Source organism: Lepisma saccharinum, chromosome 26 (assembly GCF_977018435.1).
Source record: "Lepisma saccharinum chromosome 26, izLepSacc3.1, whole genome shotgun sequence".
NCBI classification, from domain to species: domain Eukaryota; kingdom Metazoa; phylum Arthropoda; class Insecta; order Zygentoma; family Lepismatidae; genus Lepisma; species Lepisma saccharinum.
In genome coordinates this window covers 45,578,973-45,723,151 of record NC_139254.1, presented here as the reverse complement: position 1 = coordinate 45,723,151, position 144,179 = coordinate 45,578,973, and positions in this window count along the sequence as shown.

Below are 144,179 nucleotides of genomic sequence, written 5' to 3'. Positions count from 1 at the left end.
TTGGTACATTTCGGTACAAAACGAGTACAATTCGATGACATCATAAAAACGTCGAAATTCGATTGTCGGGGTTTTATCGTTTCACTGGAACCCGGTATTTTGGTATACGATATCTGGTATAAGGAACTTGGTACAAAACGAAATTTTTGTGGTACATTTCGGTACAAAACGAGTAGAATTCGATGACATCATAAAAACGTCGAAATTCGATTGTCGGGATTTTATCGTTTCACTGGAACCCGGTATTTTGGTATACGATATCTGGTATAAGGAACTTGGTACAAAACGAAATTTTTGTGGTACATTTCGGTACAAAACGAGTACTATTCGATGGCAGTATCAAAACCCCAATTTTCGAATTTCGAAAATACCATTTCACTGGAACCCGGTATTTTGGTACACGATATCTGGTATAAGGATTTTGGTACAAAACGAAATTTTTGTGGTACATTTCGGTACAAAACGAGTACAATTCGATGACATCATAAAATCGTCGAAATTCGATTGTCGGGGTTTTATCGTTTCACTGGAACCCGGTATTTTGGTATACGATATCTGGTATAAGGAACTTGGTACAAAACGAAATTTTTGTGGTACATTTCGGTACAAAACGAGTACTATTCGATGGCAGTATCAAAACCTCAATTTTCGAATTTCGAAAATACCATTTCACTGGAACCCGGTATTTTGGTACACGATATCTGGTATAAGGATTTTGGTACAAAACGAAATTTTTGTGGTACATTTCGGTACAAAACGAGTACAATTCGATGACATCATAAAAGCGTCGAAATTCGATTGTCGGGGTTTTATCGTTTCACTGGAACCCGGTATTTTGGTATACGATATCTGGTATAAGGAACTTGGTACAAAACGAAATTTTTGTGGTACATTTCGGTACAAAACGAGTACTATTCGATGGCAGTATCAGAACCCCAATTTTCGAATTTCGAAAATACCATTTCACTGGAACCCGGTATTTTGGTACACGATATCTGGTATAAGGATTTTGGTACAAAACGAAATTTTTGTGGTACATTTCGGTACAAAACGAGTACAATTCGATGACATCATAAAATCGTCGAAATTCGATTGTCGGGGTTTTATCGTTTCACTGGAACCCGGTATTTTGGTATACGATATCTGGTATAAGGAACTTGGTACAAAACGAAATTTTTGAGGTACATTTCGGTACAAAACGAGTACTATTCGATGGCAGTATCAAAACCTCAATTTTCGAATTTCGAAAATACCATTTCACTGGAACCCTGTATTTTGGTACACGATATCTGGTATAAGGATTTTGGTACAAAACGAAATTTTTGTGGTACATTTCGGTACAAAACGAGTACAATTCGATGACATCATAAAAGCGTCGAAATTCGATTGTCGGGGTTTTATCGTTTCACTGGAACCCGGTATTTTGGTATACGATATCTGGTATAAGGAACTTGGTACAAAACGAAATTTTTGTGGTACATTTCGGTACAAAACGAGTACTATTCGATGGCAGTATCAAAACCTCAATTTTCGAATTTCGAAAATACCATTTCACTGGAACCCGGTATTTTGGTACACGATATCTGGTATAAGGATTTTGGTACAAACGAAATTTTTGTGGTACATTTCGGTACAAAACGAGTACAATTCGATGACATCATAAAAACGTCGAAATTCGATTGTCGGGGATTTATCGTTTCACTGGAACCCGGTATTTTGGTATACGATATCTGGTATAAGGAACTTGGTACAAAACGAAATTTTTGTGGTACATTTCGGTACAAAACGAGTACTATTCGATGGCAGTATCAAAACCTCAATTTTCGAATTTCGAAAATACCATTTCCCTGGAACCCGATATTTTGGTACACGATATCTGGTATAAGGATTTTGGTACAAAACGAAATTTTTGTGGTACATTTCGGTACAAAACGAGTACAATTCGATGACATCATAAAAACGTCGAAATTCGATTGTTGGGGTTTTATCGTTTCACTGGAACCCGGTATTTTGGTATACGATATCTGGTATAAGGAACTTGGTACAAAACGAAATTTTTGTGGTACATTTCGGTACAAAACGAGTACTATTCGATGGCAGTATCAAAACCTCAATTTTCGAATTTCGAAAATACCATTTCACTGGAACCCGGTATTTTGGTACACGATATCTGGTATAAGGATTTTGGTACAAAACGAAATTTTTGTGGTACATTTCGGTACAAGACGCGTACAATTCGTTGACATCATAAAAACGTCGAAATTCGATTGTCGGGGTTTTATCGTTTCACTGGAACCCGGTATTTTGGTATACGATATCTGGTATAAGGGACTTGGTACAAAACGAAATTTTTGTGGTACATTTCGGTACAAAAAGAGTAGTATTAGATGGCAGTATCAGAACCTCAATTTTCGAATTTCGAAAATACCATTTCACTGGAATCCGGTATTTTGGTACACGATATCTGGTATAAGGATTTTGGTACAAAACGAAATTTTTGTAGTACATTTCGGTACAAAACGAGTACAATTTGATGACATCATAAAAACGTCGAAATTCGATTTTCGGGGTTTTATCGTTTCACTGGAACCCGGTATTTTGGTATACGATATCTGGTATAAGGAACTTGGTACAAAACGTAATTTTTGTGGTACATTTCGGTACAAAACGAGTACTATTCGATGGCAATATCAGAACCTCAATTTTCGAATTTCGAAAATACCATTTCACTGGAACCTGGTATTTTGGTACACGATATCTGGTATAAGGATTTTGGTACAAAACGAAATTTTTGTGGTACATTTCGGTACAAAACGAGTACAATTCGATGACATCATAAAAACGTCGAAATTCGATTGTCGGGGTTTTATCGTTTCACTGGAACCCGGTATTTTGGTATACGATATCTGGTATAAGGAACTTGGTACAAAACGAAATTTTTGTGGTACATTTCGGTACAAAACGAGTACTATTCGATGGCAGTATCAGAACCTCAATTTTCGAATTTCGAAAATACCATTTCACTGGAACCCGGTATTTTGGTACACGATATCTGGTATAAGGATTTTGGTACAAAACGAAATTTTTGTGGTACATTTCGGTACAAAACGAGTACAATTCGATGACATCATAAAAACGTCGAAATTCTATTGTCGGGGTTTTATCGTTTCACTGGAACCCGGTATTTTGGTATACGATATCTGGTATAAGGAACTTGGTACAAAACGAAATTTTTGTGGTACATTTCGGTACAAAACGAGTACTATTCGATGGCAGTATCAGAACCTCAATTTTCGAATTTCGAAAATACCATTTCACGGGAACCCGGTATTTTGGTACACGATATCTGGTATAAGGATTTTGGTACAAAACGAAAATTTTGTGGTACATTTCGGTACAAAACTAGTACAATTCGATGACATCATAAAAACGTCGAAATTCGATTGTCGGGGTTTTATCGTTTCACTGGAACCCGGTAATTTGGTATACGATATCTGGTATAAGGAACTTGGTACAAAACGAAATTTTTGTGGTACATTTCGGTACAAAACGAGTACTATTCGATGGCAGTATCAGAACCTCAATTTTCGAATTTCGAAAATACCATTTCACTGGAACCCGGTATTTTGGTACACGATATCTGGTATAAGGATTTTGGTACAAAACGAAATTTTTGTGGTACATTTCGGTACAAAACGAGTACAATTCGATGACATCATAAACACGTCGAAATTCGATTGTCGGGGTTTTATCGTTTCACTGGAACCCGGTATTTTGGTATACGATATCTGGTATAAGGAACTTGGTACAAAACGAAATTTTTGTGGTACATTTCGGTACAAAACGAGTACAATTCGATGACATCATAAAATCGTCGAAATTCGATAGTAGGTGAAACAGGCGATTCTAGAACGGTCCCTCCCCTACTTTCTCGCCTTAATGGATTTCTCGCGTAAGGCATGAGCAGTGTTGCCAACTCCTCACTCGAAAAATCACCAAGGTTTTTGTTTTACGCACTAAACTAACCTACAATGAGAGAAAAATGGACAGAAGAAAGCTCTGGCATCATTTTTTAAGCTATTTTTTATGCTAACTCGTTTTTTGACCTATATTTGAAAATGACTTACGATATTTTCCTATAAGGCTGCCCCCCTCTTATTGTAAGCCCCCCCCCCTCAGTGTAATCTACTACGACCTGCTAATAGGCTTTTGCTCTCAGCGTAATCCGTTTTTTACGGGGGCTAAACTAACCTACAATAAAAGAAAATTAGACAGAAGAAAAGCTCTGGCATCAGTTTTTTAAGCTATCTTTTACCTTCGGCAAATTTTGCTCTTATGCTACCTCGCTTTTTGATCTTCATTTGAAATGACTTGCGACATTAAACAAAAAATATGTTCACTCGAATATGGAGTAGGTTACGAGAATGAGCAGGAAATTACATTGTGTTGGTTTCGAAATACCGTCCTCTTATCTCTAATGAAATTCTAAAGCTTTTTTATTACATTGAAATATCTGTAATGCGAAAGGGGATTTCGCATGCTATAAACATTGACGCAATAACGCAAATTCAACAATACGTAGACCTTGGGATGACGGAAGTATATATAGTAATGTCAGTTAGCAGCATAGATACCAGTGATGCAAGTCCTCTTATCTCTAATGAAATTCTAAAGCTTTTTATTACATTGAAATACCTGTAATGCGAAAGGGGGTTTCGTGTGCTATCAACATTGACGCAATAACACAAAATTCAACAATACGTAGGCCTTGGGATGACGGAAGTATATATAGTGACGTCAGTTAGCAGCATAGATACCAGTAATACAATGCGATGTATTATTCAAAATGATGTGGCTGAAATGTAGGGGAAGAATCTTCTCGGATTTCTATTGGTCCACGTTGCGTTGGCTAACATTTCACTTTTGACCTTATTAGAAAACCGTATAAAACTTAAAGCACTGGTGTAGAAAGTTCTGTTTTTATTTTAAACGATAGTGAAGAGCATTTCTGCAGTATTTTCCAAAGGTAAGTAACTTTGTTTCTTAGCTTGCATGAGTTGGTTTTGATTTATAAGTGTGGCTTTACTTTTGTGAGTTGATTTTTGAAACTGGACCTACAGTTTCAAGAACCACTTGTACCTCCACCGGGTATCGAACTCTTGATTACAAGACAACGACGTTATCGCTGCGTCATCGCAGAGGCTAGTGGAAGTACTGATTGATTTGATGTTTTAAGTCCACTTTATGTACAGTAAGACGAATCGGGGGTGGACCTACAGTTTCAAGAACTACTTGTGGGGGTATCGAAGCCTTGATTACAAGGCAACGACGCTACCGCTGCGCCATCGCAAAGTCTAGTAAAAGTACATAGTTATTCGAATCTTATTTATTTAAAATATTTAGTTTTTATGCACGCTTATTGATATTAAACCTCAAATTAAATAAAATCTGACAACTATATCCAATTATACTTATGGCTACAGAACAAGCATTCGCAAAAAGTGGCTTGAGATTTTTTTTACCACGTAAACAAAATGGCCGACATGCCAAATATGAACAGGCTATATAGATTTGAGAGAGAGATGGATAGGAAAAAAAATTAATTAAAATTTAATTTCATGATTGCAACACACGGAACTTAATGATTGATTTATTGATTTAGTTTATTTTACTTTGCGTTTTGTATGTTTTGGCTAATTTGCGAAGATTGGGGATGAGTGATGAAATGGATGAATAGACATTCACAAACAACCAAGCCCCGACTGGGATTTGAAGCCCGGGCTCTTGGCGTTGCAGTGCGATGTGCTAACCAGTCGGCCACAGGGTCGGGGCAAACACGGACATACATAAAAATTAAATGTTTGGTGCTGATCACATCACACATTACCAACTATGTATTGGACTTCCCATATGCACAGATATGAATTTATTTTTTGCTTGTTGTAGTGCAAATATGTCGTCTGGGGCCTCCTCCATGGCGCAGTGGTAGGTAGGTTTGTATTCAAGGGTTCGATACTCGCTGGAGGTACAAGTGGTTCGGATAACACTTTAAAACTCTGTAGGTCCACCCCCGATTCGTCTTACTATGCATAAAGTGGACTTAAAAAAAATACCAACTTAAATGTTGTCCGGTTCGGGTGACCTAGACCTACAGTCTAAAATATTATTTTTCTCCTCCTCTCTCTCTGGCCAAGATTGCAAATAATTGCAGGAATAATATTTTGTTTCAATATTGAGCTTATATTTAAATTTATACATGTGCGCATGCGCGCAGGGGGTAAATTTTATTTTTTGATCGGGTGGGTTGTAAGGTGAGTGAACATGTAGGAAAAGTACTGGTATATTAATTGATTTATTGATTTAGTTTATTTTACTTTGCGTTTTGCACCTTTTGGCTAATTTGCGAAGATTGGGGGTGAGTGATGAAATGGATGAATAGATATTCACAAACAACCATGCTCGACCGGGATTCGAACCCGGGGGACTCTTGGCATCGCAGCGCGATGTGCTAACCACTCGGTCACAGGGTTGGGCAAGTACTAATATATACATAGATCAAAGTTACATGGTTCTAGACCCCATAGGAGCCGAGAAAATCAACGTCTTGGAAAACGTCTTAAGACAAATATCTTAATCTTTAAGAAAGTCGACTTCCGGTCTGTCAAGATGTTACTTCCGGTCTGTCAAGAAAATTTTCTTAAGACAATTATCTTAAGACGTTTTCTAAGATATTGATTTTCTCGGCTCCTAATTGAGCTAGGATGATGATTGTGGGTTTGTTGGATAGGTTTTGATGATAACTACTCAACTACAAGCAAGCCCCCCCTCAATTTGTTTAAGAAATTCGATTTGATCCTAAAAAACACTCTGCATCCTATTGGAGTGCTTTGGATGTGTTTTTAGATTAAAAATTTTGTAATTGGGGAATGTAGAAAAGCTATTCTTGCTTGTTGGCGATATTTTTTAAAACTGCTCTGTGACCCTCTCGTTTTTCACGTCGTAGGCGAAGGACTTCTCTGCAATCAGGATGACACTGCATAGGGTATCCTCGGGCAAGGCATCGTGGAACTCGCAGACGACCTTGATGTTGGTTCGATCGTTGACCACAACCTTCTTTCTCTTAGATGTGTTGATGACGAACATCGGCCTGCGGATTTTGAATTCGCTGGGGGTGTAGTACATGTCCACACTTCCCTCGGTCACGCGTTTGTAAGCCGAGAACGCTTCGTAAAGTTTGAGGTAATCGTTTTTGGTCACGTCGAGGTTGTAATTCTCGCGCGGGAACACTTCGTTCCTACCGTTCTTCAGATAAACGTTCTTGATCTTGCAGTCGTCGAACTTGCTGGAATCTTTTTCCTGATTCTTGTCCCTCCCGGTCTGAAAGAGCACTACGACGAAATCTGGCATGTCGAACTGTATGTTGTTGAACTGCGTCGTCACGTCGAATTCCATGTGACTTCCCGACGCCAACTTCTGCACGCACTGGTAACCGTGAAAGTGAATTGCCACCTGCGGACTTTTCAAGATCTCCGCTTTGTACTTGAGGGCGTAGTTCGTTTCGTATTCCACCACCGGCATTCTCAATTCCATGCTCCGGATGACGCACTTGGCTGCTTCGGGTAAAGTGTTGGCTATCGGCGTGGTGCCGTCCGGACCTAAAGTAGCGTATCGCATTAGTGCGTCGTTGTCGTTGGCCGCTCTTCGAAACGTAACGCGCAGTCCTCCCTTCCACATGATCTCCTTGTAGTCCGAGAAGAATCCCGGCAGCAGACGCATGGGAAAGAGCACCGTGTGACTTGTCGTCGATATTTTGGTTCCTGCTTCGAATCCCCCGGCCTGATAGTATGGTGCGTCCGTTTTGGATAATTTCAATGTTCCCACTGCCGTCGACGTGATGCCTGGATAATCGATTCTGTCGATGACGGTGTTGTGTTTCCTCACCTCCACCTGCGAGAACAGGTGAGGCACGAAGTTGTCCACGAGTATCAAGTTTGCTGCTGCGGGAAACGCGTCTCCGCTTTCCTTCTTCACCACGTCGAATTGAAGGTAGAGGTCCGCTCTGTGAGGATGAATGAACCCATCCCCTACGTCCACGTCGTATTCGATCTCCCTGTTCGCCTCGTTCAGATTGGCGAACGTGCGACGGTTGGGAGGGAAAGATTGCAATTCGTAACTTTCGATTTGCTCCATTTTACATGTATGGTTATTTATTATACGTTGATCTCCACGATGGCCGTCGTAGTGGCACCTGCGAAATCCACCACGTCTCCTTTCTCGTTCGTCACCACCAACTCTATGTCGTCTATGCGGTTGCGACATACTGGAAAATAGATCGGCGAAGAGGGCGTGTAGATGATCGGTTCCATGAACTCGGAACTTGGTTTGAACGTGGCTATGATTCCCGTCTGCTTGTGACTTCCCAGTAATCCGTCCGAGGATTTCGTGATCATGCCTTCCGCCACGTTGCAGTGAACGTTCAGAGTTTCGATGGCTAGAAATTTAGGAATATTGACTGCCGTGTGCTTGATACCAGCTTCGAGTTTGGTGTCATTCTCGAAACCTAAAAGTTCTCCCATGGTGCCCAGGTCCACGGTCTCCGTCGCGGATAGGATTTCCACTCTGTGCGTGACCGAATTTTGAGAAAGGTATGTGCCTTTGGGTAACTGAGCTTGCAAAGTGGAAAGATTGTATTGTCCTGGCGTGACGACGATGTGTTCGCTTCCGACGCTAATTTTGTTGTTGTGCTGCGTAACATTGGGTATGAGGTACATGCTGTAGAATGCACGCAGAGCCACGGATTTAGGATAGACGATGTCGTCGTGCAGCGTGAGTTTCAAGATCGAAGATTCGCTCGTAAGATGGAACACGCCCATCCTAGTGATGCTGTTTGAGGTTCCACAATGCTTTCTGGAAATCCTCGATCGTAGGGTTATTTATTTTAGAGAGAAACGCGAGCATGGAGAGGCAGAGATGACCGCAGTTCACGTCTCCGAAATTTTGAATGCGTTCGTCGTTGTAGTATATAGAGGTTTTGTTCGTTTTCAGATAATGAATTAAATTTGTAGGTGGAACACCTCCGAAAGAATCGAAAACGAATGCTTTATCATTGTCGTTTTTGTGGTAACATATCCAATGCGTGCCTGGATTTTCTTGACCGTCCAAGTTGACTACTCCGCATTCTCTTCTTTTGACGGTTGAAGGTAACGAGTCGGACATGAAAACTCCTCTGAAGTGTTTAATTTGTAACGGTTCGATCAGAGATTCAATGTCTCGGTTGGTGAGTGCTTCTGTTTCTTTTTTTTAAACTTTTTCATCACGCCCTTCCCCCCTTTCTTCTCCATGGCCAGGTTGTGACGTTTCTGTTCTTCCAATTCCGCCTTGTTCTTCTTCGAGTCGATGACGGTTTTCGCGATGGCGGCACTTCCGCCGGCCAAACTTCCAACAGCCCCCAATGCTGCCAGGATGGCCGGGATGCTGAATATGAAACCTCCGATCTTTTGCTGTTTCCGCGAACGCTGCAATCTTTTCAATTGAGGTGTGCTGAGCAGCAATTTCATTCCGTGTCCTTTCGACAAGCAAGAACGTTTCTTCTCGCGTTGTTTCTTGGTGAGTAACCCATCGAGGGTACCTAGATTTTTTAGATTCGAATATGGTATCTGGTACACGACACCCTTGGGCTTCATGTTGATGCTCTATGTGTTATTTTCGCGGTATGTTATTTATATATATATTTTGAGATTTTTTTTGTGTAGTTTTTTACGGTATGTTATTTATATATTTTCAAGGCCTCGCAGTCGTTACACAAATTCTATTACGTGCTTCGTTTTCTTGCCAAGAAGTTCCTTTGTCCCCTTGTACACGATTTGAGTTTTGTTCTCGATTAAAATAGATAGCTTCTCGTCGGATAACATGTTAGCGTATCGATCTGGTAAAAATAGACTGTATTGTGCGTTGAGCAACAGACGTACCTTGGGACCATACTGGGTAGAAACGATTGAACCGGAAGTTATCGTGTAAGGTTTGTCGACTTCCAATTCCTGAATTTTTACATACTCGACTGACAAATTTAGCATTTGTTTTAATGCTTGGAGATCACTCATTTTTTCAATCGTCATATCGAAGAAGAGAAATTTTCAGAGTGTTAGAGAGAAATTTAATTGTTTTTTCACGATGCGTGTTATTTATATATACCGAAGATTATTTTTTTTCACGATGTGTGTTATTTATATATATCAAGTTTTTTTTTGGCACGTATATATATTATTATTTTTTTAACAGAGGAAGAAAGTCCGTGCTTCGGAAAACGCGATGATGTGCGTAATGATATCTTCCGTCTCCTGCATAGACTTGTACCAATCATCAGTATACCGTCTTCTTCCCTGCCTCGCCTCGTGCAATTCATCTAACCTCTCGTTCAATTTCTCCCCCGCGGCCGAAAGCAGAATGTTGAGATCACCACACCTCAGGCCGCTGATCTCCCGAAGATGGTCCTTGAGAACCATTTCACAAGGGATGCGAAATTCCGGCGTTGTTCTTGCCATGATTACAAGTTTCCCTACATTTCTGTTTACTACTTTTTTGAATATTTTAGATAGTAGCTCGGGTGGCAAATCAGTTATACGAGACATGTTGTTTTTTTTACTGGATGTTATTTATATACCCCACCCCAATTTTTGTTTCGTGTTCATGGCGATGGTGGTACCCAGTGCGGCGACCCGTTCACCCAGCGATGCGTCTCTGCTCACGAACCTTTCGAAAGCTGCGTGCTCTAACTTTCTGTCTGCTTCGTGACGTGCATCCAGATCCGTCTGCGTGGTGTTGTAAGCGATGTCGTGATCTTTGCATGCGGCGTCCAACGGATTCACACCCTTGTCTCCTCTCTCCAATCTTTTCTCGAGTTTGGTACCCGGTCCGCAGTACTGATAGCCAGGTAGATGCATCTCGAAAGGTAACTTGTTGATGATGTCGTTTACGAGTCCCTTTCCTTCGGCCACGTTCCAGAATTTCGGAGGCAGCGTGTTGATGATTTTGATGAGGTAACCTATGCCCTTGTCGTCGTTCACGATGAAGTTGGAAAGTTTCGTGCTGATCATGTCCACGATGCCAACCTTCTCGTTGTAGAAATTACGGTTGCCTGCATTCTCTTCGCCGGCTATCACCAACAATCGGTCCACGAGTTTCCTCACGTCGTCCACCCAAACGAATTCTTTGGGTAACGTGTTGTAGCGTTTGACCCCGCTGCCCGTTTTGACCTGGTTCCAAATCGGTTTGATGAGATTCCTGTACTTCTCGCCGCTGCTCGATTTCACCCTATTCTGCGAGGCGTCGTTGTTCTGGTACAAGGCATCCGTCATGATCAGAATTTCCTTGTAACTCTGGTAATCTTCGTCGGTGTAATCTTTCGGCTGCTTTTTGGCAACGAGTTCCCACAGTCCCACCGTACCCGGATACCTGTTCCAACTATCCTTGTCGCCTAAATTGACTTTAATGTCGTTGCCTTCGAAGGTCACCTTCGATTTCCCAATCTTCCACACCACACCGCCGCCTTCGCTGGTTTCCATGCTGGGATACAATCCGAACACTTCATCCTTGTCGAATTTCCCCGTGCTCAGGTAGTCTCGTGCCAAAGGTCCCAACTCTATTTTATCCGAAGACGACGTGCTGCCTATGGCTCGACGTCGTGCCGGTGCATCCTTCAGTTCGAACGGCGTCGAAGGAATGCTCGAAATGGGCGTGGGTACGGCGTAACTTTTAGCTGCGAGCGGTACGAGTTCATTAATCAAATTTTTATTTTGTTCCGTGACACTTTTAATTTCTTTACCTAGACTGCTGATGGCATCGATAACAGGTTGATCCTGACGTTTCTTCTCTTCGTAGAATCCGCGATTCTCGGATTTCCAACCTTTGAAGCGTTTCGCGAGGTAATCGCGAAGCTTGAGATTTTCGTCTTCGATTTTTCGTTTCGTCATGACGTTATTTATACACGTTGTTTCTCACAACGTTGCAACGTTTAGAAAGTCGTTGATTTTGTTTCTGTATTTTCCCTCGTTGGGTTTCCTCGTCATGTCGATCGTCGCGAATCCGAAATCGTCACCGTTCCAGCAAGTAGAGCAGCAGCGTTCCGAAAATTGATTGTAGTTCATGTCTCCGCCTACGTAGTCATCGTACGCGTGCTTGAGGTTGGTGTGATCTTGACGAAACAAACATATGAAATTAGCGTTGTCTCGTACTAACTGTTTTGGAATTTTGGAAAACGTTTGAGCTAGGTAGAAGCAATCCATTCCTTTGTGACGACCTTGCGTGAAAAAGTTGCGAATTTCATTTTGATTTTCCAGGATGGCGTCGTCGAACACGACGACTGAATTTTCACGACAATCGTCGAGTGGTTTTATTTCCGAGGCGAACGTTGCAATGTCCAGACCATCGTACAGTTTCATCAGTTGCTGGTATTTGGATTGCTCCAAACTTTTCGAGAACACGTACAGGTGCCTGTTCTTCCAATTTAACCAATTCGGTGCGAGGAGAAAATTGTCCACGAGCAGTGTCGTTTTCCCACACCCCGAAGGACCTACGATCAGACAGCGGATGCTGTCGGGAAGCAACTTACCGTTTTTTTTCTTCGTTTGACTTTCCGGATCCGGTAGACGCTTCACCACGTTCCACGTACTCACAAGATCACTTCGTTCGCGTCGATCCAACTTTTTTCCGGAAGTCCCAGCCATTTGACAAACAGTTTGTCACCTTTCCTACGCAATACTTTCTCGATGAGGTACGTGTCGGGGTGTTTTGTTTTAGAGAGTTCCTCTTCGTAAAATCTTCCTTTCAAAATTTCGCCGCTACTATCTTTTATTATATACGTGTGTCGGTTTCCGGGTAGAACTCGAACCACCGTAAAAAGTTCCGTGCTCCAATTTTTTGTGAATCCCTTCTCGAAGGTGCGTTTGAATTTGCTGATCCTCACCTGGTCTCCAATTTTGTATTTAGCTTTTTTTGTCGTGGGTGTGTACTTTGGACAGTAAACTGTAGAAATTAAACGCTGCTCGTCAGATTTCGTAACGTCGGCTTACTTCATGCCTATCGTTCTGTGTACCGTTTCATTATAGGTGTCGACGAGTTCCGGCAGGATGTCGACCCATTTGTAATTTCCCCGAAGCGTGAATCGTTTCCACATGTGTGTTTTCAAGGTTCGATTGAATCTTTCCACGATGCTGGCTTTGATGTGACTGAAGGTCGAATAATGTCGAATGCCATGTTTTTGAATAAACTTTTGGAATAGGGCGTTGTAAAATTCTTTACCGTTGTCCGTTTGCAGAAACCGTGGTCGTCTGCCGCCGCTTTCGCGAAAAATTGTCTTGAATGCTTCCGTGACGCATGTCCCCGTTTTGGCTTTCAAAGGTAGAGCCCATGCGAATTTCGAAAACGTGTCTATGACGGTGAGGAGGTACTTGTTGCCCTTGTTCAATTTATGCACGTTTTTCAAATTGCCGCTACTCATCTCCACGAGGTCACTTTGCCAGAGGTCGTCGATGGCCTTGGTTACCACAGCCAAACGTTCGTAGTTGCGGCGTGCAGGTTTATGCAATTCTTCGACGATGGCTTGCCTAGACATTTTTTTAGAGATTACGTTTCAAGAGAAGCACAAGCGTGATGGGATTCAAAGAGGGTGGCACTTCGCTCGTGTTTTGAATGATCAGCTTATCGCCGGCACTCACGTCGAAAACGGTGAGATCTTCGTCTTCGTGTATTTCATATATGTTGCGCGTTTCGTTCCAACGTGCCAGAGGAATGTTTCCTGCTTTCTGGACACCACGATTCGATATCAAAGTCATGGTGGGAACGCTAGCTTTTCTACCGTGAGACCAGTACGAAAATTCGTTTATGTGAATCGTGCCATCGAGGAGAAACTTGTAGTACGGATGATAAGGATGGAACATGTACAGTTTGTTACCTTCGACGAACGTGGAGATTCTCTGTTGATTGGGTACGCTGTTGATTTCGATGGCTTGCAGAGAATGCAGTTTAGCGAATTTAGTGTCGACGCCGAGCAGATTACTGTGAACTTGTCCGAGTTTATTTTCGATGGGCAGCAAATGCTCGACTATGGTATCCGTTACGGCAGAAAACGACGGTTTGATTTTCACTTCCACGTTCAACTGCTTGTAGTTTTCGTTGAGTTCTTGCAACTTGGCACCGAAAGAGGCCAGCGTCGATTCCTGCGTGGATTCCAGCACTCCAACTTGATTTCTGATGTTGACGACGATGTTCTGAAGGTTCTCGACTTGATTCAATTTCGAGCTCTTCTCGGTAAGATCGTTCACGATGCTTCGCATCTCTGTAAACTGGGTGTGAAGATCGGCGACGCTCTGCGAAGTGGGCAGCGTCGACACCAGCGAACTAATTTCGTCTCGAATCTGTTCCACGTTCGCCGTTTCCGTTTCCAGTCGTTTCAGCATTCGAGATATGTTTCTTTTCAAAGCGTGCAATTCTTTGGAGGTGGGGAGATTGGCCACCCTACTCTCGAGATCGCTCAATGAATTTTTGATGTCGCTCGATTCGGATAGTGCCGTCACCGCCGTTTTCAATTTTTCCAAATCTTCGCTCGAAGGGACGCTCGTCCGTAACGATTCCAAGTCACCCTGTATGTTGTCCAGTACGTGATGAAAATGAGCGAGATTCGTTTCGACGTTCAAATTTTCTAAATATTCGATCTTCTGCTGAACCGTGCTCAACGTGTCTTGAATGCTCGTCAACGCTCTCGCTTCAGCGTGAATATTTTTAATTTCTTCGTTGATCAACTCCAAGGACGCCTGAAGCGTGGCGATGGTGGTTTGAATGTGTTCGAAATCTTGATAGGCCTCCAATTGAATTTTTATGTTCGCGACGCTTTTACCGATGACCTGCAGTTCGTCCGACGATGGTAGGTTCGTCATGGTATCTTCCAAAGTCTGCAACTTGGATTTAATTTCTTCCAACGTGCTGGTGAATTCTTCTTGTAATTTGGAAACGACGACATGCAAGCGTTCTGCGTCTATATCGTTCACGACGGTTTGAAGTTCAGAGAAATTCTTTTCTATTGCGGAAGTTCGTTCTTCGATTTCGAGTTTCAATTTTTCCAAATCTTCATTTTTCGCTTGAACTTGCTGTAATTTGGCCAAATCATTTTGAAGCGAATCCACGCTCAACTGTATATTTTGAACGTTGTCGTAAGAAGGTACGTCGACATAATTTTTTATCAGCGTCTTCAGTTCGGAATCGATTTTCAGAATGGGATCGAGACATTGCGTTTGGAGCGTAGCGATTTCCGACTCTAAACTTTTGTTTAAGGTTTCCTGCAAAGCGATCAAATCGGTCCTCAACTTCTTAACTCGAATGTCCAACATGAGAATCTCTTCTGCATGGTCTACACGCTTGGTGTTGCCGAAAATGTCGTTAGGCATTTTTGGTTAACGGTTATTTATAATAGGATAGACGATTCGTAATTCTACGAAGAGAGGAATAAGTTTATCGTAATCTCCTAGGAGTTGAACGTAAAAATAATCTCCTGCAGACACATCGTACGTAATGTTAGAAAGCATCTTGTCGTGCTTGATTCGAAAAATGTTCTTGCCGGTAGATATTTTGATTTCGCCTGCGTTTTCCGGATTCACGGTGATTTGAAGTTTCCCGTCGATCGGAATTTCGTAAAAATGTAAATTGTTGTTGAAGACGTAAAACATCTTGCCCACATCATCATCCAATTTCGTCCAAATACTGTTGAGATGAACAATCAGTAGACCATTGAGTTTAGTTAACATGGAAGGTAGATCTGTCGTCGTGCGGTGTACAGCCTCCATGTTGGTTTGTTTTCGAAAACCAAAGAGATTCATGCCGGTTATTTAAGAAAAAAATTGAGAACATATCTAATATAAACAGCACCACAAATAGTAACTTCATCTATGGTAGATTATTTATGGTTTTGGGGTCTAATATAAATAACACCACAAATAGTAACTTCATCCATGGTAGATTATTTATGCTTGGGGGTCTAATATAAATAATTACTACAAATAGTAACTTCATCTATGCTAGATTATTTATGGGTTTCGGGGTCTAATATAAATAACACCACAAAAAAATGTGTGCAATTTAGTAACTTCATTTTTTTTTCTTAGCAAAAGAATGGAGAAGAAGGAAGCGAAACGTGCATGCGACCAATGTGGGATATATATATCCATTTCTAACTTGAGAAAACATCGGAAGGATGTGCATGGCGAAGGATCAAGTAAGAGAAAGCTCGATGTCGACGATCAAGCGCCACGAAAGAAGCAGAAGAGTGCCGGCAAAAGTATTCGTAATATTTTAACCGAGGAGACTTTACGATCTGAAGAAACAACTGATCTAAACATCTTTTTTCGCTCGGTCAAAAACAAGTTAATTTCGTCTATCACCGAAGCTTTGTTGCAATGCTCGTTGAAAATCCACCTCATCGTTTCCGTCATGTATGAAAACGTAAAAAAAGAGCGAGAAACTTTCCATCATTACACTGGTGTAAAGAGCCTCCACGCCGCCGATGTCGATGAGGTGGATGCCATTTGCAACCAGATGTTTGACGCATTGTTGAACAAGCACGAGACTTTCGAACAACGTGGATCGGGTTGGACACTTTGCGGTTCGCCTCACACTTTAACTTTGAAGGTGGCACGATATAACCCGATGGGAGCATCCAGCTACATCGATTTGCCTCGGGAAATAGCCGCTAAGAAAGCCATCATCAACATTCAAAATAAAGATAACAGATGCTTTTTGTGGTGCATCATTGCCGATCATCACCCAGCCAATAATAACAAACATCGTTTATACCACTACAACAAGCCAGAATATCTCTCAGAATTTGAAAAACCTATGGCTGGTATTAATTACCCCGTAAATCTACGAGACATTAGTAAATTTGAGGCACAGTACAAGACAGATAAAAACGAAAATATAGCAGTACACATCTTCGGATTAGACAAAAACAACACCATCTACGTACTCAGACACAGCAACATTAAAAGTAATCGTGTCATCAGATTACTCCTGATCGAAGATGATGATAATTATCATTACTGTCTAATTCAGAATCTTCCAAAATTAACAAGAAGTCAAATTACCACACATCAACATAAAATTCAAGTATGCGACAGATGCCTGAGTATATTCTACGGTCAAGGGGAAAAAATGCTGATGAAGAACTCCAAGATCATCATGAAATGTGCAGTAAACATCCGGCTACGGCTATCAAAATGCCTTCTCATGACATGACATTTTCCAACTACAAGGCGTTACTCTGGCATCCCGTGGTGATATGCGCCGACTTTGAAAGTTTCCAACTTCCACTCGCCACATGCGAACCAAATCCCAGCGTATCGAGCACCACCGAAATTCTACATCACGAAGCCTGCGCTTTTGGATTGATGGTCAACAACACAGGCAATGTTATTTTACATCGTGGCAATGATGCTCCACAAACATTCCTTCAAACCTTGAAACAGATGGCCATACAATTCGCTCCTCTACTAAGAGAAGACAAAGCAATGGAGCCTCTTACCCAGGAAGAGAAGGAAGCATACGACCTTGCCTCTCAGTGTGATGTGTGCGAAAGTAACTTCACCCTCGAAAATGTCAAAGTTCGCCACCACAATCATCACACGGGAAAATATGTGGCCCCCCTGTGTAACAACTGTAATCTACAAATCAAGAAACCAAATTTTATTCCTATATTCATTCACAATTTGGAGGGCTACGACGCCAAAATCTTCATAAAGGAGATGGGATGCGACGCTCAACCCATTAGCGTCATAGCTCGCACCAACGAGAAATTCATTTCATTCAGCAAGAAGGTGGACGTTGGAAATGGCAATCGCGTAGAAATTCGCTTCTTGGACTCCTACAACTTTCTGTCTTCGAGTTTGGCGACACTCGCGTCTCAACTCACCGACGATGATTTGGTCGCCACCAGGAAATGTTTCGGCGACCAACATTTAGCACTGTTGAGACGCAAGGGTGTTTACCCATACGAATACATGACGGATGCTTCCAAATTCTCAGAAACAGCGTTACCACCGAGAAAAGCATTCTACAGTCGTCTTAGCGACACCTGTTGCAGCGAAGAGGACTACCATCATGCTCAGCTCGTGTGGTCTACATTCTCTTGTCAAACCATGGGTGACTATCACGATCTGTATCTGAAGCTGGATGTCACGCTATTGAGCGATCGTTTTCATCTCCATCGCTCGAGAGGAGTGGCAGCATATGGTTTGGACCCCGCTTTCAGTTACACCACACCGGGTTATTCTTGGCAGGCGATGTTAAAATCCACGAAGGTGAAGATAGAACTCATCAAGGACGTCAATCAACTTTTGTTTGTCGAAGAGGCAAAACGTGGTGGAATCGTCCAGTGTCCCCTTCGATACGTCAAGGCCAACAATCCATATGTTGCCGATTTCGATGCAAAAAAACCGACAAACTTCTTGGCATACTGGGACATGAACAACCTGTATGGTTATGCCATGTCCGAGACTCTGCCCATCGGAGAATACGAGTGGATGAGCGAGCAGGAACTTCAAGATTGTTTGGAATGGAGCGAAGATCATGAAAATGGATGTTTCCTAAAAGTAGATTTGGAATATCCTACATCGCTTCATCGAGAACACCATGGATTTGCGATGGCGCCTGTGATGGAATCGGCTCCGGAGAAGAAGCTGATGCTCACCTTCAAGAGCAAAAAGAATTACGTGGTGCATTATCGTCTCCTACAATTCTACCTCCAGCATGGATTGGTTTTGAAGAACGTGCACTCAGGATTGAAGTTTAGACAGACCAGGTGGCTAGCACCCTATATCGACGGCAACACTCAACGTCGAGCATCAGCTTCTTCTTCCGCAGACAAAGACCTATACAAATTAATGAACAACAGCATCTACGGCAAGAGCATGGAAGATGCGAGGAAAAGAAGAAATATCAACTTGGTCTCCGACCCGAAGAAAATAAACAAGCTCGTCGCTCAGCCCACGTACAAGAACTTCACGATACTGAGCGACACGTTGGTATTGATCGAACGTGCTCTCAGAAACATAACATTCGACAAACCAATCGCCGTGGGAGTCGCGATCCTCGAGTTGTCAAAGCTGGCCATGTACAAGTTTCACTACGACATCATGAAACCACGCTATGGAGAGGCGATCGAGGTGGCATACACCGACACAGACAGCTTCGTGTACAACATCCACACCGATGATCTATACGAAGATCTGAAAAGCATGAGCCAGCATTTCGACTTCTCTAATTATCCCAAAGATCACGCTCTCTTCGACAACAGCCAGAAAATGACGATCGGGAAGATGAAGGATGAAGTCAACGGCCGCGTCATCACAGAGTTTGCGGGTCTTCGAGCGAAAATGTATGCCGTGAAAATCCAGGACGAGACCGAAATAAAAAAGGCAAAGGGGGTGGGGCGTTCGAGCACAAACAAACTAACCGTAGAAGATTACAAGTCGTGCTTGTTCGACAAAAAAATCAAACGCATGACCGAACATCGGATCACGAGCACCATCGACCAGTTGCGTACATCCACGATCAACAAAGTTGCGCTTGATCCCCGCGACACCAAATTGAGGCTACTCGACTGCAACATCCACACCCGAGAATGGGGATGCCATGACGAGGAAGAAACCTGCTCGCACCATTAGACTTCTCAATCAAAAAAGTACGTATTATTTCTTGCACCACTTTTTTAAAAAAAAAAACAATTATTCAGACTAATTTTTGCATTCACATTTTTTTATATTTTTCTATTATTTTTTTTAAAGAAAAACAATCATTCACACTTTTTTATATTTTTCTATCGTTTTTTTTTAAAAAAACAATCATTCACACTAATTTTTGCATTCACACTTTTTTTTATATTTTTCTATCATATTATGTACACTATTTTGAGGATATTTTTTTATTTCTTTCAGATGCTGCACCCCCTACGGAAACTTTTTTTTTAGTTCTTACACATTCTATTCTTAACCAAAAATTTTTCTTCTCTTCAATCATAAAACACACACATTACACACGGAGGTCCTCTGTAGGGAGTCATGGGGGGTTTAAAAAAAAAAACCCATGAAACTCTACAAAGGCATGGCTTTGTTAGCCGTGGCCATTAGAACTGTGTTGGGCACCACGCACCCCTGGCGGGATATTTTCTTTTTTTTGGGGGCCAGGGATTTCCTTAACAAAAAATAAAAATTTTGATTATCACACACACACATTGTAGAAGATCACACCTGAGAGTTTTAATAACAAAACATTGTGGCAGATTACGCTGAGAGTGCAAGGTCGTGGCAGATTACACTGAGGGACCTTACAGTAAGAGGAGACGGCCTTATAGGAAAATATTGTAAGTCATTTCAAATGATGATCAAAAAACAATGTGAGCAAAATTTGCCGAAGGTAAAAGATAGCTTAAAAAACTGATGCCAGAGCTTTTCTTCTTCTGTCTAATTTTCTTTTATTGTAGGTTAGTTTAGCCCCCGTAAAAAACGGATTACGCTGAGAGCAAAAGCCTATTAGCAGGTCGTAGTAGATTACACTGGGGGGGGCCTTACAATAAGAGGGGGGCAGCCTTATAGGAAAATATCGTAAGTCATTTTCAAATATAGGTCAAAAAACGAGTTAGCATAAAAAATAGCTTAAAAAGTGATGCCAGAGCTTTTTTCTGTCCATTTTTCTCTCATTGTAGGTTAGTTTAGTGCGTAAAACAAAAACCTTGGTGATTTTTCGAGTGAGGAGTTGGCAACACTGCTCATGCCTTACGCGAGAAATCCATTAAGGCGAGAAAGTAGGGGAGGGACCGTTCTAGAATCGCCTGTTTCACCTACTTTCGATTGTCGGGGTTTTATCGTTTCACTGGAACCCGGTATTTTGGTATACGATATCTGGTATAAGGAACTTGGTACAAAACGAAATTTTTGTGGTACATTTCGGTACAAAACGAGTACTATTCGATGGCAGTATCAAAACCTCAATTTTCGAATTTCGAAAATACCATTTCACTGGAACCCGGTATTTTGGTACACGATATCTGGTATAAGGATTTTGGTACAAAACGAAATTTTTGTGGTACATTTCGGTACAAAACGAGTACAATTCGATGACATCATAAAAACGTCGAAATTCGATTGTCGGGGTTTTATCGTTTCACTTGAACTCGGTATTTTGGTATACGATATCTGGTATAAGGAACTTGGTACAAAACGAAATTTTTGTGGTACATTTCTGTACAAAACGAGTACAATTCGATGACATCATAAAAACGTCGAAATTCGATTGTCGGGGTTTTATCGTTTCACTGGAACCCGGTATTTTGGTATACGATATCTGGTATAAGGAACTTGGTACAAAACGTAATTTTTGTGGTACATTTCGGTACAAAACGAGTACTATTCGATGGCAATATCAGAACCTCAATTTTCGAATTTCGAAAATACCATTTCACTGGAACCCGGTATTTTGGTACACGATATCTGGTATAAGGATTTTGGTACAAAACGAAATTTTTGTGGTACATTTCGGTACAGAACGAGTACAATTCGATGACATCATAAAAACGTCGAAATTCGATTGTCGGGGTTTTATCGTTTCACTGGAACCCGGTATTTTGGTATACGATATCTGGTATAAGGAACTTGGTACAAAACGAAATTTTTGTGGTACATTTCGGTACAAAACGAGTACTATTCGATGGCAGTATCAGAACCTCAATTTTCGAATTTCGAAAATACCATTTCACTGGAACCCGGTATTTTGGTACACGATATCTGGTATAAGGATTTTGGTACAAAACGAAATTTTTGTGGTACATTTCGGTACAAAACTAGTACAATTCGATGACATCATAAAAACGTCGAAATTCGATTGTCGGGGTTTTATCGTTTCACTGGAACCCGGTATTTTGGTATACGATATCTGGTATAAGGAACTTGGTACAAAACGAAATTTTTGTGGTACATTTCGGTACAAAACGAGTACTATTCCATGGCAGTATCAGAACCTCAATTTTCGAATTTCGAAAATACCATTTCACTGGAACCCGGTATTTTGGTACACGATATCTGGTATAAGGATTTTGGTACAAAACGAAATTTTTGTGGTACATTTCGGTACAAAACGAGTACAATTCGATGACATCATAAAAACGTCGAAATTCGATTGTCGGGGTTTTATCGTTTCACTGGAACCCGGTATTTTCGTATACGATATCTGGTATAAGGAACTTGGCACAAAACGAAATTTTTGTGGTACATTTCGGTACAAAACGAGTACTATTCGATGGCAGTATCAGAACCTCAATTTTCGAATTTCGAAAATACCATTTCACTGGAACCCGGTATTTTGGTACACGATATCTGGTATAAGGATTTTGGTACAAAACGAAATTTTTGTGGTACATTTCGGCACAAAACGAGTACAATTCGATGACATCATAAAAACGTCGAAATTCGATTGTCGGGGTTTTATCGTTTCACTGGAACCCGGTATTTTGATATACGATATCTGGTATAAGGAACTTGGTACAAAACGAAATTTTTGTGGTACATTTCGGTACAAAACGAGTACTATTCGATGGCAGTATCAGAACCTCAATTTTCGAATTTCGAAAATACCATTTCACTGGAACCCGGTATTTTGGTACACGATATCTGGTATAAGGATTTTGGTACAAAACGAAATGTTTGTGGTACATTTCGGTACAAAACTAGTACAATTCGATGACATCATAAAAACGTCGAAATTCGATTGTCGGGGTTTTATCGTTTCACTGGAACCCGGTATTTTGGTATACGATATCTGGTATAAGGAACTTGGTACAAAACGAAATTTTTGTGGTACATTTCGTTACAAAACGAGTACTATTCGATGGCAGTATCAGAACCTCAATTTTCGAATTTCGAAAATACCATTTCACTGGAACCCGGTATTTTGGTACACGATATCTGGTATAAGGATTTTGGTACAAAACGAAATTTTTGTGGTACATTTCGGTACAAAACGAGTACAATTCGATGACATCATAAAAACGTCGAAATTCGATTCTCGGGGTTTTATCGTTTCACTGGAACCCGGTATTTTGGTATACGATATCTGGTATAAGGAACTTGGTACAAAACGAAATTTTTGTGGTACATTTCGGTACAAAACGAGTACTATTCGATGGCAGTATCAGAACCTCAATTTTCGAATTTCGAAAATACCATTTCACTGGAACCCGGTATTTTGGTACACGATATCTGGTATAAGGATTTTGGTACAAAACGAAATTTTTGTGGTACATTTCGGTACAAAACGAGTACAATTCGATGACATCATAAAAACGTCGAAATTCGATTGTCGGGATTTTATCGTTTCACTGGAACCCGGTATTTTGGTATACGATATCTGGTATAAGGAACTTGGTACAAAACGAAATTTTTGTGGTACATTTCGGTACAAAACGAGTACTATTCGATGGCAGTATCAGAACCTCAATTTTCGAATTTCGAAAATACCATTTCACTGGAACCCGGTATTTTGGTACACGATATCTGGTATAAGGATTTTGGTACAAAACGAAATTTTTGTGGTACATTTCGGTACAAAACGAGTACAATTCGATGACATCATAAAATCGTCGAAATTCGATTGTCGGGGTTTTATCGTTTCACTGGAACCCGGTATTTTGGTATACGATATCTGGTATAAGGAACTTGGTACAAAATGAAATTTTTGTGGTACATTTCGGTACAAAACGAGTACTATTCGATGGCAGTATCAAAACCTCAATTTTCGAATTTCGAAAATACCATTTCACTGGAACCCGGTATTTTGGTACACGATATCTGGTATAAGGATTTTGGTACAAAACGAAATTTTTGTGGTACATTTCGGTACAAAACGAGTACAATTCGATGACATCATAAAAACGTCGAAATTCGATTGTCGGGATTTTATCGTTTCACTGGAACCCGGTATTTTGGTATACGATATCTGGTATAAGGAACTTGGTACAAAACGAAATTTTTGTGGTACATTTCGGTACAAAACGAGTGCTATTCGATGGCAGTATCAGAACCTCAATTTTCGAATTTCGAAAATACCATTTCACTGGAACCCGGTATTTTGGTACACGATATCTGGTATAAGGATTTTGGTACAAAACGAAATTTTTGTGGTACATTTCGGTACAAAACGAGTACAATTCGATGACATCATAAAATCGTCGAAATTCGATTGTCGGGGTTTTATCGTTTCACTGGAACCCGGTATTTTGGTATACGATATCTGGTATAAGGAACTTGGTACAAAACGAAATTTTTGTGGTACATTTCGGTACAAAACGAGTACTATTCGATATCAGTATCAGAACCTCAATTTTCGAATTTCGAAAATACCATTTCACTGGAACCCGGTATTTTGGTACACGATATCTGGTATAAGGATTTTGGTAGAAAACGAAATTTTTGTGGTACATTTCGGTACAAAACGAGTACAATTCGATGACATCATAAAAACGTCGAAATTCGATTGTCGGGGTTTTATCGTTTCACTGGAACCCGGTATTTTGGTATACGATATCTGGTATAAGGAACTTGGTACAAAACGAAATTTTTGTGGTACATTTCGGTACAAAACGAGTACTATTCGATGGCAGTATCAAAACCTCAATTTTCGAACTTCGAAAATACCATTTCACTGGAACCCGGTATTTTGGTACACGATATCTGGTATAAGGATTTTGGTACAAAACGAAATTTTTGTGGTACATTTCGGTACAAAACGAGTACAATTCGATGACATCATAAAAACGTCGAAATTCGATTGTCGGGGTTTTATCGTTTCACTGGAACCCGGTATTTTGGTATACGATATCTGGTATAAGGAACTTGGTACAAAACGAAATTTTTGTGGTACATTTCGGTACAAAACGAGTACTATTCGATGCCAGTATCAGAACCTCAATTTTCGAATTTCAAAAATACCATTTCACTGGAACCCGGTATTTTGGTACACGATATCTGGTATAAGGATTTTGGTACAAAACGAAATTTTTGTGGTACATTTCGGTACAAAACGAGTACAATTCGATGACATCATAAAAACGTCGAAATTCGATTGTCGGGGTTTTATCGTTTCACTGGAACCCGGTATTTTGGTATACGATATCTGGTATAAGGAACTTGGTACAAAACGAAATTTTTGTGGTACATTTCGGTACAAAACGAGTACTATTCGATGGCAGTATCAGAACCTCAATTTTCGAATTTCGAAAATACCATTTCACTGGAACCCGGTATTTTGGTACACGATATCTGGTATAAGGATTTTGGTACAAAACGAAATTTTTGTGGTACATTTCGGTACAAAACGAGTACAATTCGATGACATCATAAAAACGTCGAAATTCGATTGTCGGGGTTTTATCGTTTCACTGGAACCCGGTATTTTGGTATACGATATCTGGTATAAGGAACTTGGTACAAAACGAAATTTTTGTGGTACATTTCGGTACAAAACGAGTACAATTCGATGGCAGTATCAGAACCTCAATTTTCGAATTTCGAAAATACCATTTCACTGGAACCCGGTATTTTGGTACACGATATCTGGTATAAGGATTTTGGTACAAAACGAAATTTTTGTGGTACATTTCGGTACAAAACGAGTACAATTCGATGACATCATAAAAACGTCGAAATTCGATTCTCGGGGTTTTATCGTTTCACTGGAACCCGGTATTTTGGTATACGATATCTGGTATAAGGAACTTGGTACAAAACGAAATTTTTGTGGTACATTTCGGTACAAAACGAGTACTATTCGATGGCAGTATCAAAACCTCAATTTTCGAATTTCGAAAATACCATTTCACTGGAACCCGGTATTTTGGTACACGATATCTGGTATAAGGATTTTGGTACAAAACGAAATTTTTGTGGTACATTTCGGTACAAAACGAGTACAATTCGATGACATCATAAAATCGTCGAAATTCGATTGTCGGGGTTTTATCGTTTCACTGGAACCCGGTATTTTGGTATACGATATCTGGTATAAGGAACTTGGTACAAAACGAAATTTTTGTGGTACATTTCGTTACAAAACGAGTACTATTCGATGGCAGTATCAAAACCTCAATTTTCGAATTTCGAAAATACCATTTCACTGGAACCCGGTATTTTGGTACACGATATCTGGTATAAGGATTTTGGTACAAAACGAAATTTTTGTGGTACATTTCGGTACAAAACGAGTACAATTCGATGACATCATAAAAACGTCGAAATTCGATTGTCGGGATTTTATCGTTTCACTGGAACCCGGTATTTTGGTATACGATATCTGGTATAAGGAACTTGGTACAAAACGAAATTTTTGTGGTACATTTCGGTACAAAACGAGTACAATTCGTGTATGTGTTTTATTTCGAGTTTCGTTACTGTCGGGTTCCAGTGAAATGATCCCTATTATTAGTACGGTAAAAACCTTAGAGCCGAGGTGGTGTAGTCTAACTGCCACGGTGGAAACTCGGGTGCGACTCACGGGGTGGGTGACCTAAGGTCGGAATATTTCCGGCCTCGTCCCCGCATAAAGCGGCCCTGGGGAGCACCCAGCCTCAAATCAATGAGTACCTGCGGGCGAGCCGTGATTAAAGTCGGCTGAAACGTGGTGCTGATCACATCACCTCAAAAAAATGGTCGAGATCGAGAATGTGTGGGGCCCTATCCCCACATCCCCTAAATGTGTTTTCATGGCAAGGTGCTATATGCACGGCGAACTTTACGTTAGTACAGTAAAAATGTAGAACTTCACAATTTTACCTCCACGAGATCTCTGCACGTCAATTATGTATACACAGATCTATTTTTTATTTATTTACATAGTTTCAGGTACAGTACAGTAGAGAAACAGGAAAGCAAGAAAAACAACAAGACAAAAATACAAGAGGTATAGAAATAGTTCAAATGTTACACATGTTTTTAACAATTGCCGTAATCTGTGTTCTAGGAAAATTCTTAACACTTGGGAACTGTTTATTATACAGAGTGTCCGAAAAGTCACGCAACCCGGTGTTTATGACCGTATAACGGAATAGCGAAACGGAATGAGAAGAAACGCTTTCTACCAAGAAAATGCCCTGTATATTGGGAAAATTTAGAGAGACAAACATATGTAAGAACTTGCATGTTTTAATAACAAATAAGCAAAGTGTTGCCAAAGGCGGAAAAAAAATATTTGCAAATCGTGTGTATTGATGCACAGAACTCACTGAGGTAAATTATTGCAACATTTCTCAATACCAACGAACAAGTTGGATGGCCATCTATTGAATTTGACAGAAAAAGAACTTTGACGAAGTTTCAAAAACATTGCAGAAGGGAATAAATGGGCTGTTCCAAAAATCGATGTTTTCACAATATTACGCAGGACGCTGGCAACACTGTTGGTGTCACGTGTCACTAACAGACGTGTTTCACCTCAGGCTATCACACTAAGGCACTTTTAACGACAAAGGAGAAAGTTGGTTATTCTCGAACATATGCAATAAATTACATACACCTTGCAACCCTGAAATGTGGGTACAGAAGAACGTGTATGATTTGTTATGTTTTCTGTGCCTTAGGTGGTTGCTGTTTGCCGCGAACGGCATTCCAGATTGTGTCTACCAGGCGCGTATATTCTAGGCTACCTAGGCTATCGCCGAAGCCCATATTAAAATACAGGAAATAATAGAATAGCAAATTTAACCGATGCTTCAATCTCACGTAACGACCACGGGGGAAAGCGCTAGTGTAAGGTCGTCTTTATTTATCGCCAGGCTTCTTCGTCTGAGGATAAAGTCTTTGAACCAGCAGGCGGTCCTTTCAACCCATGACGTATTTGTGCTGGCAGGGACGACCTTGGTGGTCCCTGGTGCTGGCTTCCAACCCCAAGCGCTGGAGAGTGAAGACTTCTCTGCATCCTGGCGATGTTTGTAGTGTTGCCAACAATGGAAATACGAAATTCGCTACATCGCTGGAAAAAAAATATAGGCAGGGGTGCCAATGCAAATTATTCAAGCTAGGGGGATGCCTCATGAAAATTACATCACCTCCCCTCCCCCTCTCCATCCCTTGGAGCATTGCCCGTCTCTCTTTCAGTTCCATGAATTTCGTCACATACAAGCATTATAAATCCGCCAAATTTAGTGATTTTCGCCTGAAGGTGGCACTCTGCTTCTCCATGAAATTCGACTGTGGTTGCAGCCGGTCGCAGCTATATGGGACATTCTGATGACGTCAGCCATGTTGCCATCCTGTTTACTTCTGTTTCAAGCAAACCCCCTCCCACCTCCCCCCGCTGTCAAAATGTCAAAACCTTCGCCCTCGCGGTGGGGGTTTTGGCCCGAGTCATCCCAATGAAATACGTTTGGCAACATAAACAATCCATGTTGTCATAGCAACCATTCACGCACGTGTTTTCAACCACGCGGGTCGGTGGTGGTTTCTGCAAAAGGAAGGGATATATGGTCAAACTTGTTGTGTCCGAGATCCGAGTTCTTTGTGTCGCCGGCGTATCGTGTTCATGGATGGGAATCCTTTTGTTGTGCTGTGTTTTTGTTCTGTGAGCGTGTGAAAATGGATTTAATCACCGAACTTGTCTCCAAGACGCCATTCTCACGGCTTCCTTACGAGGATAGGATGCAAATAATAGAGACAGGTAGGCCTCTTCCACCTCTTCCGGACCTTACAGTCGTGCAGAAAGACAAAAATAAGATATATATTAGGCGTTTTCACGAGACCAGCTACCAAAAATATCTTTGGTTGACTGGGTCGAGTGCACTTAATAAGTCGTATTGCTCGGCATGTTTGCTTTTTTCTACCGACAAAAGTCCTTAGAATACAACAGGATTTAGTAATTTAAACTATTTGGTAACTGCTTGCGATAAACACCAAAAATCACTTAGTCATATACGTGCGTTCAGTAACTTACAGACATTCGGTTCTCAAAGAATTGATCATTCCTTGAATTTGCAAGAGAAGATTGCTGACAATTTGCATAATGAAAAAGTGAAGGAAAACAGAATTATTATAAGATTAATTGATGCAATAGCATTTCTGGGGAAGCAAGAATGTGCATTTAGGGGCCACAATGAGCAACACAGGGACAAGCGCGGCTTAGCAATTTAGCTATAATGTCTATTGAGAAAGGGGTTCTAATCAACATCAGAAATTCAAGTGAGGACACATTCTTCGATAAAGTGACAAAAAAATTCACGAAAAAGGAGAGAAGAATGGAGTTTACCTTCAAGTAAGGTAAGAAGTTAATTATTATTTCATACTCGCATGAAGGTCCTACATATTGCATGTTATAGACCGCTCCTCTTTATAAATAAGCATGAAATAGTTTATGTCCATTGCCTACTATTGTTGTTTTTAATGGCAAGATATCGATGTAAACAAAAAAATCTAAAATGAATGAGGAAGACCCCCCCTCTTTTTTGCCGGACACATTTTCATTTAAAATTCAAACACTACTGTATTTGGAGATAGCCCTGATCTTGGTCTCAGCATACGCCACTGGTGTCTACTTATGCTCACGTCGTGTGTGTGTTTTTAAAATGCCATATTCTACACAGGAAAGAGTGTTTATTGTTGAAGAATATGTCCGAACATCGTCATATTCTTGCGTAAGAGAAGCATTTAGGGATACCCACATTTCAGGGTTGCAAGGTGTATGTAATTTATTGCATATGTTCGAGAATAACCAACTTTCTCCTTTGTCGTTAAAAGTGCCTTAGTGTGATAGCCTGGGGTGAAACACGTCTGTTAGTGACACGTGACACCAACAGTGTTGCCAGCGTCCTGCGTAATATTGTGAAAACATCGATTTTTGGAACAGCCCATTTATTCCCTTCTGCAATGTTTTTGAAACTTCGTCAAAGTTCTTTTTCTGTCAAATTCAATAGATGGCCATCCAACTTGTTCGTTGGTATTGAGAAATGTTGCAATAATTTACCTCAGTGAGTTCTGTGCATCAATACACAGGATTTGCAAATATTTTTTTTCCGCCTTTGGCAACACTTTGCTTATTTGTTATTAAAACATGCAAGTTCTTACATATGTTTGTCTCTCTAAATTTTCCCAATATACAGGGCATTTTCTTGGTAGAAAGCGTTTCTTCTCATTCCGTTTCGCTATTCCGTTATACGGTCGTAAACACCGGGTTGCGTGACTTTTCGGACACTCTGTATAAGCGGGGAAGATTATACAAAAGAGAGCGTTGTGGGAGGAGAACCGAAACGTGGAATTATGAGAGATATTTACGTTGCGGGTCGGTCGTCTGGGTAAATAATGATAAACCGTAGCGCAACAGTCCATGAAGGTCAAGGCGTCTTCACTGACACGTGCGAGGTGGGAGACCATTACGCAAACCCTCTCACTAGTGGGGAGGGGGGGGGGGCAAAGCCTTGATGAAAATCCAGGCGGGGAAAGAAAAACCTCATTCCATCTCAAAGGCCCGTAGGCCTCTCGGATGGCTCAGAGGTAGCGTCGTCACCTTGCAATCAAGGGTTCCCGCGTTCGATACCCGGTGGAGGCACATAGCGGTTCGGATCCCACGCTAAACTGTAGGTCCAGTCCCGATTAGCCTTAGTGTGCATAAAGCGGACTTAAAACACCAAATAAAAATATCAATCAATTAAAGACCCGTACCCATGTTTTTTTTAGAGCGAAGGGGGGGGGGAGGAGTATCCGAAAATAAATGTGGAACAAAGAGAAGGACCCAAAATGCTGTTGGATTGGTTGATTTCGTGTATTTTACGTCACTTTTCTGGCACGTTTGGTTAATTGCGTAATCGCGACGATGCGGATGAGTGATGATATGATGAAATTTATGAACAAACAATCACAAAGAACACTCATGCCCAGGTCGGGATTGGAGCCCTGGACCTCTGGCGTCGTGGCAATATATGCTAGCCACTCTGCCACGGCGGTCGGCGAAATGCTGTTGAAATATTAGATGTGACCAGCAATGCTATGGTGGAATTGCAAGGAGGTAAATGTATAAGTACAGAGTTGACCCAAATTCAACTCCCCCAACCCGACAATCAGCAACACAGTCGCTCACATACAACATCTGTCACACAGCGTACAGCTTGGTGCTTATTGTTTACATTGAATTCTCAGAAGTATTCAAATAGTAGCGTGCGCTCATTTCCTTGCGAGGCAGAGAGATCGGAAAAAATGTGGCGGGCGGCGCTAGCGGAGATGCCGATATATTCGACCAGTAACGTCCCGCTTACATTTACCCTCGAAATAGTTTTGCTTCGCTCGGAATCATTTCGAAGTTAGTGTAACAAAAGTCCGGGAACACTTTAAAAATATATATTGTAACCAAACTAGTAGCATTACAAAGTGACAAAGTACATCATTTCAAAGAGTAAAGTTATAAGTTTTTTTCTCATTGCAGGTGTTACGTGTAGTTCCATATATCGTCGATAGGTGCTGTCATAATCAAGATGGCGCTTTCTGGAGCTGGTCTTTGTCTTTAGGATATAACTTTTGCACTAACTGTAGTCTGTACGGTTTCATGCTTAATTTTTACGGAAAACACGCCACACAGTCATTGTTGACATTTCCAACTCACGTGAAGCTCTGCGTATAGATTTTCTCGGACTCCTTGTGAAAGCTTCTCTCACTCACACCTGGCCGACCACTTCTCTTCTGGACACACAAACACCCAGTTTCAACAAACTTTACATGCCAATTGTAGATTGCCTTCCTGGTTGGTGCTGCTTTCCCGTACTTCATCCTAAATTTTCGTTGCACATCCGTTGCACTCTTGGTTTTGTCCAATCCTAGCACGCAGAAATCCTTCTCAGCTCCAGAAAGCGCCATCTTGATTATGACACCACCTAGCGACGATATATGGAAGTACACGTAACACCTGCAATGAGAAAAAACTTACAACTTTACTCTTTGAAATGATGTATTTTGTCACTTTGTAATGCTACTTGTTTGGCTACAAAAAATTTTTTAAAGTGTTCCCGGAGTTTTGTTACACGCTGTATTATGTTATGGGAATTTAAGATGTCGTTAAAAGTTGGTTGCGCCAGAAAACTCGCTCCTAATTTACGGCCGTGTGAAGAGATCCTCCCTCGCACGTGTATACAATATTGTCGATGTTTGAAAACGTGGAAATTCCCCACTAATTAAACCTAACAATCCTAACCGACGTAAAACGTATAAAAAATAACACTCTAATCACGAAGGAGATTAGTTGCCATGCTAATAGTACCAAACTTAATCCACCTAAATGTTCACCTATGCATATAGCCCCAGGATTGAAACACTTTCTTCTCAAGCGACGCGGAAATTAGTAAGAAAAAAACTATAGTATGTCCATTTAGTCTTGGAACTGGATTCATGCAGAATATAGATAGCTGGCATCCGTGACCAGGTGAATATCACAGCTCGCTACGAAGCAAGGGGATAAGTTTCGAATCCGGTCCTGGGCATGGATATTCTTGGTCAGTGTGTCAGCATTAATTTCATCATATTTTCACTCATCCTTATCTTCGCGATTAATCAAAAGTGGCAAGAAAACGACGATACGAAACCTGTACGACAAAATTTTTCTCAACATAAGGTAACTACAGATAATTTAAACTGTTTAAATGGGTATCTGAAATTGGATCTTTTTTTAAAAAACAATATTTCACATGAACAACTTGTCACAGAAAAAACAATGAATATTCAGCAGTTGCAATCATGGACGTCTGCAGGATTTTTTCCAGGGAGGGGCAAGCAAGGTATTTTTTTCCAGAAGGACCCAAAGAGGCACATGTTTCCCCATAATGGTGATGCCCCCTCCAAAGATACTGCTTCAATCTGAACTTCTCATGTTCCTTCAATGCCCTCATAATAAATAATTAACATAAATTACTATGTCTGAAATGAAATTATGTTTTATATCTATAATTTTTAGGTGGACATTGATTTTCCGGGGGGAGTGCCACCTCGTCCCCCTTCCGGACATCTATGGTGGCGGTGATTGGATGCAAAAACTCGGGGGGCAAGGAAAGTTTACTTTATAGTGGACAACGGCTTAGCTCCAAGAGGCAATATTGCGGGAGCAAAATGTAGAAGGGCAACTGCCCCCTTGCAGAATTTTAGAAAAAAATTGTATATGTCGCATTTGAGGTAGTATCAGAATCATTTGGCCACCTAAGTATGAGGTAGTGTTAATAACAAAAAAATTCCGAAATGTAAATAACAAGAAATTTGCTAGAGAATAAAGTGGGAAAGTCCAATTACATAATAAATAATGTACTCTTATACCCTACGTAAGTGTATGGAACTCTCACTGACATGAAAATACTTCAGTTTTCTTTAATAGTTTCTCTTAATATTGTTGATAAGATTCCTCTACACTAAATTTTCTATTTGGCAGTATTAAGATGGCAACTGCCCTCCCTTGCCCCCGTGCGCACGCCTATGCATTCAGCCAATTACGGAATCGCTGCGCTGTTTGCACGACGAACCCCCAGTCGTTGTACGTTTCCAATACAGAGTTACGCCACTCATTCGCAGCTCCCAATTTCCTTACGATGGTGAGTGGCCACCGGTCGCATACACTGGTCGAAATCTCAGGAGAAAAGTTGTTGCGCTTCCCCCAGGAGGGGCGAATCAGCCCGAGCCAAAAGCCTTAGACCACACGGTTACGATGAGGGACTATTCTTGAAGATGGATATTTGTAGATTAAATTCATTGATTTGAAATTGTGTTTTCCATTTTAGTATTCATGATTTTTTCCAAAATTTTATGGCGAGAAGCACAACACCGAGATCTAGGTATCATCGGATTCAAAACTAACTTTCGATAATCACATATCAACCATCACAAAAAGGCAATGCGTATGCTAGGCCTACTTTACAGATTCACCGAAAGCACTTTCCATTTACTTCAAAACATTTGTGTCCCCCATTCTAGAATATTGTTCACCAATCTGGAACATGGCTGCCCATTCCCATACATCCAAGATCGACAGTGTTTGTTCTCAGCTTTTCCCTCTCGATCCTTCGATGTGACTCAGAGTGACCAGACATAAAACACGGAGCAAGGAAACTTTCCACACTGCAACTCCCAGGCTTTGACTCATACAACGTTCACAATTCCATAGCCTACCGAATCAGTTCAATATAATCTCAAACCAAACAGATATATTCAGTTCATATTCATCTTTTATCACCAACATAGAAAAACTGTACATAAGTAATGCATTGTGAAACTGATCTGTTTACCTTGGTACGGTTTTGGTTTGTTTATTTTTGTTTATTTTATGTTTTCCTTTTCTTGTCATTTTAATCTTAGTCTATTATTTTACTGTTGTTTCTCTCTAGTTTAAAATGGCTTCTGCTGTACTGGAAATTTCAATAAAATAATAAAGAGAAATCATAATACCTGTTTTATGAGGGGGTGTCATAGAAAGTATGAAGATCAATATCGAGGAACTGATGATTGCTTTTGGTACTGACAGGTGAGGAATGTTGAGAACGGAGAAGACAAAATACAGGTAATGGACAAAATAATATGAACACCAATGCAATTGCAGAAAACTTGTATTAGTAGGGGGTTGGGCCTCCCCTTGCCTGAATGCCAGCTTGTATTATACGTGGGATAGACTAATAAAGGTCCTGTACAGTGTGAACTGGAATACGTAGCCACTCCTCACACAAAACAGTCTCAAGTTCCGAAAGTGTCATTGGAGGTGGAAACCGATTACGCACTTTGGCCTCCAAAATACCCCACAAAGGCTCAATGATGTTAAGATCGGGGGACTGTGGACACCAGATGAGATGTTCTACCTCATCACTGTGCTCATCAAACCATGCATCAACGCACCTAGCAGTGTGAATAGGGGCGTTATCATCTTGGAACATGGGGCATGCATCGGGAAACAAAGTCTGAACCATGGGATGGAGGTGGTCACCCAGGATGGTGCAGTACTTCTCTGCGTTGATTCTCCCACGCAGGACGACAAGTGGGCCAACACCATTCCAAGATATAGCCCCCCAAACCATCACAGACCCCCCACCATGTTTCACGGTAGGCACTAAGCAGTCAATATCAAATGCTTCAGCAGGAGTTCTCCACACATAAACACGTCCTGTGGTCTGAAATAATGTGAAAGACGATTCGTCTGACCATATCACATGTTCCCATTCCTGCTGTGTTCAATTCTTGTGCTCTTGGCACCACCTTCTTCGTGTCACTGCATTACGTGGAGTCACCAACGGTTTGGGGATGGCAACTCTGCCATGAATGTTCACAGAATGCAGCTCCCTTTGAATGGTTTTCGTTGATACAGGGTCCTGGAGGTGATTGTTCATCTCTGCGGTTATCTGGGACAGTGTTGTCTTGTGCTTTCGAGTCACTATTCGCTTCAACACACGTCGATCCCTGTTGGATAACTTTGTTTTTCGCCCACTATTCTCCTTTGCAGACGTTGTCTTTCCATGTTGTCTGTAGGCTGTCAGAACAGTTGACACTGTGCTCCGTGCTACACCAACAAGTGTAGCTGTTTTTGTCACAGATGCTCCAGCCAGGCGGGCTCCTATGATCATGCCTCTTTTTGAAGTCTGAAAGGTCGGACATACCTGCATTTGACGGATAGCTGACTGCTCGCATGCAACTCTCACACCAGCTTCTGATAGACTGATATGTTTGCTTTCATCGCCACTAGATGGTTGAAATCTCTGCTTAGTGTTGTTCCTTTTCCACGACGGCGTATATAGGCCTTTGCAAACCAAGGTGTTCATATTATTTTGTCCATTACCTGTATGTACAAATGTATACTCATGGAAGGTTTGTTTTCGCATTCAGTGAGCCTGTAGAGAGAATCAAGTACTTTTCGTCCGTAGATGGGAGCTCTAGTTTATCATCGATATGTCTTTGTTAGGATCCTCTTCTGATGGGGTTGTTTTCAGGGGAATTAACGGAATGCTCTTTGTTCCTCTTTAAAGAAATAGGGAGATCATTTTTGAGAATTCCATTCCAGATTCCGCTGACAACACCACAAGTAGTTCTATAAGAGCTTGTGTTGGATTAATGGACCACGTTCTGATGAGATTTCTTTGAAGAATACACCTTCTGGTACTAAGTCTGCTGATATATTATTTGTATTATTAATTCATACATATACGAGTATGAAAGATATTCATATTGCTAAGGCTAGCGTTAAAGTAAAAACGTCTTCTTCTTCTTTTTTTGGATCACACAGCTTTTGCGATTTCTAACCAAAGTTGCTGAATTCAGGTACTATTGCTATTATATACGTATATATGTTCCCAAATGTTGTTTAATAATTTCACTTTCTTCAAAATACTAATGACATATTGAGTGTTGTAGTCTATTCTGTTCTTATGGTATAACGAGGTCTTATTAATTTAAATTGTCGTAAGGGTCATTATAGCTGTTTATATTGTAAACATATGTGTACTAGCGAAGCTATGAAGATTCCAAATAACTGCAATGCGAGATTCAGATATTAATGTAGATAAGGATATCGGAAATGGAACCTTTGCATGTTGTAAGTTTTTATATAAAGAGTCTCGGTGTTGTTGTCTTAAGGGACATTCAGAAATTGTGGATATTTGTAGATTAAATTTATTGATTAGACATTGTATTTTCCATTTTAGCATTGATGATGCATATGGCAAATACATATGGGATTAAGCCAAGAATTATTAAATAAAATTATTGAAAATATGCTAATGAATATTAATGTTCTTCCTTGATGATTAAATTTCCCTAGAAATGTTTTGAATTCTTCATGTAATTTTGATGTTATTACACCGTATGATATGTAAAATATGTCCGTGATTGTATTAATCAGAAGGGAGTGGGTATTATTAATAATCCCATAATGAAGTACATGTATAAGAAGAGAAAACATTATGTTAATGAGATAATTCATGTAAAGAAATGGACTTAAAGCGCTTCCTGACAGACGTCTGCCACTTTCGACTAACGGCGAGGATGAGATGAAATTCATGGAGAAAAACCCAAAAAGAACACTCAAGCCCAGGCCATGATTTAAACCCGTGACCCTTGGCGTCGTAGGACGCTGTGATACTTTATTATGTGGGAGGTAGCTCAGTTCGCCAATGCCTTTCCTTAGTATTGGTCTTATCTTACGCCACTTTTTTGACTCTTTATATTAATCGAGGCGATGACAATGGATAATGATAAATGAAATTGATGAAGGGACGCGTAACTGGGTACTAATGGACCGTAAAGAACCCTTTTATATTTGAAGTATTTCAATTACATCCCCCAACCTTTTTACTCTATAAATTTAAACATGGTCCAAGTTCGGTATTGAAAAAAAAAAAAATACTCAATATTTGTCATGATTTGAATTGTGAGAGAAAAAATGTCCTCGTCCTGTTAGGGAACAGAATAGAACCCACCAGAATTTATGGGTCCCTGGAACTTTAACAACCCTGCTCGCAAATGAACATTTATGACCACAACGCCTGGACTCGAACCTGGGACTGTCGTTGGTCCAAACCCGCAAAGCGCTCGCCCATCGAGTTGACTGGTCCTTTTCGAAAGTGCCCCGCCTCCACGATGGCGCAGTGGTAACGTCGTCGCCTAAAAATCAAGGGGTCCCGGGTTCGGTTCACGGTGGATTCACATAGTGGTTAGGATCCCACTTTAAACTGTAGGTCCAGCCCCGATTAGCCTTACTGTGCATAAAGTGGAGTTAAAACAACACATCAATCCAATTGAATGTGCCGATGGTTGACGCGGAAAGACACTACCGTAAGATAAAGATACGTACTGTTAGCATTCGATGATTACTGCCCCAGAACCTTACAGCCTTGAGAACGAGAGAGATTTATCTGGCTTCCATGACTGTTTCTTCAGTGGCCTTGACTTTGCCTCGTGTTATAATGCATGGTCCAGTGTTTTTAAGCCGCAGTAAGTTTAGACTTTGTTCTTTACCCATCATTTTCCCATCGCATTCGACAATGATAAGTACATTTAATTACAATGTCATATTTTACGACCATGTAGCACTGAGTGTAAGGTTAATGCACGGCTGTTGCACATTGTTTGCATTTTTCTTGATATTCATTTTCAAAGTGACATGATGCCGTTTGACACTAACCACCGTTTCGTCTGTTGTAACATTGGCCTTAAAATATAGTTACATTTGAGGTTTTTTTATTATTTTTTTACTTTAAGTACACTTCATGCACAAATAGGCTAATTAGGACTGGACCTACAGTTTAAAGTTGAAGTCGAAGCGCTATGTGCTGCACTGGGTATCTACCACACCCCTAAACATTCATGTTTCTACGTTTCTTGTGCATTGTGTATTAAGATTTATTATAACACTTTGACTTGAAATGACCTCGTATGAGCCCAGATTTGTATATAATTGCATATTATATTCCTTTCTAGATGCATACCTTGAAGAGGGAAATGTCAACTAATTATATAACTGACATGATCTTGCATAAGTTTTATGTTACATATTTTTACATATTTTCTAATTTACTTTACGTAAAACAACATATTTCGTTTTTTTTTCTATCTTGATCCTATTTCGATCTCCGAAACATGATGAAGAAAATTTGTAGCTTATGTGATGTCATATTTTCTAATCATTGACATACATAGTGCTTACGGTCACATAAAATTGACTGCCAAGTCCAAAGACATACAAAATAAATACGGGAACTGTTATATATTGAAACATGCTGGAGTTTCTCTCCCCTCCCTTCTGAACAACTTATGGTCTAATTTGAACAATTTATGTCCTCAAAATTATGTTGGATATGTTCAAATAAAATAAATATCTAGCAGAATTCTTGAAATTCCTTGGATACTAGATTATTATGAATATTATGAATTCTTTGATACTACATATTTAGCTACATATTTTATCAATTATTGTTACATATTTATGTACATTTTCTAATTATGACATATTTTACGTTGAGCCCGGAGTATGAACAGTGAAATTATGAAATAAATAGAAAATCTAACACAATAAAAGACATATGATTTATCTGGGACTCATAACAGTTTGTAAGCGGTAACCACTACGCTACTGAGGGTAGCATTTTAGATACAATGAAAATGAATGTAAGTTCAAGAAATATATGAATAGAAAATCATAATGTTGTATTAACGCATTAAGCAGGATTCGAATCTATTGAGGAGAGCAGTTCGTGTTACACAGAAATCCGGTGACGTAAAACAAAGATAAGTAGATGCGTTTTCATATAAGAAACTGGTTTTGGAACATAACCAATGTTGATGTTGGAAGCAATCACAGGTGTAACTGTTGTTATCAGGGTGTGACGTTGTCGTTGCATTCAATCAAAAGTGGTATTTTGGAAGCAAGAAATCTAAATGTTTTACAACCACTAAGCTAACGACCCCCTCACATCAGCATTGGCCATTTTAGAAAAAAGGAAGGTCAAATAACTTAATCCTAAATTTGCGAGTAAACATACAACAACCAGCAACCTTTTCCCTTTTTACTCCAATCAAATCAAAATCCACCATTCATCCAACATCAGATATACTTTTATTACCTCAGAGATTTTTACTTTACGCCCCCTGGATCATACGTATCAAATCCCAGAACTGCGCTATCCTCTCTCCCTTCTTTTTGTATTAGCGGTTAGGTTATCTGGATCCACCTTTGTGATCGTCGAGCCACGAAGGGCCAGATCCGACAATAAAAAAACAAAATTGATTTGAGGACTAAAAGTGGTGAACATTGTAAGTGCCAAAAGCGAAAGTGTTGGGAAATCGCATCGTTCAGCACATCAGCCCGTAAGAACGTTCACACTAGTGCCTCTTTACAGTCTTTTTTAACTACTTAGAGGGCTACCATCCACATTTCACGTTTACCACCTTATAAAGCATGGTACATTTCACACTTTAACGTGGAAAACGATGTTTGAGTTATTGTGGCTCTTACAGCGTTTACCAATTTTAGTCTTAATTTCACTGTAACAATCTATAATAACCAAGTACTCTTAACGTAGTCACTCCTATTCCTCTTTGAGTATATAGACGCAGCGTTCGTTCATGAACGCGGGGATCTTAAATAGGGATGTAACTTTCCCCTCCCGATTAATTCTATTGATGGTAGAGACAGCCCTGATTGGGCCAGGTACAAATATCTAACTTAACATTAATATAGACTCATGATTAGGTTTTTTACTGAAGTGAGCAATTCGAATGGCAGATAAGGGTGTAGGATAGCTTACCCTAATCGGTTTAGAAAACAGACCAATAGCTCCTGCTTCTCCGGTGATTCCAAGTAAAAAATACCTCGTGTCGCTCTCATGCGCACCTAAGCCTTTGCTTGGCCTCCCGTCACCTATAGCCAAAGGCCAGTGTTCCTATCATTTCCTGTAAAAAGCTTATCATACACATTTCTGAGCAGGAGCTGGCAAGGTCTGTCAGGGTCAATATTGCTTTACCGAGCGGATATGATACCATCCCCCTCTTGCAAAACAATTTCCCAAATTGACACACGCTGGAAGAGTCTTGTGTAATCAACAATGCTATCGTTTGGTCAACATGCGATAGCAAGTGTTGTTCGCAGGTCTGCGGAGTCAGCGGGAAGTTCAACACACCGGATCGTAACTCGAGACATGTGAATGGCTTCTGCGTTTCACATAACAACTCGGAGAGATAAGTAATGGCATCTGAACAAGTGCTAAGACAGGCGTGTTTTGTTATGAGAAAGTTTATTTACACTCCAAGTATCTGTTAGTTTATGTTACAATGTTGTGTTTCCTTACAAAGCTGTACAATATCCACATGACGTCAGACCGTGGTTCGTAGAGTAAAGTCGAAAGGGACATCGGAAATGGGATATCCACGCGTTGTAACTGTTCATAAAGAGTATTCCGATGTTGTTGTCGAAGTGGGCATTGTAAAAACGCATGTGTGGTTGATTGTATAGATTCTCCACACTGACAGGAAGTTGCAGGCACGGTATATGAACTGGGATGTATGACAACGTGACCTGTACGCATTCTCATGGTAAACACTAAACCTGCACGGGGTAGGTTAATGTGTTGAAACCAAGGACGTTTGTTGCCGACTTGTGCATGCCATTTATATGTATTCGTATTGTGGAGTTGCTGGGTGCACCAATCGTCCCATTGTTGTTCTACTTTGAGTTTGACCCGTGGGAGGAGGTCAGTGTAACGCAGGCGCATCGGGGTAACAGTTTCTATCGTTCTCGCTTATTTAGCCAGTACATCAACGCGATCTTGATATTTATTGAGGTCACTGTGGGCCCGAATATATGTAAAGGTCGTTGACAGACCCTGTTGAAGGTCTAGCATGATTCGGAGAATATGATAGTGAAATATCGTTAACTTATATGCTGCCCGATCTGTTCGTGATAACGCTTGAAGTACACTCAATGCGTCCGTGAGAATTAAAGAATGATCGAGTCGTAACTGCAGGGCAAGTATTAATGCTTTATAGATGGCATAACATTCCGCCGAGAAGATAGACATATCGGATGGGAGGGGAAAATGTCGAGTGATGTTATGAGATGGTACGTAAAAAGCGGATCCCACACCGTCTGCAGACTTCGATCCGTTAGTATAAATAAAAGTTGTGGGCCACAATTCTCTATAATTTTCATGTCTGCCATGATCTTCATATTTTATCTCTACTCGGGGTTCTGTGGGAATATTCAGTTTATATATAAGTGGGTCCGGATGGGTAAAGGTTTTGTGGTAAGCTTCAAGATCAATATTGTAACACTGTAAGAAAATAAAACGTTTAGTGGGGGAGGGGGTGGTCGGGAGGCTAAACCACTGTCGTTGAATCGCAAATGTTATATTAAAGGGAAGAGCGTGTCGCGCCCACACTTTGAACAAATATTGCACGGTAAGTTTGATACGTAGGTGTGACAAAGAGGATTCATTGCTTTCTAAATATACACTAATATTGGGGCTAGACGGCATGAGTCCTAGACAGGTACGTAAGGCCCGTCGTTGTGATAGGTCTATAGTCGTAAAAAGTTTTTGGATTGGCCCCACCATATGCTGGTGCTGCATTATCAAACAATGCGCGGAAACAATTTTTATAAAATAATAACATTGTGTGGGGCTTTCCTCCCCACTTTGTCGTGGAAATACAGGGAAGTAAATTAACAATTTTTAAACCCTTTTCCTAGAGATATTGTATATGTCTTGCCCAATTTAGTTTCCTATCGAAGTATACACCCAGGTATTTGACACTGTCGCCTAGTGGAATGTGCTGTATTCCTTTGGTGTTGTTGGTAACTGCTCATTTTTAGCGAGTTAAAAATAATAATTGTGGATTTAGGGGTGGAAATAGTGACTCCTAAGGTATCTAAGTGATCTGTAAGAATTGTGACGGTTTTCTTTAGGGCGAGTAGGCCTTGCGTGGCGTCAGGAGTGCATTTATAGCAGCAAAGATCGTCGGCGTATTGTAACAATTTGAAGCCGTGCACATTTAGGTAATGTATATAGTGGGTATAGATATTAAATAGTAGGAGGCTAAGGGGCGAACCCTGAGGGATCCCCGTGCAAGCTATACGAGGGTCACTATTTATATTTTGAGCCTTGGCAACACTGATTGAAGTTAGGCGCGATTTGACGTTTGCACGGAATCGTCTGGCATTATTGACCATAACGTACGTCAAATGTTTTGTGAATAGCTTCATTTGTGTTGTTTATGTTGCCTTGGAGATTGCGCGACAACAATAAAATGGAATTAACTCGTGAACATTCTCGTGCGATGATTTTTTACGATTTTCGACGTGGATTATCAAGACAAGAGTGCATCGATCAACTTACTTCCACATTTGGTGATGAAGCCCCATCCTTTGCCACTGTGAAACGCTGGTATAACGAATTTAATCGTGGCCGCCATTCGCTCACCGACGAGATTCGCGAAGGTCGTCCAAAATCAGTTGTTGTTCAAGAAAACATTGATGCTGTGCAAAACCTAATACTGAAAGATCGTCATGACATACTGTGAGATTGAGGCAACCATAGGCATTAGTTCCACCAGCATATAAAAAATATTATATGATCATTTAGCTGTGAGAAAGGTATGTTCTCGTTGGATCCCACACAATTTGACAAAAACTCAAAAAGACGCTCGCGTCAATTGGTGCAAACAAATGCTCAATAAATACAATCGTGGTGCTTCAAAAGACGTATATAAGATTGTAACAGGTGACGAATCATGGATATATATGCATATGAGCCGGAACGTAAACAGCAGTCGACTGTATGGGTGTTTCAAGATGAACCGAATCCAACAAAAGTTGTTCGCGCTCGAAGCACATCGAAACAAATGGTCGCCTGCTTTTTCGGGAAAACTGGTCATGTGGCAACTGTGCCTTTAGAGGAACGTAGAACGGTCAACTCTGAATGGTACACAACAATTTGTTTGCCAGAGGTCTTCTGTCAAATACGGAAAACAAACAAACGCCGTCGGATCATTCTTCATCAAGACAATGCCAGCTGTCACACATCTCGTCTAACAACCGACTTTATGAACAGTCAAAAAATCGAATTGATGGGTCATCCGCCGTACAGTCCTGATTTGGCACCCAGTGACTTCTTCTTGTTCCCGAATGTCAAGAATAAATTGCGTGGACAACGATTTTCGTCGGCGGAAGACGCCGTTGATGCGTTCAAAAACCATATTATGGAGGTGTCTCAAGAAAATTGGAAAAACTGCTTTGACAAATGGTTCGAACGAATGCAAAAGTGTATTGACCATAAAGGAGAATACTTCGAAAAACAATAAAGCATTTTTCAATGCCAAATTCCTGTTTTTTCATTGTTAGGCTCAAAATATAAATAGTGATCCTCGTACAGGGGCCTTCCAGCCTATTTTCAAACCAGAATTGTAAATTTCGTTCGTGATATAAATTCCAGATTAGGGTCCCTACTGTGGGATGTATGTTTAGTTGGACCATCATTTTATATACGATCGGGATGTGGACATCATCATAAGCATGTTCTATGTCAGTGAATAGGCCAAAGCAATATTCTTGAGTAATCTGACTATTCTGAATTTCAATGGTAAAGGTAGCTACGGCATATTGGCTACCATGCTGCATGCGAAAACCCATTTGTGTTGGCGAAAATAACTTATTCTTTTCCAACACCCAGTTAATGCGATGTTGAAGTGTTCGTTCGAAAAGTTTGGTTACTACTGGTGTTAATACTATTGGTCGGTATGACTTTGCCTCCGCGGGAGGTTTATTAGGTTTTAATAGGGGAAGGACTATATGGTGACGCCACTCGATAGGGATTCGTCCGGTGCGATAGACAATTTTGAATATGTGAGTAAGTAATTGTATACCATGATATGGCAGATGTTTGAGCATGTCATAAGTGAGACCGTCAAATCTCGGGGAAGTGTTCGGCATAATTTCTAAAATTTTCTGTATTTCGATATCATTAACAGCCTGGAAATCGTCAGTGAAATCGAAATTCTGCGCAAGGGGTTTTGCCTCTCCTGCGCATACAGAGGGTGGCGTGAGTATTTGCATGAATTCTGCTTCCCACTGTCTATCGAGATTTTTCCGTTTTGGTTGGGCCGGATTCTTAATAGAATGAAATTTATTACATATAGAACTAAGGCTATCTGCGTAATCGAGAGAATTACAAAAGGAATGCCACGCTTCTCTTTTCGCTTGTACATATATTTTCTTCGCCTTAGCTTGCAGTCGCTCAAGTTCGATTTTTTCCCCGGCGAGGGGTTTCGATCATATCGTTTTAATTGATCTTTTTTGACATTTTATTAAGGCACAATCTCGGGTCCACCAACTGAGGGAAGGAAATTTAATTGTACTACTACATTGACTTCGATGGGCACTATTGTCTATTGCAACTGTAATTATACGGAGAAAATTTTGGTATGTTATATTTCCGTCATTGTAGGGAGTTGTTTGCTCATAAATGCTTGTAAATTGTGCTGTAAATTTGTCCCATTGCATTGAAGCTTTGGTCGAACGTTTCACTGGTACCGACTCCCTATTTTCTCTCAACAAGCATGTGGAAACCGATCTACGGGCTATAAGTAATATGGGGGAATGATCACTGCCACGGAGATCTTGTTTCTTTACCCAATGAAAACTATGATACAAGCGGTAATTGTGAGATCAATACAGGAGGGTCGATTACCATTTAATGGATAATGAGAAGGGCTGCCATCGTTAAAAAGGATAAACAGATTGTGTGTAATCCATGCCTCTAAATTTTTCCCCAAACGGTCCGCGTACGGATGTCCCCAAGAGGGATGATGGCCATTAAAGTCACCGAGAATGAGATAGGGACCCGGATCAAGAGAGATGATCTCTTGTAAGTCGTGAGAGTGTATTCTTTGGGAGTTGTTTGATGAGAGAATATATAATGAAATAATGACTATATATCGGTCATTAATTTTGACTCGGATAGCCACTAACTCTAGTTGAAAGATCTGGACGAGGGAAAAGGTATGTGGAATTTGGATTTCTGTATGAGAAAGAGTTTCATGAACATATATGACAGTACCACGCTGGTGCGTAGGGTTGCCGTAGAAGTGATAATGGGCGAGTCTGTAATTCTCGTGCTTCTTACCTTTAACTTCCTGTTAGCAAAGAATAAACGGGTGGTATTCAGCAATTAAATCTAATAGTTCGAGTTCCATTGTAACATGGTAACCATTTCCGGTGTCACCTTAGGCATTGTCTTCGAGTAAAGTCAAACGTTTGTCTGTCAAATATTGAATGTGTTGGATGAGTTGAATTCGTTGGGTGTTGTCCCGTATGTTCCTAACAGTGTCCCACATGCTAGGAATCATATCTAATAAAGCTTGATACACCTCGATGTGTTCGGCAGGTTGTTCAGTAATGTGCGATTGTGGATTATCATGCCTTTTGATCATGTGCATATATGTCTGACGTTGGAAATGCTTGGAATGGGAATTAGTGAATTAGTGTTATTAATAGGATATGCGTTATTTCCTACGGGTTGGGATGTCACTTCCTCTAGGTCGGTAAGGGTCGAAGAACTAGCAGGGGACTTTATTGCAACGTCATCGTTTTCCCATCGTTGACGGCGATGGATTTCTTTCCTCGGGGAAGGGAGGATTGTTGATTTTTTAGTGTTTCGAGTGTTAGAATTGGTCTTAAAGGATGGCACCTTGAAGCAAGAAGAATCAATTGATGTTTGAGAATCCTTATTTTCAGGAAAGTCTCTGTCAGGTTGATTACATAGCGGGGAAAATAAATTAGCATATGTCCTGTTTGAGGAGTGCAAAGTGTGATTACTAAAGAAGGGTTTGTGTGGGAGGTCTGCAAGTCAGGGAATGCCTCTATCGTCACCGGGGTCAGTAAACATCATCGTGAGTGGGAGTGGGGAGGAATATGCCTTGGAGTTTAAGTTTCATGCACTTGGCCATAAGGGCAGGGATAGGACTCTCGAAGCCATCGAGAACGTCCTGTTCAGACACGTCATGAGCTATGCCGAATATGAGTCCTTCCCGTTGAATTAACGATAATGGAATTCTCGGTTTGACTCCCATATCATGATGCATTGCACTACGCGTGAGAAACTCATTAGCAGCTTAAGCGGTGGGGAAAGTCACCCGAACGCGATTACGACCGCATTGTTCCACTAAGTGTACTCGGACTTCCTTCTTACGCAGATAGTTACCAACACTTCCAGCGGCAAGAAATTTCTCGTTTTTGTCTATACCGTCAAATAGGACTATCTATGAGCCCGGCATATCTGTACCATACCAATATGTAGGTGGGATCTGGCGGTACACATTAAGTGCATTACTTCGTGAGATTTTATCGGGATGAATATCGTCCACTTCTTCGCGAGAACGTTTATTGGAACATTTCTCAGCGTCCATGTCGGAGTGGGATTCAGTCGGGGTATGATTCCCGGCCATGGTAGAACGGCCCTAATTCCCAGCCCCGTAAATTTAACTCGACACTCAAGCACAACATCACTTCACAACACTGTCACTGGTTCACAAATATTTTCCCGTACAGAAAAAAGATAAGGAGACAATTCGAACAGGTATACGGTGGTAGTTACTCAGGACTGTTATAATTACGAGTCTTGATCCTATCACCGGAAGGTCGTTTCCTTGAGACTAACGGCGGCAGCACCCTCGGGAAAAAAACAGAAGACGAACGGCATGCGCAAGAACTCGCACATTGCTTCGATTGACAAAACACTATCGTTTTCCGTACCATTCGCTTTCCGATACTTCTAGCTACGTTCAGGCAATTTTCGCGTATAAAATATTATACACGCAAACTGACTGAAAGTAGTTAGAAGTGGCGGAAATTGATTATAAGCAATGCTGTCGTTTAATCACAAACTTTTAGCATTAAAATTCATTTCTATCGCAAATAAAAGTATACGAAAATTATATGGAAAACAATCTATTATCCAAACTTCCTGAAATTGCACCATTACTTTGACCGTAAATATATAATTTCATTGAAAAGAATTTTTAAAAATATTTTTCTTCTTAAGGTGTGTAACTTTTTTTCTTGGGTGGATAATAATTCCATACCCACAAGAATTGAGCATCCAAATTGTTATAACTATGTCATTCACTTTAATTTATGCAAGTGATGATTTGGTAACTGAAACGAGATAAAATTGAAACATAACAGGAAACATTCTTGCTGCGATCATCATAATTTTATATTGTAGAATGTACAGCTAGAAAGAAAAAAAATACTGGAAGTATTGATCGAAAATTTGCATGCACATGCACATATATGCATGCGAGCATCTTTCTATGCACAACTGATTGAAGGAAATAATTTCAAAGTTCACAACCATAGATGCCAATTGCAATAGCTATGTTATGACGTGGTCATCACTGGCCCACAGACAAGATTGCTTAAGCAAGTTTACGATTCCAGAACATTTTGAATGGTGATGAAGATGCAACTTGCGATGCTTGCAAGTCTGTGTTCGCAATCTTATTTTGTGAATCGCAAAAACCGATTGAGATATGACCTTAGGGTAGATTACAAGAGGCTTTCATAATTATGAAATATGCACTATATAAAGCCGGAGCTAATATTCAGCATGTGCAGTCAACTTCTCAGAAGGTCAAATTGATGTTTGCTTGCTTAAGCAGTCCCGTTACTAGCAAAGTGAAGCTGTGGATGGATGAAAAATAATATTTCGTTGAAGCCATCGCAGTTAATGTAACACCAAATGTCACAAACAAATGCACTTTTAGGTGAAAAGCTCGTTAATGTACTAATGGCTTCTAAACTATTGAAGGTGCAGATTTTTAACTGGTAGAAGGTAACCTTTTGACCTTTAACACAACGATTCTGCCATTCCTATAGTATGCACCCGCTCCTGTTCTTCAATTAACTCTCCAATATAGATGACAAAAAGGGGAAATAATATAATATGTATTTTGAAATTTAACACATATTTCAACTGAATGCTAGAGAAAACTTCGTGCATATGAGGATCATTGAGAACTCCATTAAGCAATGCATGCTGCAAGATGTCTGGCGTTTTCCGGCCGTTCACTGGACGAATGATGTGGTGCCAATGTCGTTTCTTGGATTGACCTTGTGGTTACAGTTTTTGCTGATTCATATTTCACGATTATGAGCAAGGTTACGTGAGTATGAGCTCAACAATACTGTTTGCCTGTGCTTCTGATTATCAACATTGTCCGTATCTTCACCATCATCAACTTATGTCCAGACATTTCTGACACAGCGTTCTAGCAACTTTTTTTGGTGACGGATATTCCACGTTATGGATTTTTCCGTTTTCAGCAAATGCGTCTCTTAGTGTATTTTCAATTTCATTTTGGATATAATCAGTGTGTATAAAAACATAAGTTTTTATTAAAAGTATAATTTTTGTTGATTTTCTTATTTATTCTTGTTTTTTCGGCACCTTACATATAGATATATGTTTTTTTATAGAAAGGCTTTTTCTATTAAACGGTTCTGTAAAATATTTTAACAGTTTGATTAAAGCTATTTAAATATTATACATAAATAAACATTTTTCTGTTTCTGATACTGTACCTACTATGGAAATCTTTGTTGGGTGTGTTAATGAAACTATAATAATTTTCAGTAACTTTTCTTCCAATGATAATAAACATTCTGCATTTGCTCTATAAGTGTAACTTTAAATATTAACTTAAATATTTTTATAGTCTTTCTATCTAAACTTTAGATAATTTTTTAATGGTAGTTCCAAAAATATCAGCTGCCATGTTTATTTTCAGTTTAATGATAATGACACTATTTATGGTTTAACATGATTGATATTTTGTGTACTGTTCAACACAAAATGTTTGTTTTTTTTCCCTACAAAAAAAATTGAATTTTAAATCAAGAGAAATGAGTGTTTACATTTTACATTTCCCTTCGTATGAGGTTCACACCATCAGTACATGTATTTTTTTCCCTTTGTTTTCTTTTCTTAGAGCACAATAAACACCTAGCGTCTTTGCCTTGTAATCATGTGGTCCCGGGTTTGATACTCGGTGGAGTCACATAATGGTTCGGATCTCACTTTAAACTGTAGGTCCAGTCCCGATTAGCCTTAGTGTGCATAAAGTGGACTTAAAACCCCGAATCAACCAAACAATCAACCTAATTAACAACATTAAATGATTACGAGATTAATGTACTTTCACCAAAAGTGATTGTTATATCAACAATATACTTATGCCCATTATTCTATAAATTATTTCTTTAAATTGATTTAAATCAGTATTTTTTAAAAACAAAAATTACCTGATTTAAGTCTTGGGAATGGTTACACATGCACACAAGGTGGTGGTGTCTGCATAACTTGAGGTTTTAGTGTGACCAAAAGGAAATAAACCTGCGCAGAACCGTGTGTCGTATGCGTTGCACTTGCGGGTGTACGGGTGTAGCAGAGTGGAGAGGACTACCATGTCGTCTCAGCTGAACGGATGGAGCGGAAGGTACGCTAAAGCTTCTGGCAGCTTCTTTGGTTTCTTGTTTATCTTGAACTGGAACAGTAGAATGAGTATACAAACGTAAACAACGTGACACAAATATACCACGAGAATGCTCAAAGGAACAAAAACTATGTTTTGCGAAATATTCCAGAGATATTCCTGCCTGGAGGAGTCCGTTGTCAAGCGCATCCAGTTCCTAACACATCGCGAAAATCGGTTGCTAAGAGCCCTAAACAATTACCTCCTAACCTAACAACGAAGGCATTATTGTAAGTGTAATTGTAAAAATAATGCTACTTGGTTAGGAGGGTTACACTTGGTGCTATCAGAATGTTTTAGCAATCGATTTTCACAACGTGTTAGGAGCTTGATGTGTCTGCTGGCAAAACCTTCCTCGTGCTATATCCGATATCACCATGGAAATTAAAGATTATTCTCCTTCTATCATTACTCAATGGTACAAATTATTAATAATATTGTAACGGATGGATTTTTCAACCATCCTTTACAACGGACAAATTAATAGAATACATTTTTTAATTAAAATATTTCAGCGCATGGGTATTGGCTTGGTGCTAGTCTCAACAATACTGGAAATCTACTTTATTTTTCATATTTCATCGTGCAACAATAAAGCATACAGTCTCTGTCCCTTTGCGAACCAGCAGCATGGAAAAGGCATAAGTCCAATTCATTGACCAAAGGCCAAGGTGGGAATAAGTAGGAGTGGCTAACAATAGTGGTAAACAACATCAAGGTTCTCTGAAAACAAGGAAAACAGTGAACTTGTGATTTCCCAAATATGTATAATTGCTCTAGGACTAAATATTGGAATCTGATGATTACCAATCATGAGTAAATTAAGGAAGTAGAGTTATGTATAAAGAACCACTGAGATCGGAATGACTTTGAAAGGTCAATGGTAAGGAAACGGACAGGAAGGCACCTTGTTATATATAACTTCTTCCCCCCCCTCAAATATGAAACAGGATCCCAGTCCAGGGAAATTGCTGCTCGACGCAGGACTGCACCAGTCGTACCTCTGAGCAACGTTATAGACATATTTTTACTAACTTAAACTAAATCTTGGATAGTCACGTACAGAGATATTAGACTTAGCTAGTTTAGGGAAAGAACTTAGAAATAATTCTATGTGTAAGCTTTGGTGAATAAATTGTAAGAAATATGAAAGAGTGTCTTGCATTTTCAAATGTCTAAAGAACTGAGCCACGCACCCCATGGAACGACTCTACGCGTATCCCCCCAAAAGCGTTACAATATTTAAATGAAGTAACTACCCATTTCTTCCTGGTTAATTATTATATACATATCTGCCTCTTGCACTGCATATTACTAAGATGTACTTCGAGACTTTGACAGAGAAACAAAAACTTCTTCTTGAAGAAGTCTCCCAAGAGAATCCACAGCAGATGAAGAATGATCTCTGTTACTTAAGGGATTGGCTAAGCAAGCAGCCTCACATGCCTTCCGGAATCAGTAAGTTCAAAGTTTTTCTGTAGTATTTATCTAAGCGGGCACGTAATTAATTAGCTATGACACCGATAAACTTCTGCCTTTTTGGTTAAATCTAGTAACAGAATGTGTTGCAAGGATTATGAGAGACTTTGCAACACTCAAAAAACTGTTTCTGTTGACACAGTATTGAGTGACATGTAAATCACGATTCAATATTTTCAAGTATGTGTATCAATCAATATTACTGTTGTAAGGCGTGAGGTTTGAGATTTCAGTTCTTAGATTTAAAAGTTTGTAAGTATATGTCGGAAAAGTGAAATTCTGCGAGACAACGGGTGTTAGGAGAAAATGGTCTTGAGTCACGCCAAGAATCGTCAATTAGGTTCATTCTTAACGGTCCACCTGTGCAAATATAGGCCTTATCGTATATCTTCGTTTCCAGTCAGCTTATATACTTGAAACTTGGACCACCGAAGCGGCATGTTATAGAAGGCACCTGGATTTAATTTCACGACGATCGAATTAATATCATGGACGCAAGAACGTATTTGTTATAAGAGGATAATTCACGGACAACCTCCGAATTTACGATTCTGGCGCCGTGCAGACGGGAATATAATCCGGCTGTACCTGGCTATGGACACGCGCTGGGTTGGGTCAGAATACAATGGACTCGGGTTGAACCATCTTGGAGACAGCGGGAAGCGACGCGCCTTTAACGTTCTTCCCAACTGAAATTTTCAAAATAGGTATATAATCATCGGAACCCAAAACCTCGATACAGTTTACCGCGATTCTTGTAGTGGAAGCATCTCCTCTCTACACCTCCGCATACCCTGGATTATGTTTTTGTACGAACATCGGTGTTTGACTGCCAGTGAGCAGACAGTGCCTACATCAATCCCTGAAGAGCGTCGAAGGGAGACCATGATTGTATTATAACCTTAAGCTGTTATTTGTTTTGTGATACAACGAACATCAAAAGCCATGGCCGGCGAGGAGGATCAGAGGAGAGGGGAACGTCGGGTTCCCAACCGTCAAACCAGCCGACGTCGCCAACACCATTCGTTGCGATCGCCCCACCGACCAACACCCAGCAGTAACGACGTAGAGTTGCCCGCCGCTTGAGAGCAAGGAGCCCAAGCTGACGCCGGAGATGAACCAATGACCAGAAGTAACGATGAAGAAAATATGTCCATCGCTTTAGAGCAAGGAGCCCAAGCCAACACTGGAGAGAAAGGGAACCGCCAGATGATTGCGACGAGCCTGGTAACGCTAGCCGTCGGAAGCCGACGTCCGATCGATGGAGAGACACGCGACGTGCGACATGTGAAAGTCCCCGACCACGAACGACACCCGAGGAGCGAAAGTGCAAGAGTACGATCGACGAACGCCCATCGCCGCGGTTGCTAACCGAACAAACATTTTACGCCACAAGGAAACAATTGTGATTAACCCTACCGAGGAAAGATGCACAAACCCGACAGAGCAGCAGAGTCTGGTACAGTATTATTCTGTAGATACACATCTACGTGCGAATGTATTGTTTTTGTCAACGTCCTACCATCAAAGCCGGGATCATATTGATTAGCGATCCTCTACGTGAGTCAGGATTCTGAACCTAATCTCCGTGTCTCGTATTTATGTAATTGTTATAAAATAGGTCGTTTCATGTTTAATCTTATTCTTTTTATTGTCTGCATTTAATGATAAAGCTCCTGATTCGGTTAAAACTTCACTGTAATTTGTCGAAGTGTGCTCCATCGTAGTGTAACCAACCGGACAGTCGTTAGTATAACTTATCGAAGGTCGACTGTTCAGTCGTTTATTTGTGAGTATTACATGTTAAATTGCAGGTCGTGCAAGTGTTGTATTCCCTGTTGTAGAGTGGTAATGTAATTTTTGCTCGCACCGATGTTAAGTGAAGCATTCCGGCAGCTGGAGCCTAAATAGGTTCATAATTGGTAATTTCATACTTGGGATATAGATACGTATGTTCTTGTGAACAAAAGGTCCAACTAAACCGACATATCATTCCGATAATTGTTTTTTAGGGCTGGTACATATTGATAGTAATGAGCACTGGAGAAGAAAGATTAACGACCAAATTCAAGTTCATGTCAAACACAAGAGAGAGTACGTTGATGAAATACGACCCTTGTACGTACGAGTATTTTTCATGTTGAAATTCCCCATAAGAATGAGTAAGAGAGAGAATGAACGAATGAGTGAAGGGGACCTGTATTGTGTTTGTTGTGTAAATATTTTTGACTCCAATATACATATATATTTTTCCGTTTGTATGAGTTTTGTCATTTATGTTTACAACTCAACCTGGATCGTTTTCAATCGCATGAACGGCATTTCCCTGACTAACTAGTGTTATGTAATATTTGGCCCGCCGAACAGCGACTTGTAACACTGTGTTGGGAATTTATCCTCGCACAAGAAATGTGGATCACATACTGAAATTGCGCAGCAAATAGCCTACTCACTCCTTCTCTCAAACCCGAATAATATAAAAAAGCAAGCGATCCTAGCTTGTGAAAAATTAAATCATCAATACGATATGAATTCAACTTTGAAGCTTGGTCCTGCGGATTTAATTCCACTCTTGATGCTCAATTTTTTTATTCTTTATTTATTCTTTACACGACTACTTTGCTTTATGTATACAAATTACCTAAAATGTAAGTTTGGAATTGGGGAATTCCTACTGTAAATATGTAGAAATATAGATATGCTACTTCCTCTCCAATAATAAAACTAAGGAAAAACGGCTAACATCATAATGCGATGTTGCAGATGCGAGTAAATTTAATGTTTATCTTAGAGTTTGTATAATGGAAAAAAACTGGATAGATAACTATATACTCTTCAAAGTCACTTCCACCTTCTAACTTTCTACCATATCTAGTTACCAATTCACCATAATTTCAACTCTCGGTCCCACTAAGAACACTGTAACAAATGTTTCCGGCGAAAGAGTTTTGATATCGTTGATCATGGCTTTGGAAATATGATAGTGATACTATTTGTCACATTTATGAATAACTTGAAGCTTGATCTTCACAGTGAAAGTTGAATATTGATCAATAAGAGAGAACAATAGGGTTGTTGAATTTTGTGCTGTTTCGGCGACATTTGCATTTTGTTGTTTGTCAAGATGCTAGTGTGACAGATTCAATCACACTGGGAAAATACCAACGCAGTCACATATTGCAGTAAACAAGGAGTTGATGCAGCTGTAGCTTGTGAAATACGAATACACTAAGTTCCAGATACTTTATAAAAAAATATTTTTGTTTCAAGTAGTGCTATGGTTATAATTATTTGTGAATGGATAAGTAATATATAAGTGTGAACTATACTTATTGTGTTTTAATTTATTATACCTTGATGGACCTAAATTGCCGGACTAAAATATTCCTTCTCAATTTGCAGGTAATGAGATGCTCAAGTGTTTCCTAATAGGATGCAAATCCAGCTTGGAAAAGACGAAACAGAGACTGGTGTCACATTTCGAGTTAAAAGGTGAATTTCCAGAATTTTTTGCCAACCGTGATTGGAACGAAGACTTAAAATTGAAACGAAATTTGGATATGCAGTAAGTCATACGTTTCTTGTACTTAGGTCCACATGACCAAAGATTCTGGGAACATCCGTAAATATATATATATACACACACTTTTCAAACATATAGGAAGATTTCTGAATTTCATTTCACTTTTAACACTGTACTTTTGAATTGGAAGTACGAATTTTGTCACTTTAGCTCATAATCTAGTCAGGTAAGCCAAAACACTCAAAACGTTGCCACTTTAATGGAACAAAATGTGACCAAAGAAAGGAATTTAAGGACAAATCCTGAAATAGACCGTCAAAGTTCCCAAGGATATAGCTCCACGTCTTTTACCACTTATACAATATATCCGACAGCTTTAATTTTTACACGCTTTCATAAAATATTATGATACTTTGAATACAATATAGAGTAAACAATAAACTATATCGATTGTAATCAGTATTTGGAATGGCCCAAAGTACTGTCACAGTTTTGTGAGAGTTTTAAATGGTATTCTTGAAACTATGGACAACAAATGCCTTTTGACTGTATTATTGCTGAACATACCTGAAGCATTTGATGCAGTTCAACGCAAATTACTGCTTAATATTCTTTACTATTACATTTTCTACACACATGCCCTTAAAAACGTTATTAATATAAACTAAACGAAGTAAATGTGTGAAACTTACTCGTAACTTATTATCTAAGAGTATACATATTTCATTTCGGGTTCCACAATGACGTATTCTACGTTACTTATTGTTCATGGTTTATATTACAGTTGTTAAATACTGTAACGTGCATTCATTTTGTTCTGTAACTCAATATAAATTAGAAGTGAATACATAGATAACGACTTGAGTGGTACAAAAATTAAGCGTGATACTAATGTGCTTGAAATTAACATTATTGTAATGTTCCGATATTATTGGAAGTGGATAAACCATGCGTTTCGTCAAGCTTAGTGAAACTGCGATTAAATTTAATGACAACGTCTATTAGCAAACTGAAAGGCTAGATAGATTAGGACTAGTATTAATTTCTAATATTTTGTGGAATGAACATAATAAATGAAGCCTTGAGAATAATATTCGTGTGGATATATACGAACTATAACATCAGCAATGAAGTAGCAACAGAACCATAGTTATAGATTTCGGCGACCAGGAAAAACCGATTCCTTCCTCCTCTTCATGAATTACATCCTCCCCCTCTTTAAATTGCTTTCCCCTAACTTAAAATTCCACTTCAATATATTATGCGCAGAAACAAAAAGAAATAACAACACCCTCTCAAACCCTGTAAAGCATTCACAACAAAAATGAGTAGTATAATTGATGCTATAACCAGGACGAGAAATGATGAAGCCCCCTCAGGCAGATTTGCCTACACTTAAAACTAGCTCAACATGCCTATATGAGCTTTTTGCTCAAGTGTGGTACCCTGTCTAATCCAAGATTTTTGTAAAAATGCCCTCGAGAATTTCCTGTGAAATGATGAGCCCCCTCAGATTGATTTGCCTACACTTACAAAAGCCACATCTGTGAGATTGTTGTCCATAATCCTGTCAAAAATATGCCCCTCTTGATATTTTTTTTGCCTACACCTAAAACTAACCCACCCTCACCCACACCCCTCACACACACACACACACACACACACACACACACACACACACACAAACACACACATATATTTACTTCCGGTTTAAGTTTAATTATACACCAGGCTCAACTTGTGCAATATGCAGAGGCCTTCTAGAATTGCTCTGTGACTCTCTCATTTCTTACATCATAAATATATGATTTTTCCCCTATAAGAATAACACTACATATAGTGTCATCAGGGAGTGTATGGTGGAATTCACAGATAATTTTAATGTTTGTCCTGTCATTAACCACAACTTGTTTTCTTTTTGAAGTGTTGATAACAAACATGGGTCTCTGTGCTTTGAATTCATCTGGTGTGTAATACATGTCTGTATTGCCAGTAGTGACCCTTTTGTATGCTGTAAATGCTTCATATAATTTAAGGAAATCATCCTTGGACATGTTTAAATTATAATTTTCTCTAGGAAATACCTCATTTCTGCCATTTTTAAGATATATGTTCTTGATGTTGCAGTTATCAAATTTACTTGAATTTTTTTCCTGATTGTTGTGTCTTCCAGTCTGAAACAGCATCACCACAAAATCCGGCATGTCATATTGTATACTGGAGAATGAGTTTGTAGCATCAAATTCATAATAGGTACCAGTGGCAGGCTTCTGTACACATTGATATGTATAAAATTGTAAAGGAATCTGTGGATTTTTTAGGATATCTGCTTTGTATTTAAGAGCATAACTGGCCTCATATTCAACAACCGGGATTCTTAGCTCCATAGTCTGAATAATGCATTTGCCTTCATCAGGTAGGGTATTAGGCAGAGCTTCCCCTGTAGAGTTTAATGTACTGTACCTCATCAAAGCATTATTATCATTGGCAGCTCTTCTAAATGTGATTCTTAAACCACCCTTCCACATAATATCTTTGTAATCTGAGAAGAATCCTGGCAACAGGCGCATTGGAAACAGCACTGTGTGGCTCTTAGATATAATTTTATCACCAGCCTCAAATCCACCTATTTTGTAGTAAGAAGCCTCGGTTTTGGATAATTTTAGTGTAGCCAAAACTGTGGAGGTAATGCCGGGATAATCTACTCTGTTTATAACAACACCATGTTTTCTGATCTCAATTTCAGAGAACAGATGTGGCACAAAATTGTCCACCAATCTTATATTTGAATTTGCCGGATAATGTGTACCATCGAGCTTTACAACATCAAATTTGATGTATAGATCTGCTCTGTGAGGGTGTATAAAGCCATCCCCTACATCAAGATCAACCTCAATCTCTGTGTTGGGTTGATTTAAATTTGCAAATGTCCTCCTGTTTGGGGGGAATGATTGTAGCTCATAACTCTCAATATTTTCCTTTTTTTTTTGTATGTATTTTTATTTAAATATTAATCTCTATGATTGCAGTTGTTGTGGCTCCAGCAAAATCAACTAATTCTTCTTTTTCATTAGTGACCATCAACTCAATGCAATCTATTCTATTATGGCACACAGGAAAATATAATGTTGGTGATGGAGTGTAGATGATGGGCTCCATAAATTCAGAGTTAGGTTTGAATGTTGCAATGATGCCAGTTTGTTTGTGAGTGCCTATGCCATTTGATTTGGTGATCATACCCTCGGCCACATTACAGTGAATATTTAGAGTCTCTATGGCTAAGAATTTAGGTATATTAATAGCAGTGTGTTTGATGGCTGGTTCAAGTTTTGTGTTGTTCTCAAAGTCTAACAGCTCTCCTATAGTACCCAGATCCACAGTTTCTGTAGCAGATACAATCTCTACTCTGTGAGTGACAGAATTTTGAGTTAAGACTATACCTCTGGGTAACTGAGCATTTAGAGTGGACAGATTATATTGCCCTGGAGTGATGACAATTTTTTGATCCCCTACTGCAATTTTGTTTTTTGTGGTGTGTAATATTAGGGATCAAGTACATGCCATAAAATGCTCTGAGAGCTATTGTTTTGGGATACACTATATCATCATGTAATTTGAGTTTCAATATTGGATTTTGGCTGGTGAGATGGAATACCCCCATGATGTTTTAAATACCACAGGGCCTTTTGAAAATTTTCAATTGATGGTTTATTTATTTGAGACATATATCTAAGAACAGATAAACACAAATGTCCACAATTAACATCTTTGAAGTTTTGAACACGGGCATTATTGTAATAAAGATTAGTTGATTTTAGATATTTTACTAAATTTTCAGGTGGAACACCTCCAAATGAATAAAACACACATGCCTCATCTTTTGAATATTTAAGATAACAGATCCAGTGAGTGCCCTGATTTTTGTACTTATCCAAATTAACAATGCCACACTCTTTGTTGAGTGGTTGTTCTGGTAAAGAATCAGACATGTACACACCTCTAAAATTTTTGATGCCCAGCGGCTTGATTAAAGCTTCAATATCTTGGTTTGTAAGCGGCTCTTGTTTTTTTTTAAACTTATTCATGGCTCTCTTAACACCTTTGCCTTGTTTCTCCATGGCCAGGTTATGGCGCTTCAATTCATCTAATTCTGCCCTATTTTTCTTGGCATCTATTACTGTTTTTGCTATGGCAGCTGATCCCCCAGCCAAGCTCCCAACAGCCCCAAGTGCTGCTAAGATGGCCGGGATAGTAAATATAAATCCACCCACATGTGATTTTTTCCTGGATTGCTGTAATTTTTGTTAATTGGGGTACTAAGCAACAATTTCATACCATGGCCCTTGGCAATACAAGAGCTTTTTTTCTTGCGCTGCTTTTTGGTTAAAAGACTATCAATAGTTTTAAGAGATTTAAGACCTGCATAAGGTATTTGATACATAACACCCTTGGCCTTCATTGTAGGTTTATTATATACATATTCACAGCCCCCACCCCAGTTTTTGTTTGGTGTTCATAGCTATGGTGGTTCCCAATGCTGCCATTCTTTCACTTAAAGAAGCATCTTTGCTTACAAATCTACCAAATGCAGCCTCTTCTAATTTCTTGTCTGCAACATGTCTCTTGTCAAGATCAGTATGTGTGTTGTATGCTATGTCATGGTCTCTGCAAGCAGCATCTAGGGGATTAACACCAGGATCACCTCTGTTTAATCTATGGTCCAATTTTGTACCGGGACCAGAATACTGATAGCCTGGAATGTGTAGTTCAAATGGCAGCTTGTTTATGATGTCATTAACCAACCCCCGACCCTCAGAGATATTCCAAAATTTAGGTGGTAGAGTATTAATAATTTTTATAAGATATCCAATGCCCTTAGTGTCATTCACTATAAAATTAGACAATTTGGTGCTTATCATGTCCATAATTCCAACCTTTTCATTGTAAAAATTGTGGTTGCCAGCATTTTCCTCCCCAGCTATCACCAGCAACCTATCTACAAGTTTCCTGACATCATCAACCCACACAAATTCTTTAGGCAGGGTGTTGTATTGTTTGATTCCACTACCTGTCTTGATCTGTGACCATATGGGCTTGATTAAATTGTTGTATTTTGCTTCACTGCTAGACTTGACTCTTTTTTGTGTGGGATCATTGTTCTGGTATAGAGCATCTGATTTTATTAATATTTCTTTGTAATGCTCATAATCTTGATCTGTATAGCTGCCAGGCCTTTTCCTAGTCATCAGTTCCCACAATCCAGGTGTTCCAGGATATTTAACAAAACCACCTTTTTCTCCAAGATGAGTTTCTGAATATACAATTATATCATTACTCTGAAATTGCCACTTCTATGTATGATGCTACCATCACGCTCTGTGTCAGCATATAAGCCAAAAACCTCATCTTTGTTGTCTTTAGGTGTGCTTAAATATTTTTGAGCAAGAAGACCCAATTCAATAGGATCCTGACTAGCTTCAATTCTTCGAGGAGCAACAGGACTAGGTGTATGAATACTGGAAAGAGGGGTGATTGGATAATCTAATATGTTCCTTGCAGCTACAGGTACAAGCTCTGTGATCAAATTTTGATTTTGCTCTGTAACAGTTTTGATATTTTTACCTAATTCACTAATAGCATCAATAATAGGCTGTTCTGTTTGTTTGTGTTGTTCATAAATTCCTCGGTTCTCTGATTTCCATCCCCTAAATCTTTTTACAAGATAATCTCTTAATTTAAGATCATCAATAATTGGCCTTTTCATGGTTATTTATATATGTTTCAATGTCTGGAAAATTGTTAATTTTATTTCTGTATTTGCCACTATTAGGTTTTCTTGTCATATCAATTGTGACAAACCCATAGCTGTCCTGGTTCCAGCACCTACTGCAAAACTTAGAAAAATTATTGTAGCTCAAGTCCCCACCTACATATTCATCATGTATGTGTTTGAGGTTGGTATGATCTTGATGATACACACATATAAAATTGCTGTTGTCTCGGATCAGTTGCTTCGGTATTTTAGAAAAAGTCTGTGCCAGGTAGAAGCAATCAATGTTTTTGTGTCGGCCCTGTGTAAAGAAATTTCTAACCTTGTTTTGATTATCCAGTATAATGTCATCAAACACAACAACAGAATTATCGAGACATTCATGAAGTGGCTTAACATCTGATTCAAAAGTGGCAATATCCAATCCATCATATAGCTTCATCAACTGCTGATATTTTAATTGTTCCAAGGTCTTAGAGAAGACATACAAGTACCTGTTTTTCCAGTCTAACCAGTTGGGTGCCAATAAAAAATTATCAATCATTAGTGTAGTTTTACCACAAGCTGATGGCCCAACAATAAGACATCTAATATTATCAGGCAGCAACTTGCCATTTCTCTTAATCTGCTGTTCAGGTTCTGGCAGCCTCTTTATAACATCTTAGGTGTTCATAGTATCACTTTGTCTGCATCGATCCAGCTGTGTTCTGGGAGTCCTAGCCATTTGACAAGTAACTTGTTGCCTTTTCTACGGATGATTTTTTCTATGAGATATGTGTGAGGCTGTTTAGTTTTGTTGAGTTCTTCTTCATAGAACCGGCCTTTGAGAATTTCTCCTCGGTGGTATTTTATTATATATGTGTTAAGGGTCCCAGGTTTAATTTGAACCACTGTAAATAATTCAGTGCTCCAGTTTCTTGTAAAGCCTCTTTTGAATAAGTGCTTATATTTGCTGATTCTTACTTGATCACCCACCTTGTATTTGGCTTTTCTTGTTGTTGGCTGGTATCTAGGATAATAAACAGTCCTGATCAATTTTTGCTCATCAGATGAAGTTACTTCAGAGGGTTTCATGTTGATTGTGGAATGGACTGCGTTGTTATATTTATGTAGAAGTTCTGGAAGAATATTAAGCCATTTATAATTACCTTGAAGTGTAAATTGTTTATACATAAGATTTTTTAGGGTTTTGTTGAATCTCTCTACAATTGAGGCTTTGAGATCACTGTAACTCGAGTAATGTTTTATTGACTGGCTTTTAATAAATTGTTGGAACACAGAATTATAAAATTCTTTGCCATTATCTGTTTGCAAATAGCGCGGTGATCTTCCACTCTGATTGATGATTGTCCTGAAGGCTTCTGTAACACATTTTCCAGTCTTGGATTTGAGTGGCACAGCCCAGGCAAATTTTGAAAATGTGTCTATTACAGTGAGTAGATACTTGTAGCCCTTGTTGATTTTGTCTAAGTTTTTCAGCTGTCCACTTGCCATCTCAATCAAGTCGCTCTGCCATAAATCATCTATGCCTTTTGTGACTACTGGCAGTCTCTTATAATTACGTCTGGCTTGTTTGTGTAATTCATCAACAATAATTTGTCTAGACATAATATGAAAACAAGAATATTGCAACTATGGGGTGTTCAGCAGCTGATACTACAGGATTTTCTAAATATAATTTGTTTCCTATTTGTATATGAAATTCCAGAGAGCCATCATCTTCAGCATAAGATGTTTCTAATGTATTGGGATCTGTAAAATCCTCTAACTCTACACTGGTGATTTTTGGTTTGTTGTCAGCATTTGTTATTGATAAGGTGGGGTAGTGGTGTGCCTGTGGTTGAAGCCAATATTTGATCTTGATTGGTCTCAGTGTGCCCCCAACAAAAAACTGGTAATAAAATTGTGCAGGGGACAGCATATATATTTTGCCACCTGGTGTAAATGGTGAATCATATTCTTTGTTGGGGATGCTGTACAATTCAAGAATTACTGTATGTTTTGGATTCTCAATTATGCCGGTTATTTCTTTATCTGCTGTAAGCAATCTGCTTGTTACAGATTCAAGATGCTCATTGATGGTCCTAACAACATCATCATGGCCTGGCTTGATTTTTATGTCCACAACAAGTTTCTTGTATTGTTGCACAATCTCTTGAAGCTGGGTGGCAAAAACAGACAGAGCATTTGCTTGATTGGATTCCATGGTCCCTAGCTGTTGCTTGATATTAGCTACAATTTGTTGCAAATTTTCAATAACTGCCAATTTTGAATTTTGAGCAGTAAGATCATGGACCTGTCTTCTGATATCCTCAAACAGGGCATGCAGTTCATTAATATGTTGATTAGTTGGTAGAGTGGCTACTGTCTGAGTAAGTTGTTTGATCTCTGCTTGGATATTCTTGATATCTTCTGATTTCAATATCCTATTCACTGCTCTCTTAATATTTTTAAGTTCCTGTGATGTAGGAAGATTTGATACTGTATTTTGCAAAGATTCAAGTGCCAATTTCACATTATTTAATTCAGAAGCATCAGCCACATTTTGCATAGCATTTTGGAGCAGGGCTATATCTGCCTGAGTGGGTGTTGATTGTTGTAAAATTTCAAGCTTTGTTTGGATATCATCGATCAAGTGATGAAAATGAGATAGTTCAGATTCAGTGTTGAGGTTTTCAAGCTTTGTGATCTGTTGCTGGACACTGACAAGTGTGTCTACAATACCAGGCAGGCGGGATTTTAGAGATTCTTGTACATTTGTCAAATCACTTTGCACTGCTGCTATTGTACCCTCAAGATGGGTTATGGTAATTTGAATTTTTCCAAAATCTTCATATGTTTCAAGTTGCAGCTTAATGTTGGCAACACTCCGAGTTATTGCACTCAAAGCACCAGAAGATGGCAAGTTGTTCATAAAATTTTCAAGTGTCTCAATTTTTTCTTTAACCTCGGCTATGGCATTGTTCAAGGGGTCCAGATTAGGTATCTGGAGTGATTGAATCTGTTCCTTTAGAGTGGAAATCACTAGATCAAAATCTTCTTGTGATTTTATGCTTTTGACAATTGTTTGGAGCTGTGTCTGGACATTATTAATCTGTTCTTCTAATTGTTGTTTCAATTGCTCAGAGTTGGTGGCCTGAGTCTTAAATTTGGCTTGAAGAGCTGCTACAGCCTCCTCTAAATTTTGAAAATTATCCAATGTAGCCAAGTCAGTATATTTTTGAAGCAATAATTTAAGTTCAGAATCAATTTTAAGAAGAGGGTCCATGCATTGTGATTGTAAATTTGTAATTTCTAGTTGAAGACTGGCATTCAGTGTGGTTTGTAAAGCTTGCAAATCACTTCTTAATTTCTTGACTCTGACATCAAGCATAAGAATCTCAGCACTGTGATCTTCATGTCTTGTATGGCCAAATATATCATTAGGCATTTTGATTTAGTGGTTATTTATTATTGAATATCTAATTCTTAATTCTATATAAAAGGTATAAGCTTGTCATAGGATCCCGGGACCTCAATATATAAGCAGTCACCAGCAGAAACAGTATAAACAGTGCCAGAAATCATGTTTGAGTGCTTAATTCTATAAATATTTCTCCCTACTGAAATCTTGACATTACCCTCAGGGGTTGTAATAAATTGCAATTGACCACCTACAGGTAATTGGTAATGATTTAAATTATTGTTAAATATGTACAATGTTTTACCTGTTTCATCATCAACATCTGTAAGTATGCTGTTCAGATGAATAATTAACAAAACACTTAGTTTAGATATCATATCAGAAGAGGGTTGTAGTGTTGGCAGGTCCATAATAGCCTGTTTTATGAACCCAAATAAGTTCATAGGCATGTTTATTTATTTCAAATCATGCTCTGTAATTGGGCATTGATTACCACTTTTCAAATCACATTGACCCCATGGTAGAGTATGTATGCCACATGATAAAATGCATCTCTTATCATCATGTGGATCCAGAGCCACTTTTCTTACAATATTTGTAGTCAACAAGTGATCCACACTCTGAATTCTGGATTCTGATGTTCTGATTGTGCTACATAATTTAAGGCAATTTTTGTAATCTTCAAATTCAAGCTCTTTGTCTACAGTCACTCTGCCAATGCCCTTGGCCTTTTTGGCAACAGCGCCACTACATGTTTCAAAACTGTACATCTTGGCCCTTAACCCAGCAAATGCCACAATAACATCACCAAGTGTTTCATCTTTTAACTTGCCAGGAACCTTTTTGTTGTGGTGTTTAATTTTTGAATGTTCAGTGGTATCAAAATATTTAAACAATTCAGGCTGTGCTATATCTTGATAAACATCTTCTGTTTGAATATCAAGAACAAAACTATCTGTGTCCATGTACATCAGTTTTACACGATCCTTATAAAAAGGCTTCAACACATCATAAAACAATTTTAACATGTGTAATTTTGCCAATTCCAATATCACAGCCCCTACATAAATAGGCTTATCAAACTTAATCTTTGTTTTTTTCATGTTGAAAAGTGCCATATTCTCATCATAAATTCTTCTGTAATTGAAGTTGGGCTTTGCAATAAATTTTTTGCTCCGGCTGGGGTCAGTAATTATTTTAACATCAATATGTTTTCTGACATTTTCAATTGTTTTGCCATACACTGAATTGACCATCAATTTAAACAAGGTCTTATCAAATTGGCTCATTGCAGATGTTCGAAGCTCTGTGTTTGTATCAATATATGGCTTCAACCATCTTGAGTGCCTGAACCTCAAAACTTTTCCAACTTTGGTCACTTGAACACCATGTTTCATCAGGAACTGGAGGTTTTTGTAATATAAGACATAATCCTGTTTTGGCTCTAGAGTCATCATCAATTTCTTTTGTTTAGAGCCAGGTGAGCACTCAACCTCAGGAATTGGGGGCAGATAAGAAAAAATGTTGTGTAAATCATCAGGAATTGTCAGATCAACCTCTAAGAACAGGCCATAGTTACTGTCATCAAAATCCTTAAGATCTTCAATATTGAAATCTTCAACCCACTCAAGCCCTGCATATGGCAGTTTTTTCATCATAGCATAACCATAGAGGCTATTGGCATCTACATACAGTATATAATTTGATGGCAGTGCTGGATCATAATCAGGAATATATTTGTTATTTGCTCTGGCTTATCTCTGAGAACATTGCACCATGCCTCCTCTTATACATTGTTCCATAAACAGATACATATCTTGATCCTGGATCAGATCCAATTGCATTTTAGTGTTTAAAAACATTGCAGACCATGCTAGGCCTGGAGCACTGTAAAAATACATTGGATCCAGCTTATAATTTTCCATGGAAGATTTTCTAAATGCCTGAAGTATATCAGCTAAGAGAGTGACATCAAGTTTTAAATATGCCTTGTGATAATCACCAAATGTCTGGCATTTTAAGTTGCTCCACATCAACTGGGCATGGTGATAATCATCATCAGTAATTCCAGATCCTCTGATTTTGCTGTAAAACTCTTGTTGTGGTGGCAGAGAACACTCATCAAATTTAGAAAAATCTGTAACATAATCATATCGTTACGTATCCCTCATTTTCATTTTCGAGTTACGTGTAGCTAGGCAGCCTGACAGGAAGTATAGGAAAGTGTTAACTTCAGCACCAGCTAAGCGAAAAGCATTCGCCAATATTTGCAAAGGAAAATTGATGAGAGAGAAAAAGGGGAGGAGTTTTGATGAGGAGGAAGGCAGGTTGGATCTGGCTCGGGGGAGAGACAGGGGAGTTGGTCTTGGGGTTTGAAGAGAACAGGAGAGTGTTTCAGGAGTAAGAAGAAGGGAGTTTTAAGATTTGGAGAGAGGAGAGTGAGTTGGATTTTGAAGGAGATTGAGGCTGGATGCGGACTTTCAGAAACTTGTGTGGAAGTGGAGTGCAGCGAAGCTGAGTGAGAATTTGAGAGGCGAACTTCAGCAAGCAAGTGACAGTTACTATAGAAACTCTTCGGTCCACGATTCTAAAGAGAGACAGGTAATATGCTTTTCTAATGCCATCCTTTGCCAATGCAGACTTAAGGTCAAAGTAACCCGAATCATGAGAGTTGCCATTTTATAAAGGGTTTTATATATTTAAGTTTATTCTGGTACCTCCTGCAGGTAGCAGATGCAGCAAAGATGGGGCTTACGAGCTACCGCTAACCCCCAATAGAATAATATCTTTAATCTAAAAGGCTCCAGGTCTGATCCCCGAACATTTCGAGGTTCACACACTCAGTAAAAGTGTGTCACAAGACGTGGTAGAGGTGCGATTTGGGCCTCTCATCCATTTCCTTTCCGGAAATGCGATGAGAATAGACCGTTAATTTTCCACGTAATGGTGGTATCAGCCTTCATTTATTTCATCTTGCACTAAATGCAACTGGCATTTCTTTGCCAACCCAAGAGAGTGATGATATTGTGGCAAACTAGTCGCACACTTTAACAGCAACCCCTTTTACTAACTGGAACTTAATTCTTTCTCACATTTCACTTCTTAGTGCTTTGCACTCTTAACGCCACTTAATGTTCTCACAAATTGCATTCATTGTTCTAAATTTATATTGGTGACCACGGCAAATTATTTCATTTTTGACAGCGACGTCGTGATAGTTAAAGATGTGGAATGTTCAGTTTAGATTATTGTGACGAATTAGATGCAACCCTAGATAGAATCCAAGCTTTGGCAGAGAATGTGGTTGGCGGAGAATCCAGTTTTGTAAATACTCAACCATCTGCGTCCTCCACCCCAATAAGGCGTAGCCCTGTATTTACCCGTAACCGGGCTAGACTTTTGCCTGTTAGCACCCCAGTTCGAGTCCCGCCCAGAACTATGGCATGCACAGGTTTTATTAACCCGTTCTTGTTGGACGGCTTACAGTTCCAAGGCACGGCCGGAGAAGATGCAAATAAATTTTTTGATAGAGTGGAGAGTTTAGCTCTACTTAATGATTGGGATACCCCGAAAAAACTACAAGTTTTGCCGGCTCTTTTACATGGGCCAGCCTTAAGATGGCACCAAGCATGGGTACAAACTATGGGAAATCAGGCCATTACGTATGATCTCTTTAAATCTAAAATGATTGAAGAGTTTACCGGATCCATAGACAAGCTGCAATTAGAAGAGCGCATTAAGCATAGGCTACATCGAGACGACGAATCAGTGTCGGACTACATAAGAGATAAGCAGCTTCTCTTATGTAAAATGGATCCGAACATGCCCATCAGTAAACAAATAAAACATTTGTGTTTGGGTCTTCAACCTGAATACATTCGCGAAACTTATAAGAAGGAATATGCTTCGGTCCCTGAGCTCTTGCGAGATTTAAAGCAATTCGAAAAAAATCAGTTTTTGATCAAACAGAGAAAAATCCAGGAGTTGATGTCAGCAGCTCACAAAGGTTCATTGTTCTACCCTGTGAATGAATTGAAACTGCCATGTGCGCAACAGCTCCCCTTTCACAACACGCCGGCGAGACCTTGTGAAACACCACGTTCTCAGGCCCATCCCGACCTCGAGAAGCGTGTCACCGCCATGCAGGCTGAACTGGATTCTTTGAGAGTACACAACGTTGTACCTTCAAACCCAGGACCTTCGACCCCGGGACCTTCGTCTCAGGAGACAGGTCTCGAAGCTCAATTAAAGAGTTTATCTCTTAAGATGGATGAAATGGTGAACGCCCAGAATAAGCAGGACAGGCATACACAAGACACCCGAAATAACTTCACACGTTATAATAATTTTGAAGGTCAATCCTATAGAGGTAACAATAGAAATAACAGAGGTTATTTTGGCCGTGGTAATGATAATTTCCAACAAAATGGTTATCGTCGGAACAGACATTATCAGACCCCCAATCGCGGCCAGTGGCGCAATGGAAATTCGCGCTTTCATTCTTCGCGTAATTTTTCGCGGGGCCGGGGCACGACCGGTGATTGGGTCGACCGGGGTTCGACCGGTGACCGCCGTGAGGGGCAGAGATGTGATATTTGCAATTATCCCAATCATGATTCGTCTGTCTGTTTTCAGAATAGAGACAATTTAAACGACTAGGGACTGTGCATAAAGGAAACATATGCCCAGCAAATGTTGTAGGTCGTACGTTGATAGTTTCCACTTTTCAAAATGCTGACTTAATTTATGTAAATGGTAAAGTCTGTGGTACGCAGCACAAGTTCCTTTTGGATAGCGGATCTCAAATTAGCGTTATAGGAGATATACCAACGCCCGCCCATACCCCAAGATTTAAAATTAATACAATAGTTCAAGGCGTCACTAATGGGCAACTCCAAATCAATGAAATTGTAATTTTGACCTTTTATTTTAATGGACATTCTTTCAGACACCCATTCACATACATTCCAAAATTTTCGCATGGCATTATATTGGGGAATGATTTCTTAAAGAGTCACAAGGCAAATCTTGATTTTGAGTCCCACAAACTTGTTTTAACACGTTTTGGTACTCCTCCCAGAAACCGTATCCAGAGGGAAAGTGGTAAACCTTTTGCTGTGTCCGTGAAAGTTTCAAATATGCTACAACACCTTTTACGACCAGAATTTGTGGCACCTAAAAAGATTAGAGTAAAACCTAGATCTCACTTATGCATTCCCGTGAAATTAGTTAATACTCACGATAAGGCTAGGAATCTTTTAGAACCAGATCAACAACTTCAGACTAAATCCGGCTTACTAATCCCCCGGGCTCTTCTCAACTCGGATTCGCCCCTGATTTGGGTAACCAATCCACTTATGCATAACATTATTATTAAAAAGGGGACAAGACTAGGACAGGCCGAACTTTGGCATCCTCTTTGCACTCGTGACAGCTCTAGCCAGTGCACGGACGCAAGTAGGGAAAGTTTAAGTGAAATCTATGTTCAGAAAGAAAGTTTTGGAGAAAGTACTAAAAATGCACAGGTTAATATCACAGCAGAATCACAACAACCCAGTGGCGTGCAGCCCGACGTCACTACACTTGACATTAATCCCGAACTGCAACCCGAAGAGAAAGAACAATTGCTACAAATACTGCACAAATATAAACAGGTTTTTTCGTGGTCCGAAGACGATATGGGAAAAGCGACAAATTATGTGCACAAGATCAGGCTAAAGGATGATTCAGATTTTCATTTGCCACCTTATCAAGTACCGATTCATCTTCGTGCGCAGCTTTATGATCAAGTTGATACTTTGTTACGGCAAGGCGTAATTCGTCCGAGCACCTCACCCTTCAATTCTCCTGTATTTTTAGTTCGTAAAAAAGATGGTGATTACAGATTACTCCAAGATATGAGATTTCTCAATTCACGTACTGTCTTTGACGCGCTTTCGATAAATAATCTCCAGGAAACGCTCTACAACATGGGTGGCAAGCGGTACTATACTTCGTGTGATCTCCGCAGCGGATTTTTTCAAATACCATTATCGGAGAATTCAAAACAGTACACAGCATTCACAATTCCTGGGAAAGGTCACTATGAAATGCAGTATGCTGTACAAGGCCATATTACATCTCCAGCAGCGTTAACCCGCTGCCTTCAATTGGCTTGCTCTGGCTTAAATAACGATCATTTTTCATCCTACATGGATGATCTCTTCTGCTATTCCGACAAATTTTCAGATATGTTAACAACACTTGAACGGCTATTTCAATGTCTGATTGCTGCAGGATTACGCCTGGCCCCACACAAATGTCATTTTGCATATTTTCAAATTATGGCACTTGGGCACAAGATTGGAAAGCATGGCTTTTCCGTGTCTGACAAAATAATTGACTCCATCACCAACTATAAAGTTCCAACTACTACAAAGCAGGTCCGACGTTTTTTAGGACTTTGTTCTTATGTCCGAAAATTCATCAAATCCTTTTCAGAAATAGCTGAACCACTACAAAGATTGATCGGTAAAAACAAGAAATTCGTATGGACTGACGAGCAACAAGCAGCCTTCGAGAAGTTAAAACATGCACTAATTACAGCCCCGGTTCTGTTACCATACAGCCCCGGCAAGGAAACGCGTCTTTATACCGATGCAAGCACAAAGGCGATTTCTGGCGTTTTAATGCAGCCTAACGCCCAGAATGAATTCCAACCTATCGCATACTGTAGTCACACGTTAAAAGAACATGAAAAGAAGCTAGGAATAATTGAATTGGAACTTACTGCAATTCTATATGCTTTTAAAAGCTTTAGATTCTACTTACTTGGCAGGGAGTTCGATTTATTTAGAGACAACCGAGCTATTACCTATATTCGCACATCACGTCATCTTTCTGCTAAACTTTTAAGGTGGTCTTCCATTCTCGAAGAGTACAATTATACTGTATCACACTGTAGATCTACTCAAAATATAGCAGATTCACTTAGCAGAGAGTGTGGCAATTTGCCTGCCGACAACGAGCCAGAGTTGCCAGAACCACGCATGTTTTTATTGCAGGACACCACTGTGGACGTCGCCTCACACCAGCGTGCAGATTCATTTTCTGGTGATATTATTAAAGTTTTGGAAAGCCCAGAAGACGGAAATGTGGACATTTCGCCAGCCCTTCAAAGACAAGCGTGCTCCTACACACTGGAAAATAATTTGCTATATAGGCAACATAAAATGGCAGGTGGATCTCGTAAACTACTATGTATACCCCGGTCCTTGCAAAAATCGGTTGTCGAATCGATTCATTGTTCTCCTATAGGTGGAGCTCACTTCGGCTTTACCAAGACGTATCATAATGCTCTTTCTAGATTTTATTTCCCTTTCATGAAGAATCTCATACAGAAAATTGTCAGGGAATGTATTGTTTGTCAGCAGCATAAGAGGCCTGTCGGATTCCCAAATGGCGAGCTTTTAACCTTCCCCCCACAAAAACCTTTTGAGAGAATTGCGGTCGATTTTAGCGGCCCCTATCCTGCGAGTGGCATGTTACGCCACAAGTATATTTTAGCGTGCTCAGATTTTGCGACCCGTTTTCTCATTGGCAAGGCGGTATCCGACGTTTCAGCTGCGACCGCTGCTGATTTTATTTACGAGGAAGTAATACTTAAATTTGGCTGTCCGATAGAGATCACTACGGACAGGGGAACAGGATTCACATCCAAAGTATTCCAGGAATTAAACTCTAGAATGGGGATACAGCTTAAGTTTGCGCCCGCTCAATTCCACAATAGAATCGGGATTATTGAAAAATCACATGGCACTTTGCAACAGATTCTCAAGAGATTTGTCTCGAGCTCACACTGTAACTGGAGCGATTACTTGCAACCTGCTATTTTTTCCTGTAATATTAGCAGGAATGAGAATTTGAAGAGTTCACCATTTTTCCTACTTCACGGCTTTGAACCCCGGACTCCGGCGGAAGCGGCTCTCCACGCAACACCGTGTGACCACCCGTCCAACGAGACGAAGATACGCATCCTGGAAAAAGCACGTTTATCAGCCGCCGAATGCCTACAGAAACGATTCAAGGAGACGAAGAAATACTACGACAAACGGCATAAGTCTGTGAACTTCAATCAAGGGGACCAGGTCTTGATATTTGATCCTACAAACCGCATTGGCGGGGCGCGATGTTTCAGTAATATTTTCCGCGGGCCTGCTACAATTTTAGAAAAAATAAACCCCAACACATACAAGGTGGAATTCACGAACAAGCGGGGTAAAACCGTCATCGATGAAATTGCTGTCCAACGCTTGAAGATTTATCACCCACCTTCAGATGGAGATGGCGACGAAGATCTGCCCATAACGGAAGAAGGGGAGCAAATCGAAGATTAAAAACAATGCATGTACGCGCGTTATCTAGTCATACAGGTTTTACAACATCCTTTTCACTTAAAGGTAAAATACGAGTAACATTTCTATACCTTTTCATTTGTTAATAAATTTTATGTGTGAATAATCAATTGTTACTAACCAAACGGTTGTCACTAAGTGAAATATTCAGTCATGCACACTAAATTACATCGTCAGATGAAAGCAACATTGACTTTCAACAACACGGATATATATATTTTCTGTAATGCGCATAGACACCAGGAGTTTATTTAGTAACTACACTATACTATAATAGTAGTGATACGTACGAAATATATTTTAATGCGCCTTTTGATTATCCTTTCTCCAGTTACCCAGGGATCCCAATTAACTGGTGAAAGTACCTTTCGTTATCGACGAAATGGCATAAGATGTAGGTCTCCAGAAGACTTTAGTTATATTCTTCAAATAAATGTGCTAAGCACATATAAATAATGAAATGTGAACATAAGATGTTCCACTGTAATTTTAGTGTTAGAGAATTTTCATGGCTGAACAACACATTCACATATTTATTAGCGTCGATTTTTTTATTTCCAGATCATCGGATTTACATCTTCCCAACTTTTTTCCTTTTACCCGCCTCTAATAATAAATTTTATAGTGCACAAACAGAATAGGATTACTTATATTTAAGAACCGAATAGGAAACGCACAGCTACGGTATCTTTTGAAAATATATATATAGAGCTCATAGCACGCCTAATTAACGATAATTTAGTGTACTAAGTGGTCAAGAATGGATTGCAACCATCCTACTATGAATAGTTTGGGAGTACTTATAGTATTATATATTAATTTCCCATCAGTTCAGGCGTTATCATTTACAGAGATATTTTCAGAAGCGTTCCAATTCCCGTATGTAATCTGTACCAGTTTGGTCATTGCGACCTTTGTTATATGTTTTATTTTAGTAATTATTTTACTCTGTTCTCGTTTTTATCGCTCTAAGCCTGCAACGAACAAGCTTCAAGTACAAGACATTGTGGTACTACATGACATAGCTAGCGAAGTTAACTCAGAAATGAATCATGTTTATGATAATGTTTGCATGGAACTAGAAACAAACACCCAGGGGATAGTACCACTAAACCCTTCTCCAATACCATTTGTTCAGATTGAGTGTAGACAGCACCCTGCTCCTCCCACCTGTGCTCCTGACAGCCAGTTACCTGACGTAATGGATGAAGGTGTTACTGAGCCTTATTTAATACCAATTTCTGTTACCATCCTAGCTCAGGATCAACCCATTGCTTTTGTCCATCACGATATGTATGATGATTTATAATTGATTTACGTGCCAATATAAATTGTTTCTAATTTTTTTTCATTGTGATAAATTTATAGTTTCCATTATGTCTACACCCCACATTTGCACTATAGTTCTTGGTGCACGGTCAAGTACACATTTCTGCAAGCGTCGTCACGTTTCTCTTTTCCTTACAATTTTTTTTCTCTCTCAAACCTTACCCCCCCCCCCCCCCTCCTAGTACCCAGCGGAAAACCGCAAGAACGCAATAACTCACATTTTCTTGCAAGTTAATTTCCTCCATTCCGTTTTACCAGCGTTAGTTAATTCCAGCAAACTCTGACGGCTGCGATTCAGCGTTCCCATACACCCAGTAACCTTGGACAGTTCCGGCCGAAGGTGAAAATTGATACAATGACAGGATTGCAATATGACAATGCACAATAGCTAACCCCGCTTCTTTTCCAAGGAACTGACTCTGAGCAGAACAATACATCTCCCGTTACATTTTCCTGACTTCGCATAATCTGTTGCCTAGCGGCGACTGTATTGCTCTCGCAGCCGGACAAGATCGAACCATGTTCCAGCATGCTTAGCTTTTAGAATTTCTCCACCCCAGAATTTTAACTAGAATTATCCTGACGCCACAATTTCTTACACTTCAAGTCATCACTCGCATTGAAGCTGCGGTCGAAATTTTATTTACTAGTTGGCGATTATAATTCATCATTATTTCCAACGAACTGTTTCAGTACTCATAATGATGGCTGGCCTGTTCCAATGCCTTCGTGCGTAAATGAAAGTGACTTGCCAGAGATATTTAAATATCTTATTTTTACATTCGTAGAATTATACTCAAAAGTCCACAGGCAGATTTAGGCTCATATTTACATTTACAAATTCAAATGTCATTTTTAAGAGTCGACGTAACTGTAAATTTAATCAATTTCTTAAACCGTCGTGTGTTTTATTACCTTTGGCTAATTGCAACGCACATCACGACGCATATTGCGACGGTACGCGAATTTCATACCGGGGCTTGACCGTGACGGTCGCTACCTGTGTCCCAGCCAGGCGCGTACCGTCCGGACCGTTGTGGATTCCCCACAACAGCCCGTTTTGGCTTAATTAGCCTTGATTGAAATTTTTGATTGATTTTTTTGTTTGTTTCATTTTTTTCCACGCCTACATCTCTTGGTCATATGAAATGCAATTTACACCTAGCAACCGCATCAATTTTGCAAATTTACTGATGAGTCTCATTCTCCTTTGTTTCAGACACGAAGCGAGGATGCCTTACTTCGGTTGGATTATATTCCTTCTATCCCTCACCATTCCCCCAACCTTGCCCTTAACGACGTCAGATGAGCGCGATTCGATGTTTATTCAATCACTCGGCTTGCACTATGAAAAACAAAGTCTACTGATCCATACTCACCGCAACATATATACCACGCTTAATGTGCATCTAGATGTGAACATTGACATCAAAGACCCCGCCGACTGCCCTCATGGGTCTCAAATTGCCGCTCAAGCCCACGCAAAAATTGACACTTATTTACTTGAAATTTCCAATTATTTTCCTTGCCGTTTTGTAGTCGGCGACACGAGACCCCATTGTAGTTTAACTCCAAACATTTCATCTGACGCTCAGCCTAGGAATAAACGTTCCTTAATCCTAAATTTACTGAACCTATTTAGCGCGGGTATGTCCATTTATAATACTTTCTCTATCCATCACCTTCAGTCCTCGGTACAAACACTCGCCGAAAATCAACATGAGATCTCTGCAGAACTCACACGTATGAAACAAGATGAACTGCGTACCTTTGGTATAGTTAACAACATTTTATTGATCCTTAAACGTTCAATTTTGGATTTGCAGAAAAAATTTAATGGCCAGGTTCTGCGATTTGTACACAGCGGAGCGTCATATTTTGTCCCTTCTCCAAACAGCTGGAATTTTTGAGCGTGTAGATTTTCTCATAGCCGAAATAGCAACCAATAAACTATCATATCATATGATATCTCCCCATTGGCTGCGCACTTTTATAAATTTACATCCTGATTTCAAAAACACTCTGTATACGACAGACGTTGGTTTGTTCTACACTTTGTCCAACGTATATCTTATTAATTACGATATGACTTCACGTTCCTTCCATTTATTAATGGAAACTCCTTATCTATCATTAAATTCAATTTCTCCAGTGTTCAGAGCAATCAATCTTGGCACCCTTCGACAGGACAAATGGTCACGAGTTAAAGTTCCCGAACTGACTTATACAATCCAGCATAACGGCTCTCCTCGTGTAGTGGAAATTGTGGACAGTAGTTGTCAGTTCATTTCATTTTTATATATATGTAGACACGCCGAATTGTCAATCCAGGAAAACGTTATTTGTCTTCAGAATTTGGTTTACCATAACTCTACAACTTCCTGTGCAATGGAAATAAAATCTCATACTGGCCCCGAGCTACAACGAATTCGAACACGGAATGGTGTTCTGATCTCTGGTAAAGGACAATTTAAACTGTCTCAAATTCTTCATGGCAATGTCAATAGTCAAACCACGGTGTCTGTATTGGAAGGAAATTCTGTGTTTTTGCATTACAATGACTTCGATCAACTTATTTTTGCTGATGAAATAATTCACACTCGCCAATCGCTGGACACGACAGTCAAACTGTCAGATGTTAATCTACCTTTTAATTTGTCTCTCAATTTTTCTGACATCATCCTTCCGGATTGGACAGATATGAACTTAGCTTTACTGAAATTAAATCAATCTTTGGCCACGGAAATCCCGTTACATGAGATCGTTTTCTCAAAATACTCAATCGCCATATTCCTTCTGGTCGTCTGGAATTTTGCACTTACCGGCTATGCCTTATATCATTATTACATGAAGTGTCGTTCTTCAACTAGTACATAAGAATTTAACTTTCACTTATTACGTCACTGCAATTACCCTTCCGACAACCACATTTCTAACAATCACGGCTATATTCCAAATTTTGTTTCCGATTCGCATATCTATTTTGCTTTCCCAAACCTCTGTAGATTTACGGACAATTATTGCAATTTTGTTAGCCTTCAATCAATATTTTCACCACGTTTACACTCCCGTAATGGTAAAATAATGTCTCACATCGTGAACCTTCACATCTTTAGCATATCAGTTATTTAAAATTGATTTACATTCTTTATTGCTTTTTATTATTAGTTATTATATTTTATTTGACATTAGGCCCCATTTTTAGTGATTTTGTACCTTTATTTGAATGGCATACTCTGGGTTATTGTGATTTTAAAGACTGTATTTTGAAACCTTTCCCTGTTCCTTTTTTTTTCATTGGCCACCTCATTCCTATCCTCACCTAATAATGTCTCGTATCTCCATGACGTCTACATCGAAAAGCAGAGACTTCCTGAGACGCCTTCAACTTGCAATTCTACGCGCCGGCGACCTTCAGAGAGCAGCTCCATTTACCATCGCCTCTCAGTTCGTGGAGTCAACAATATCAGTTTTCACCCGGCATACATAAACCCGCCGAGTACTTCGCATTTCCTCCTCGAACTCAGGACTGCACTGCGACCGTCGGCCGATGGGATTTGTGCTAGCCACCAGAGCACACCTTCAGTTTTCTCCCATTTCTACGCTCCGGCCCTCAAGATGCAGCGGATACACGCCCCCTTTTCCTAAAAGTACTGTCTTTATTTCCGCTGGAACTCCAGTCAGAACTACATTCCAGCTCAAAGTGATGCAACGGATGAAAACTTTTCCCGTCATGTGTCCCAGCCTACGAGTTTCAACTGGCCAGAAGAAAACATGACACCTTTTACCCCATCTTCAGTATCCTTCGATTTGGTTACCATTCAGACGCCCGTACGCAGCAAGACCAGCTTTTCTTTCATGTACGGTCCCCACCACAAGTGTGTTACCATCTTCGAGTGCAGGCATATGCAACCCGCCAAGCACACCTACTTTAGCTGTTACTTCTACAGCATGGCAGACTTTACGAGACTAGGTTCCCTAGTCCAGTGAACAGCATTCTCCTCTGGATGATTATATCTACTCATATTTAATGGACGGTGTTGGACAATTTTGGTATTTTAATACATAATGCAGTATAGCATTATTCACTATAATATGATATATTTTCAACAATCTTTTTTTCTCTCATTTTTATTGGAAGATGGTACTTATATCTTCTATACATATATTATTCTCTCACAGAGATTCAATGGACGGAGAAACTTGCGTGTGCTTCGATACAATATATATTCACCAGGATCCTCTTATATTAGTGCAAATTGTCTTGAAATTTATTGTGGCGTGAGCAGTTGCTCCCATATTCCTAGTGCTTTGGTGTTAGCCCCCCACATGCTTAGTGGGTGGAGCTACAACTTATGGCTTTGGCCATTCTGACGTCAGTTCAGCAGACTAGTGATAAGGAACTCCTCTCGTGGGAGGATTGGTCGAGTTCAGTGGTGTGTGTGTCTGACGTATCAAACATAGTTCTCTGACCCGAGCTGACATTACCGCTTAGCTCGTGTTGATAAACATTTCTTGGAAGCCAATGTATGCGTGCTCAGCATAAATATTGTAGTACGCACGCGTTCATTTCATTCATGCAAGAGACGAACGAAATATGGCATTGGACTTCTCATTTTTGATTGCCATCTCGCCTTTTAATTTTAGTTTGCTCCCACAGAGCTTTTGTCTTGATCTTCGATAGTCCAAATTAGATTACGACTTGACACCTGTCAACCGAATCTAATTTTGACTGCATTTTTTTTTCCTTCCCTTTAGTTTTAGAGTTAGTCTGTAGTGTTCATTTTCACTGATGTGAAATGTATTTTTATTTTTCTTCACTAAATAAATAGACCTTCTAAGGGACTGCATTGGCATAACCGGCACTGTACCTGCAACTTGTCTAAACGTTTTAAAAATTCAAAGGAATTTTTTTCCCCCAGCTGGATACCGTTACGTATCCCTCATTTTCATTTTCGAGTTACGTGTAGCTAGGCAGCCTGACAGGAAGTATAGGAAAGTGTTAACTTCAGCACCAGCTCAGCGAAAAGCATTCGCCAATATTTGCAAAGGAAAATTGATGAGAGAGAAAAAGGGGAGGAGTTTTGATGAGGAGGAAGGCAGGTTGGATCTGGCTCGGGGGAGAGACAGGGGAGTTGGTCTTGGGGTTTGAAGAGAACAGGAGAGTGTTTCAGGAGTAAGAAGAAGGGAGTTTTGAGATTTGGAGAGAGGAGAGTGAGTTGGATTTTGAAGGAGATTGAGGCTGGATGCGGACTTTCAGAAACTTGTGTGGAAGTGGAGTGCAGCGAAGCTGAGTGAGAATTTGAGAGGCGAACTTCAGCAAGCAAGTGACAGTTACTATAGAAACTCTTCGGTCCACGATTCTAAAGAGAGACAGGTAATATGCTTTTCTAATGCCATCCTTTGCCAATGCAGACTTAAGGTCAAAGTAACCCGAATCATGAGAGTTGCCATTTTATAAAGGGTTTTATATATTTAAGTTTATTCTGGTACCTCCTGCAGCTAGCAGATGCAGCCAAGATGGGGCTTACGAGCTACCGCTAACCCCCAATAGAATAATATCTTTAATCTAAAAGGCTCCAGGTCAGATCCCCGAACCTTTCGAGGTTCACACACTCAGTAAAAGTGTGTCACAAGACGATATGGATATACACCCTTCCGCCTAATTAATTTCAGCTCCTGATTTGGAAACAAAGCACATGTGATTTTGAATTGATCATCAGATAATTGAGTGGCCAGTGTAGCCTGGCTAGCAGACAGAATTCTGTATGAATCAAGAAATCTTAAGTGAATAGGAACACCATTAACTTTAATTATCTTGCTAATAGCAATATATTTCTCATTATTTTCAGCTAAAATATTTAAATTCTGCTTGTCAAACCCCTCGTACCTGATCAAATGATGAAAATCATAATTGGATGCACCATGGCAAAATATAGGGACAAATTTTGGTCTCTGGATCTTAATATTACAGCTATTACACAGGGCCATTAAGAATTTACCATCTGTATGAGAATGGTGATGCACCTTGATATTTGTATCTGAAAATTTAGAATCACATTTTTCTGCATTGTTGAAATCTTCAATCTGTTCCTCTATTAAAGGCAACATGGGTTTTGATTTTAATAAGACATTAGATGCTATGTCATGGCACTCATTTTCTATTCTATGTGCAAATTCTTTGATGGCATCTGCTCCCATGTATAAATATTCTTTACTAACCACACCATCCTGTACAACCACATAATAAAAACTAGAAGGTTCATGTAGCTGGTATGATGTACTTGAAGATTCATCAGGATCTGGGCTGCAGAATGCAAGGGGTTTGAGGTTTGATTCAAAATCACAGACTATATATGCTGGGTGTTCCAACATGGCTTCAAATTTTTTGAATTTGGCATTTTCACTTGGATTAGGCATCACCATATGAACAGGTTTATGGTTGCCACAGTATTTCAGATGCTCTATTAACTTGTTTTTAGCAATTTCTGCATTTTTTTTCACGAACCCCATTTACCATTTTTTGACCATCAAATACAGTTAAACATCTTCGGCACAACTTAAATGTTCTATTAAATTTGTCTAGTTGTGTTCTGACTAAAGCTTCAAGATTTTGTATCAGAGTATAATGGTGTGTATCATCCCCTTCAATTAAGAGCAGATCAATCGGAACAGCAGAATCATCATCAAATGTACTGATTCTGAGAGGTGCTATCAAGCAATTGCCACGGCCAGTAGAACAAATAAAAACATTAATAGATAATTGTTTACCATTGATATCCCTGGCCTTTTTTTCAAATTTATCAATATTCTGAACAGACATTGGATATTCTAAGCCCTCCATTGCTTCATCAAAATCATGTTCATGCTGTATATAATAACTTATTCTCTCAGGATCCCTTAAAACTGGATACAAAGCAGCTAAAATACACCACAAAAAGCATTTCTCATCATTATTTTCTATGTTAACCACGGCTCTTTTGTTTTTAATATTGGCAGGTAATGGCAGATATGTAGATCCTTGTAATGGGCTGAATTCAGAAATATTAATATATAACTTGTGTGGAGTTCCGCATAGGCTCCATCCTGATTCTTTTGCTGCAAATTCAGAGTGTTTAATATTCAATTGATCTCTCAAACTGCTTATTATTTTGTCTGAATTTGTATTTGAATATATAGCTACAGTTTCTGTTATGTGGGGCTGTGTAAATTTTGTGCCATTTGCTTTCTTATATTGTGTAAACAATTTGAGGGACAGCTTATAAGAGCCATTTTGTGCATTTAGAATTGCCTGCACATCAGGATTTATACTGTTCAAAAAATTCTTAATATCACATTTTGGCTCTGATAGAAACCGGTAATCCCTAAGTTGGCCATTAAAACTGCTATGGATGGGTTCATAGCGTGGCTGCTTTGCTGCTCTAGCATTAACAGGTGTTTCATGCTTCCTTTTCAGACCAGATGTAGATGGTTGTGGGGGCAATGTTGATGACTGTGCAGAACAAGTATCTATATGTTTATATGTGAAATATTCCATGCTATATTTTCTATGGCATTTAGGGCATATTTTAGTGGGAGTTCTGTATTTGTCTGGATTACAATTCCTTTGGTGCCTGGCCCAATTGGGGCTGGATATATTTTTATTGCATTGATTACAATATTTTTGATTTGGCCTTTTTTTGTTTATTATATAAAATTTATTGGGGTTCAAATCAAAACTCTATACTTAATAAAAAATATCAGTTGGGTTCAGCAGTGTGCTTTGTATACTTAGTGTGTGTGTGTGTGTATATATGTGTTAATATTTTTGGCTTTGGTATTTATATAAAATTTCTTGGGATTCAAATCAAAACTCTATACTTAATAAACCTATGACAGGTTGTCAAAAATTCTGTATATTAAATCAGATAGATTTGTAATTCAATTTATACAAATCTGCAATATTTTTGTGTTTAAAAATATGAGCAACACTGCAACAACACACCCTTACTCTTCAACAACTCTCACAATACTGGCTGATATGCAATGCAAAATCTCTTTATATAGCCTAAGCACAGACCGCATTGAAAACATCTGAAACAATAAGCCAATCAGAATATAACACATCATGACATTATGTCATAACCAACCAATCAGAAAACAACACATGTCTAATAATTTATTGCTTAATATTGGGTAATAATTTGTTGCAAAACATGATGCAATATAAATAAACCAGAAATAGGCCACAAGTGGACCGGAAGTAAATATGTGTGGGTGGGTGTGGGTGTGTGTGGGTGTGTATGTGGGTGGGTGTGGGTGGGTGTGGGTGTGTATGTGGGTGGGTGTGGTCAGGGTCAAGGTCAAGGTCAAGGTCAACTCAAGGTCAAGGTCAAGGTCAAGGTCATCTCAAGGTCAAGGTCAATGTGGGTGGGTGTGGGTGGGTGTGTATGTGGGTGTGTGTGTATGTGGGTGTGGGTGGGTGTGGGTGGGTGTGTGTGTGTGTGAGGGGTGTGTGTGGGTGTGTATGTGGGTGGGTGTGGGTGAGGGTGGCTTCGTTTTAGGTGTAGCCAAAAAAATATCAAGAGCGGCATATTTTTGACAGGATTATGGACAACAATCTCACAGATGTGGCTTTTGTAAGTGTAGGCAAATCAATCTGAGGGGGCTCATCATTTCACAGGAAATTCTCGAGGGCATTTTTACAAAAATCTTGGATTAGACAGGGTACCACACTTGAGCAAATAGCTCATATAGGCATGTTGAGCTAGTTTTAAGTGTAGGCAAATCTGCCTGAGGGGGGTTCATCATTTCTCGTCCTGGTTATAGCATCAATTATACTACTAAAATGATATGAATTTTGTCCCCTTAACTACTATCGGTTTTTGGTCACTTACACACTATCCTCGGGTATTTTTTGACCAGATTTTTTTAGAGCACTTTTTAGTTACTTTTTGGTAAAAAAAAATACCAACATTATTTTAGCACTATTGAAGAATCCAAAAATATTTTTACCAAGAAAATATAAAACCTAGTTTTGTAAATAAAAAAAATTGAAAATATGTCTGAAGAAAATGTGATTTCAAATTTTTTTTTATGAAAATGTTGAAATATTTATTATGAACATAGTATATTCTTACTATTTAGGATACAAATGAACATATTATATAAAAATTACAAAATAAATTTATATTTTTAACAAAATTACAAATACAAAACTAAACCATAGAAAAATTTCAAAATTTTTACCTAGGATTTGAAAGAAAGTAATGATTAAGTTATATTATGATTATGTGAATGAAATAATACTGTTTTTGCATCGTGGCTTACCTTACTCATCCATACATTGATTAGATAAAACTTCGTTTACTCTGTGGTTTTACAGACTGTAGCATTGCACTCACAACAAACAAGAATGTGCTTATTGTCAATGGTAGAAGGACACAGGTGGCATCGCTTCCTCTTCTTCGGCGGATTCTGTCCTCTTATCTCAGGAACTGGTGCTGCTTGTGCTGGCTGGCCGATAACATATTCCATTAGCGTCCTCAGTGTTCTAGGTAGTATTGCTTCTGTCAATGTACGAGAAATGTGGTTGTTGATCATTGACTTTCTCAAAGATATGATAAAATCACGTCGTTCAACCTTTTCGTTGCATAGCTTTGTGGTAAATAATACGTAGCTATAACGCCAGAAATGTCTATTATTGCATACAAAATTGCCATTAGCCATGGCCGAGTTCCTCGGTGGACTGAGTAGTTTGCCACCTTCTGATCAAGTCCATCAACACCTCCCTTAGTTGAGTTATAAAACTCGATGATTTCCGGTTTGCCACTGTCCTCAATTTGTGGAGTGTGATGCACTGATGATGATGCTAACAATACATATTTTCTTTTTCTGGCACTTATGATACTAATGTTTTCTCCTTAGTGAAACAAAACTTGGTGTCATCTTCGATTTCTTTGGTGGTGCATCTCATCCCAGCAGGAATTTCTTTCTTATTCTTTTTAAGAGTTCCCACACATGTCAGTCCATTGCAGCTCAATTCATCCATCAGCTCGATAGAACTGAACCAGTTATCGGCCATTATATTTCTATTAGTTTCAGCAACAGGTGGAATGAGAGACAAAACATTTCTTGTTGGCACCAACAGTTTACGTGGATTTGTAGAATTATCGTTCCCACAGTAGGAATGCATTTAAATGATAATGTATTTTACTATCACAAAGGCACAAAACTTTTAAGCCATATTTGTTTGGCTTATTTTTCATGTACATGCGGAATACACGGCGTCCTCGAAAAGGAACTAACATTTCATCTAGTGTCAAGTATTCGTAGGGCGTAAAATTGGATTGGCAGTTTGCAATACATTTATTAAGTAATTGAGATATCTGATGAGCACGGTCATCACTTCGTTTTTCTGCACGTTGTGATCGGTCATCGAATCGAAGATCAATGGGGAGAAATAAAAATCGTTGCAATGACATGGTTGCCCTAAAAGTGTCCCTTCCTGTGCCATCACTTTTCCAAAGTCCTTTCACATCTTCGTGTCCAGACTTGAACACACCCGTGAGGTACAAAAGACCTATAAGAGCTCTTATTTCAACATGATCAGTATGGTTTACAAAAGAGCAAGTACCACAATATTTAGAAGAAAGTTCCTTTATCTTTTATATGTCCAAGTGACAATCATTTCTAGAATGTCATTATCAATAAGAACATTCCAAAAGTCGACGGGCGCATCAGTTGCAATACTGCTGCTTCCCCAGTCAGCCTTGGCAAGTCCTAAACGAGGGAGCATGTTGTGTTGTCTGTTGCGTGAATCTGGGAAAGGTTCCTTGCACCATTTGGAGCGCTTTTTCCCGTAAAGAAAGCATGTGTTGTTTTCATCCTCTGCATCTTCTTCATTGTCATCACTAGGGCTCGGATAATTACGCATTTTGCATATGCAAATGCATATTTAAGGATTTTTAACTAAAAATGTATATTTCATATGCAGGTGCCTATTTGAATGAAAATAATCCGCTTCTCTTCTATTTTGTTTATCTTTTCTGTCTTTCTTCTTTCCTTTTTCCTGGATTGTATGAAATGTGGCAAGTACGTCATTCTCACCTCAACAATCGACTAAGCTGACAACGAGTTTCTTATCGCAAATGGACAACATGTGGATGATCTGGAACTTGATGTGTCTGACTTTGTTGCCCTAAAATACAGTCCACTTGTATCTTGCGAAGTGGAACGTGTTTTTTCTGAATATAAGACTATTCTAGCTGAAAACAGAAGGAGTTTCAAGTTCGAAAATTTGAGACATGTTGTTATCAAATGCAATCATGATCTTGATCTGTAGAGTATTGTGTTTCATTTAACGCAGAACCATACTAATTGAAAAAAAACTGTGTAGCGAATGAGCATTCAGAATAATGCATATTCATTGCCTGGCATGTAATTTTTCACAGTTTGTAATATACAGACAGCATTTATAAATTAAACAGGTTTTTAAAGTGCATATTTAAGTGCATATTTTACAATGTTTTAGTGCATATTTTTTAGTTTTTTAGTGCATAAATATCCGAGCCCTAGTCATCACTGTCAGACGATTGCTCACTAACTACCGGTAACTGCTCTGGACGAAAATCGGAGCCGCACTCAATTTCACTTTCACTCTGATGAATACTAACAATCGTTTCGGTATCACTAATGTCACTGTCGAAATCATTGTTCAACAACTCAACAATTTCCTGGTCGTCCATGTTGAAATGAAGTCGAAATGAACATATATAAGTTTTTAGCTCGCTCACAAAAACAGCAACGTAAACGATATCGTCCGGTCAAAAGAGACTCAAGATGCGAATAGCTCATAATCATCAGCCGTCACCCGCTCTGTATCAAGGGCAACTGGCTCGCCACCCCCTCCCCTAGGGTTACATAGATGCCAAGGTTGCTGCGAGCGGCCATTGTACCACCACAGCAAAAACAAATTACGCCGGGTCAGAAATGACCCGACGATAGCAATTAAGGGTCAAGTGCCTCAAAAACATTTTTCCCTTAACTGTCACAAAGTACACGAAAACAATATTGTTCTTCGGCAAAAGGTTGGGAAAGCGAATTTATTTCTATGTTCGATTTACTTATTTAAAGTGTGTTACTAAGTAGTTGTGCACAGTTTTTACAGCGCGAAGAAAATCGGTAAGAATAGCAGTATTCGGAATGGAACAACATTATACAAATTATGACCGTCTGCTTTAAATATAGCTGAACATTGTGACAAATTTGAGTTGAGTTGGTGTTTTAAGTCCACTTAATGCACAGTAAGACTAATCGGGACTGGACCTACAGTTTAAAGTGGGATCCAAGCCACTTGTGCCTCCACCGGGTATAGAACGCGGAACCCCTTGATTACAAGGCTGCGACGCTACCACTGCGCTATCGGGGAGGCCAAACATCATGACAAAGTATTATGTAACAACTGACAGTATTAAATACTAAGAATATTTTGAGTCTCTTAATGTAGTTACAGTAGAATGCTCCATAATTAATCGTTTAAAGGCCTTTGCATATATTTTTTGTTTCACACAGTATCTGAAAATACACCATCACGAACAAATCGTATACCATATAAGCGCGCTAGGAATCTTGGCCTGGGTATGAGTGTTCTGTGTGACTGTACCTTCATCAATTTCATCATTCATTCTCATCTTCCCGATTAGCCAAAAGTGGTAGAAAAGCGAAGTATAGTTAACCAAAATCCATAAATTAATCAATCGTGTACCATTTTTTTTTCGCTGAGTAAATGAAAAATAAATAATGGCATGAAGTATATATACGATTCATAGTATAAAATCTTTCCTTGCCTAAATTGTACGGATATTTAGTTTAGTATCACATAAGCTAGCAAATATATATTGTAAAATTTCTGCAAGTTACGTTTCTTTCTCTTGGCAGGTATTTATTTCCACTACCACGATTGACATCCGAAGGGTATTCAGTGTGGTTTGGTTCTCTTCAAGGGGTATGTGATGATGCATTCGACTTTGTAATTACCTTCAAGCAGATGCTCATGGCGCGGGATGCAATTTTCGAATTCGCCCCATGCAGAAACGGAGATGTCCTCCTCGTAGATATGAAGAACTTCAGTTTTAGACATCTTGCAAAAATAAATCTGTTGGTAGTGAGGAATTGTCTGTGTGTTATAGAGGTGAGGGACATATTTATGTACGTTTCTATGTAGATATAAAGATGTCGGCACATCTACTTTAGTATTATTCTGAAGTAGTAACATTATTTTTAAAATATTATAATTTCAGATTATCAACAAAAAACATGCAGAAACAAATGGAATGCTATTACTTTCCTTTAGACTATGAAAACGGATTACGATGGAGAGAAAACTTGTGAATCTTGTCTGTAAAGAAGATGATGTTATTTTTAATTGGTGAGATTAGCCTCTATATCAGATTAGAAGCTTAACTGGTTTCACACTAAATTGGTTATTGGAAAATATTAGACTTTGTATTAATGTGATTGAATATTATTGGTTTGTGGGCTATTAAGGACTCTATATCCAATAAATCTCTACCGGGCATGATTTGGTAGATACAAACTGTTTACAAGAACTAGAAAGAAAGTTGTTAATTAATATATGACACAACATCGAAAGTGGATTTTTTACAGGCATGATATTATGCCAACCAACAGTTACATATTAAGTGATTAATTCTAACTTTGTGGAGAATAATAGTATGATACTAGTTTCAGAAGATTTACACATCTTTTTCCACACAGGTGTGTAAAGGTATCCTAAATTTTCTTGGAAAGCCTTAGGAACAAGATACACTAGAAATGTTACATTGTGAAGGTTTCCAACATGCACCAGACAAAAAATTCCGAACACAAATAATGTTTATATTGGCTTACGATAAACCTCCCGCTAGGGATCCATCAAGCTGGTATGGAATCCTTCGAAACGTAAGACCAGTGGCGGTCATTGGAGGCGACCTTAATGCACAGCATGGTTTCTCTCATTCCTGAACGCCAGAAAATATATAGCAAGGATATTGAAATATACAGACTTGGGCTCTCCTCGCAGTTCCTAGGGACACAATACATTATACAAGAGCCGCAAGAGGACTCAATGTGATGATACCATGTGACTTAAGGCTTGGACTCAGACGATATCCCAGTTTGATACGGAGTAGACCTAAGCATCACAAGACGATATGATCTCTCCATATGTTTTTGGTCTCGGATGATGTTCTCGTGCTAACTGTTTCACAGTACTTATTTTGAATGTCGATTAATTGTTTGGCAATCTTGTGTTTTTCTGCTCCCACTTTAAAAGTTGTATCGGAAACGTTTGTTTGTGTTGCTAAGCTGGGATAGAAGGTAACAGTTTTCAGTACAATTACGATCCTTCCTTGATTTGAGTAGGAGAGTAATTTGGGTTCTTTTCCGATTCGTTAGACAATGTCGTAATGGTAGCATAGTATCGAATACTTTAGTGAGATATACCAGAGATATCGCTTTTAAGCTAATTCAGCCTGTCACTTTATTTGAATCCAGGAGTCGAACTGGTTGTTTCGCTTTCTTACAGCAACGCCGTTGTGAAGCTGGTTAATCTGGCATTGCCTCTGCTCTCTAAGAAGATAGCACAACGTGTAAGTAAGTTAAAATTAGGATGCATGAATGTAACTAAGATGGATTAGAAATACTTCTTTTGGAATTCCGAATTTTCGGAACTCTTCGATCGTCATCAAATATTGGATGTTAGTGAGTGTGGATCCTTCCGTAAAATTCGAAAATTTTGAAAAATTACATTTCTGGAAATCTTAAAAGATCACGAACTAGTCTAAAGATTATAGAATTGCTTGATAATTAAATGATTCAGTAATTACATATCTTGGAATTCTGAGAAGTGAAGGCTTTGGAGAAATTTGCAGATTTCAAAACAAGTATGTGAATAATGTTTAATTACTCACAGTTTATATTTGCTTTCTGACATTGTGTTTTAAATGTGCATTCAACATGCATTGCTGTGTAAACATTGCATCAATAACATCATCAATATTATTAAGTAACATATGTTTTCCATTTCAGGTGGTTGTTATAAAATACGACCTGCAGCTTCTTCACAAGCATTTAGACAAGGATATTCTTCCTGAATAGTATGGAGGAAAAGAAGCATCATTACAGAGCTTGAAAGGTAAATATTAATTAATATTTTTGAGAAATAATAAGTATGTGTAAAGTAAAGTCTACGACTAAGGTGAGACAAGAAGTAAAGTAAAAAAGTGAAGATCTGGCTTGCTCTTTACAAAGTATTATAAAGCCTTAAAGGGAACGCTCCACAACATATATTTGATCTCGAAGTAGTGTGGTAATCACTACGTTCTGAACGTGCGTATTATTACAAGATTGACCGCATCCAATTATCCGTTACTAAGAGGCCGGGTGGGCCATAGAGTCGCTCATGTAGGGATGTCGTCGATGGAATCACCCAGCACAGAAATCGAACCAAGGTCCCTTGCATCGAAAACAAACATCATACCTACTGAACCACAGCGGTACCTAAGATGTTCGCACTGTTACTCGTTTTTATTTTTATTCAATTCTGTTCCTTTACGTATTAGGACTTTTGGGGGATATTATTATCTATAATATTTTTTTTACAAGCACAATAACTTCACAGAATTATTATCATATGTTCATATGATGTTATCAGAACGAAAGTTTCACCGCTCATATCCATAATATTAACAAACACATCCACACGCACACGTATGTACACTTAATTATTCTTACATTTCCAAATTCATTAATTCAAAATCTCTTTTATCGTGTTTCTTATTTTAATTACTTTCAACCAAATGGAATCGGTTCCTCGAGGAACACAGGGAAAGGTTAGTCCAGTTAGGAAACATGAAAACTGACGAACGAAAGGGACCCATTCATTCCGAAAAGAAACACATTACTTTTGGAAGTGATGGATCATTCAGAAAATTGAACATAGACTAAGATTTTAGTGTTGTTTCTGAACTTTTACCTAATGTAAATGTTTTATTAAATTATAAGTACTTAGATTTAGATATGTCCCTTGTATTTGTGTGTATGTGATTGGGTGAAAGTTCACAATAAAAACCAAGTTTGTCTCCTTGTTATTTTATTTAAGGACATTTCCACTTTGACATGAAAAACGTTTAAAATCCATTCATTTTACATATAATGACACAAACATCAGATGTGCAAAAAATCTCGGTGATATTTGTTTTCGTTCTCGAGAAACACGCTTTCAAACACCGCTGAAATCCACCTCCTACGTCACGGATTTGAAAACGTCCTCTCCACAGACGCGAGATCCTCTGACGTCATCACTTAGAAATGCGTGCAGGCAGGGTTTCTGCTCGTCCCGTCAACTTAGCATGAGCCGCGGAAGCGACAGCAAAGTCACTTGTTACTGTGTAAAACAAGTATCTTGTAACTTCCAGTGCAAAAATCTGTGCTCTATTTCTTGGAGGTGAATTATGCACTAGCAGTATAGCAGTATTTACTATAATTCAGCCACTCAGTAGAGGGTTTTCCCATTAGGGTGACAAAGTAAAACTTGTAACAGTCAATGGCCGGATAAGTGAACAGCCTTGTTCATTGCGAATACATACGTTGCATCTGACTGGCAAGAACTTAATGTTATAGGAATGCAGTAGTCTAATTGGGTTGTTTCAACGCAATACTTAGTAGGTATCCTCTTTTTTTATCAATTGAATATCACTTTTTGACATATTTTAACAATTTTTTGTCGATGTTTTAGCGTTTAGCGATGTTTTAGTACAAATTTTCACTATACTCATTTTTTTTCCACTCATACTTGGTAGGTATATTATGATCTTACGTGATACAACTTAACCTATCCTTTTTTTACGATTATTTAATTTTTTTTACGATCCTAAGTGATATAACTTAACCTATCATTTTTTTTATTTATGCACTGTTTGAACGTCATCATTTGAGGATCATATTTTGTAGGTATTTTTTTTTTATCAATCGAATATAAGTTTTTGACATATTTTGACAATTTTTTGTCGATGTTATAGCGTTTAGCGATGTTTTAGTACAAATTTTCACTGCACTCATTTTTTCCATTTATACTTGGTAGGTATATCACGATCTTACGTGATACAACTTAACCTATCCTTTTTTTTTTTACGATTTTTTAATTTTTTTTTTACGATCCTAAGTGATATAACTTAACCTATCATTTTTTTATTTACGCACCGAACTAACCTACAAGGGACTCTGTTTGTTTTAATATTTCAGTATTATAAGGTTTTCACAAATTTTATATAACCTAAAATGTGTTGGATGTTGATTTTTAGTATGTGGCAATTTTTTATGAATTTTAAAACTGTTCCGTCACTCTCTCGTTCTTCACGTCGTAGGCGAAGGACTTCTCTGCAATCAGGATGACGCTGCATAGGGTATCCTCGGGCAAGGCATCGTGGAACTCGCAGACGACCTTGATGTTGGTTCGATCGTTGACCACAACCTTTTTTCTCTTAGATGTGTTGATGACGGTCATGGGTCTCCGGGTTTTGAATTCGCTGGGCGTGTAGTACATGTCCACGCTTCCCTCGGTCACGCGTTTGTAAGCCGAAAACGCTTCGTAAAGTTTGAGATAATCGTTTTTGGTCACGTCGAGGTTGTAATTCTCGCGCGGGAACACTTCGTTGCGTCCATTCTTGAGATAAACGTTCTTGATTTTGCAGTCGTCGAACTTGCTGGAATCTTTCTCCTGGTTGTTATCGCGCCCGGTCTGAAAAAGCACTACGACGAAATCTGGCATGTCGAACTGTATGTTGTTGAACTGCGTCGTCACGTCGAATTCCATGTGACTTTCCGACGCCATCTTCTGCACGCACTGGTAACCGTGAAAATGAATCAACACCTGCGGACTTTTCAAGATCTCCGCTTTGTACTTGAGGGCGTAGTTCGTTTCGTATTCCACCACCGGCATTCTCAATTCCATGCTCCGGATGACGCACTTGGCCGCTTCGGGTAAAGTGTTGGGCAGCGGCGTGGTGCCGTCCGGACCCAAAGTAGCGTATCGCATCAATGCGTCGTTGTCGTTGGCCGCTCTTCGAAACGTAACGCGCAGTCCTCCCTTCCACATGATCTCCTTGTAGTCCGAGAAGAAACCCGGCAGCAGACGCATGGGAAAGAGCACCGTGTGACTTTTCGTCGATATTTTGGTTCCGGCTTCGAATCCCCCGGCCTGGTAGTACGCTGCGTCCGTTTTGGATAATTTCAACGTTCCCACCGCCGTCGACGTGATGCCTGGATAATCTATTCTGTCGATGACGGTGTTGTGTTTCCTCACCTCCACCTGCGAGAACAGGTGAGGCACGAAGTTGTCCACGAGTATCAAGTTTGCTGCTGCGGGAAACGCGTCTCCGCTTTCCTTCTTCACCACGTCGAATTGAAGGTAGAGGTCCGCTCTGTGAGGATGAACGAACCCATCCCCTACGTCCACGTCGTATTCGATCTCCCTGTTCGCCTCGTTCAGATTGGCGAACGTGCGACGGTTGGGAGGGAAAGATTGCAATTCGTAACTTTCGATTTGCTCCATTTTACATGTATGGTTATTTATTATACGTTGATCTCCACGATGGCCGTCGTAGTGGCACCTGCGAAATCCACCACGTCTCCTTTCTCGTTCGTCACCACCAACTCTATGTCGTCTATGCGGTTGCGGCATACTGGAAAATAGATCGGCGAAGAGGGCGTGTAGATGATCGGTTCCATGAACTCGGAACTTGGTTTGAACGTGGCTATGATTCCGTCTGCTTGTGACTTCCTAACAATCCGTCCGAAGATTTTGTGATCATACCTTCGGCCACGTTGCAGTGTACGTTCAGAGTCTCTATGGCCAAGAATTTAGGAATGTTGGTTGCTTCGTGCTTGATGCCAGCTTCGAGTTTGGTGTCGTTCTCGAAACCTAAAAGTTCTCCCATGGTGCCCAGGTCCACGGTCTCCGTCGCGGATAGGATTTCCACTCTGTGCGTGACCGAATTTTGAGAAAAATATGTGCCTTTGGGTAACTGAGCTTGCAAAGTGGAAAGATTGTATTGGCCTGGCGTGACGACGATGTGTTCGCTTCCGACGCTAATTTTGTTGTTGTGCTGCGTGACGTTAGGTATGAGGTACATGCTGTAGAATGCACGCAGAGCCACGGATTTAGGATAGACGATGTCGTCGTGCAGCGTGAGTTTCAAGATTGAAGATTCGCTCGTGAGATGGAACACGCCCATCCTAGTGATGCTGTTTGAGGTTCCACAATGCTTTCTGGAAATCCTCGATCGTAGGGTTATTTATTTTAGAGAGAAACGTGAGCACGGAAAGGCAGAGATGACCGCAGTTCACGTCTCCGAAATTTTGAATGCGTTCGTCGTTGTAGTATATAGAGGTTTTGTTTGTTTTTAGATAATGAATTAAATTTGTAGGTGGAACACCTCCGAAAGAATCGAAAACGAATGCTTTATCATTGTTGTTTTTGTGGTAACATATCCAATGCGTGCCTGGATTTTCTTGACCGTCCAAGTTGACTACTCCGCATTCTCTTCTTTTAACGCTTGAAGGTAGCGAGTCGGACATGAAAACTCCTCTGAAGTGTTTGATTTGTAACGGTTCGATCAGAGATTCAATGTCTCGGTTGGTGAGTGCTTCTGTTTCTTTTTTTTAAACTTTCTCATCATGCCCTTTCCCTTCTTCTCCATGGCCAGGTTGTGACGTTTCTGTTCTTCCAACTCGGCCTTGTTCTTCTTCGAGTCGATGACGGTTTTCGCGATGGCGGCGCTACCGCCGGCTAAACTTCCAACGGCCCCCAATGCTGCCAGGATGGCCGGGATGCTGAATATGAAACCTCCGATCTTTTGCTGTTTCCGCGAACGCTGCAATCTTTTCAATTGAGGTGTGCTGAGCAGCAATTTCATTCCGTGTCCTTTCGACAAGCAAGAACGTTTCTTCTCGCGTTGTTTCTTGGTGAGTAACCCATCGAGAGCACCTAGATTTTTTAGATTGGAGTATGGTATCTGGTACACGACACCCTTGGGCTTCATGTTGATGCTCTGTGTTATTTTCACGGTATGTTATTTATATATATATTCTGAGATTTTTTCTTGTGTAGTTTTTTTACGGTATGTTATTTATATATTTTTAAGGCCTCGCAGTCGTTACACAAATTCTATTACGTGCTTTGTTCTCTTGCCAAGAATTTCCTTTGTCCCCTTGTACACGATTCGAGTTTTGTTCTCGATTAAAATAGATAGCTTCTCGTCGGATAACATGTTAGCGTATCGATCTGGTAAAAATAGACTGTATTGTGCGTTGAGCAACAGGCGTACCTTGGGACCATACTGGGTAGAAACGATTGAACCGGAAGTTATCGTGTAAGGTTTGTCGACTTCCAATTCCTGAATTTTTACATACTCGACTGACAAATTTAGCATTTGTTTTAATGCTTGGAGATCGCTCATTTTTTCAGTTGTCAGAGTGTTAGAGAGAAATTTAATTGCTTTTTTTTCACGATGTGTGTTATTTATATATACCGAAGATTATTTTTTTACGATGTGTGTTATTTATATATCAAGTTGTTTTTTTTACGGTATGTTATTTATATACCCCACCCCAATTTTTGTTTCGTGTTCATGGCGATGGTGGTACCCAGTGCGGCGACCCGTTCACCCAGCGATGCGTCTCTGCTCACGAACCTTTCGAAAGCTGCGTGCTCTAATTTTCTGTCTGCTTCGTGACGTGCATCCAGATCCGTCTGCATAGTGTTGTAAGCGATGTCGTGATCTTTGCATGCGGCGTCCAACGGATTCACACCCTTGTCTCCTCTCTCCAATCTTTTCTCGAGTTTGGTACCCGGCCCGCAGTACTGGTAGCCAGGTAGATGCATCTCGAAAGGTAACTTGTTGATGATGTCGTTCACGAGTCCTTTTCCTTCGGCCACGTTCCAAAATTTCGGAGGCAGCGTGTTGATGATTTTGATCAGGTAACCTATGCCCTTGTCGTCGTTCACGATGAAGTTGGAAAGTTTCGTGCTGATCATGTCCACGATGCCAACCTTCTCGTTGTAGAAATTACGGTTGCCTGCATTCTCTTCGCCGGCTATCACCAACAATCGGTCCACGAGTTTCCTAACGTCGTCCACCCAAACGAATTCTTTGGGTAACGTGTTGTAGCGTTTGACGCCGCTGCCCGTTTTGACCTGGTTCCAAATCGGTTTGATGAGATTCCTGTACTTCTCGCCGCTGCTCGATTTCACCCTATTCTGCGAGGCGTCGTTGTTCTGGTACAAGGCATCCGTCATGATCAGAATTTCCTTGTAACTCTGGTAATCTTCGTCGGTGTAATCTTTCGGCTGCTTTTTGGCGACGAGTTCCCACAGTCCCACCGTACCCGGATATCTGTTCCAACTATCCTTGTCGCCTAAATTGACTTTAATGTCGTTGCCTTCGAAGGTCACCTTCGATTTCCCAATCTTCCACACCACACCGCCGCCTTCGCTGGTTTCCATGCTGGGATACAATCCGAACACTTCATCCTTGTCGAATTTCCCTGTACTCAGGTAGTCTCGTGCCAAAGGTCCCAACTCGATTTTATCCGAAGACGACGACGTGCTGCCTATGGCTCGACGTCGTGCCGGTGCATCCTTCAGTTCGAACGGTGTCGAAGGAATGCTCGAAATAGGCGTGGGTACGGCGTAACTTTTAGCTGCGAGCGGTACGAGTTCATTAATCAAATTTTTATTTTGTTCCGTGACACTTTTAATTTCTTTACCTAGACTGCTGATGGCATCGATCACGGGTTGATCCTGACGTTTCTTCTCTTCGTAGAATCCGCGATTCTCGGATTTCCAACCTTTGAAGCGTTTCGCGAGGTAATCGCGAAGCTTGAGATTTTCGTCTTCGATTTTTCGTTTCGTCATGACGTTATTTATACACGTCGTTTCTCACAACGTTGCAACGTTTAGAAAATCGTTGATTTTGTTTCTGTATTTTCCGTCGTTGGGTTTCCTCGTCATGTCGATCGTAGCGAATCCGAAATCGTCACCGTTCCAGCAAGTAGAGCAGCAGCCTTCCGAAAATTGATTGTAGTTCATGTCTCCGCCTACGTAGTCATCGTACGCATGCTTGAGGTTGGTGTGATCTTGACGAAACAAACATATGAAATTAGCGTTGTCGCGTATTAACTGTTTTGGAATTTTGGAAAACGTTTGAGCTAGGTAAAAACAATCCATTCCTTTGTGACGACCTTGCGTGAAAAAGTTGCGAATTTCATTTTGATTTTCCAGGATGGCGTCGTCGAACACAACAACTGAATTTTCACGACAATCGTCGAGTGGTTTTATTTCCGAGGCGAACGTTGCAATGTCCAGACCATCGTACAGTTTCATCAGTTGCTGGTATTTGGATTGCTCCAAACTTTTCGAGAACACGTACAGGTGCCTGTTCTTCCAATCTAACCAATTCGGTGCGAGGAGAAAATTGTCCACGAGCAGTGTCGTTTTCCCACACCCCGAAGGACCTACGATCAGACAGCGGATGCTGTCGGGAAGCAACTTGCCGTTCTTTTTCTTCGTTTGACTTTCCGGATCCGGTAGACGCTTCACCACGTTCCACGTACTCACAAGATCACTTCGTTCGCGTCGATCCAACTCTTTTCTGGAAGTCCCAGCCATTTGACAAACAGTTTGTCACCTTTCCTACGCAATACTTTCTCGATGAGGTACGTGTCGGGGTGTTTCGTTTTAGAGAGTTCCTCTTCGTAAAATCTTCCTTTCAAAATCTCGCCGCTACTATCTTTTATTATATACGTGTGTCGGTTTCCGGGTAGAACTCGAACCACCGTAAAGAGTTCCGTGCTCCAATTTTTTGTGAATCCCTTCTCGAAGGTGCGTTTGAATTTGCTGATCCTCACCTGGTCTCCAATTTTGTATTTAGCTTTTTTTGTCGTGGGTGTGTACTTTGGACAGTAAACTGTAGAAATTAAACGCTGCTCGTCGGACTTGGTAACGTCAACTGGCTTCATGCCTATCGTTCTGTGTACCGTATCATTATAGGTGTCGACGAGTTCCGGCAGGATGTCGACCCATTTGTAATTTCCCCGAAGCGTGAATCGTTTCCACATGTGTGTTTTCAAGGTTCGATTGAATCTTTCCACGATGCTGGCTTTGATGTGACTGAAGCTCGAATAATGTCGAATCTTGTGTTTTTGAATAAACTTTTGGAATACGGCGTTGTAAAATTCTTTACCGTTGTCCGTTTGCAGAAACCGTGGTCGTCTGCCACCGCTTTCGCCAAAAATTAATTTGAATGCTTCCGTGACGCACGTTCCCGTTTTCGCCTTCAAAGGTAGAGCCCATGCGAATTTCGAAAATGTGTCTATGACGGTGAGGAGGTACTTGTTGCCCTTGTTCAATTTATGTATGTTTTTCAAATTGCCGCTACTCATCTCCACGAGGTCACTTTGCCAGAGGTCGTCGATGCCCTTGGTTACCACAGCCAAACGTTCGTAGTTACGGCGTGCAGGTTTATGCAATTCTTCGACGATGGCTTGCCTAGACATTTTTTTAGAGATTACGTTTCAAGAGAAGCACAAGCGTGATGGGATTCAAAGAGGGTGGCACTTCGCTCGTGTTTTGAATGATCAGCTTATCGCCGGCACTCACGTCGAAAACGGTGAGATCTTCGTCTTCGTGTATTTCATATATGTTGCGCGTTTCGTTCCAACGTGCCAGAGGAATGTTTCCTGCTTTCTGGACACCACGATTCGATATCAAAGTCATGGTGGGAACGCTAGCTTTTCTACCGTGAGACCAGTACGAAAATTCGTTTATCTGAATCGTGCCATCGAGGAGAAACTTGTAGTACGGATGATAAGGATGTAACATGTACAGTTTGTTACCTTCGACGAACGTGGAGATTCTCTGTTGATTGGGTACGCTGTTGATTTCGATGGCTTGCAGAAAATGCAGTTTAGCGAATTTAGTGTCGACGCCGAGCAGATTACTGTGAACTTGTCCGAGTTTATTTTCGATGGGCAGCAAATGCTCGACTATGGTATCCGTTACGGTAGAAAACGACGGTTTGATTTTCACTTCCACGTTCAACTGCTTGTAGTTTTCGTTGAGTTCTTGCAACTTGGCACCGAAAGAGGCCAGCGTCGATTCCTGCGTGGATTCCAGCACTCCAACTTGATCTCTGATGTTGACGACGATGTTCTGAAGGTTCTCGACTTGATTCAATTTCGAGCTCTTCTCGGTAAGATCGTTCACGATGCTTCGCATCTCTGTAAACTGCGTGTGAAGGTCGGCAACGCTCTGCGAAGTGGGCAGCGTCGACACCAGCGAACTAATTTCGTCTCGAATCTGTTCCACGTTCGCCGTTTCCGTTTCTAGTCGTTTCAGCATTCGAGATATGTTTCTTTTCAAAGCGTGCAATTCTTTGGAGGTGGGGAGATTGGCCACTTTACTCTCGAGATCGCTCAATGAACTTTTGATGTCGCTCGAATCGGATAGTGCCGTCACCGCCGTTTTCAATTTTTCCAAATCTTCGCTCGAAGGCACGCTCGTCCGTAACGATTCCAAGTCACCCTGTATGTTGTCCAGTACGTGATGAAAATGAGCGAGATTCGTTTCGACGTTTAAATTTTCTAAATATTCGATTTTATGCTGAACCGTGCTCAACGTGTCTTGAATGCTCGTCAACGCTCTCGCTTCAGCGTGAATATTTTTAATTTCTTCGTTGATCAATTCCAAGGACGCCTGAAGCGTAGCGATGGTGGTTTGAATGTGTTCGAAATCTTGATAGGCCTCCAATTGAATTTTTATGTTCGCGACGCTTTTACCGATGACCTGCAGTTCGTCCGACGATGGTAGGTTCGTCATTGTATCTTCCAAAGTCTGCAACTTGGATTTAATTTCTTCCAACGTGCTGGTGAATTCTTCTTGTAATTTGGAAACGACGACATGCAAGCGTTCTGCGTCTATATCGTTCACGACGGTTTGAAGTTCAGAGAAATTCTTTTCTATTGCGGAAGTTCGTTCTTCGATTTCGAGTTTCAATTTTTCCAAATCTTCATTTTTCGATTGAAATTGCTGTAATTTGGCAGTAGTGTATTTTTGTGACTCCCACCGCAACTCTGATTTCTTGACCAAACGACCACAAAAAGTTGAAAAACTCACTTTCTCTCCCCGTTCCGCGCCTCATTTATTACGCTGACGACGTTTCACGGGCGCAAAAAGGCAGTGATGAGTGAAAGATGAGCTCTCATCTCCTCATCTTCTCATCTTCTCATCTTCTCATTTTCTCATTTTCTCATCTTCTCATCTTCCCATCTTCTTATTTTCTCATCTTTTAAGGACCAAATGTTTGTAGATCGTGATCTTCGTAAACCTCTCTTCTCATCTTCTTATTCTCTCATCCTCTCATTCTCTCATTCTCTCATTCTCTCTACCTTTAGAATATTGTCGTCAACATTAGAGATGAAGTTGGAGTGCTGGAATCAACGGGGCCAAATGTTTATATATGGTGATCTTTGTAAACCTCTCTCTCGGGGGGGGGAAGGATGTGGCATATACACACACGCGCGCGCTCTCATCTTCTCATTTTCTTATTCTCTTATTCTCTTATTTTTGAAAGATGAGTGTATTTTATCGTAATTTTCCAAGTCTGGGACCAAATGTTTATATATTGCGACCTACGTAAACCTCTCCTCTCATCTTCTCATCTTCTCATTTTTGAAAAATGAGTGCACCTTATCGTAATTTTCCAATTCCGGAGCCAAATGTTTATATATATCGTGATCTTCGTAAACCTCTCCTCTCATCCTCTTATTTTTGAAAGATGAGTGTATTTTATCGTAATTTTCCAAGTCCGGGACCAAATGTTTATGTATTGCGACCTACGTAAACCTCTCTCTCGGGGAGGGAACGATGTGCCACACACATACGTGCGCGCGCTTATGTATTGTAACACAAACAAACAAACAAATAATAATTGTTGTTTTTTAGGATGCCTGGCCCCTATAACCTCGCCAGAGGTGCATGTGGTGGCGGCGAAATCATCACGAGTTTAGATTTGTACTGCGAATGTTGTCAAAAATTTAATCAATGTTGTTTATTCTCAATGCTAGAATCTTACATAGATTATTCTCTAAAAACGAAAATCGATAATCCTATGCCAAGCCCCCAAGGCATTCAAGCAATTTCTAATGTTCGCGTGGATAGCGACGCTCGGTAGAATTTTTCCTGTCCCTGTGGAGAAATTGTGTTTCGTCGCTCAATGTAACATTTTCATCACGGAACAAACTATCCACAGCAACCCCTCCCCAAACCTATTCACCTTGCATCCTCTTTCGCCCGAAGAGATTCTATTTTTTTTAGCTTTCCCACGGTCCTGAATAAAAAACCCATCACATCCCCGATAACAATAGAATCAGAAGCGGATGCGGCGGAAGCAAACACAGCAGCATCTTCCGCTTTTTGAGTTTTGTGCTGGGAATCGTCTGTTTCACACACCATACCCTGACGGGGCGTGGAATAGAGGCCGAGGGGGAAATAATCGACAATACATACACGGGTGGAACTATCAACGTCCCGTTTATTGTTATTTGTCCCCCACAGGATATTGTGCGCATCACAAAAGTTTTTTGTTGAAAAAAAATATAGCATGAATAAATGAATCAGTCAACAAGGGTTTTATTTGTTAGAATATTAACTATAGCTCTCATTGTGTTTTCACCAAAGAGAGTCGCGTGGAGTAGGAAGGAGAGAAGGAGAAAAAAAAGGAGTTCCTATATAACGTACCAGTTTCTTCTTTTGTACATCATTATCATAGTGAACGTCAATCGTGGCAGTTCAGTATTTTTTAATTTGTTTGTCTGGCAGTATACCTATATATCATCGTGGAAGTTTTAGTGAGCTACAAGTTTTATTTTGAAGTCTCTCTATCTCTCTTGAAAGGTGAACGTCAATCGTGGCAGTTCAGTATTCTTAATTGTTTATCTGGCAGTATACATATATATCATCGTGGAAGTTTTAGTGAGCTACAAGTTTTTATTTTGAAGTTTCTCTCTATCTCTCTTGAAAGGTAAGTTTTTATTTTCATGATATATTAATATTTTTGTTTTGCGTCTGACACACACATATTCAGAGGAGCCATAAAAAATTGACACACACTTACATGTCCCATATTTTTAACCTCCTACAACAGTGCACACACACACATACATACATACATACTGTTCGCGTCTAATATATATGTGGAAGGAAAAAATGTCGAGCATTTTTTCAATTTTTTTTTCTTCTGTTTCAGTGCGCTTTCCACTACCACCACCACAACCCCCCCAAAAAAAATTTCTCTGTATATATAAATAACAGAGAGAAAAAATGGAACCGCAACCAGGTCCCTCCGGTCTTTGCGGGAAAGTGGCATGTCGCAACTGCGGAATATTAATTTCTAAACCTAACATTGCTAGGCATTTGAAAAAATGTCGTCGACCGGATCATGATGTCGTAGCCCCGCCGGCAAAAAAATCTCGCATTGATGAGCATGAAGGCGGTGCTTTGAATAAAAATGCACGCATCATAACGTATAAATCCGGAAGCGATGAAAAGTGTGACTCGAGCATCTTCCTCAACAATGTGAAATCTCTGGTAGTCGATAAATTACGTGATTGCCTCGTCAATGTTGCAATTAAAATTCATCTCGTCTTGACCCTGCTGTATGAGAAAGTTGTCTCGTCCGAGTCAAGCACTTTTAGCTTTTACGTAGGGTGTGAAGCCTTACACGATGACAATAACGAGAATCTTGACGAGATAGTGACACGGCTATTTGAGCACCTGACACAAAAACAAGAAGAGTTTGAAGGTAGAGGAAGTGGATGGAGTCTTTGCGGTCACAACCACATGTTAGAACTTAGAGTCTGCAATTTCAAACCATTACGCAGCACTCAAAAAAAAACAAAAAAACAAAAAAAGCAAAATGCAGTGTTGAACATACAAAGTAATGATCAGAAGAGTTTCCTATGGTCTGTCATCGCCGCATTACACCCAGCTAATAATAATGACCCCCAACGTCTGTCCAATTACAGAGGATACGAGGGAAGATACGAGAATATGATGAGAGGAATTTCCTATCCTGTGCCCCTGAATAAGATCAATCAATTTTTAAAAAACTATAGAGAGGAAAAAGAAGAATATATCGATATTTCTGTGTTTGGGGTTGACAATTCCGGCAATATTCGTGTGTTAAGACCTGCTAGAAGCCAGAATAATGTAATTCAACTCTTGCTTGTAGATGGCCGTTACAGTTTGATACGGAATTTCTCACGATTAGTAGGAAGACAGATCAGCAAGAATCGCGATAAGATCGAAATTTGCGATCGGTGTTTGAGAATTTTTCGCGGGGGTAAGAAGATGAAAGAACAGCACAAGTGTTTTGGCTCTGTGAATGCAGAACCCGAAGATGTCATGCCGAAACCCGGAACCAAGATGAAATTTCAGAAACACCAGGCTCTTCTCCACCATCCCGTCGTTCTTTATGCCGACTTTGAAAGCTTCCAAGTTCCCATGACGTCTTGCGACCCTGATCCCTCTACCTCAAGCACGACCCAAATTTTTCACCACGAGCCTTGCAGTTTCTCCATCTACGGAGAAAAATTGAATGATGTCATCTTGTATTGCGGACCCGATGCGGCAAAACATTTTGTTGAGAAGATAGCGGAATGCGCGAGAGAACTTGCACCCAGCCTGAAAGGCTCTTACGTTTCTCCACCTGCTCTCACAACAGAACAACAACAGAGACATGACGCGACGACAAGATGCGAGGAGTGTAACCAGGCTTTCACCCCCGAAAATTACAAGGTCGTCCACCATAACCACCAGAATGGATTATTTCTAAGCACCATCTGTAATTCGTGCAATCTTAAAATTAAGGAGTCGCATTTTGTTGCCGTGTTTCTGCACTACACGGAGAAGTACGACACGCATCTCTTCGTCAAAGAGCTCCACAACATAACTTCTCGAATCAGCATCATTCCGAGAACGAGCGAGAAGTATATTAAGTAGTGGTATTGATACTACAACCAGGACCACTTACAAGTGTAGAAAAGGCGAGGCTATTTGATTGAACAATCTGATTTGCTTATACTTAAAACAAAGCCAAAAGGGGGCTATACCCCAATTTTTCAGGTGTGATATGCTCTGATTTTTAAGAAATTCTGAATTATAAGTGTAGAAAAGGCGAGGGCTCAACAGATAGATTTACCCAATGGCAAGAGGGGCTTAAACCCCAATTCTTCAGGTATGGAGGTTCGGGTTTAAGTCCTCATAAAATGTGAAGCCTCCCCTGATGGCAAAATGATAATATTGCTGTCTTGTAAACAAGGGGCTCCGGGTTCGAGTCCTCATAAAATATTTAAGATTGAAAACGTGTGGCAAAATAATATGTCCACAAGTGAGATTTTGAGAATAATTACTGCTAGTTGATAGCCCCCAGATCTTAAACCTGGTAAAAAGTGTTTTACAACAATATACTGCTAGCTGATAATACAGTTGAGGTTTCAAAGCTGGTAGAGTGTCTGGGACCTCTCTGACAGCAAAGTGTTGGTATTATTGCTTTGTAATCAAGGGGTTTCTGTGTTTGAATCGGGTCTCTAGAACTGCTCTGTGACCCTTTCATTTCTTACATCATAAACATATGATTTTTCCCCTATGAGAATGACACTACAAATGGTGTCATCGGGTAATGCCTCGTGGAATTCACAGATAATTTTAATGTTTGTCCTGTCATTAACCACAACCTGTTTTCTTTTTGAAGTGTTAATTACAAACATGGGTCTCTGTGTCTTGAATTCATCTGGTGCGTAATACATGTCTGTATTCCCGGTAGTGACCCGCTTGAAAGCCGAAAAAGCCTCATATAATTTAAGAAAATCATCCTTGGACATGTCTAAATTGTAATTTTCTCTAGGAAATACCTCATTTCTGCCATTTTTAAGATATATGTTCTTGATGTTGCAGCTATCAAATTTACTCGAATTTTTTTCCTGATTGTTGTGTCTCCCAGTCTGAAACAGTACCACCACAAAATCAGGCATGTCAAATTGAATACTGGAGAATGAATTTGTAGCATCAAATTCATAATATGTGCCAGATGCGGGCTTCTGTACGCATTGATATGTGTAAAATTGCAGAGGAATCTGTGGATTTTTTAGGATATCAGCTTTGTATTTAAGAGCGTAACTGGCCTCATACTCAACAACAGGGATTCTTAACTCCATTGTCTGAATAATGCATTTGCCCTCATCAGGTAGGGTATTAGGCAGAGCTTCCCCTGTAGGGTTTAATGTGCTGTACCTCATCAAAGCATTATTATCATTTGCAGCTCTTCTAAATGTGATTCTTAAACCGCCCTTCCACATAATTTCTTTGTAATCCGAGAAGAATCCTGGCAACAGGCGCATGGGGAACAGCACTGTGTGATTTTTAGATAATATCTTATCACCAGCCTCAAATCCCCCTATTTTGTAGTATGATGCCTCGGTTTTGGATAATTTTAGAGTGGCCAAAGCTGTGGAGGTAATGCCGGGATAATCTATTCTGTTTATAACAACACCATGCTTTCTGATCTCAATTTCAGAGAACAGATGCGGTACAAAATTGTCCACCAGTCTTATATTTGAATTTGCAGGGTAATCTGTACCATCGAGCTTTACAACATCAAATTTGATGTATAGATCTGCTCTGTGAGGGTGTATAAAGCCATCCCCTACATCAAGATCAACCTCAATCTCTGTGTTGGGTTGATTTAAATTTGCAAATGTCCTCCTGTTTGGAGGGAATGATTGTAGCTCATAACTCTCGATATTTTCCATTGTATGTATTTTTATTTAAATATTAATCTCTATGATTGCAGTTGTTGTGGCTCCAGCAAAATCAACTAATTCTTCTTTTTCATTAGTGACCATCAACTCGATGTAATCTATTCTATTATGGCACACAGGAAAATATAATGTTGGGGATGGATTGTAGATGATTGGCTCCATGAATTCAGAATTAGGTTTGAATGTTGCAATGATGCCGGTTTGTTTGTGAGTGCCTATGCCATTTGATTTGGTGATCATACCCTCGGCCACATTACAGTGAATATTCAGAGTCTCTATGGCTAAGAATTTAGGTATATTCATAGCAGTGTGTTTGATGCCTGCTTCGAGTTTTGTGTTGTTCTCAAAGCCTAACAGCTCTCCTATAGTACCCAGATGCACTGTTTCTGTAGCAGATACAATCTCTACTCTGTGAGTGACAGAATTTTGACTTAACACTACACCTCTGGGTAATTGAGCATTTAGAGTGGATAGATTATACTGCCCTGGAGTGATGACAATTTTTTGATCCCCTACTGCAATTGTGTTGTTGTGGTGTGTAATATTAGGGATTAGGTACATGCCGTAAAATGCTCTGAGAGCTATTGTTTTGGGATACACTATATCATCATGTAATTTGAGTTTCAATATTGAATTTTGGCTGGTAAGATGGAATACCCCCATGATGTTTCAAATACCACAAGGCTTTTTGAAAATTTTCAATTGATGGTTTATTTATTTGAGACATATATCTAAGAACAGATAAGCACAAATGTCCGCAATTAACATCTTTGAAGTTTTGAACACGGGCATTATTGTAATAAAGATTAGCTGAATTTAGATATTTTATTAAATTTTCAGGAGGAACACCTCCAAATGAATCAAACACAAATGCCTCATTTTTTAAATATTTAAGATAACAGATCCAGTGAGTGCCCTGATTTTTGTACTCATCCAAATTAACAATGCCACACTCTTTGTTGAGTGGTTGTTCTGGTAAAGAATCAGACATGTACACACCCCTAAAATTTTTGATGCCCAGTGGCTTGATTAAAGCTTCAATATCTTGGTTTGTAAGCGGCTCTTGTTTTTTTTAAACTTATTCATGGCTCTCTTAACACCTTTGCCTTTTTTCTCCATGGCCAGGTTATGGCGCCTCTGCTCATCTAATTCTGCCCTATTCTTCTTGGCATCTATTACTGTTTTTGCTATGGCAGCTGATCCCCCGGCCAAGCTCCCCACAGCCCCGAGAGCAGCTAAGATGGCAGGGATAGTAAATATGAAACCACCCACATGTGATTTTTTCCTGGATTGCTGTAATTTTTTTAATTGGGGGGTACTAAGCAACAATTTCATACCATGTCCTTTTGCAAGACAAGAGCTTTTTTTCTTGCGCTGCTTTTTGGTCAAGAGACTGTCAATAGTTTTAAGAGATTTGAGACCTGCATAAGGTATTTGATACATAACACCCTTGGCCTTCATTGTAGGTTTATTATATACATGTTCACAACCCCCACCCCAGTTTTTGTTTGGTGCTCATAGCTATGGTGGTTCCCAATGCTGATATTCTCTCACTCAAAGATGCATCTTTGCTTACAAATCTACCAAATGCAGCCTCTTCTAATTTCTTGTCTGCAACATGTCTCTTGTCAAGATCAGAATGTGTGTTGTATGCTATGTCATGGTCTCTACAAGCAGCATCTAGGGGATTTACACCAGGATCCCCTCTGTTTAATCTATGATCCAATTTTGTGCCTGGACCACAATACTGATAGCCTGGAATGTGTAGTTCAAATGGCAACTTGTTTATAATGTCATTAACCAGGCCCCGACCCTCAGAAATATTCCAAAATTTAGGTGGTAGAGTATTAATAATTTTTATGAGATATCCAATCCCCTTAGGGTCATTCACTATAAAATTAGACAATTTTGTGCTTATCATGTCCATAATTCCAACTTTTTCATTGTAAAAATTGTGGTTCCCAGCATTTTCTTCCCCAGCTATGACCAGCAACCTATCTACAAGTTTCCTGACATCATCAACCCACACAAATTCTTTGGGCAGGGTGTTGTAATGTTTGATTCCACTACCTGTCTTGATCTGTGACCATATGGGCTTGATTAAATTATTGTATTTTGCCCCACTGCTAGACTTGACTCTTTTTTGTGTGGGATCATTGTTCTGGTATAGAGCATCTGATTTTATTAATATTTCTTTGTAATCCTCATAATCTTGATCTGTATAGCTGCCAGGCCTTTTCCTAGTGATCAGTTCCCACAACCCAGGTGTGCCGGTGTACTTAACAAAAGCACCTTTTTCTCCGAGACGAGATTCTGAATAAACAATTATATCATCTCCCATAAATGTTACTCTGAAATTGCCAATTCTATGAATGATGCTACCATCAAGCTCTGTGTCGGCATATAAGCCAAACACCTCATCTTTGTTGTCTTTAGGTGTGGTTAAATATTTTTGAGCAAGAAGACCCAATTCAATAGGATCCTGACTAGCCTCAATTCTTCTAGGAGCAACAGGACTAGGTGTATGAATACTGGAAAGTGGGGTGAATGGATAATCTAATATGTTCCTAGCAGCTACAGGTACAAGCTCTGTGATCAAATCTTGATTTTGCTCTGTAACAGTTTTGATATTCTTACCTAAATTATTAATAGCATCAATTACAGGCTGTTCTGTTTGTTTGTGTTTTTCATAAATTCCACGGTTCTCTAATTTCCATCCCTTAAATCTTTTTACAAGATAATCTCTTAACTTAAGATCATCAATGACTGGTCGTTTCATGGTTATTTATATATGTTTCAACGTCTAGAAAATCGTTGATTTTATTTCTGTATTTTCCAGTATTAGGTGTTCTTGTCATATCAATTGTGACAAACCCATAACTGTCCTGGTTCCAGCACCTACTGCAAAACTTGGAAAAATCATTGTAGCTCAGGTCCCCACCTACATATTCATCATGTATGTGTTTGAGGTTGGTATGATCTTGATGAAACACACATATAAAATTGCTGTTGTCTCGGATCAGTTGCTTCGGTATTTTAGAAAAAGTCTGTGCCAGGTAGAAGCAATCAATGTTTTTGTGTCGGCCCTGTGTAAAGAAATTTCTAACCTTGTTTTGATTATCCAGTATAACGTCATCAAACACAACAACAGAATTATCGAGACATTCATCAAGTGGCTTAACATCTGATTCAAAAGTAGCAATATCCAATCCATCATATAGCTTCATCAGCTGCTGATATTTTAATTGCTCCAAGCTCTTAGAAAAGACATACAAGTGCCTGTTTTTCCAGTCTAACCAGTTGGGGGCCAATAAAAAATTATCAACCATTAGTGTAGTTTTACCACAAGCAGATGGCCCAACAATAAGACATCTAATATTTTCAGGCAGCAATTTGCCATTTCTCTTATTCTGTTGTTCAGGTTCTGGCAGCCTTTTTATAACATCCCAGGTGCTCATATTATCACTTTGTTTGCATCGATCCAGCTGTTTTCCGGATGACCCAGCCATTTGACAAGTAACTTGTTGCCTTTTCTGCGGATGATTTTTTCTATGAGATATGTGTCAGGCTGTTTAGTTTTGCTGAGCTCTTGTTCATAGAACCTGCCTTTGAGAATTTCTCCTCGGTGATCTTTTATTATATATGTGTTAAGGGTCCCGGGTTTAACTTGAACCACTGTAAATAATTCTGTGCTCCAGTTTCTTGTAAAGCCTCTCTTGAATAAGTGCTTATATTTGCTGATTCTTACTTGATCACCCACCTTGTATTTGGCCTTTCTTGTTGTTGGCTGGTATCTAGGATAATAAACAGTGCTGATCAATTTTTGCTCATCAGATGAAGTTACTTCAGAGGGTTTCATGTTGATTGTGGAATGGACCGAGTTGTTATATTTATGTAGAAGTTCTGGTAGGATTGTAAGCCATTTATAATTACCTTGCAGTGTGAATTGTTTATACATAAGATTTTTTAAGGTTCTGTTGAATCTCTCTACAATTGAGGCTTTGAGATCACTGTAACTCGAGTAATGTTTTATTGCCTGGCTTTTAATAAATTGTTGAAACACTGAATTATAAAATTCTTTGCCATTATCTGTTTGCAAATAGCGCGGTGATCTTCCACTCTGATTGATGATTGTCCTGATGGCTTCTGTAACACATTTTCCAGTCTTGGATTTGAGTGGCATAGCCCAGGCAAATTTTGAAAATGTATCTATGACAGTGAGTAGATACTTGTAGCCCTTGTTGATTTTGTCTAAGTTTTTCAACTGCCCACTTGACAACTCAATCAAGTCGCTCTGCCATAAATCATCTATGCCCTTTGTGACTACTGGGAGTCTCTTAAAATTATGTCTGGCCTGTCTGTGTAGTTCATCAACAATAATTTGTCTAGACATAATATGTAAACAAGAATATTGCAACTATGGGGTGTTCAGCAGCTGATACTGCAGGATTTTCTAAATATAATTTGTCCCCTATTTGTATTTTAAATTCCAGAGATCCATCATCTTCAGTATAGGCTGTTTCTAATGTATTGGGGTCTGTAAAATCCTCTAACTCTACACTGGTGATTTTCACTTTGTTCTCAGCATTTGTTATTGATAAGGTGGGGTAGTGGTGTGCCTGTGGCTGATGCCAATATTTGATCTTGATTGGTCTCAGTGTGCCCCCAACAAAAAACTGGTAATAAAATTGTGCAGGGGACAGCATATATATTTTGCCACCTGGTGTAAATGGTGAATTATATTCTTTGTTGGGGATGCTGTACAATTCAAGAATTACTGTATGTTTTGGATTCTCGATTATGCCTGTTATTTCCTTTTCTGCTGTAAGCAATCTGCTTGTTACAGATTCAAGGTGCTCATTGATGGTCCTAACAACATCATCATGGCCTGGCTTGATTTTTATGTCCACAATAAGTTTCTTGTATTGTTGCACAATCTCTTGAAGCTGGGTGGCAAAAACAGACAGAGCATTTGCTTGATTGGATTCCATGGTCCCTAGCTGTTGCTTGATATTAGCTACAATTTGTTGCAAATTTTCAACAACTGCCAATTTTGAATTTTGAGCAGTAAGATCATGGACCTGTCTTCTGATATCCTCAAACAGGGCATGCAGTTCATTAATATGTTGATTGGTTGGTAGAGTAGCCACTGTCTGAGTGAGATGTTTGATCTCTGCTTGGATATTCTTGATATCTTCTGATTTCAATATCCTATTCACTGCTCTCTTAATATTTTTAAGTTCCTGTGATGTGGGAAGATTTGATACTGTATTTTGCAAAGATTCAAGTGCCAATTTCACATTATTTAATTCAGAAGCATCAGCCACATTTTGCATAGCATTTTGGAGCAGGGCTATATCTGCCTGAGTGGGTGTTGATTGTTGTAAAATTTCAAGCTTTGTTTGGATATCATCGATCAAGTGATGGAAATGTGACAGCTCAGATTCAGTGTTGAGGTTTTCAAGCTTTGTGATCTGTTGCTGGACACTGACAAGAGTATCTACAATACCGGGCAGGCGAGTTTCTTGTAGATTTGTCAAATCATTTTGCACTGCTGCTATTGTACCTTCAAGATGGGTTATGGTACTTTGAATTTTTCCAAAATCTTCATATGTTTCTAGTTGCAGCTTAATATTTGCTACACTCCGAGTTATTGCATTCAAAGCATCAGAAGATGGCAAGTTGTTCATAAAATTTTCAAGTGTCTCAATTTTTTCTTTAACCTCGGCTATGGCATTGTGCAGAGGATCCAGATTAGGTATTTGGAGTGACTGAATCTGTTCTTTTAGAGTGGAAATGACTAGATCAAAATCTTCCTGTGATTTTATGCTTTTGACAATTGTTTGAAGCTGTGCCTGGACATTATTTATCTGCTCTTCCAGTTGTTGTTTCAATTGCTCAGAGTTGTTAGCCTGGGTCTTAAATTTGGCTTGAAGAGCTGCTACAGCTTCTTCCAAACTTTGAAAATTATCTAATGTTGCCAGATCAGTATATTTTTGAAGCAGCACTTTGAGTTCGGAATCAATTTTAAGAAGAGGGTCCATGCATTGCGATTGCAAATTTGTAATTTCTAATTGAAGACTGGCATTGAGTGTGGTTTGTAAAGCTTGTAAATCACTTCTTAATTTCTTGACTCTGACATCAAGCATCAGAATCTCATCACTGTGATCTTCATGCCTTGTGTGGCCAAATATATCATTAGGCATTTTCTTTTAATGGTTATTTATTATAGAGTATCTGATTCTTAATTCTATAAAAAAGGGTATGAGCTTGTCATATGATCCAGGGACCTCAATATATAAGCAGTCACCAGCAGAAACAGTATATACAGTGCCAGAAATCATGTTTGAGTGCTTAATTCTATAAATATTTCTCCCTACTGAAATCTTGACATCACCCTCAGGGGTTGTAATAAATTGCAATTGCCCACCTACAGGTAATTGGTAATGATTTAAATTATTGTTAAATATGTACAATGTTTTGCCTGTTTCATCATCATTATCTGTAAGTATGCTGTTCAGATGAATAATTAACAAGCCACTCAGTTTAGACATTACAGATTGTAAATCAGGAGAGGGTTGTGGTGTGGGCAGGTCCATAATAGCCTGTTTTTTGAACCCAAATAAGTTCATAGGCATGTTTATTTATTTCAAATCATGCTCTGTAATTGGGCATTGTTTGCCACTTTTCAAATCACAATGCCCCCAAGGTAAAGTATGTATGTCACATGATAAAATGCATCTCTTATCATCATGTGGGTCCAGGGCCACTTTTGTTACAATATTTGAAGTCAGCAAGTGATTCTCACTCTGAATTCTATTTTCTGATGTTCTAATTGAACTCTGTGATTTGATGCAATTTTTATAATCTTCAAATTGGAGATCTTTGTCAACAGTAACTCTGCCAATGCCCTTGGCCTTTTTGGCAACAGCACCACTACATGTTTCAAAACTGTACATCTTGGCACTTAACCCAGCAAATTCCACAATAACATCACCAAGTGTCTCATCTTTTAACTTGCCAGGCACCTTTTTGTTGTGGGGTTGAATTCTTGTATGTTCACTGGTATCAAAGTATTGAAACAATTCAGGCTGTGACATATCTTGATAAACATCTTCTGTTTGAATATCAAGAATAAAACTATCCGTGTCCATGTACAATAATTTTACACGATCACCATAAAAAGGTTTCAGCACCTCATAATACAATGTTAACATATGTAATTTGGCCAATTCCAATATTGCAGCCCCTACATAAATAGGTTTATCAAATTTGATCTTTGTTTTCTTCATGTTGAAAAGTGCCATGTGCTCATCATAAATTCTTCTGTAATTGAAGTTGGGCTTTGCAACCAATTTTTTGCTCCGGCTGGGGTCAGTATTTATTTTAACATCACTATGCTTTCTGACATTTTCAATTGTTTTGCCAAACACTGAATTGATTATCAATTTAAACAAGGCCTTATCAAATTGGCTCACTGCAGATGTTCGAAGCTCCGTGTTTGTATCAATGTATGGTTTCAACCATTCTGAGTGCCTGAACCTCAAAACTTTCCCAACTTTGGTCACTTGAACACCATGTTTCATCAGGAACTGGAGGTTCTTGTAATATATGACATAACCCTGTTTCGGCTCCAATGTCATCATGAGCTTCTTCTGTTTAGAACCAGGTGAACACTGAACCTCGGGAATTGGGGGCAGATCAGAAAATTTATTGTGCAAATCATCAGGAATTGTCAGATCAACCTCTAAGATGAGGCCATATTCACTGTCATCAAAATCCTTAAGATCCTCAATATTGAAATCTTCAACCCACTCAAGCCCTGCATATGGCAGTTTTTGCATCATGGCATGACCATAGAGGCTATTTGCATCTACATACGTTATATAATTCGATGGCCGTGCTGGATCATAATCAGGCATATGCTTGTTATTTGCTCTGGCATATCTCTGAGAACATTGCACCATCCCTCCTCTTATACATTCCTCCATAAACAGATACTTTTCTTGATCGTGGATTAGATCCAATTGCATTTTAGTTTTGAAAAACATTGCAGACCATGCTAGGCCCGGGGCACTGTAAAAATACACTGGGTCCAGTCCATAATTTTGCATTGAAGATTTTCTGAATGTCTGTATTACATCAGCTGAGAGAGTGACATCAAGTTTTAAATATGCATTATGATAATCACCAAATGTCTGGCAATTTAAATTGTTCCACATCAACTTGGCATGGTGATAATCTTCATCACTGATTCCAGATCCTCTGATTTTGCTGTAAAATGCTTCTTGTGGTGGCAGAGAACACTCATCAAATTTAGAAAAATCTGTAACATAGTCATATGGATATACACCCTTCCGCCTAATTAATTTCAGGTCCTGATTTGGAAACAATGCACGTGTGATTTTCAAGTCATCATCAGATAATTGAGAGGCCAGTATAGCCAGGCTAGCAGGTAAAAATCTGTAAGAATCAAGAAATCTTATGTGAATAGGAACACCATCAACTTTAATTATCTTGCTAATAGATATATATTTCTCATCATTTTCAGCTAAAATATTTAAATTCTGCTTCTCAAACCCCTCATACCTAATCAGATGATGGAAATCATAATTGGATGCTCCATGGCAAAATATGGGGACAAATCTTGGTCTCTTGATCTTAATATTGCAGCTATTACACAGGGCCTGTTTATATCGACCATCTGTATGAGAATGGTGTTTTACCTTGATATTTGTATCTGAAAATTCACAATCACATACCGGGCATTTTTCTGCATTGTTGAAATCTTCAATCTGTTCCTCTGTTAAAGGCAACATGGGTTTTGATTTTAATAAGTTGTTAGATGCTATGTCACGGCACACATTTTCTATTCTATGTGCAAATATTTTGATGGCATTTGGTCCCTTGTATAAGTATGGCTCACTAGCTACACCATCCCGTATAACCATAAAACAAAAGCTGGAAGGTTCATGTAACTGGTATGATGTACTTGAGGATTCTTCGGGATCTGGGCTACAGAATGCAATAGGTTTGAGGTTCGATTCGAAATCACAGACAATATATGCTGGGTGTTCCAACAAGGCTTCATACTTTTTGAATTTGCAATTTTCACTTGGATTGGGCATCACCATATGAACAGGTTTATGGTTGCCACAGTATTTCAGATGCTCAATTAACTTGTTTTTGGCAATTTCTGCATTTTTTTCACGAACCCCTTTCACCATTTTCTGACCATCAAATACAGTTAAGCATCTTCTGCACAACTTGAATATTGTATGAGTTTTGTCTAGTTGTGTTCTCACTAAAGCTTCAAGATTATGTATCAGAGTGTAATGATAAGTGCCATCTCCTTCAATTAAGAGCAGATCAATCGGAATAGCAGATTCATCATCAAGTGTACTGATTCTAAGAGGATCTATCGGGCAATTGCCAGTGGAACAAATAAATACATTAATAGATAATTGTTTGCCATTGATGTGCTTGGCCCTTTTTTCAAATTTATCAATATTCTGAACTGACATTGGATAATCCAAACCCTCCATTACATCGTCAAAATCATGTTCATGCTGTTTGTAATAAGTTATTCTCTCAGGATGGCTTGAAACTGGATACAAAGCAGCTAATATACACCACAAAAAGCATTTCTGGTCGGCATTTTTTATATTAACCACGGCTTGTTTGTTTTTGATATTGTCGGGTAATGGCAGATAAGTGGAACCTTGTAATGGGCTGAATTCAGAAATATTAACATATAACTTGTGTGATGGGCCGCATAGGCTCCATCCTGACTCTTTTGCTGCAAATTCAGAGTGTTTAATGTTCAATTGATTTATCAAGCTACTTATTATTCCGTCTGAATTTGCGTTTGAATATACCGGTACAGTTTCTGTTATGTGGGGCTGTGTAAATTTTGTGCCATTTGGTTTCTTATATTGTACAAACAATTTGAGGGAGAGCTTATAAGAGCCATTTTGTGCATTTAGAATTGCCTGCAGATCAGAATTTATACTGTTCAAGAAATTCTCAATGCCGCATCTTGGCTCTGATACAAACCGGTGATCTCTTAATTGGCCATTAAAACTGCTACGGATAGGTTCATAGCACGGCTGCTTTGCAGGTCCAGCATTAACAGGTACTTCGTGCTTTCTTTTCAGACCAGATGTAGATGGTTGTGAGGGCAATGTTGATGACTGTACATAAAAATTACACTTATGCCATTTGTAATATGCCTTGCTTAATATTTTATGGCATCTTGGACATATTTTCATGGCCTTTCTGCATTTCCTAGGCTTACAAATATGCCGGTGCCTAGCCCAATGAGAACTAGATATATTTTTATTACACTGATTGCAATATTTTTGTTTTGGCATTTTTTCTTGTTGTTTATTATATAAGATTTTCTGGGCTTCAATTCAAAACTTTATACTTAATAAAAATATCAGTTGGGTTCGGCAGTTAATAGCTGAGCTGGTGCTTTTATACCCAAACAACAGCAGTAACTAGGTTTTGGTGATAGTTTTGCTGATGTACAACACACTTCACCAGGTTTAAAACCTCATCTCTATATCAACTAAATACAATTCAAAATCCAATTTTGAATTGTGCAATAAATATTCTGTAAGTCTCACTTGTGTTTATATTAACAGAACAAGACAAAACCAGAATTGTATTCAGGATTGCATGTTTTCATACAAAAAAGCCATATTTTTGACAAGTTTATAAACAACAATCATACAGATATAACTTTTACACACATGGCCGAATCTGTCTGAGCAGAGGAGAAAGAAGGTTTTCAGATCTGGGAGTTGTATATCAACTATTCTCAAAATCTCACTTGTAGACATATTATTTTGCCACATGTTTTCAATCTTAAATATTTTATGAGGACTCGAACCCTGAGCCCCTTGTTTACAAGACAGCAATATTAACACGTCTCCAAATGGAATATATCCATATTTTACTGGGTTCTGAGACCCTTATACAGACAAAATTGGATTTTGAACTGTGATAATATTCTCCCAAGTCTTGCCTATGTTCATATTATCAGAATAGAATTGCTTTCAGCATGAGGGGGGTACAGTTCATTGCCACTGTGTGAAAATATGAACTTTTATCTCAATAATCTTTGCTACACTTTTACATGTCGCACAGAAAGATTAATGCCCTCCCCTTCAGTGAATCATACAGAAAAATCATTAATGCCCCCTTCTAGCGTGTCTCTTGCGTGCCGGCAAGGCACGCAAGCAATTAATTATGCTTACCCGCTCTTCTCCTATTGTATTGAGGAGGTGGTTATAAAACATGAGAAAATAAGAAAATTCAGTTTTTTGTACAATATATTATTGTAAAACACTTTTTACTAGGTTTTCAGATCTGGGAGTTGTATATCAACTTTTCTCAAAATCTCATGTATGGAATGCCACATGTTTTCAATCTTAAATATTTTATGAGGACTCGAACCCGGAGCCCCTTGTTTACAAGACAGCAATATTATCATTTTGCCATCAGGGGAGGCTTCACATTTTATGAGGACTTAAACCCGAACCTCCATACCTGAAGAATTGGGGTTTAAGCCCCTCTTGCCATTGGGTAAATCTATCTGTTGAGCCCTCGCCTTTTCTACACTTATAATTCAGAATTTCTTAAAAATCAGAGCATATCACACCTGAAAAATTGGGGTATAGCCCCCTTTTGGCTTTGTTTTAAGTATAAGCAAATCAGATTGTTCAATCAAATAGCCTCGCCTTTTCTACACTTGTAAGTGGTCCTGGTTGTAGTATCAATACCACTACTACATTACAGTGAGAGTGTGGATCCCTCTCCAAGAAGGAGGAAGTGTGGAAGTGCGAATCCTGGACTCTTACAATTTCCTGTCCTCCAGCCTCGCAAGCCTTGCATCTCAACTTGGCGACGAAGATCTTGTGGCCACCAAGCAAAAATGTTTTTCGGGGAGAGATGAGAATTTGAATCTGTTGCGTCGCAAGGGCGTCTACCCCTACGAGTACGTCAACAATTTCGAGAAATTTGACGAGACGGAACTTCCACCCCGGAAGGCATTTTATTCTTCTCTCACGGAGGACGTCTGTTCCGAAGAGGACTACGAACACGCTCGTAGTGTATGGACGGCATTCAATTGCCAAACTTTTCGCGATTATCACGATCTTTATCTGAAATTGGACGTGACACTTCTGATGGATATTTTCGAATCGTTTCGTAAGAGATGCATCGCGATATACAAGTTGGATCCTGCGTATTTCTTCACGACGCCGGGATTGACTTGGGAATCGATGATGAAATATACCAAGGTGGAACTGGGCCTCATCGCAGAGAAGGAACAGTATGCTTTCATGGAGAGTGCGATACGCGGTGGCATCGTTCAATGTCCCCGACGCCATGCTCAGGCAAACAACCCTCATACGCCTGGTTACGATGCATCGAAACCCAACACCTACATTGTCTACTGGGATGTCAACAACCTGTACGGCCACTCCATGTCCCAGTGTCTTCCCATCAGCGACTACGCGTGGATGACCGAAGAGGAACTCTCCTGCGAAGATTTTCTCAACTGGAGGGAAGATAATGAATGGGGTTGTTTCTTGGAAGTGGATCTCGATTATCCCGAAACACTTCACGAGAAACATCATGGATTGGCCCTGGCCCCCTCCAAAAAGAAGCCACCTGGAGGATCGGAGCCAAAACTCATACTAAGCATGGAGAACAAGCGGAATTACGTTCTGCACTACCGACTCCTCCAATTTTACATAAGTCATGGCTTGCAGTTGAAGAAAGTTCATAGAGGATTGAAGTTTCGACAGAGCAAGTGGCTCGAACCGTACATAGTCGAGAACACGCGACGCAGAGCGCAATCGACATCGCCTGCAGACAAGGATCTGTACAAACTGTTCAATAACGCCATCTACGGCAAGACGATGGAGAACGTGCGTAATTACATCGACGCAACGTTGGTCACGGACGAAAAGAAATTTGAAAAGATCGTCGCGTCCCCCTACTTCAAAAACTTCACCATTTTCGACGAGAATCTAGTATTCGTCGAGAGGAACAAGAAGCAAGTGATGCTCAACAAGCCGATTGCCATAGGTGCCACTGTTCTTGAACTGTCAAAATTGCACATGTACCAATCGTACTACGATCAGTTTCAACCTTTTTATGGAGATAACATCCAAATATGTTACATTGACACCGATAGCTTCATTTTTCTAATCCAAACACCAAGCCTCGAACATGATCTGACTAAGATGAAGCATCTGTTTGATTTTAGCAACTTACCATCAGGCCATCACTTGCATTCGACAGAAAACAAAATGACGATTGGAAAGTTCAAAGATGAAGCGGCTGGTAATTACAGCAGCGAATTTGCGGGGCTTCGTGCCAAAATGTACTGTGTAAAGATTACAGAAGAAAAAGAGATCAAGAAGGCGAAGGGGGTGGGAAAAATAAGTACCAGCAAATTTAGCATGCAAGACTACAAGGAATGCCTTTTTCATGGTAAAAGGCAACTCAGCACCGATCATCGCATTGCAAGTAAATTGCATGATTTGTACACGACGCGCGTAACCAAAGTAGCATTGGATGCAACGGACAACAAGTTACGTGTTCTCAATTGTCAAATCCACACGCGAGAGTGGGGGCACTACAATGGAAGCGATAAATGTGACGTGTGTTAACCGTAACCCCATAGCCATGAAGTCCGCTGTGTTTTTGAAGAAGAATAGCATACGGAGGAAAAGAATGAAAGTGGGAGCCCTCGGGCGATGAAAAATAAGAGTTGAATTTAATGAGCCTCGGTTTGAAGCGGGCTTAACAACATAATAACAGGTTGCAACTTTTCATCGCCCGAGGGCTCCCACTTTCATTCTTTTCCTCTGTCTGCGGAAGAAGAATAGCAAAAAAGCACAATGTGTTAAATAATTAACAAGGACAATGAATCTCTTTGGTTTTCGCAAACAAAGCAAGATGGACACTCCATCTAATAACCTCTTACCTTCCGTGTTATCTAAACTCAATGGTCTACTAATTGTACATCTTAATAGTATATGGACGGAAATAAATAACGATGTGGGCAAGATGTTTTATGTTTTTAATAACAATTTACATTTCTATGAAATTCCGATCGACGGGAAACTTCAAATCACCGTGAATCCGGAGAACACAGGCGAAATCAAAATTTCTACCGGCAAGAACATTTTTCGAATGAAGCACGACAAGATACTTTCTAACATTACGTACGATGTGTCTGCAGGAGATTATCTTTACGTGGAACTCCTCGGAGACTACGACAAACTTATTCCTCTCTTCGTAGAATTACGAATTGTCTATCCTATTATAAATAACCATTAACCAAAAATGCCTAACGACATTTTCGGCAACACCAAGCGTGTGGACCATGCAGAAGAGATTCTCATGTTGGACGTTCGTGTTAAGAAGTTAAGGACTGATTTGATCGCTTTACAGGAGACCTTAAACAAAAGTTTAGAGTCGGAAATCGCTACGCTCCAAACACAATGTCTCGATCCCATTCTGAAAATCGATTCCGAACTGAAAACACTGATAAAAAATTATGTCAACGTACCTTCTTACGACAACATTCAAAATATACAGTTGAGCATGGATTCGCTTCAAAATGATTTGGCCAAATTACAGCAATTTCAATCGAAAAATGAAGATTTGGAAAAATTGAAACTCGAAATCGAAGAACGAACTTCCGCAATAGAAAAGAATTTCTCTGAACTTCAAACCGTGGTGAACGATATTGATGTAGAACGCTTGCATGTCGTCGTTTCCAAATTACAAGAAGAATTCACCGGCACGTTGGAAGAAATTAAATCCAAGTTGCAGACTTTGGAAGATACAATAATGAACCTACCATCGTCGGACGAACTGCAGGTCATCGGTAAAAGCGTCGCGAACATAAAAATTCAACTGGAGGCTTATCAAGATTTCGAACACATTCAAACCACCATCGCTACGCTTCAGGCGTCTCTGGAGTTGATCAACGAAGAAATTAAAAATATTCACGCTGAAGCAGGTGTGTTGACGAGTATTCAGGACACGTTAAGCACAGTTCAGCAGAAGATCCAATATTTGGAAAATTTGAACGTCGAATCCAATCTTACTCATTTTCATCACGTACTGGACAACATACAGGGTGACTTGGAATCGTTACGAACGAGCGTGCCTTCGAGCGAAGATTTGGAAAAATTGAAAACGGCGGTGACGGCACTATCCGATTCGAGTGACATCAAAAGTTCGTTGAGCGATCTCGAGAGTAAAGTGGCCAATCTCCCCACCTCCAAAGAATTACACGCTTTGAAAAGGAACATATCACGTATGCTGAAACGACTGGAAACGGAAACGACGAACGTGGAACAGATTCGAGACGAACTTGCTTCGCTGGTGTCGACGCTACCCACTTCGCAGAGCGTCGCCGACCTTCACACGCAGTTTACAGACATGCGAAGCATCGTGAACGATCTTACCGAGAAGAGCTCGAAATTGAATCAAGTCGAGAACCTTCAGAACATTGTGGTCAACATCAGAGATCAAGTTGGAGTGCTGGAATCAACGCAGGAATCGACGCTGGCCTCTTTCGGTGCCAAGTTGCAAGAACTCAACGAAAGCTACAAGCAGTTGAACGTGGAAGTGAAAATCAAACCGTCATTTTCTACCGTAACGGATACCATAGTCGAACATTTGGTGCCCGTACAAAACACACTGGGTCAGCTTCACAGCAACCTCGTTAGCATCGACACTAAATTCGCTAAACTGCATTCTCTGCAAGCCATCGAAATCAACAGCGTACCCAATCAACAGAGAATCTCCACCTTCGTCGAAGGTAACAAACTGTACATGCTACATCCTTATCATCCGTACTACAAGTTTCTCCTCGATGGTACGATTCAGATAAACGAATTTTCGTACTGGTCTCACGGTAGAAAAGCTAGCGTTCCCACCATGACTTTGATATCGAATCGTGGTGTCCAGAAAGCAGGAAACATTCCTCTGGCACGTTGGAACGAAACGCGCAACATATATGAAATACACGAAGACGAAGATCTCACCGTTTTCGACGTGAGTGCCGGCGATAAGCTGATCATTCAAAACACGAGCGAAGTGCCACCCTCTTTGAATCCCATCACACTGGTGCTTCTCTTGAAACGTAATCTCTAAAAATAATAAAAAATGTCTAGGCAAGCTATCGTCCAAGAATTGCATAAACCTGCACGCCGCAACTACAAACGTTTGGCTGTGGTAACCAAGGGAATCGATGACCTCTGGGAAAGTGACCTCGTCGAGATGAGTAGCGGCAAGTTAAAAAACGTACATAAATTGAACAAGGGCAACAAGTACCTCCTCACCGTCATAGACACGTTTTCGAAATTCGCATGGGCTCTACCTTTGAAGGTGAAAACAGGAACGTGCGTCACGGAAGCATTCAAGACAATTTTTCGCGAAAGCGGCGGCAGACGACCTCGGTTTCTGCACACGGACAAAGGGAAGGAATTTTACAATGCCGTATTCCAAAAGTTTATTCGGAAACACAACGTTCAACATTACTCGACCTTCAGTGACGTCAAGGCCAGCATCGTGGAAAGATTCAATCGCACTCTGAAATCGCGCATGTGGTCACGCTTCACGCTTCAGGGAAGCTACAAGTGGGTCACTATTCTTCCGGAACTTGTTAACGACTATAATCACACACGGCACGCAACGATAGGCATGAAGCCAGCTGACGTTACCAGGTCTGACGAGCAACGTTTAATTTCTAGCGTTTACTGTCCAAAGTACACGCCCACGACAAAAAAAGCTAAATACAAAATTGGAGAACAGGTGAGGGTTAGCAAATTGAAGCGAACGTTCGACAGGGGTTTTACACGAAACTGGAGTACTGAACTTTTTACCGTGGTTCGAGTTCTACCCGGGAACCGTCACACGTATATAATAAAGGACAGTGGCGGTGAAATTTTATTGGGGCGCTTCTATGAAGAGGAACTCTCTAAAACTAAATACCCCGACACGTACCTTATTGAAAAAGTTTTGCGCAAGAGAGGCAACAAACTTTTGGTGAAATGGCTGGGACTTCCGGAAACAAGTTGGATCGATTCAAACGAAGTGATTCTATGAGTACGTGGAACGTGGTGAAGCGTCTACCTAATTCGGAAAGTCAAACGAAGAAAAAGAACGGCGAGTTGCTTCCCGACAGCATCCGCTGTCTGATCGTAGGTCCTTCGGGGTGTGGAAAAACGACACTGCTCGTGGACAATTTTCTCCTCGCACCGAATTGGTTAGATTGGAAGAACAGGCACCTGTACGTGTTCTCGAAAAGTTTGGAGCAATCCAAATACCAGCAACTGATGAAACTGTACGATGGTCTGGACATTGCAACATTCGCCTCGGAAATCAAACCACTCGACGATTGTCGTGAAAATTCAGTCGTTGTGTTCGACGACGCCATCCTGGAAAATCAAAATGAAATTCGCAACTTTTTCACGCAAGGTCGTCACAAAGGAATGGATTGCTTCTACCTAGCTCAAACGTTTTCCAAAATTCCAAAACAGTTAGTACGCGACAACGCTAATTTCATATGTTTGTTTCGTCAAGATCACACCAACCTCAAGCACGCGTACGATGACTACGTAGGCGGAGACATGAACTACAATCAATTTTCGGAAGGCTGCTGCTCTACTTGCTGGAACGGTGACGATTTCGGATTCGCTACGATCGACATGACGAGGAAACCCAACAACGGAAAATACAGAAACAAAATCAACGACTTTCTAAACGTTGCAACGTTGTGAGAAACGACGTATATAAATAACGTCATGACGAAACGAAAAATTGAAGACGAAAATCTCAAGCTTCGCGATTACCTCGCGAAACGCTTCAAAGGTTGGAAATCCGAAAATCGCGGATTCTACGAAGAGAAGAAACGTCAGGATCAACCTGTGATTGATGCCATCAGTGGTCTAGGTAAAGAAATTAAAAGTGTCACGGAACAAAATAAAAATTTGATCAATGAACTCGTACCGCTTGCAGCTAAAAGTTACGCTGTACCCACGCCTATTTCAAGCATTCCTTCGACGCCGTTCGAACTGAAGGATGCCCCGGCACGACGTCGAGCCATAGGCAGCACGTCTTCGGATAAAATCGAGTTGGGACCTTTGGCACGAGACTACCTGAGTACGGGGAAATTCGACAAGGATGAAGTGTTCGGATTGTATCCCAGCATGGAAACCAGCGAAGGCGGCGGTGTGGTGTGGAAGATTGGGAAATCGAAGGTGACCTTCGAAGGCAACGACATTAAAGTCAATTTAGGCGACAAGGATAGTTGGAACAGGTATCCGGGTACGGTGGGACTGTGGGAACTTGTTGCCAAAAAGCAGCCGAAAGATTATACCGACGAAGATTACCAGAGTTACAAGGAAATTCTGATCATGACGGATGCCTTGTACCAAAACAACGACGCCTCGCAGAATAGGGTGAAATCGAGCAGCGGCGAGAAGTACAGGAATCTCATCAAACCGATTTGGAACCAGGTCAAAACAGGCAGCGGCGTCAAACGCTACAACACGTTACCCAAAGAATTCGTTTGGGTGGACGACGTTAGGAAACTCGTGGACCGATTGTTGGTGATAGCCGGCGAAGAGAATGCAGGCAACCGTAATTTCTACAACGAGAAGGTTGGCATCGTGGACATGATCAGCACGAAACTTTCCAACTTCATCGTGAACGATGACAAGGGCATAGGTTACCTGATCAAAATCATCAACACGCTGCCTCCTAAATTTTGGAACGTGGCCGAAGGAAAGGGGCTTGTGAACGACATCATCAACAAGTTACCTTTCGAGATGCATTTACCTGGCTACCAGTACTGCGGACCGGGTACCAAACTCGAGAAAAGATTGGAGAGAGGAGACAAGGGAGTGAATCCGTTGGATGCCGCATGCAAAGATCACGACATCGCCTACAACACCACGCAGACGGATCTGGATGCACGTCACGAAGCAGACAGAAAGTTAGAGCACGCAGCTTTCGAAAGATTCGTCAGCAGAGACGCATCGCTGGGTGAACGGGTCGCCGCACTGGGTACCACCATCGCCATGAACACGAAACAAAAATTGGGGTGGGGTATATAAATAACATACCGTAAAAAATAAACATGTCTCGTATAACTGATTTGCCACCCGAGCTACTATCTAAAATATTCAAAAAGATAGTAAACGGAGATGTTAATAAACTTCTAATCATAGCAAGAACAACGCCGGAATTTCGCATCCCTTGTGAAATGGTTCTCAAGAACCATCTTCGGGAGATCAGCGGCCTGAGGTGTGGTGATCTCAACATTCTGCTTTCGGCCGCGGGGGAGAAATTGAACGATAAGTCGGACGTACTGTACGAGGCAAGGCAGGGAAGAAGACGGTATACTGATGATTGGTACAAGTCTATGCAGGAGACGGAAGATATCATTACGCACATCATCGCGTTCTCCGAAGCACGAACTTTCTTCCTCTGTTAAAAAAATAATAATATATATACGTGTCAAAAAAAACTTGATATATAAATAACACACATCGTGAAAAAAATAATCTTCGGTATATATAAATAACACACATCGTGAAAAAAACAATTAAATTTCTCTCTAACACTCTGAAATTTTTTGATATGACGACTGAAAAAATAAGTGAGCTCCAAGCATTAAAACAAATGCTAAATTTGTCATTTGAGTATGTAAAAATTCGGGAATTGGAAGTCGACAAATCTTACACGATAACTTCCGGTTCAATCGTTTCTACCCAGTATGGCCCCAAGGTACGCCTGTTGCTCAACGCACAATACAGTCTATTTTTACCATATCGATATGTTAATATGTTATCGGACGAGAAGCTATCTATTTTAATCGAGAACAAAACTCGAATCGTGTACAAGGGGACAAAGGAACTTTTTGGCAAGAAAACAAAGCACGTAATAGAATTTGTGTAGCGACTGCGGGGCCGTGAAAAAAATCTTAGAATATTTATATATAAATAACATACCGTAAAAAAAACTACACAAGAAAAAATCTCAGAATATATATAAATAACATACCGTGAAAATAACACATAGAGCATCAACATGAAGCCCAAGGGTGTCGTGTACCAGATACCATATTCGAATCTAAAAAATCTAGGTACCATCGATGGGTTACTCACCAAGAAACAACGCGAGAAGAAACGTTCTTGCTTGTCGAAAGGACATGGAATGAAATTGCTGCTCAGCACACCTCAATTGAAAAGGTTGCAGCGTTCGCGGAAACAGCAAAAGATCGGAGGTTTCATATTCAGCATCCCGGCCATCCTGGCAGCATTGGGGGCCGTTGGAAGTTTGGCCGGCGGAAGTGCCGCCATTGCGAAAACCGTCATCGACTCGAAGAAGAACAAGGCGGAATTGGAAGAACAGAAACGTCACAACCTGGCCATGGAGAAGAAGGGGAAAGGTATAACCAAAAAACAAAAAAGCAACCTCGATGCTTTGAAGAAATATAAAAAAAAGAAACAGAAGCACTCACCAACCGAGACATTGAATCTCTGATCGAACCGTTACAAATCAAACACTTCAGAGGAGTTTTCATGTCCGACTCGTTACCTTCAAGCGTGAAAAGAAGAGAATGCGGAGTAGTCAACTTGGACGGTCAAGAAAATCCAGGCACGCATTGGATATGTTACCACAAAAATGATGATAAAGCATTCGTTTTCGATTCTTTCGGAGGTGTTCCACCTACAAATTTAATTCATTATCTAAAAACGAGCGAAACCTCTAAATACTACAACGACGAACGCATTCAAGATTTCGGAGACGTGAACTGCGGTCATCTCTGCCTCTCCGTGCTCGCGTTTCTCTCTAAAATAAATAACCCTACGGTCGAAGATTTCCAGAAAGTACTGTGGAACCTGAAACAGCATCACTAGGATGGGCGTGTTCCATCTCACGAGCGAATCTTCAATCTTGAAACTCACGCTGCACGACGACATTGTCTATCCTAAATCCGTGGCTCTACGTGCATTCTACAGCATGTACCTCATACCTAATGTTACGCAGCACAACAACAAAATTAGCGTCGGAAGCGAACACATCGTCGTCACGCCAGGACAATACAATCTTTCCACTTTGCAAGCTCAGTTACCCAAAGGCACGTACCTTTCTCAAAATTCGGTCACGCACAGAGTGGAAATCCTGTCGGCGACGGAGACCGTGGACCTGGGCACCATAGGAGAACTTTTAGGTTTCGAGAACAACACAAAACTCGAAGCTGGCATCAAGCACGTGGCAACAAACATTCCTAAATTTTTGGCCATAGAGACTCTGAACGTACACTGCAACGTGGCAGAAGGTATGATCACGAAATCCTCGGACGGATTGTTAGGAAGTCACAAGCAGACGGGAATCATAGCCACTTTCAAACCAAGTTCCGAATTCATGGAACCGATCATCTACACGCCCTCTTCGCCGATCTATTTTCCAGTATGTCGCAACCGCATAGACAACATAGAGTTGGTGGTGACGAACGAGAAAGGAGACGTGGTAGATTTCGCAGGTGCAACAACTACTGCCATCGTGGAGATCAACGTATAATAAATAACCATACATGTAAAATGGAGCAAATCGAAAGTTACGAATTGCAATCTTTCCCTCCCAACCGTCGCACGTTCGCCAATCTCAACGAGGCGAACAGGGAGATCGAATACGACGTGGACGTAGGCGACGGGTTCATTCATCCTCACAGAGCGGACCTCTACCTTCAATTCGACGTGGTGAAGAAAGAAAGCGGAGACACGTTTCCCGCAGCAGCAAACTTGATACTCGTAGACAACTTCGTGCCTCACCTGTTCTCGCAGGTGGAGGTGAGGAAACACAACACCGTCATTGACAGAATAGATTATCCAGGCATCACGTCGACGGCAGTGGGAACGTTGAAATTATCCAAAACAGACGCAGCATACTATCAAGCAGGAGGATTCGAAGCCGGGACCAAAATATCGACGAGAAGTCACACAGTGCTCTTTCCCATGCGTCTGCTTCCGGGATTCTTCTCGGACTACAAGGAGATCATGTGGAAGGGAGGACTGAGAGTAACGTTTCGAAGAGCGGCCAACGACAACGACGCACTGATGCGATACGCTACTTTGGGTCCGGACGGCACCACGCCGATAGCCAACACTTTACCCGAAGCAGCGAAATGCGTCATCCGAAGCATGGAATTGAGAATGCCGGTGGTGGAATACGAAACGAACTACGCCCTCAAGTACAAAGCGGAGATCTTGAAAAGTCCGCAGGTGTCGATTCACTTTCACGGTTACCAGTGCGTGCAAAAGATAGCGTCCGGAAGTCACATGGAATTCGACGTGACGACGCAGTTCAACAACATACAGTTCGACATGCCAGATTTCGTCGTAGTGCTCTTTCAGACCGGGAGGGACAAAAATCAGGAAAAAGATTCCAGCAAATTCGACGACTGCAAGATCAAGAACGTTTATCTGAAGAATGGACGCAACGAAGTGTTCCCGCGCGAGAATTACAATCTTGACGTGACCAAAAACGATTACCTCAAACTTTACGAAGCGTTTTCGGCTTACAAACGCGTGACCGAGGGAAGTGTGGACATGTACTACACGCCCAGCGAATTCAAAGCACGGAGACCCATGACCGTCATCAACACATCTAAGAGAAAGCAGGTGGTGGTCAACGATCGAACCAACATCAAGGTCGTCTGCGAGTTCCACGATGCCTTGCCCGAGGATACCCTATGCAGTGTCATCCTGATTGCAGAGAAGTCCTTCGCCTACGACGTGAAGAATGAGAGGGTCGCAGAGCAGTTTTAACAAGTTTTTTAACATCTATTTTCTTGCACAATAAGAAATTTTCTGCACTAGCACAATCAGTTACAATGGCACAATACGAATTTCACTAGTTCAGATCACTTACAAATGTTAATTTCATTAGTTATCAGTCACAATATCTTTTTTGCACTATAGCACGAGACAATCAGAAAATTTGCACAAAAAAATTTGTTGTTGTTTTTTACACGTGAAAATTAACAATAAAATTTCTTTTTTATCGTTTCAGATGCTGTCGAAACATCAAAAACACATACACACACACACTAGAAAAATAAGCATGCAATTTTATTTGTAACACACACACATATTCTCCATCTTCATCAAGAAAATATTATAATAAACATAATCATTTTTTATCTATATCTCACAATAAAACCCTATATCCAAAAATATCACAACATCAAATAACACTAGAGTCGTTAGTACACGTTGCATGCATTACGGAGGTCCTCTGTAGGGTTTCATGGAAGTTTGGGGGGAAAAAAAAAACACGTGAAACTCTACAGAGGTGCGGTAATCTATAACCGCAGCCATTAGAAAACTTTTACATTTTTGGTTGGGCACCACGCACCCTGGCGAGGTTATAGGGGCCAGGCATCCTAAAAAACAACAATTATTATTTGTTTGTTTGTTTGTGTTACAATACATAAGCGCGCGCACGTATGTGTGTGGCACATCGTTCCCTCCCCGAGAGAGAGGTTTACGTAGGTCGCAATACATAAACATTTGGTCCCGGACTTGGAAAATTACGATAAAATACACTCATCTTTCAAAAATAAGAGGATGAGAGGAGAGGTTTACGAAGATCACGATATATATAAACATTTGGCTCCGGAATTGGAAAATTACGATAAGGTGCACTCATTTTTCAAAAATGAGAAGATGAGAAGATGAGAGGAGAGGTTTACGTAGGTCGCAATATATAAACATTTGGTCCCAGACTTGGAAAATTACGATAAAATACACTCATCTTTCAAAAATAAGAGAATAAGAGAATAAGAAAATGAGAAGATGAGAGCGCGCGCGTGTGTGTATATGCCACATCCTTCCCCCCCCCCGAGAGAGAGGTTTACAAAGATCACCATATATAAACATTTGGCCCCGTTGATTCCAGCACTCCAACTTCATCTCTAATGTTGACGACAATATTCTAAAGGTAGAGAGAATGAGAGAATGAGAGAATGAGAGGATGAGAGAAAAAGAAGATGAGAAGAGAGGTTTACGAAGATCACGATCTACAAACATTTGGTCCTTAAAAGATGAGAAAATAAGAAGATGGGAAGATGAGAAGATGAGAAAATGAGAAAATGAGAAGATGAGAAGATGAGAAGATGAGGAGATGAGAGCTCATCTTTCACTCATCACTGCCTTTTTGCGCCCGTGAAACGTCGTCAGCGTAATAAATGAGGCGCGGAACGGGGAGAGAAAGTGAGTTTTTCAACTTTTTGTGGTCGTTTGGTCAAGAAATCAGAGTTGCGGTGGGAGTCACAAAAATACACTACTTTTGGCCAAATCATTTTGAAGCGAATCCACGCTCAACTGTATATTTTGAACGTTGTCGTAAGAAGGTACGTCGACATAATTTTTTATCAGCGTTTTCAGTTCGGAATCGATTTTCAGAATGGGGTCGAGACATTGCGTTTGGAGCGTAGCGATTTCCAACTCTAAACTTTTGTTTAAGGTTTCCTGCAAAGCGATCAAATCGGTCCTCAACTTCTTAACTCGAATGTCCAACATGAGAATCTCTTCTGCGTGGTCCACACGCTTGGTGTTGCCGAAAATGTCGTTAGGCATTTTGTTAACGGTTATTTATAATAGGATAGACGATTCGTAATTCTACGAAGAGAGGAATAAGTTTGTCGTAATCTCCGAGGAGTTCCATGTAAAAATAATCTCCTGCAGACACATCGTACGTAATGTTAGAAAGCATCTTGTCGTGCTTGATTCGAAAAATGTTCTTGCCGGTAGAACTTTTGATTTCGCCTGCGTTTTCCGGATTCACGGTGATTTGAAGTTTCCCGTCGATCGGAATTTCGTAGAAATGTAAATTGTTATTAAAAACATAAAACATCTTGCCCACATCGTCATTCAGTTTCGTCCAAATGCTGTTGAGGTGAATGATCAACAGACCGTTGAGTTTAGGTAACACGGAAGGTAAGACTTCATGATCTGGTATGGTTTCCATAATGATCTGTTTTTTGAAACCGAACAAATTCATAGGCATGCTGGTTATTTATTCTCACAACGTTGCAACGTTTAGAAAGTCGTTGATTTTGTTTCTGTATTTTCCGTCGTTGGATTTCCTCGTCACGTCGATCGTCGCGAATCCGAAATCGTCCCTGTTCCAGCAAGAAGAGCAGCGTTCCGAAAATTGATTGATCAACAGACCGTTGAGTTTAGATAACATGGAAGGTAGAAATTCATGATCTGCCGTGCGGTGTACAGTCTCCATTGTTTGCTTTCGGAAACCAAAGTGATTCATTGTCCTTGCTAGTTATTTATTGTGTATGTGAGATAGTTAATTTTTTTTATTTTAGTTATAGTTATTTAAGTTCATTTTTTTTTCATTTGCATTGCCTACAATTTTTATTAATTTCTAAACGATAGTGTCCCCAAGGCAACGTGTGGATTCCACAAGACAAAATACATCTTTTATCGTCATGCGGATCTAATGCTACTTTCCTAACTTTGTTTGTTGTAATCACGTGGTCTACACTTTGGATTCTTTGTTCTATGCTTAGTATCGTCGATTGTGAGTAAAGGCAATCGATGTAATCGTGGAAGGTGAGTTTGTTCTCCACCGTATTTTTGCCCACACCTTTTGCTTTCTTCGTGATGCTACTCTCTGTTCTCATGGCATACATCTTCGAACGCAAACCCGCAAACTCAACAATAATATCACCGTTACATTCATCTTTCAGTTTACCTAGGACTTTTTTGTTGTGGGATGGAATTCCAAATCTGTTGGGTTGAGGGTACGCAGAAGTATCGAAATACTTAAGCATGGAAGGATTTTTTATGTCTTCGTATAGGTTAGGTGTTTGTATGCTGTAAATGAAGCTGTCGGTGTCCGTGTACAAAAGTGATATTTTATCATTGTAGAAGGGTTTCATCACGTCATAATGAAATTCGAACATGTAAAGTTTCGACAAGTCGAGAACCGTTGCGCCAACGTAAATTGGTTTTCTGAATTTCATCAATTTTATATGTAGATTGAAAAGTGCTAAATTCTCGTTGTAAATTTTTCTCGACTTGAATCTAGGATCGGCTATCCACTTCCGACATTTATTCTTATCGGAAATTAATTTCACGTCTACGTGCTTTCTAACATTCTCCATGGTCTTTCCGTACACCGCATTGTTCATTAATTTAAAAAAATCCTTGTCTAAATCGGAAGTGGGAGCTGTTCTATGTTGTGTGTTAGTTTCTATGTAAGGTCTTAACCACGTGGAATGTTTAAACTTTAGTATTCTTCTAACATTTACTATCTGAACACCCTTCCCAATCAAAAACCGGAGATTCTTGTAGTGGACGACGTATCTCTGTTTAGGGTCCAATGTTAACAAAAGCTTGTCTTGAACCGAGTCGGGTGGACATTTGATTTCGGGAGTCAGAGGCAAATCCGAAAACGTGTCGTGCTGGTGGTCGGAGAATTGGAGATCTACCTCTGCGAAGAAACCACACTCGCTATCGTCGAAATGAATAATATCTATCGAAGTGGGATCTAACCATTCGAATCCCCCGTAAGGAAGTTTCTGAACCATGGCATGTCCGTAGAGATTATTAACGTCGGCGTAGAAGATGTAATTCGATGCTCGATTTGAATCGTAATCTTCTTTCATGTGTACGTTATTAGCTTTTGCATGTCTCTGTACGCATTGCACCATTCCACCTCGTATCCCTCTTTCGATAAATAGCAACATGTCAACGTCCGATATCAGTTCCAGCTTGACCTTTGTCTGGAATAACATTGCCGACCACGCTAATCCCGGTAGACTGTAGAAATACGCTGGATCTAATTTGTAAATATTCGTTGCCGTTTTCCTGAACGCTTGAAAAACATCCGCGAGTATCGTCACGTCTAATTTTAAGTAGGCATCGTGGTAGTCTCCGAGTGTCCTACATTCTAATTTCTCCCACATGAGTTGCGCGTGTTGGTATTCTTCGTCCGTGATTTTTTTCTCTCTGAGTCTGCTGTAAAATTCTCTTGGAAGTGGAAGAGCGTCGTCGTTAAATTTAGAACCATCACTGACATATTCGTAAGGATAAATCCCTTTACGTCTAACGAGTTCTACGTCTACGTTGGGAAAACTAGCTCTAGTTATTTTAAATTGATCGTCGGTGAGTTTGTTCGCTAAAGCATCCAGACTTGCAGAGAGAAATCTATACGAATCCAGGAAGCGCATCTCGATTGTATTTTTCGTTCCCGGAATCGACACTTGCTTGCTGAGACTAATGTAGCGTTCTTCATTCTCGGCCAAGACACCTATACGTTTCGGATCGTAGCCAAGATGTCTCACCAGGTGGTGAAAATCATATCCGCTTCCGTTGTGAAAGAATATGGGGATGAATTTAGGTTTCTGGATTTTAAGATTGCACGTGTTGCAAATTCCACCTATGTAGTTTCCGCTGAAATGATCGTGGTGGAATATTTTTTTGTTCTCATCAGTGAAACTTTAATCACATACCGGACACACCTCAGTGGAATTGTAATTTTGAAGTTCATTTTCAGTTAAAGGTGCCATCGGTTTTGATGTAAGCAGTACGCTACCAATTACCTCAACCTCCTCCACCATTTTTTCCAGGAAGTGTTCGATTACATTTGGCCCGCGGTATATATATGCTTCATTTATTTTATCACGTCGCACAACAACATAGCCGAAACTATTAGGTTGATGAAGCTGGTACGGCGTTGTGGAGGAAAGTTCGGGATCCGGTTCGCAGTAGGAGAGTGGTTTGAGGAACGCCTCGAAATCTGCAACGATGATTGCAGGATGTTCCAACAATGCCTTGTGCATTTTGAATTCTTCGACTTCGTTCGTTTCGGGCATCAACATTCTAGCCGGTCTGTTGTCGCCGCAGTAAATTTTATGTTCGGCAAGTTTCTCGATAGCAATTTGACGACTATGAAGATTTTGATGATCACGTCGGTCACGATCGTCGAACATGGTTAGGCATCTCGGGCAAACTTCGATGTTGTTTGCATGCTTGGTTGATTGACTTCTGACCAAACGTGATAGTGAACGAATTAGCGTGTAGTGATGAACATCCTCGTTTGAAATGAGAAGGAGATTAATCACACGAGTATCATCATCGTCGATATCGCTTATCCTGACGGGATGCACAAGATATTTATCTGACGTGAAGGAATACACATTAATAGCGATGCGTTTTCCTGCACGATTTTCGAACTTTGTTATATCCGACAATGTCACCGGGTATTCAATGTCAGACATTACACTTTGAAAGTCGGTCTCGTATTGTTTGTAATTAGAAACCTGTTCTGGATGATTTGACCAATGAACAGGATGCAGTGCAGCCAATATACACCAAAGGAAACACTTTTTATCGCTGTTCTGTATATTTAACACAGCCCTCTTGTGTTGAATGTTCGGTGGAAGAGGAACGTAGCTGGAAGCGCGAAGAGGCGAGAATTGGTTCACGTAAACGGTTAACGTGTGAGGACTTCCACATAGAGACCATCCCGACCCTTTAGCCTCGAAATCGTCATGTTTCTTAACCAGCTCGTTGGAAACTTTATAATAGAAGTTGTCCAAATTTTCGACGTCAGCAAAATAAAGTGTCTGGTTTTTTGTACAATGATAAAAAATACTCGTTGTGCCATCGACTTTCTCGTATTCGGAAAACAGAACAACATATACTTTTATAGAGTTGTTTTCAAGTTTATCTTTTAAAATATTTAGTACAGATGTTTTCGTTTCATCCAAGAAACTAAGGATGTCACGACCTGGTTCTGACTTAATTGAAAAATCCTGGAGTTGGTCGTTAAATGCAGATCTAATTGGTTTGCGTTCATTAGATAATTTAATTTGCTTGGAAGTGGAAGCTTCCGTTTCTAAATTATCGATTTTCCTTTTCGATGTTCCTTGTTCGATCGATGGTTTGCAAATTTTGAGATGTTTACTTAAATTTGCAATGCTGATCGTCTTTCCGCATCGAGCACAGGGCTTAGAAGGTAACGAACGATTAATTCTCGAACCTGTTTCGCTACATCTTGCCCTGTGTACCGATAAATTGTTCCTTGAGAATAGCTTCCCACAAGTAACACATTCAGTTTTATCATTTTTACGATTGAAACTGGTGGTGGATGCCATTGCTTTCTCCAAAATCATAGAAATCAAAAAGTCTAGTATATAGCGACACAATTTTCAGGTATGTTATTTTATATAGAATTTCTTGGAGTGATTACAAAACTCAAAAATTCAATCTACTGTAAATAGAATTTCAGGTATGTTATTTATATAGAATTTCTTGTGTGCGAATACAAAAACTCAAGAATTCAATCTACTGTAAATACAATTTTCAGGTATGTTATTTTATATAGAATTTCTTGGGGTAATTACAAAACTCAAAAAATGAATCTACTGTGAATATAATTTTCAGGTATGTTATTTTATATAGAATTTTCTCGGGGGCGAATACAAAACTCAAAATCCGAGACAGTCCAGTTTAACGTGTTCATATTTGAAAAAAAATTGCAAAATACCCCGACAACGTTTCAGCTACTAGGACCTCATTACCATGACCCTAATCCTAGTAAGTCACATACACACCTGTTCTTCGTATCGCATATGCTAGTAAGTCAGATGACATATTGGGAGAATCACATTTCCTCCAATGATCCCACCACAACAAACGTCGCACATGCTAGAAGCGTCACATCAAGCTTCAGGTATGCATCGTGGTAATCACCGAAAGTTCGGCAACCCAACTCGACCCACATAGACTGAGCATGCTTGTACTCCTCGTCGGTAATACCTGAACCTCTCAACTGGCTGTAGAACTTATCCTGGGGAGGCAGCAACTCTTCTTCGAACTTGGAAGGGTCTGTGACGTATTCGTAGGGGTAGACCCCTTTACGTCTGATGAGTGCGACATCTAAGTTCGGGAAACTTGATGTAGTAATGGCTAGTTGGTCGTCTCTGAGCTTCCCAGCAAGAGCATCGATGCTTGCCTGGAGGAACCTCAGAGAGTCGAGGAACCGAAGCTCGATGCTCTTGCTTGAGTTGGGGATCGGCACCCACTTGCTGATGCTAATATAACGCTCCTCGTTCTGCGCCAGGACATTGATTCTCGCATTGTCGTACCCTAGATGTGTAACCAAGTGATGGAAATCATATCCCGAGCCATTGTGAAAAAAGACCGGTATTTCATCAGACGGTTTCTTATACTTGCAGCATAGCACGGCATAGAATTTAGTGGAGTATGTAGCCAATGCATCGTTGAGGATGGATATTATCTTAGCTCGCTCGCTCTCCAGAAAACTATGCACATCGCAGAAGCTGTCTGATGTTATGTTAAAGTCTTCTAATAAATGCTCAAACGCAATTCGGTCTGCTTTCTTCGTCAGCTTGACGCATTTGGTAGGTGGCGACGCATCGAGGGAGGTTACTTCTACCTTTCGCTTGGAAGGTTACGGTAGAGATGTTCCAGTGCTCTTGCAAGTAAGCTGGTGTCGCTTGAAGTAGTCAATAGAAAATTTTTTTCCACACTTAGAGCACAGTTTGGTTGCACATGTTCGCTTTCCCGGCACACAAGTACGACAGTGCCTTTGAAAATGTTTACTTGACACAGTAATTTGGCACGTAGGGCAATTTTTTTCAGAACGCATAATGCAGAGATTTTTTGGGGGTATGTTATTTAATACCAAATGCTGTGCAATGCAAAATATAATTGCTCACTTTTTTTAACTATTTTCTATGACCTTATTTGGGTTTTTTTTTTTTCGCCAAATTATATGCTTCTAGTCTCCTATACAATACAATATACGTACAATATTGTCAACGGTATTATATTTGAGCGCGTCGCTTGTCGCCTAAACACTACAGCTCACAGGTCGGGAAAATCTGACATGAAAGCAGATAATACGCTTATGCCTTATTTATATATAATTTTCACGGGGCGTACAATATTGTCAACGGTATTATATTTGAGTGGGCCGCTTGTCACCTAAACACTACAGCTCACAGGTCGGGAAAATCTGACATGAAAGCAGATAATACGCTTATGCCTTATTTATATATAATTTTCACGGGGCGTACAATATTGTCAACGGTATTATATTTGAGCGGGCCGCTTGTCCCCTAAACACTACAGCTCACAGGTCGGGAAAATCTGACATGAAAGCAGATAATACGCTTATGCCTTATTTATATATAATTTTCACGGGGCGTACAATATTGTCAACGGTATTATATTTGAGCGCGTCGCTTGTCGCCTAAACACTACAGCTCACAGGTCGGCAAAATCTGACATGAAAGTAGATAATACGCTTATGCCTTATTTATATATAATTTTCACGGGGCGTACAATATTGTCAACAGTATTATATTTGAGGGCGTCGCTTGTCGCCTAAACACTACAGCTCACAGGTCGGGAAAATCTGACATGAAAGCAGATAATACGCTTATGCCTTATTTATATATAATTTTCACGGGGCGTACAATATTGTCAACGGTATTATATTTGAGCGGGCCGCTTGTCGCCTAAACACTACAGCTCACAGGTCGGCAAAATCTGACATGAAAGCAGATAATACGCTTATGCCTTATTTATATATAATTTTCACGGGGCGTACAATATTGTCAACGGTATTATATTTGAGCGGACCGCTTGTCACCTAAACACTACAGCTCACAGGTCGGGAAAATCTGACATGAAGGCAGATAATACGCTTATACCTTATTTATATGTAATTTTCACGGGCGTTCAATATTGTTAAGAGCGTTAGTTTTTGTAGAGCTCTCTTTTTTCCATCTTTCCTCTATACAGTAAAGCTGTAGAAGACACAATTAGCTAACCTAACATACAACATACCTTCCTAATTAATATAGATATTGTCACACATTCCTCTTATTTTATACTGTTGTAAATAGAAAAAATTATGTACGGTAAATGTTTTGTATATTATAGGAAAAAAATGCAAAATATCCTCCAATTTTAATTCGAATTTTTACATATTTCCACGCCACCACATATTGTCCTATTTGCTTCTTTTACTTGCCTTGCTTAATTAACTCTCGCTAATTAGCATTTTTTTGGAAGAAGTCAACTAGAACAACATATGGCGGTATGAGAAATATGTAAATTAAAGAACATTTTAGCAATATATGGGCCCTAGCAATTAGCTTTCTCGACTAAGAGTACTCCTTCAAACATCTTCTGCTGATCGTATTACTACGCGAGGACGTTTAAAATTTTTGGGTGTTGAAAAAGTTTGACCCTACTTTTTATTTCTATTGTTTGCTAATAGATGGCGCTAATAGTACGCCCTCCCCTCCCCTCTCCCCTCTTCTCCTCTGCTGTATGACAAATAGCACAAACATAAAAATCAAGATTTTGGAGAGCAAAACATAAAATTTGCATGCATCTGATGTCGAACCGGGAACTTTTATCTTTCGGGGAGTCAACATTATTTTTTACTCAGTCGTCATATAACATGAACACACGCAAACATTCACATGTGCTTTTATTATTTTGTGTTCGGTAAGTACAAGTATATTCTTACATAAATTATTGTTTAATTTAATAAATTGTAAACTCAAAACCTGCTATACTAACACTCCTTCTGTCTATTGAAAGCGAATGTTGCGTGCATGCGGAAATAACACAGAAAAAAAAAAAGCGGATGGAAGCAATTTAAAATCACTGGGGCAAGGTCAGTATTACGAGAGCGTAAAAACACGTGTTTTCATTCAACTTCGAAAAATAAGAATGAATGTGTGCATACAGAACACATATGCTTTCTTTTCACAGTTGTAAAAACATATAAATTGTACATGAGGTAAGTTACGGGAAGGCTCTCTCTTTTATGCCTGTGTATATGTTGTACAATTAGGTACAAGTATTGTACAATTAGGTACAAATTGTTGTACAATTATTTTCCCCAGTTGCCCAGTTGGAGTTGGGGGGGGGCATAACACTGGTACTATTTGTAATCACAGTGCTTACTCATGTATTTTGTTTAATATTTTATTTCAAATTCACTGTCAGAAACTAGTGTTGTTAGTTTCTGCATGTAGGTTTATTTACTCTGTTGGTTGTCACTGTCAAGTTTTTAGTATTCGTACAGCATAAAAAGCTATAACCCCCTTCTCAAAATATATACATTGTATACGCCAAGATGCCCAATAGCCTGGCAACACATCATGAAAAAACATGCCAAGAAGACCCAGTGGGTTTATAAGTCAGTGCTGCCAATTCCAATTTGTAGGTTAGCTTAGCCAGTGAAAGATCATATAGTAGAATTTTTGTAGAGTGGGTGTTTGCGAGTTCCACGACGCCTTGCCCGAGGATACCCTATGCAGCGTCATCCTGATTGCAGAGAAGTCCTTCGCCTACGACGTGAAGAACGAGAGAGTGACGGAACAGTTTTAAAATTCATAAAAAATTGCCACATACTAAAAATCAACATCCAACACATTTTAGGTTATATAAAATTTGTGAAAACCTTATAATACTGAAATATTAAAACAAACAGAGTCCCTTGTAGGTTAGTTCGGTGCGTAAATAAAAAAATGATAGGTTAAGTTATATCACTTAGGATCGTAAAAAAAAAATTAAAAAATCGTAAAAAAAAAAGGATAGGTTAAGTTGTATCACGTAAGATCGTGATATACCTACCAAGTATAAATGGAAAAAATGAGTGCAGTGAAAATTTGTACTAAAACATCGCTAAACGCTATAACATCGACAAAAAATTGTCAAAATATGTCAAAAACTTATATTCGATTGATAAAAAAAAAATACCTACAAAATATGATCCTCAAATGATGACGTTCAAACAGTGCATAAATAAAAAAAATGATAGGTTAAGTTATATCACTTAGGATCGTAAAAAAAATTAAATAATCGTAAAAAAAGGATAGGTTAAGTTGTATCACGTAAGATCATAATATACCTACCAAGTATGAGTGGAAAAAAAATGAGTATAGTGAAAATTTGTACTAAAACATCGCTAAACGCTAAAACATCGACAAAAAATTGTTAAAATATGTCAAAAAGTGATATTCAATTGATAAAAAAAGAGGATACCTACTAAGTATTGCGTTGAAACAACCCAATTAGACTACTGAATGCCTTTTCTGGAATTACAATTATTCTCGTCATAATATTTTCTTCGCAAATTTTAAGATAATACGTTTAGAACACTCTGGTTTACACGCCAATTTCTGCAATATAAGAGGTGATACGGTATAAAAAAGGTACGGGGAGTTTTTAAATATCCTGCTGTAAAAAACAGTTTTCTTCAGGTAATATATATATATATATATATATTGCAAATTTTTGTATTTAGCCTACTTTTACGTCGCTTTTGCGTCACTTCGTTTAACCGCAACGATGAGAACGCGTGGTTAATTTAGTATGTATCTCCTCTAACATCACATTTCTTCCCACTTTTGGCTAATCGCTACAATGAAGATGAATGACTACAAGCAGTATTCGAAGTCGGGGTGCAGGAGGACCCCCCCCCCAACACACACACTACCACTACCACCAACAAGCACAATCTAAGTATCACCCAACCTGCCACGATACGAGACGAAATTTTTCTTCTGTCCCATCTCATTTCGAAAACATTCACTTGTCCCATCTCCTTTTATGAGACAAGACGGAAAATGTCGCGTCTCGTGAGCAACACTAACATTAACAATAGAAGCATCCCCCTAGCTGTCCCCAAAGTCTCGAGCAAACATCCTCCCATGTATCATTTTCCAGTTCAATGAAATGTCACTCACAAGGGAACAGTCATGCCCAGGTCGAAAGTCAAACCTGGAACATGCGACTTCCTCAGATAAAGCATGCATTTTGTGTATAATAATTACAACGCCAGTTCATTCCTGGTAATTCTGAATCTGCGATTTGGTTTGCATATATAAGCAGGATAATATTCAGTTTTCGAGGGCTCGTATCGTCGAAACAAGGAGTCAAAAAAAATATTAAGAAAGTTTATTTTGTATTTATAATGATAAGCCTGGCATACGTTGTTAATTCTATATTTTTCGAGACTTGAGACGAGAACGAAAATAGCCCTCCCAAACCGAGACGGATGTTTATAAATCGAGACGAGACTGTCAATGAGACATTTACAAATAAACACGAGACAGACATTTACAACTCTCAATGAGAACGAGACCAAGGCTGCCATGTATCGTTTTGATAGGATCCTTAGTGGTGAAGTTGTGAACCAACCAATTAATGCGTTCGGGGTAACAAGATGAGGCGGCTTTTTTCGCAGTACAAAATTCAAAATATATCATACCATTTCAGTATGGGATATTGTTATACACATGGGCGTATATATAGTTCACGTGGCGGGGGGGGGGGGTTGATCAACTTTTGGTATGATTAGGGTTGCTTTATTTCGTAAGTGAAAATCCAGGACACTGCTGGCCGGAAGCTTGTTGGGGAGCAGGGGGGGGTGCTGGACCCGACAAAGTTGTGTGTATGTAGTCACGAAGTCACGCTAGTATTGATACTTTTATGTTCATCTTGTGTCACTGCGTTTTTAAAAACCAAATATATTTAAGATGACTCGAGGGGAAAAAAATAACTGATATGACAGTCTCAATGCAGTTTCTTATCGCAGAAATTCCGAAACTATCAGGAAAATGCAGACATTTGGTCTGCAGTCCCATCTGGTGTGTGGATTTACGTAATTTCCTTCCCATCCGTATCCCGTCATACTTCTCTAATTTAAGATAATAAAATAAGTCCGAAGGAATTTTTATGAACAAGCGGATGATCAGGTAATTCTGGTAATTTTACTGAACCAAAGGGGAGTGGGCCCGTTGAACCCCCCCCCTTAAATACGCCCTTGGTTATACACATTATTTCCTTGTAATAATTACACACAAACTAAGTATTAATATGTACTGTACAACTGATGTAATCTTCTCAGTGTATTTTCTCTTAATTATCCAAAAATATTTGATCATAACTTGCGCAACAGAAATGAAACACAAACTGAAATTGCTTTATGGAAAACAAAGTAAAATAGTCTTTTTAAATAAAGTGAAGAATGTGAAAATTCTTATTTTGCACTACATAGGTTACGGTAAAATTCGATAAATGAAAGTTTAAAATAGTCGTATATACTTTTGAAAGTTTGGTCAGCAACCAATTTTACAGCAACATTTTTCCATGACCTGACAACACGCACGCAGCAGAACCCTTTCATATATCTTGCACGTAAGCAGCAGGGATATTTCATAGAAGAATTATCATTACAAAGCATAGCTTTCACAGATTCAGTTTGGAGTTAACGATGGGGGGAGGGGAAATAATAAAATCTCCATTTCAACGAACCGAGAAAGGGAAAAAAATTGGATAATTCTTATAAATATTAAAAATACATTCATGTTTTAGTGGTATAATCGCAGGTAAAATCAAAGATCTTACGTGGAAGTTTTTATCTTGCTCTGACCCAACCAAAAGGCATTTCGCACGCATCTAATACATTCTCCAATACATTTTAAAATGTTATTGAATGTTTCATGTCCATAATTTGATCAATGCGTCAATTCTTGACGCCGAGACGATATTTTCTGAAACTACATCTTCCCTCCTCTCGTCTCCAGTCTTTTCTGTTCTTCTCTTCTCCTTCTTCTCTCCCCTCCTTCTCCTCTGCTTTATCTCACATCGCCCTCCCTCCATTTCTCCCCTCTTGTCTCCATCCCACTCTTTTCCACTCCTGTTATCACCTCTCCTGTCTTATATTTCCGACTCCACTGCACTCTTCTCCTCTTCTTTTCGTTCTTCTCTTCTTCTCTCTTTCACTTATTCTCCACTCCCCTCTTCTCCTCTCCTTCTCTCCTCTCCAAACTCCTCTTCTCTCATCCTGATTGCCTTCCTCTCTTCTATCCTCTTTGCTCCATTTTCCTCATCTCTTCTCGCATCTTTTGCCTTTCTCCTCATTACTTCTCGTATACACTTCTATCCTTCATTTTCTTCCCTCCTTTGCTTTTCCTCTTCCCCTTTTGCTTTCTCTCTTCTCCTCTCTGTTGTCCCCTTCGGTTTCATCTCTCATCTTTTCCTTTGTGTAGACTCATCAGCTATGAAATACTAGAAAATCGATTTTCTTTCTTTCAGAAAGTATTTCTCATTTGCCACAAATGTAATACTGATATTTTTTTCTAGTTTTATACAATAATACTTGGATTTCTCTCTTTCGCGTAATTTATAAATATCTATTGTGCATGTGGCAACCCTGAAATTTAGCCTAACTCTACACGCAAAGTTGGGTTGCCTTGTTTAAAATGTCGTTATCCTAAAACTATTGAGAGCCACTGTACACCCAACGGCAAAAGAATCAGTAGGCGAGTTGTCCATAAACATTTTCATTCGGTCTGAGTTGCACAATATGATGATGATGAATTGAAATGATGACGTCAATAAGCAGAGGGCAATGCCTGTCTCGCACAAACATAATTTCATTCCTTAAAACAACACAGGATGTAGAATAGAAAGACAATTTGCCTACCATTATCTTTGCCATTGACTGTACAAGTTACCTTCATTTCTCAGGAGTAGTGTAAATTGAGCGTTTCAAAATAGTACTTAGTAGGTATCGTCTTTTTTTATCAATTGAATATCATTTTTTGACATATTTTGACAATTTTTTGTCGACGTTTTTGCGTTTAGCGATGTTTTTAGTACAATTTTCAATGCATTATTTTTTTTCCCACTCGTACTTGGTAGGTATGCATTTGTAGCCTCTTTTTTTATCAATTGAATACCACTTTTTGACATATTTTGACAATTTTTTGTCGACGTTTTAGCGTTTAGCGATGTTTTTGTAAAATTTCCCATTTTTTTCTTTTTTTCCCACTCACACTTGGTACGAATGCCACGATCTTACGTGATATAACTTAACCTATCCTTTTTTTTATTACGTGCTAAACTAAACGAGAGCCTCTACATGCTTTGACCTACTTTAGAGTAGTGCAGATTAGAGAGTTCACAAACATCAAGTGGGGATCAAAAAACCTCAAAAAACTCACTTTCTCTCCACGTTCCGTGCCTCATTTATTGCGCTAACGATGTTTTACAGCGAAGAAAACAGCACCAAAACATCAAAAACTCATTTTACTCATTTGGGGTTCACCAAAATCTCAAAAAAAAAAAAAACAACTTATTTTTATTAATTGAGGTTCACCAAAATCTGAAAAAAAAAAACTCACTTTCTCTCCACGTTTCGCGCATTTATTCGTTGCGCCGACACAGCGTGATGAGTAAATAATGCACTCTCTCATCCTTGAAGGATGAATGCACCTTATTGTAATTTTCCAACTCTGGGACCAAATGTTTATATATCGTGACCTTTGTAAACCTCTTTCGGGAACGATGTGTCGCACACACACACGCGCGCGCGCGCGCCTGTATTGTGACGCAAGCAAACAAACAAATAATATTTTTTTTAAGATTCCTGGCCCCTAACCCCACTTCCGGTTGCCATTTTGGATTTCCGAGCATAGGTTCTATTCATATTTTACTCACATATAGGCGTACGTGATGAATCCGCAAACAGATTTTTCCTAAGTCTTACTGTTTCCAAGATAACCCCACTTCCGGTCGCCATTTTGGATTTCCGAGCATAGGTTCTATTCATATTTTTTCTCACATATAGGGGTACGTGATGAATCCGCAAACAGATTTTTCCTAAGTCTTACCGTTTCCAAGATAACCCCACTTCCGGTCGCTATTTTGGATTTCCGAGCATAGGTTCTATTCATATTTTTTCTCACGTATAGGTGTACATGAAGAATCCGCAAACAGAATTTTCCTAAGTCTTACCGTTTCCAAGATAATCCCACTTCCGGTCGCTATTTTGGATTTCCGAGCATAGGTTCTATTGATATTTTATTTACATATAGGAGTACGTGATGAATCAGCAAACAGATTTTTCGCAAGTTTTACCGTTTTCAAGATAACCCAACTTCCGGTCGCCATTTTGGATTTCCGAACATAGGTTCTATTCATGCTTTTTCTCACGTATAGGCGTACGTGATGAATCTGCAAACAGATTTCTCTTAAGTCTTACTGTTTCCAAGATAACCCTACTTCCGGTCGCTATTTTGGATTTCCGATCATAGGTTCTATTCATACTTTTTCTCACATATAGATGTACATGATGAATC